At 38.4% G+C, this 117,835-nt stretch overlaps 4 protein-coding genes across 4 annotated transcripts in view; 1 reads left to right on the forward strand and 3 right to left on the reverse strand.

Annotated features, from left to right (window-relative positions):
* Window positions 1-16,464, reverse strand: part of LOC146000239 (luciferin 4-monooxygenase) — a 51,353-nt gene extending 34,889 nt beyond the window's left edge. Inside the window, exon 1 of the mRNA XM_083137661.1 lies at window positions 16,266-16,464. The gene's annotated coding sequence lies outside the window, so the exon portion shown is untranslated. The remainder of the gene's footprint in view (window positions 1-16,265) is intronic.
* A 28,008-nt stretch (window positions 16,465-44,472) lies between these two features.
* On the reverse strand, window positions 44,473-73,547 carry LOC146000240 (zinc finger protein-like 1 homolog). Its single transcript, XM_083137662.1, has 6 exons — window positions 73,120-73,547; window positions 66,839-66,950; window positions 61,311-61,504; window positions 57,447-57,726; window positions 55,480-55,597; window positions 44,473-52,603 (listed from the first exon to the last, which is right to left on the reverse strand). Exons 1-6 carry the CDS (start codon window positions 73,219-73,221, stop codon window positions 52,396-52,398), a joined length of 1,014 nt encoding a protein of 337 aa, XP_082993788.1. The 5' UTR covers window positions 73,222-73,547; the 3' UTR covers window positions 44,473-52,395.
* A 287-nt stretch (window positions 73,548-73,834) lies between these two features.
* On the forward strand, window positions 73,835-83,167 carry Trax (Translin associated factor X). The gene is made up of 4 exons (XM_083137664.1): window positions 73,835-73,973; window positions 76,490-76,742; window positions 77,422-77,558; window positions 82,464-83,167. Exons 1-4 carry the CDS (start codon window positions 73,946-73,948, stop codon window positions 83,033-83,035), a joined length of 990 nt encoding a protein of 329 aa, XP_082993790.1. The 5' UTR covers window positions 73,835-73,945; the 3' UTR covers window positions 83,036-83,167.
* Window positions 83,159-105,995, reverse strand: LOC146000241 (uncharacterized). The gene is made up of 6 exons (XM_083137663.1): window positions 105,719-105,995; window positions 93,888-93,962; window positions 92,490-92,744; window positions 90,599-91,110; window positions 86,948-87,153; window positions 83,159-86,203 (listed from the first exon to the last, which is right to left on the reverse strand). The coding sequence occupies exons 1-6, from the start codon at window positions 105,809-105,811 to the stop codon at window positions 85,983-85,985; spliced, it is 1,362 nt and encodes a 453-aa protein (XP_082993789.1). The 5' UTR covers window positions 105,812-105,995; the 3' UTR covers window positions 83,159-85,982.
* Window positions 105,996-117,835: the final 11,840 nt, after the last annotated feature.

Consider the following 117,835-nt stretch of genomic DNA (forward strand, 5'->3'; position numbering starts at 1 on the left):
AAATGTTGCATTGCTCTGCAATACTTTTTCCAATGCTGCCCACAATATCTCCATATTTATCGCCTGTGCTTCCCGAAAAGATAACCAAAAAGGGAGATCAGGGTGATCTTCATTCCTGATAGTAATACCAACTTGGTCATGCTCGGCCACATCACGTAGAAGATATTGGATCAGTTCTTGCAATCCCTCCTGAACCCATATCACCGGATTCTCATTGTGTGGTGCCCCCCGCAACCGAGCACGCACCATTCGTCCTTCCATATTGAATCTTTGGTAACGCCTTCTTGTCTCTTCTATAACTTCAACATGATGTAACACTGCATCATCGCCACCATAATTTCTACGCCATTCCTACGCGTCAGCAAAAATTCGATGCGACTGATGTTATGATACATCCTGTCGTAGAGGGGTACGAGCGGTTTTAATGTTGAGTCAGCAGAACATTCTACCCCCCTCTACCTCTACTGCTATTAACAGCAATCAATCCAGACCCTCTGTCTCTATTTCTAGTGAGACCAACCAACATGTTGAAATGTTTCCTAACAAGTATAACAACCAGGATACAGGGATATTTGGGTGTATTGGAACAACCGATGAAAAATGTGGAGATATTTTCCATTTAGAATCTGTTTTAGAGACTAAAGAATTGGAGCAATGTACAAATGATATTTCGCCAGCGTTATACCAAATGGTTCTTCGGGATTGTATTCAGGAAGCGGAAGTGTGCAGACAGGTAGGCGGTGGCGATGATGCAGTGTTACATCATGTTGAAGTTATAGAAGAGACAAGAAGGCGTTACCAAAGATTCAATATGGAAGGACGAATGGTGCGTGCTCGGTTGCGGGGGGCACCACACAATGAGAATCCGGTGATATGGGTTCAGGAGGGATTGCAAGAACTGATCCAATATCTTCTACGTGATGTGGCCGAGCATGACCAAGTTGGTATTACTATCAGGAATGAAGATCACCCTGATCTCCCTTTTTGGTTATCTTTTCGGGAAGCACAGGCGATAAATATGGAGATATTGTGGGCAGCATTGGAAAAAGTATTGCAGAGCAATGCAACATTTCTTTCTGACAACAATTTCTATGTATATCTCCATCATGTCCAAATGCCACGAGGGGGAGGACGTGTTCGCCAAAATGCAATGAATGGGGAACAATTCTGTAAACTAAAAAAAGGAATTATAACTATTAAAAATTCCGATAGCAGGTGTTTGGCTTATGCGTTGGTTGTGGCAAGAGGTATTAATGTTTACAAAAATGAACCTAAAAAACGTTATCAGTATGTTAGACAACATAAATGTGTTATGGAAGAAGAAGTGGATAAACTGTGCAGAGAAGCTGGGGAAAATTTGAGTGGTGGTGGAGGAACTACCGAAATTCAAAAATTTCAGGACTATTTATCTGATTTCAAAATTACCGTATATAATGGATTTTCCGGGAGTGATGTGATATATGAAGGTCCTTTATTACCTAGGCGCGAAACTTTAAATTTGGTGTACATAAACAACCATTTTAATGTTATAACATCTCTTACAGCTGCATTCTCCGCTAATTTCTATTGTGAAACTTGCCATAAGAAATATGATCATGTTTCTAGACATCTAGGATCCTGTACAGCTGTTTGTTCACAATGCCAAGAAAAGCCCAAATGTACTGTTTCAGAAACCAAAATAAAGTGCACTGATTGTAACAGATTTTTCTATGGTCAAAAGTGTTACAATAATCATAAAACATGTTACAATAGAAAAAACTCTCTTTGTCAGACAGTAAAATGTTGTGAAAAATGCCTGAAAGCGTATGCTATCCGTACAAACAGAAATCCTCATATATGTGGAGAGAAATTCTGTGTCAGCTGTAAAAATATGGTACCATCTGAACATCTATGTCATATCCAAAAAATTTATAGCAAACAAATATCTTCTCTTATATCAAAAAAAGCAATGCTTGTTTTCTACGATATTGAATCGAGGCAGGACACAAAACTAGAAGGCACTGAAAACAAATTTCTGCATATTCCAAATCTTTTGGTGTGCCAAAATGTATGCTATAATTGCATTGAGAACAAAGATATGTCTCAATGGTGCAGTGTATGCGGAAAAAGACAGCACATTTTTGATAGTACAGAACCTGTTTACAATTTTCTGCAATTTGTTTCAGCTCACCGCACCAAAATTAACAATATTGTGTGTATTGCACACAATAGTAGAGGGTATGATTCGCACTTTGTACTGCAAACTATGATCGAAAAAATGAAATGGACACCGTCTGTGATCATGAATGGAGCCAAAATATTATCTTTGAAGATGCACAATATCCATTTCATAGATTCTCTCAACTTTATTCCAATGGCGCTCAACAAATTACCGAAAGCATTTGATCTCCCAATGTCCAAAGGGTATTTTCCTCATTTTTTTAATACTTTGAAAAATAAAGAATATGTCGGATGTATCCCTGGTACTGAATTTTACGCTGTTGATTCTATGATGGAGAATCAGAGAACCAGTTTTTTGGAATGGCATAGTGAACAACAGAAAACAGGGGTAGTTTTCGATATGCAGAAGGAGTTGAGAAAATACTGTGTAGAAGATGTTAATGTACTACGTGCTGCCTGTTTGAAATTCATGACCACTTTTGAAAAAGAAACAACAGTGAACCCATTATTGGAAGCCATCACCATCGCTTCAGCTTGTAATAAAGTATTCCGTAAAAGATTTTTGAAAGCAGAACATATAGGAATTATTCCTAAAAACGGATACAGATGGTGTGATATTCAGTCTATAGAGGCTATTCAATGGTTGGTATGGGAGGAAAAAAAACATAAAATCGAAATCCAACATGCAGCCAGAGGACCAGAAGTAAAAGTTGGAGGAAATTTGAAAGTAGATGGATATTTTAAAGATCAAAAGGGGCAAGAGCATGTATTTGAATATCAAGGATGCAGAACACATGGTTGTGTCAAATGTTTCCCTACTTCACGTACAGAACCTCTTCATGATGACCCATATGATACTTTGTCTTTTCGGTATGAAAGAACAGAAAATAAAATTACCAGATTAAAAGCACTTAACTACATTGTCCATGAGATGTGGGGGTGCGAATTTCACCAGCAGTTGAGAAATAACAAAACCATGAAACATTATGTTGAAAAACATCCGTTATCAATTAAAGCCCCCATAATTCCCCGGGAGGCGTTTTATGGTGGTAGAACTAATGCTACCAAACTACATTACACTGTGAAAGAAAATGAAACAATTCAATATAAGGATGTATGTAGCCTGTACCCTTATTGTTGCAAAGTTAAAAAGTTTCCAGTTGGCCATCCGGTGAAAATTTATGTGGGGGAAGAATGCCCCGATATTTATTCTTTTGAAGGACTTGTCAAAGCAACAATACTTCCACCGAGAGATCTGTACCATCCTGTGTTACCATATCGAACCAATTCAAAATTAACTTTCCCTCTATGTAGAACTTGTGCCGATGAACTAAACCAGGCGGAATGTAACCATACTGTTAGGGAAAGAGCTATAACTGGAACCTGGGTTGTGGATGAAGTTCAGAAGGCAGTTCAAAAGAAATACAAAATTTTAGAATTACATGAGGTATGGGAATATAATGTTGAACAATATGATCCTGCAAAAAAATCAGGTGGTGTTTTTGCAGAGTACATCAATACATTTCTCAAAGCAAAAGTTGAAGCAAGCGGCTGGCCATTGTGGTGTATTGATGAAGAATCCAAAAAAAAATACATAGCTGACTATTTTGAAAAGGAGGGTGTGTTGTTGGATGAAAACAGAATATGTGCTAATCCTGGATTACGAAGCTTAGCAAAACTTATGCTGAATTCATTTTGGGGTAAATTTGGACAGAGAGAAAACCCTGGTCAAGTTAGTATTATCAACAATCCTAAGGATTTTTTCGATAAACTAGAAAATCCCAATGTTGAAGTACATCAAGTTATACCTATAAATGAAGATATGTTGATTGTTTACTGGCAATATCTCGAAGAATCTGCACTTCCATTATCGACTGTAAATGTAGTTATTGCAGCATACACTACAACACATGCACGATTAGAGCTTTATGAATATTTGGATACATTAGGCGAAAATGTATTGTACTATGATACCGATAGTGTTATTTATATTCAAAGGCCAGGTGATGTTGATCTGCCTGTTGGAGACTACCTAGGGGAGTTAACAAATGAACTAGAACTCTATGGGAAAAATGCTTATATCAGAGCATTTTCATCCAGTGGGCCGAAAAGTTATGCATTTGAGGTAGTAAATCCAGACAATACTAATGTTACTACTGTTTGCAAGGTGAAAGGCATATGTCTAAACCATAAAAACAGCAGCACAATCAATTTCGAATCACTCACCAATGCTATTCTCAACAACACCTCCTCTTTAACTTTACTCAACTCGAACAAAATCGTACGCACAAAAACACATTCCGTTGTTAGTAAGCCGGAAATAAGGGTTTTTCAGGTGGTATATACCAAAAGAAAAAGATGTGCATCAAATTTCGAGACTTTACCATATGGATTCAAACAACAGAAAACAGAATGAGTTAATTTTGTAATGCAGTGGAATATATTTTTATTAGATTAAGTTAATGCTATCCTTAGTAATAGTATATCTGTGATTTGGTCAACATACAAACTGGATACCAAAACAAATCTCATATTATATGCAAATGTTAAAGCTTTTCATTACCAAATCTGTTACTTAGTAAAAAATAAAAGTGAAAACCATTCATTTGAAACCATTTGCTGTCATTGAAATATAATTATGCAGCCGCTATAATTTTTTGCTTATTATCAGTGCAAATCTGATATTATGTTGTGCACTTTAATGATAGAGTGAGTGACTAGTTGACAAGTTGGTTCTTCGGTGCAACGTTGTATGGTACAAACGGCTTTGTGCCCCTCTCCAACTTAAAAAAAAAAGAGGCCCCCACAGATGGTAGCCACGTTGATGTCGTTGTGGGGCTTTCTACAAAAAGCTACCTGTACCAAGCCCAAAAACTTATTTTGAGATGGCGAATAAAAACTTTCCATGCCTGTTGACCTTTAGTTTCCTCAACACACATACCCAGTTGTAATCGAACCCTCGACCCCCTCTTTGGTTTCAAAACACATCTGTTTGTGCATAATGGCTAATCGAGACTGGTAACGCATTTTTTAAAAAATTCGATACTATTATTTATTTTTGGTTTTAAAACATAGCATACATTAGTGGTAAAGTCTTTGCATTGTAATCAAAAGGTTCCAGGTTCGATATTCGTTGAAACAGCTTTATGCATTACGGTTAATCGGGACTGCGTTAAAAAACGCCAACATTAGCCCCTTGGTTGCAAAACTCCCAAAATCACCCCATTTTCTATTTGTGTATCAAAAATAATCGGGAATAGTAACTCACTTTTTAAACAAATCAATGTTATTCTGCAAATTTGCCAGTATTGGAACCCAAAACCTTTTGAATACTAAACAACAATATCAGCTATTTTGTTTTGCTTTTTGAATATCTGTTCGTGCTAATCGGGACTGACAACACACTTCTTTTTTATTTAAACAGAAAATCATTATTAGCCACTTTGACAACACTTTCTATGTATATCTCCAACATGTCCAAATGCCACAAAGGGGGAGGACGTGTTCGCCAAAACGCAATAAATGGGGACTAATTCTGTAAACTAGAAAAAAAATATAACTAGAAACTCGAACCTGGAACCTTTCGAATACTAAACACCAGTCACAGCCATTTTGTTTTGATTTTTTAATATCTGTTCCTGCATAAATACTAATAGGGACTCAACACACTTCTTTTTTATTTTATTTTAAAAACAACATCATTATCAGCCAATTTGACATTGTGAATCGAACCCGGGACCTTTTCATTACAGCATAAACATCCTATTTCCAATTAGTTCATTTTCTCTTTGTGCACAAAAAGCTAATCGGAACTTTTAAACAAATACAATTGAATATCCAATTTTCACCAACATTGGGAATCGAACCCTCAACCACTTGGTTAAAACATCTCGCGGAATAAAAAAACACCTCCCGCGCCGCGCCGCTCCGCCGCCCCGCCCCGCGCCGCGCCGCGCCGCCGCCGCTAAACACAAAACGCGGCCGCCATATTGATTTTATTCAAATACTATTTAAGCACTGATGGACTGATCGGGACCTATAATGGCGGGACAAAACAATTGGCCTCATTTAACTACCTAGAAAATCGAACCCGCGACCTCTTCATTACCAGGCGACAACATTAACCACTAACCCAAGGCCGCCATATTGATTTTATTCAAACACTATTTATGCACAGATGGACTAATCGAGGACCTATAATGGCGGGACTAAACAATTGGCCTAATTTAACTACCTAGAGAATCGAACCCGCGACCTCTTCATTGCCAGATGACAACATTAACCACTAACCCAACTCGATTTTCGAACTCAACCATTTTGTTGCCTTTATTTACACACAGGCTAATCGAGACCATTCAATATTGACATCGTCGCCTTGTAATCAAGGGGTCCCAGGTTCGATACTCGGTGGAGGCACATAGTGGTCCGAATCACCACTTTTCAACTGTAGCTCCAATCCTGATTAGTTTTGCCGTGCATAAAACGGACTTAAAAAAACTAACTCAATCTATCAACCAATCAATATTGACTCTACCAGGAATCGAACCCTCGATGCCTCTTGTTTTACAGAGCAATAACCTTAGCCGCTAAACTTTCGGGGTAAAGCACCTTCGGCGCCATCTTTAAATCATTTCTTCATGTCTTTGAATCATAGGCAATGGTTGCGCGCGCATTTCCTCCACACACACACAAACATACGCACGTGTTAGGTTAGCATACATCAACAAACAACGTGACAAATCCATTGACCCCCTCCCTCCACCGCTTCCGATGTCTTCAAGGTGATCACACACGTTCTGCTGACTCAACAATAAAACCGCTCGTGGCCCGCTACACCGGATGTAACATAACACCAGCCGCATCAAATTTTTGCTGACGCGTAGGAATATAATGCTGTCATTCTACTCCAAGCCCTCCTACCTCCTCACTAAAGTTATTGCTTGCTCGAAGGCAGCGAGGTCATTGGACTGTTCTGGTACTTGGCACCCTGGATAGAAGCAAAATCTAGCAGAATGAATCGAAAACAAAGGTTTACTGGGGAAGGGAAAATTACAGAAACGGTGCACTGAAACAGCAGGGGTACAATAACTCAACCCAGGGATAAGTCTTCCCTGCCATTTGAATGCCATTTCCTTCCCTTAATCCCTTAAAGCAAGAAAGACCGCTCCCTGCAATTTGTCAGGTTCGACACAAAGGGGTCTAGTCACACAGTGACGACCACAGATTAGAAATAGGTCTCGCAGGAACATTTTATGACGGGCAGTTCAGAGAGTATTTGGGACGCAGTGTCGCCTTTGGTTGTCCGCAACCATCTCGCCAACATTTGTTGAACAAGCTTGTTGTATTGTCTCCATTCAAGCTTTGTGCTGGTCTTAGGGCCGCCTGTCAAGATGTTGCTTTCCTGAAGAAAGAAGATCGCGTTTTATTCTAATTTCTGGGCCTTCCCGATGGCGCAGTGGTACCGTCGTTCCCTTGTAATTAAGGGGTCCCGGGTTCGATACCCGGTGGAGGTACATAGTGGTTCGGATCCCACTTTAAACTGTAGGTCCAGTCCCAATTAGCCTTACTGTGCATAAAGTGGACTTAAAACACCAAATCAACAACAACAACAATCATTCTGTTTGTCTATGCTCCCATCACCTTTCCATCCGTCCATCATTCATCCATCCACATCGACTTGTAAAAATTAACCTACGAGGTAGGAAAAAAGGTAAAATAGCCAAAATGAAAACCTATTGAATTCTAGCCGCCTCAGTGGCTGAGCACGTTAGCTACCGAATTACGATTTTGTCCCAAATTGATCTAAGTTCGAGTCCGTGAGTTTTTGTATTAAGTCCTCTTCATGCACAGATAGGCCAATCGGGACTGGACGTACAGTTTAAAGTTGGATTCAAACCACTATGTGCGTCCACTAGATATCGAACCCAGGCCAGGACCTCTTAATTATATGGTGACGACATTACCGCTACGCGATGTCCTCGCCTGGAGAGGCAGGCGCTTTTTTTTGTTACTGTCCATGCATTAATTTCTTGTATCACCGTTGCATATCTTTGACATTAGCCAGAAGTGTCAGTAAGGTAATGTAAAATCAGGAAACGAAAATCAAAGTACATCCAGTGTTCAAATTGAAATTTTTAATTTAACTCCTGACCAGGTAAAGAATTTTCCTCTTAAATATTCTCGATCATATTTTGCTATTGCTAAGAATTTGACGTAATCATTTCTTTCAACTTCAAGTAAATATTACATTAATATCAGCATATAAATTGTCAGTTTCTGTACTGAATTTTACATTAAAATTAATACTGTTGTTGGTTTGCAAATTACAATATGTATTTGATGAGAAAATATTTCCTGATTAATTTGCCTTCCTCTAAGAAAAATAATTCTGATATGAATTAAAAGTCCACTGAGACGAGATCAGTGATTACTGAACTCTTGTACATTAATTGGAAAATTTGTGTTATTTACTTTGAACCATCAGTCCGTATGTTTTAGGTACAAATCTCAAAATTTGAAAAGAGAAGCTGATATGACTTTTCTCCTCAGCATTTTTTCAATTTGAACACTCGATATACAGACATATACATATTTCATTATTTACGTTAAACTACGAACACACACACACACGCACACATATAATTGTTTTACAAAACTGATTGGTACTCACTTTGTAATTCGCCCACAGTTCCATGCATTTTAGATGATAGGACGTTCCTCCGTTTTCCTTATTTTTTTCACATGGTTTCTTCCAGTTGCGAATCCCTATTTTCCTGAAACTTGATTCTGCATATCCTGAATCTGTGCCAAATTTACGGCATGGAAAACAAAAGCATGCGTCAAGTTCCACACTATATTCTAGCCACGGCGCAGATGCAAACCAGTATTTTTGAAATAATCGCTTTCGCTTTCCGAACGTAGTATTTGGATAGTTTTGCAAAAGTGGTTGCCTAGGATTATCTACCCCAAGATCAGTAATTATTTTCACATTAGTACATTCACTTGTTTTGCCTAACTTTGGAACGTCAGAACTTGGATCAACATCATCTTCATTGTCGTCATGTTCCACATGTTTTGAGATAGTTTTAAAATATCCAGTTTTGATAAATTTATCCATTCAAAATGGAAATGCACAACAACGCACTAGAACTCTTCCCACACACGAATAAAAACACAGTGACCGTAGCAACCCGATAGCAGACCTTGCTCGCAAGCAAGAACACAAAGCTAATCTGTGGCTCTGAAGCTGAAGCAAGGAGCAATTTTAAATCTCAGAACAATGTCAGTACTGGAGAACTCTCTCCATATGTCGCTCGACCCCCTACTGTTGACCGCTCGGCCTCGGCGGAGTCTTTGATTCCATCTGTAACGGAAGGGTCATTTGCAACAAAAGGCAAAAGGTTTTCACAAACTTAGGGTAGGGCAAGGGTAATAACCTCAAAGCATTTTATGCCTTTGGTTATAATCTGGTAAGCAACGAAAGGGTGGAATTTTGCTGTCCTAAATTGGCTTCAGAAGATTTTCTTCGGAACAGTGTTTCCAACTCTGCTACAAATTTACCGGAAAATAATATGTAGTATTAATTTAGGATAATTTTTAATCGATCAAAATTTTGTTTGCGGGGGCCAGAGTTACAACTGCCGGGGCCAAAGCCCCCCCAGGCCCCCCCTAACGACGTCCCTGTCCATTAGTGTAATATTTCGAGTATGTAGACCGAGCATAACCGAAGGCGCCCCGAGCCTCCCATATGACGTCACGCGCTCGTGCATGATCGGCAAGTTTCGGATGGCGCTACCTTATATATTAAGTTACCTTGGATGTGGACTACTCAATGTTAACGTATATTCACGCGTATTCCGTGCATCTTCCTAATCTTATGTCAAAGACAGTTTTTTGGGTATGGTTAATGTTGCGATTGCTTACCAAATATTTACATACAAATGACGGAGGACCATGTTTTTCGTTTCACTTAAATTTCTGGTATTTGGACTGATAAGCCGGTTCATCGCTCGAATGCGCGACACGTTTCATGCAGTCGTTTAGTGATTGCAAATAAAATAACACACTGACATTTCACTTGATATATTGTTTTAGAACACAAAAACACAAACTACACGAACGCGTACATAATGTGATCCCACATTTTGCATAATTGCAACAAGAATGTTTGGGGATTATTACGGAACTTCCAAAATGCACACAGGTGTCCACATGGCACCTTCACTCCGAGTGTTTAATGTTCCATCAGCTGGCCAGAACAATGTTGCCAACCAGCAGAATTAGTGTCTAACCTTAGTTGCAACAGACAGTTTATCTAGCAATAAATTATTTTTAATACTGGTAATATCGGCACTTTTTTAAAAAATAAATAAAGCTGCACGGTGCACTGCTTTTGAAAAAAAAAAATGCATAAAATCTGAGACGATTATGGGGTGAAATACAGTATTTGCAAACTGGAATTCTGATTTAAGAATGTCGTACTGTACATGCAAGACGCTAGCGGGAAAGACAGCATAGGCGTCCGCACGGGGTGGCAGTTGCCCCTTCTAATACTCTCACTTAGAAATGTAGTGTAGAGAAATCTTATTAACGTTATTAAACAATATTATTCTCTTTAAAAGTGAAGTATTTTAGAGCCGACGAATTGGACTATCTCACTTCGTTCTCCAGCAAATTACTTATTATTAAGACTTAAGTATTTTATTCGTAAGCAAAGTTGTGTTACACCTATGTGGTAGCAGAATAAATTGGCCACACATTGGAAATGAATAAATTGTGTGTAGTTGTTTTGAATCTGCTGTACGAAATCATGTTTAAATGTAAATTAGTATGAACCACAGAGAAGGAAAATAAAGGCGGAGTGAAACAGATAACTTTTGTGGCACGGAAGCTGGAATTCTTCAAATAGAGTTATTTTTCGGTGGCTCCGGACACTATATATACCTATTCTGTGATATATACATACGCTGCTGTTTAATACCCATCAATACAATAAAACACCGAGATGGAATGAGGTTTTTCTTTCTTACATGGCTCATAAATTATATTGTTACCTATTATTATTATTAATGTTATTGAGACACTTGGTCGGATCCTTGAAATGTATTTCTAGATACGGGCCTGGTCATAACCTACTCTATTTGTATATATAATCGCCCAAAATAGCGACCTGGTTGATTCAATTAGGCGCCAAACTGAAAATTACAGTTGCATTCTACAACTCATGATCACTACTTTCGAAATCCAACTTTTCCACCCCAGAAAGTTAGGCTATTAGGAACATACCATAACTTCTCTGACCATGCAGCACAGCTTCTTTGTCGCCGCAGTTTTTTATTTCTTCAGGGCCATAGCCAGGTAGGGGCCGTCAGCCCCCTCTAAAGTTTGGTGAAACTACTTTCTAAAATTTGTTCCCATTGACGAGTGAAAATGTAGAGTAGATATTATTTTGCTCAGAACTTGATAAATGTTAAATTCACAGAATAGAAAGAACAGATATCACATTCGTTCATACGAGCCGAAGTCAAAGTAGCGGGAAGTATAGAATATCTGTTAAACTTTTGAAAATGGGCTTGGTTTACAACCCCTGATAACCCATGAGCCGCCTCCTGTGGATCAATTCTGGCTATGGGCCTGTACTACTTCCATCGGAAAACGACGATATCTTTAGTGCACTACTGACAGGGATAAACTTGTTTTGCGAGGGTTCGTGGCGTCGAAACGATGCCTCAACGAGCAAAACGTTACAAACAGTGGCGGATCCAGGAATGGAACTTGGGAGAGGCGGTTTTCCCGTGGAAGTCCATGATAACCAATATTTCCATAACTTATATGTAAACAATATGTAGCACTACTTCGTGGTCGATACGGAGTAACGTACACATGATGAAAATAGAGATACTGAATTTTCTTTTTTTTTTAAATGGGTGCGTCAACACTTGGGTTATTTGCTCCAGCCACATTATACGGGGATCAGCCCTTTACCGGAACTGCAATCGTCTACCTGTCTCTGTGCAATAAAATCTCCTTATCTATTTAAAAGCTGAGGCTGTAAAGTGGCGCTCGGTACCAGTTGCGTGCCCAAAGGAGGGGAGGTTATAGCCAAGGACGTATTCGGTGGGGTCCAGGGGGTCCGAACCCCCCCGAAAGACTTAACAAATACTAACATTAACTAATAAAATATAATTGTTTAGCATTTGTTACATAATCGATGCTCATTTATTTCCTCTAAACTAATGGGAAGGCAAGGAATTCAGCTCATATGGTTTTGAATGACAGTTTCAAAGATTTATGCGCACTATTACTTATGATAATGTGCATAAAATATTAATCAGCAACTTTCCTTTCCGTCAGCTGTGATCTAACTCTTTTTTTGTTTTTCAATAAATATTAAATTCTTTATCTATTTGACCTTAATTTCCTTGCCAGGGCAGTTGTTTTTGTACAATTTTTGGAGATCTTCACTACACGTAAGCTAGATAATGAATAGATAATGTTATACATCTATTCTTTTACAATCTCTTTACCTACTCATGTAATAATAACAATACAATGTTAATTAATTTACGAATTTAATTAATATTATTTTAATTTAATATAATTATTCTAATGATGATATTATTATTATTAATGTTATTGAGACACTTGGTTGGATCCCCGAAATGTATTTCTAGATACATGCCTGGTTATAACCAACTCTCTTTATGTATATAATCGCCCAAAATAGCGACCTGGTTGATTCAATTAGGCGCCAAACTGAAAATTACAGTTGCATTCTACAACTCATGATCAATACTTTCGAAATTCAACCTTTCCACCCAAGAAAGTTAGGCTATTAGGAACTTACAATGACTCCTCTGACCACATCAGTGAAGTGATGTGGAAAAAAATATCCGAACCGGAGTCCAAAAGTTCGACATTGATGCGCAACTCGATTAAGCGAGTATCTGCAAGTGGAAGACTACAATTGATACCTGTGACGTGACTCTTATGTTATCGTTATCTCGAGAAGGACTGGAGAGATAAACATAAGCACTAGGAAAGTTTTGGGATGGAGGAATTTGCGTCAGTGCGTGTGTATGTACAGGGTGGCCCGAAAGTGCGAAACGGGCCGAATAAAACCGAAATGCATGCGTTTATTGAAATTTTATATGTGTACATGTAGTTTGGGGATGGGGTAAAAGTAAAACCTACCGAACCGCTTTTGAAATATGGTCTCCATCTTGAAAGCCTCCATCTTGGATCGAGATCACATTTTTAAATGGGAACCTAGGCATGTGACATGAAATTACACTGGAAAAAGCTCACAAAACACGATGGTAGCATTATTTTTGCAAAACTTTATCCATGTTCATGCTACAGGTTGTTAAAGAAGTGGCTCATAAATAATATTGTTTTCTATTCATTACGTAATATATTAAAGACACGACGCACATAATTTATGTGCTATATGAACTTGTATTAATATTTATTAATATAGTAACGACAAAAGCGAAAGTAATGACTTCAACAAATATAACACGAGCACCGAAGTGTGGGGTCACGGAACAATCTTTATGAAACAAATATTGCTCACTGGCAATTTTTCGAATACTTGCAAGACACATTATTGCGTTTTGTTCGACTAAAGCCCCTGTCACACGGAACTGGATTTCTAGTAGGAACGCTCTAGTTGACGCTGGACTGGCTACCCATTTGCTAGTTTTCGCCTCACACGGTACTTGTTACACCGTACTTGTCGATAGTCTTTCGTTCCCATAATGGCGGCCGCGCGAGATGTAAACAACGTATCACTTCACACTTTTAAAATACGATAACTATTCAACCGAGAGGAATATCGCTTCGTATTAAATGGTTTTAGGTAGAGAAAAACGGCGCTGATAAAATACATACTTTGCAACGTTTACTATACACGTATGGAAGAATATTTTAGTTTTTTCAATTGTAAACATGCCTTTCGTGCTGTATGCACTCGGAAGCCACAGACAAAAAAAGGCTACTTTACAAACTCACAGAATATCTTCACATGGCCAAACTTTGCTCTGATTGGCTGTTCGACAGAATCTAGTCGAAAAAGTTAGTAGCAATTAGAACATGTCCTATTCCTCAAAACCAGTCAAGCAGTCAGCCAGGCGGCCATAATTTCTACCTAGAAAGTCAGTTCATTGCCAACTAGGGCATTCCAACTAGAAATCCAGTTCCGTGTGATAGGGGCTTTAGTCTAGCCCAACAAGTACAATAGGTGAAAAAAAAACCATACTAATTTTGATGTACGTACGTACGATCTCGTACATGCAGATTTTCTATAGGAATTTTCTTTAAAAAAAATATTGGGGGATTACGTCGACGTTTCAGGAGCCAGTGCCCCATGAGGCTCCCCCATAACGATATCCCTAGGCGCAATGTGAGCTATCTCAATTTGTCCTTCGAGGATTGAAGGGGAAGGGAGATAAAAGTTACAAAGAGACAAAGAACCTTACAAAACTCTTCTTGCAGTCATCGGTGGATGAGCAAGATAATGTTCCCGTGTGACCTTGAAATCACTGAACGTTTTTTGCGTGCATTGTTGGTAACAACAAAAAGGAGAGAGAGAGAGAGAGAGATTTCACCCCACTGCACCCAAAAATACTTACGTAGCCCCACAAACCATTGACGCATAGCCCCACGAACCATTTCCGGTAAGGTTGGGTTAGGTTGGGTCACGTTTAGGTTAGAATAGTTAAAAATTGGTTTAGAAAGAAAAATGAGTAGCCCCACACACCATTCTCGCATAGCCTTACAAACCATTTGCGGAAGCGTACCTTCTTCAGTTACAAAAACACGTGTTTGGAAACACTGACCGGCATTGAGCGTGATTACGTCATCACACACAGGCAACATCTCGCTCGAAGAAAATGGATGCATCAACTTTCGTGCATCGGTCACACATTTATATCGAAAAATAAATGATTTACCGGCAAAATTCAATGAAAGATGCGAGAAAACACTTCCCCGAACTTCCAAAACTATAAAGAAACTTCATTCGATAAGTAATTTCTCCTGTAAATTTGAAGAAATCCGTTTTCCGGTTATAAGAAAATTTACCAATACCCTTAGATCACGCACCCCGGGAATCGAACCCGAGTCCCCTGTGTTGCAGTCATACACCCTACCTACCAGAAAACCGTGGCTCCCAAGTATTCATTGGTCAGGTGTCCGTGTTTTTCCTCAAGATATCAAAATATTCTCGCCTGCTTACGTTTTTCAAGCTACGTTATCCCTGCGCCCCCCCCCCCCCATGGTTACAAGTTCCGGAAGATACTCAAACGTCATCGCCTTTGAAAAGGACGTATTTAAGGGGGTCCAGGGGGAACCCTCCCTCTCCGAAAGACTTACCAAATACTAAAATTAAATAATGAAAATATAGGCCTACTTGTTTATCATTTGTTATATAATCGATGCTTATAATTTTCTCTGAACTTACTGGCAGGCAAGGATTACATTGGGATCATACGATTTTGAAGGACAAGATCAAAGATAAATGCTTGCATACTGCTTTTTATGATAATATGCATAAAATATAAATCAGGAACTTTACTTTTCGCCAGCTGGATCTAACGTTCTTTTTTATTCAATATATACCTATTCAATTCTTCATCTATTTGAAATTAATTTATTCGCCAGGGCTCTTGTTTTTATGCAAATTATCCCAATAATGAATACGTGCTGTTACACGTATCTATTCTTGTACGGTCCTTTTACCTATTCATAATAATACAATATAATTATAAAATGATTATATTAATTTAAACAATGTTATTATTATTATTCCTTAGACACTTGGTTCGGACCGAAATATATTCTACATACGCGCCTGGCCTTGGAAACTTTGCTTGCAGGCAAACGAGTCTCTGGCACCTGGTCCCACAACCAGAATAATCCGCTACATGGTTTTATGTTCTGTGTCTGTCCAAGAGTGTTTAAGATTTCATCATTTGAATCTTATTATCCTTCATCGTCACGATTGTCCAAAGCAGGGAGGGAGGCAGGCGACGCGACGCAAACTAAGAAAAACACAATTTAGTAACATACTTCCTCAAAACACGGACAACCAAAAACTACCTTACCTTGAGCACTAAACTGTAATGAAGACTAGAAGAAAGTTTCGTGTTATTCGAGTCCACCACACTATTGCTCATGTAAACAGCTATTCACTGCGATCTTCCGTTCCACGCAGGGACCACTCGAAACCAAGAATCAACCAGCTTCACGTATCACCTCCCCACTTCACCTCTACAATGTTGTCGCTTCTCATTCGCAGCAACAAGTCTGGGAGAAAAAAACCTTTGCCCTGCCATTCTACCAAATCTCGCGTGTCCCGTCTCTGCTGCGTAACCTTGAACTTTGCGCTTGCTTCTCTTTCGTTATGTATTCCTTTGACATCGTGACTTGCAAGCTTTACATTCCGACAAGAAAAATATAGAGCAAACCAGTTTCCCTGCCTGTACAATTCTTTATTATTATTTATCAGCTCTCTACAAGTTCATCACACTTGTAAATCAATTTCAATAAACACCATCCAACCAATCAGCTAAAAAAGAACTGATCCTAGCAGTAATTTAGAAAAAGGGTGATTCTCGGGCTTTGCGACCCCCTTCTTCCAAAATGCCCGTACAGAAATAATATGGTTATCATTGCTGGTCCACGCCAAGGATTTATATATCATATGTGAAGGGCCGGGCCTCACAACTTCCGTCTCCCCTCTCCCCTTTCCCACTGACAAAAGTCGCGCAGCTTTTCTGCTGTATTTGATTTTTTGTTGGTTTTTCTGCCAGTTCTGATAATCGCGACGATGACGACGAGTGATGATTACAGGCACAAGGAACACAACTCATCCCTCCTAACCACTATTCCCAAACACATGAGACGTTGCACACAGTGGCGGCCCAGGATTGTCGAAAGAGGAGGTACTTTTTATAGTAGTCGGTCCTAATTTTGCCATCATTTCCTGCCTCTGGCTTTCTTAAAATAATACTGAGCCAAAGAGGGGGTTATGACCCCCACCAACTTCCCATTGGGCACGCCATTGGCTATTATTGGTCGCAAATCAAAGATTAGCATGAAATCAGTCAGGAAACTTTGAACTACAACTCTGCGGAACATCTCTCTTGTCTCCCGTTCCTGAAAGGTTTATTCTGGATGGGGGATATCCGACGTACATCGTGTGTGTGTGTGTGTGTGTGTGTGTGTGTGTGTGTGTAAGCACGGATCTGGCCTCTCCCTCAAAAAAAATCCTGGGTACGGGCCTGCTTGATTCTCAAGGACTGTTGCGTGACGGGTTATGTTATATTATATTCCTAGAATTGGTATACTTAGTTTATATTAAACAAATGAATGCATCCTGGCACATAATTAGACGTGGTTCTCATATCGCATGCATGCCAGAAGGTGTAGCACGCGATTAACCCACGAGATACATAAAATAACAAACATAGAAATGAAAAATACGTACTTTTACCATGGTAAGTTATATTACTATTCTAGCGTTCACAAATTCTTTCACCACTTTAAACTGTAGGTCCAGTACTTTTAGGCTTCCTGTGCATAAAGTGGACTTAAAACAACAAATCAATGAAAAAATTCAATATGCTGACCAAGGCAGAAATTTATTTTATTATAAAACATAAACTAAACGTAATGTTTCAACCTTCTAGCAGGGTCTTCTTCAGACTCTGCACCAAGTACAACATTTACAGAGTCTGAAGAAGACCTTGCTAGAAGGTTGAAACGTTACATTTAGTTTATGTTTTATAATAAAATAAATTTCTGCCTTGGTCAGCATATTGATTTTTTTTCATATCATGGAAACAAGGCTTAATGGTGTTTAAGAAATCAATCAAATCAAATTCTTCCATTCACTGCTCTGAATGAATGGGCAATGTCAAATTAAGATGAACAATACTTTATTTAGATGATACTTGTCAGTATTATCAGAATCTTATTTTTAAATCAAGTTTTTTCCTAATATTTCACGTTTCTTCACGTGTCAAAAGCAATAAATTTGAAGCCACTTTTTTATACAATACACTGAACATTCTCGCCACTACGATTTAATGAACTATACTAATGAACAATATGCAAACAAAACGGATTAAGATTCAGAGTACATAATTTAGCTGATATATGTCACGTTTATCACAACCAAAATGTTTTCTGAAATAAAACTTTGAGTAAATTTCCAGCTAATAAATTTCTGCTAAAACTTGTTGATTTTATTCCTTCATGCACACACCGGGTTCTTGTCATAATTCCGCGAAACGAAGTTGACCCACGTACTTTATTTTCTTGAAATGTCCCAAGAACACTTTTAGTTCTTCTTCGGTGTCCATGAGATAACCATGAAACACTTCGAAGGTTTCCAATAATGGATTTTCCCTGATTCTGTATATTTTCTGCCAGAAATCACATCTTCTTTGTACAATATCAGAAATTTTAAATTTTTTCAAGTTCGGAGCATTTCGAAAAATCTTGATCACCGCATCGGCAGTCGCTTTGCCATCGAGGCTCACATGAAGCAGGTTCTGCATTGAAGACCCACTTAAAGCTTCTTCCCACACGAAGAATTCAAATCTCAGCTTCAGGGTTTCTAGCTGCGGGCAGGTGAGAATGCCACATAGTGTGAACGAGGAAGAAGCAGCAGCGGATCGGTAGATATCGACAATTCTCAATCTCTCTCTTATTTCTGGCGATAATTCAAGAATATCAAAATTATCTGTGGACGCACGTCTAAAGGAAGAAATATGAAGTGCCTCAAGATGCGTGAAATGATTGAACATGCTTAAGTGTACCGCATCGCTGTTATTCCTGTAACATAACTTACGAAGTTTTGGGAAGATGCGCTTTACCATAATGAGCAGTTTTTCTCCCCCTGAATCCAGATCCATGGATGTGAGATTGAATGATGGAAGCTGCAACCCGTTCCCATACGTTATGCCGTCGTTGCACAACTTATCAAAACCTGTGATTTTCAGTACTTCTAAGTTGGGGATCAGCTCTAGTAATGCCATAATTGTCTTGGGCCAAATAGAAAATGGTACTACTGGGTTTACTGAATTCCTAACCCTAACCCTGCGATCCGCAAATATTCTCAATGATCTTAGTGAGTTACAAATTGCGCTTCTTTTTCTTTCAAAGCTTTCCACTTCTTCTCCAGGCGGGATGAGGTCCTCCAAGGGCAGGAAGATGCCTGGGAGTCTCCACAAAGTGCTCTCCCAAGTTTGGTCCACGCGTCTAGCACCAGGCGCTAACCGCACTATGTTTTGAGTCAGAAGATGAACCCCTTTCTCCGTGAATGGAGCAGACTGTGCGCTGAGCTCTTGAAGAGAGGAGCAATGCTCGCCGATGAGTTGTAGAACAATGTCATCACAGAAATGTGATAAAGATAATGTAACTAAACTTTTGGCAGTAACAAACGTTCGTCGTAGATGATCATGTTGGCTCTCCTCTAACCGAAACATCCTCAGTCTTCTCCAGCAGCTGGGCAACATCAGAGCACGTAGACTTCTTCCTTCGTCAGAGACAAATCGCAACAGGTCATCAATATCATCTTGCTCAAATGACCCAGCGTGTGGTACTACAAGATTCCTTACTTCTTCACAAAGCAACACCTCTGTTGAGAACAAGATGAGGTCGGAACCTTGATTTAAGGCCTGTTTCAATAACCTGTTCAATAGCCGCTCGCGACATGAGACTGGGAGCTGAGACAAGAATTCCTTCAACGTTTTCTTGGAGTCTGCTGAAACATTACCAGATACGCGGATGAGCAGGCGCTCTAGTTTCGAGTAACAAGCTTCCTGTAGGCTGTCTGGTTCTGATTTAGGCGACTTAAACATCATTGAGTCGTCAATGTGATGTCTCAGATCCATTCTAGAAAAAATAGAAAACGAGATTTTTAATGAATATCATTTCCAAAAATTGGAGCAACAGTGTACATTTTTAATTGACTTGTTGGCATAATGGTGATTCTCGGCATAGGCGACTGCTTAATACGTGCTACAGTGCGAAAGTACGTTACTTAAATTGGTAAACTGGAAAAAAAATATGTCAAATTTCATAGATTTAAGAAGCCAGTAAAACACTGAGATGAAACTTCTGAGATCAAGAGGTTCAAATATCTCTTAGCAGTGCTATGTATTTTCCGGAAGCTGTTAAGATATAACGATATACCGTGCGATTAGCAGGATCTCGATTTGGGAAGATTGTCTGCTAGCGTGCAGCACACAGTGTTCGAATTGAAGAAAATGCAGAGAGGGAAGGGGGACTTGTGGTGAAAACTTCAGAACTACTGATCAGTGGCGGGACTAGGGAGGCTGGTGGGGCAGTTGTTCCCCCCCCCTACTTTTTGCCCTAGCATTATGGCCTCCTATTGCTAAGCCTTGTTACAAAGAAAAATTAACTGCCCTGTGCCCCCTTCCGCAGTTTTGGCACCCAATCGCCGCTACTGATTTCACTGTAGAAATGATGTGTTGTAGCATGGTATCCTTGATGTACCCTCATTTCAGTAAATTTTCACAGGAAAATCGTCCCTGTAGGAAGAGTTGAAAATTATCCGAAAAAGGGCTTTTTTGGAGGGTTGGGGGAAAGAGTTGTTCTGCGGCTTTTTTCTTGGGCTTCTTTCGACTTTTATTCTTTACAAAATTTGGCATTACGTATCTCAAAACTCACAACTGAAACTGCAAGTGAAATACTGTAGGTTATCCGAAGTTGGCAAAAAGCCAAAATATTCATTTTTTAAAACTTTTTTCAGAAAAAATCATACATTCTAAAAAGCTGGCTTTTTTGCAACTCTGACTTTAGAGCCATTCACAGTGATAAATGAAAATTCTCGTACTGTTTCATCCTGCGTTCGATTTCGTTGTTCGGTAATAGACGCGTTCATTTTACTGAAACTTCTTTCACACTCAGTCGCTGATTAGAATGGGTGGTCTGTAGTTTGCAGAAAGTTCACTCAGCACATCACATATAGCTCGTCTTCATGTTTTTCCATTCGTTTCTATTTTAACCCTACCACATAACAAAGTGATTTCTTTCTCATCATACAACTAACGTCCCGATTCATTTTCTGGTTCAAAACAGATGCTTCTTCGAATATTCCATGAGCTTCAAATCTGGAATAAATGATTATCAGTAGCTCCCTGAAGGAATTGCTTCCGAAAATATGATTTTTTCCTCATCGGCTTCAGATATTTCAGTTAGTGGTACACTCATAAATGCCTTGTTTTGATAAAACTAAAATCCTACATCTATTACACGTTCTGCAGTTTGTGGTTACATTTGCCACAGTCAATTCCTGTACCAGCCTGTTTGAGGAAATATAATACATCATCATGGGGAAGACAATGTTCTACTACAAATAACTAAGTTGGTATCTTCTTTAGCTTTAATTGGCACTTTCTCTGTCTTTTCAACTGATAGCTGCACTGAGCTCAGGACTTGAAAAGAAATGTATAAGGGCCAGATAATTATTTATTACTGCCGACACAGTAATTAACATTTTGTTAATTTCCATCATTGTTGTTGCCAGTGCTTGACAAATCTCGAACAGATCCTTTTGATTTTTGCTGTTTTGACTGAACATCAAATAAAGTGCATTCCATAAAAGATTCAAAGTTCAATAATTTATCTTTTTTTTCACAGAATCGTGAACAGCAAGCTCGAATTTACGACTCAAACAGTGAATGACTGTCGTGCTATCCCATGTAACGAACCCGTCTCGTCACAAATTAAACGAGTCGCACCTCTATTTTCATGACCATTCTAAGAATATAAGAATTTGAGATTTATCTAAATTTCAAAGATGAGTTCCACCTCTATTTTTGGAAACTTATTTTAGAAATATACTTTTATTACTTTATTAATTCTCCACTCGTCTTCGCTAGCGTCGCAGACCCTATATAATGGCCAAAGCTTAGCTGGCAAGTTAGTTCGACTCCGCCTGCGGGCGAGAGAAGGTGTGCTTCGCTACGGCGAGAGACCAAACACCAAGAAGGAAGTTCCGCTCCATCTTCGGATGAGAGAAGGTGTGCTCCGCTTCGGCGAGAGACCAAACATCACAGATGAAGGACTCCGCTTTCGGGCGAGAGGAGGTGCGCTCCGCTCCGGCGAGAGAAGTGAACAAACACCTCAAAGGAAACTCACTCCGCCGCATCCCGCGAAAGAGTAGCAAGGGCTCCATCTTCGGATGAGATAAGCTGAGCTCCGTCTCCGGACGAGAGATGAGGTTGGACTCTGTCCACGAGTCAGAGAATCCGCTCCATCTTCGGATGAGAGATGTTACGCTCCGTCTCAGGACGAGAGAAGTGAACTTGGCACGCCAAGGACAAACTCCACCCTCGGGTGAGAGAAGTGACTAATCAGCTTCCCTTTACTTCTTTCTTCCCCCTCACCATCGTCCAACCGCGTGGTAGAAATTTATGGAATATTATTTTAGGAGATAACTTAGAAACTAGTTTCAAAAATGTAAACGTTGGAGTTCCTATGTATCTAGGTAAATTATGAATGGACTAAGTTTATCCTTTGTATAACCTTTCTGTGTTTGTTTCTGAACTTTGTTGTTAAATAAAATTTTATATGTTAAAGTCTATCCTGCGTATCGCTCTGGTCAAGCCTTTGGCGCTATCCTTGCATCTGGCCCCATACACCCGAACCCTGAGTGAAATAGAGTCTCATACCACCGCTGGAGAAAAGGTTAGCATTATGGGTAATCTTGAAACGACGGTATCTCGAGTGAGAGAGAGATTCAATTCCTATGCCTGTGCCTGCCGCAGTAAGGCCTGTGTGTGAGGCAAGCTAAGGAGACGTTACACCCAAAAAATAATAGAGTACGCATTCAGAAAAGGCGGGGGGGGGGGTTCTTTCCCTGGTTGGGAATGAGAATATAAAAGCTGGTTTACATTGGTCGAGTAAACGTGATAGTTTACTGGGACGAGTTACTGGCTTGTCTGCTCGACTCGACCATTATGTGGCGAGTAGCTGTTTACACACTTTATAGCGAAGTGGGATAGTGGCTGCAGCTGCTTGGTGCTCTTTTGATAATATGAACACGTCGACGTCGTTGGCGATTTAAAAAAAGAGCTCTAAAACAGTTCACACACTTCTTTTTCACGAGAAATGAATACAATAATGCACGAGAACAAGTCTAGAAAGAAAACTAACTTCCTTGATTTTTCTATTTTCAATTGTTCTTGGTTGTACCTTGATCAAATTCAAATTTACTTTTCCTACGCCTCTACAAACTTTATGTTCATGGTTGATATTTTTTTTTTTAAAAAAAATACAATTACAATTAATAATTATTTAATTAATATGCAAAATCACAACACTCTACCACCGCACAGACTCCCTCTATACTCTCCTCAGTAAACGTTTACATTGATCGAGTAGTCTGTCTAGTTTACGCGCGAGTGAAAAAATCGATGGGAGAGGAAGCAACTCGATCAAGTCTCTGTCCTCCGTGGACAGCCACTCGACTGTCATGACTACTGGCTCCAGTACTCTTCCCAGTTGTTTACACGCTTTACCCTACTCGCTCCAGCTACTCTCCCGTCTACTCGATCAATGTAAACCAGGCTTAAATGTAGAACCTGGGATGGGAAAAAGTAAAAGAGGAGAAATTCCCTGGCTCCCTCCCACCCTTTCAATTCGAACACTGGCTGCACACAAATGCGCACTATCTCTGTCAGAACGACATCTTACAATGAAGTTTCCACGCATTCCGTAGGCTATTAGTGTACATTTATGTAATGTCTGTAATGTGTGATATATTAGCACCAGCTGTACAAGAGTTGGAACAGGAATTGACAACAACGCTTAGCCTTTAATCAATTTTTGTGGTACGATGTGAAGATTGCCATAAAACTATAACCCATGTATTTCTGGCTTCCGAAAGTGGTTTCTATCATGTAAATATATGTTTCGATATTTTAATTTGATGTTTGATGCAAATTACCTTTGTGCAGTACTTCAGTAGTTAGGAGATAAAATACATGTCGCTGTTAGTAGACCTGCATTTTTTTTGCGCAGTTCCTTCTGTGAACGGGGAAAAAACTGTGTATGATAGTGGTTCAAGTGTGTGTGTGGGGCGGGGGGTCATTGTAAACCGGTTATCTGTGGCATTTTAAAGTTCGATTCATGATGGAAGCACCCAGTGGTTCGGTATGTGACTTTTATGTGCCTTCGTGTACACAAAGTGGACTTAACCGCGCCATGTTAACCTCCTGAAGACGCTGTCAGTGTTGTGTGTTGTTTTGACACCAATATTTTTGAGAAGATGTGGGTGTAAGTGGTGACACTTTCCGAAGACACCCAAATGTCGACTTCCCTTACGCGTAGTATACCCTGTACTGTATTGTTGCAGATTAGCGAAGCTCTGGCATCTGGATTGACAGCCAGTATAATCCTCTGTGGGGGGTCGTGTTGTGTCGGTCCCTACATGTTTGTCCCTTCATCCATCTCACCTTATCACCATTTATCCTTACCTTCGCGATTAAACAAAGGTGGCAGAATGGGAAGTAACATGAACGTGTGATTTTCCTGGAGGTTGCGCAGAGAAATATTGAAAACAAATGAAGGGCCAGGGGGAAAAACGATGAATGTCGATTTTTCGCCCATTTTGAGATCGCAGCGCCATCTGATAGTTCAGAAGCTGTACTATAAGAATGAGAACGGCCTTGGTTGGGAAACGAGATGAGAAGTGCCTGAAAAACGCATTATTATTTTGGCATATATTAACGTTCTTATGAAAAGAAATACTTTGTTTTTCATTTCCTGGCAAATCGTCTCGAATGAACATTCATCGTTTTCCCCCCTGGCCCTTCAAATGTGAAATTTGGCGATACGTCGAGAAATTCTTGGAACCTTATTATAAAAACAAAATTCTAAAACGTTGCACTTACTTTGAATGTGAATCAACTTTCTTGTAATTTCATGCTCTGGGACAGTTTATAAAAGGTTAGCATTCGCCATGGTATCAGAAGTTCTTCGATCAACACTGCCCAACAATGCATTCAAGGATGTAAATTGCCGGGGAAAGATGGGGATTTTTCTCCCCGCTAGATTCAGGCAACAATGGTAAATTTTCATCTTTGTTTCTTTGTCTAGCTCTTTCTCCATCTCATTCCATTTATATCATCTTTCTTTCATGTTTCTTTGGTTCAACTCCCCCTCCCCCGAAACGTCTGGCATGTTGGGTTAATGGAAGTTCAGAAACCAAAATTTGTAACACATTTTTAAAAATTTAATCGCAGTTTCACAAAAATGCAACAGAAAGATTGAATAGCTTCCTAGTTCCTGGGTGTGTGGTTTCGCGTATGTCAGTTCACTCTGGTGCAAATGAAACATATATGTAGATTAACTTATACTTTAATAACATGAAGCACGTAAATAACACGATATATAATGAAGGGTTCCACACAAATGTACACGAATATGACGAGGCGTACAACACACGTACGTCGTCTCACGACTCAAACTCGGACTCACACTGCGCATGCGCACACTGCATGGCAACAAGCTTAATAAGAATGACAATTCGTCTGAACATCACGGCCCCTCTTGGAAGATCAGCTTCCAAAATTAGAATACACAATAATTATTACCTTTTACAATATAACATATTACACTTGAATACATAGATTACAATAAACACAAATTTCCTTTCTGGTTACATATTTACACTTTCTCAATTGGTAGAGGTGCAAGCTTCATAATAGGCCTCTTTAGTTCACCGTCTTTAGTTTTAACAGTTGCGGATTTGCATGGAGATTTTTCACATGTTCATGTCTCAATAATAGTTCAGTAAATGGATGATTTTTGGGTAACACTATAGGATGTTTCTTATCTGAAGACACATCAGCATTTTGTAAACGACCACCTACTCGTAACACACAATTATTGTCAATGAATGGACTCAACGAAAGAAGTTTACTGGATGAGGGGAGCTCCTGTTCTGTTTGTAAACAGTTAACCTCGCTCTCATATGCTTCACGTTGGGTGACCTTGACCCAAAACTCAGTCGCAGCTGATAACTCTTCGGTTGTCAACGTCTGCTCGTTTCGCTGCATGGAAGGCGCTCTACAGTTGCTTATGAATCTAAACATCCAAGCAGTAACACGTATCAATCTCAAGAATGATGAGAATCTCTGCAATAACTCCTTAGTGTCAAAGGTTGTAATCAACAGCACACGAATCCTTGTTTTTCTTTCCTCCTTTTTTATTTCTTCACTTTCCACTGTATATGATTCATGCATAGGCAACTCAGGCAAATAAAGAAATGATGGGCCATTCCACCATAAATGAGCTTCACACAACTGTGTAGGGAAAGCACCACGAGAACCAATGTCTGCAGGGTTTTCTTTCGAACGCACATGAAACCACTGTTGAGGATTCGTCAGTTCATGAATGAGTGAAACTCGGTTCGAAACAAATGTACTCCATCTGGATGGATCTGATTTAATCCAACATAGGGTGATCTGGGAATCAGACCAAAGGAAAATATCGTCTATATGCAATGACAATGATGACTGCACAACACTAATCAATTTGGCTAACAACACAGCAGCACATAACTCTAAACGTGGCAATGTTACAGGTTTTATGGGTGCAAGCTTTGTTTTCGAAACTAACAATCTGACTGTAACAGTGTTGTCATCATATACTGTTCGTAGATACACAATAGCACATGAACCTTTCTCACTGGCATCACAAAAACCAATCAGTTGACACAAAGTTGGTTCTCTACATTTTAAGCATCGCGGTAACTGTATGTTCTGTAACACATGTAATTCAGCACAATGTCTTTCCCATATTTCTCTTATGTCACTAGGAATAGGTTCATCCCAATTTAATTGTTCCTTCCACAGTGATTGAATTAATATTTTAGCTAACATAGTGACTGGGGCTAGTAATCCGAGTGGATCAAATATGCGAGCTACCTCAGACAACAACAACCTTTTGGTTAATACAGGGTGTTCACTAGGTGGGTTAATGATGAAACTCAAATGATCAGTATCCGGGTGCCACACAAGGCCAAGAGTTCTTATGAATTCGCTGTTATGGATGGAAGATATTGTAGGTTTCTCTCGCAAATGCTCAGGAATACTGTTCAATACGTCAGTATGATTTGACGTCCACTTATGCAACTCAAATCCACCCTTTCTCAACAATTGTGTCAATTGTTGCTGCATCTCTATTGCTTCTGGAACACTGTCAGCTCCACTGCTCAAATCGTCCACATAAAACTGTTTCTTTAAGACTTCTGCTGCAATCGGGTAATTTTCACCTTCATCGTCTGCTAACTGACGTAACACTCTCGTAGCAAGAAAAGCAGCTGGTGCCGTGCCATACGTGAGCGTATTTAAACGATAAACAATCACAGGTTGATTGGGGGATTCTCTCCACAATATTAATTGGTAGTCTCTGTCCTGAAGATTCACCTTTATCTGGCGATACATCATACGAACATCACTCGTCAATGCAATAAGATGCCCACGAAAACGTAACAAAATGGATAGTAACTCTGGCTGTTGTTTACATCCATTCATTAACACGTCATTCAAGGACACGCCTGTGCTAGTTTTACTCGATCCATTAAAAACTACTCTCAGTTTCGTACTTGTGCTTGTCTCCTTTGTTATAGAATGATGCGGAATGAAATAAGAATCAGCGGGGGTGCTGGGTGGTTCACAGTCCGCCACTGGTGTCATATGATTCAACGCAATGTACTCTTGCATGAATGACTGGTATTGTTCTAGTCTCTGGCTATCAACTCGAAGCCTACGCTCTTGACTAAGCAAACATTTCATCGCCTTATCCTTTGAATAACCTAACTCGTCGCGGTTGACCTTAAATGGTAAGCGTACGACGTACCGACCATCATCCTCGCGATAATGTGTTCGTACAAAATGTTCCTCGCACAATTGTTCTTCTTGACTCGGCACTCGTAAGTTAGGAATCTCCTCCGCTTCAAAAAACTTATTCAGAGTTTCGTTCAGATCATTTTCTTGTACAACAATGTGATAAGAAGACAGAGATGGTTGAGGTCTTTGTTGAGGAGTTTTGCCACAAACAACCCATCCCAAGCGGGTTTGAATAGCCACGGGTTCATTCATTCTCCCCTCTCTTCTTCCACTCATTAGTAACAATGGGAAAAGATCAGCCCCGATAAGCAACTGAATAGTATCAGGTTTGTGATATGAAGGATCGGCAAGTTCAAGGTTTCGTAAATGTTTAAAACTCAGAGTGTTTGGTACACACGCTTGTGGCACTGTGTTGGATATTTTCTTCACAATTAAGGGCGAACAATGATAGGATCTGTCCCCGTTTTTAGAGAGTATGTTCAAATCAACAGTAGAGTGTGAATTGCCGGCATTTACACCCGAAATTCCAGTAACCGACACGAACACTTTTTTACGTTTCAAGCCTAATAATTGGGCTGCGTTCTCGCTCAAAAATGACTTTTCACTAGCACTATCCAAAAGTGCTCGCATGGAGTGAAGTTGATTTTGTTTATCCTTTACTCTCACAACAGCAGTCGGTAACAAGACACGCGTTGCGTCACACTGCGTATCAGCTGTTATGTGCGACACCACTTGCGGCGTTGCCAAGTTTCCACTTACCTTAGCTCTTTGCGAAGTTTCACGATGGATAGACGTGTGGTGAGACTTACCACAAGACCTACACGAGCCTGATTTACACCTATCCACAAAATGGGAATTATCAAGGCAGTTGAAACACAAGCCTTTCGATTTCACAAACACTTCCCTCTCTGGCACAGATAGGCTCATATATTCTTCACATTTACTCAAAAAATGCGATTCTCGACACATAGGGCAAGAGGACGACACGTGAAATGAATTAGCACTTCTTCTAGCACTGGGTTCACTGTGGGGGGTGGGGGGTTTCCTTTGGAATCCTGGTTTCGAGTCCTTGGAAGATGCAGATGCTGCGAGCGCTCTCGCTCTGTTGTCCAGGAAGCCGCTCAGCTGTTCGAAAGTAGGAAGTTGCTTGGACGACACGCTCAGCTCCCATTGTTGCCTCGAAGTACTGTCCAATTTCTCCACGGTATGAAACACTAGGATAGCGTCCCAATGCTGCACTGGAATGTCCAACACACGTAAAACTCGAACACATTCCGTCGTCACGTCAACCAGCTTGCGTAAGCCGACAGCAGACTCAGTTTGTAATGAGGGTTGAGACACAAGCCGCTTAATTGTGTCGTTCACTAGCGCGTGTTTCTGTTCATATCTGTTAGTCAGAATGTCCCATGCTTCTTTGTAATTCGAATCGGTTATCGTTATAGACTGTAACAATAACGCGGGTTCACCACGGACGCTCGATTTCAAATACTGCAGTTTTTGCGCGGGCGAAAGTGACGCGTTGTTGTGTACGGACGCCACGAACAAGTCTCTAAAAGAAAGCCACTGCTGCAGATTACCTGTGAAAGTAGGCAAATCCAATCTTGGTAGACGCACATCACTCACTGTCTTTGTCTCGGTCACGGTCACGGTAGTTTGCTGTTTTTTCGCGATGTATAACTTGGCCAATGCTTCGTCGAGCCTGTCCTGCACTGAACCAATTTCCTCATCATATTGCTCAAACTGTTCGTCGGTGCACTTTTCTGAGATTTCACGGATCAGTTTTTGAGTGTCTTCTGTCAGTTGTAATGCTTTGTCTATGTACACTAAAACAATCCCTTCGTTGAGATCATCTGCCGCCAATTTATTCTCCAAACGCGTGACGTCACGTTTGAGGAGACGTTTGTTTGAAAGTATTTGCTCCATATTTAAGTCTCAAAACACGTAAAGTACATACACGAAGATCACAGTCACACCCGGCAAGGATACGATGCACAGAATTGCTGGTAAGCACAAAAACACCGTCTCTCGAAGCTCAAACACAAAGCCGTTAATAAGGCGCACTTTCTCAGCGGAAACACAATGGATGACCGTGCCGTAACGAATCGAATCAACCATTTATCCGGGCACAGGAGGACCATGAATAGCTTCCTAGTTCCTGGGTGTGTGGTTTCGCGTATGTCAGTTCACTCTGGTGCAAATGAAACATATATGTAGATTAACTTATACTTTAATAACATGAAGCACGTAAATAACACGATATATAATGAAGGGTTCCACACAAATGTACACGAATATGACGAGGCGTACAACACACGTACGTCGTCTCACGACTCAAACTCGGACTCACACTGCGCATGCGCACACTGCATGGCAACAAGCTTAATAAGAATGACAATTCGTCTGAACAAAGATAGACAAACCTGGAATGATCGAACTAGAATTTTCAATCATTTTGAATTCTGAAATTTGAGCGAAACTGATTTAATTCATAGAATCTGAGCCCACCCGCGACCCCTTCATTTTCACTTCTGCTGTCCTCTTTCCAGTGCTGTTCCTGGATCAGACTGAAATTTCCCTTGTGATTGTCCAAAAATTCCCGTTCCAACTTTTAAATTCCCCCTTCATAAGAGTTCAAACCTAGGATATCCAGCTTCGTAGCGCGTTACGTTCACTATCCTTCACCCAGCGGTTCGATGTAGTACATACATTTAACCTATATGCGGTCCTATAAAACACATACTTCTATGGTGCATAGTGGTTGTATATAATGCTGTTTGGTAAGTAAATGAACAATATGAGCGTTGGAAAATGGGATCGAACTGGTCGTCTATATTCTATGGTCACGTGACAAAATTATATTTTTATCGAAAGGTGGGCTTGTTATATATCACTGGAAAGCTTGTTTAATTCCCTGTACAATAAGCTTTATTTGAGCTTTCTAGGCGAAATAGTGGCTGAGTTACAGCACATTTAGAATAGCTAAGCGGGCTCAAAAAGGGCAATTTCTGCTAACTTTGACCTTGAATAATTTAACAATTACAAGACGCACGAGGCTAAAAAATTTCATAGTTACTAAGTTCCATGCATAGTTTCAACTCCCCAAATTTCATGAAAATCGGAGATGGTCAGGTTGCAGGCTGTGTTGATTTCGCATGGAATGACTCTCTCGTTCTATTCCCCAAGAGTCCTACACACAGGTTGGTCGTCAACCACCAGTTAAACATAAATGCGTCATACTTCTGAAATCACCGATCACTCACAAGGTCGTTACAAACGAAACGGTGCGAAAAACGCAAGGGGAAAAAATAGCTTTGGTTAGAACAACTGGAGATATTTCAAACTCCCCACAGGTTACACAGTGAAGAAAATGAAGAGCTTGCTGAAATGTTTCTCTTGTCCAGTACAAGTTAATTGTAAAGTCTGTAAAGTTTCTACAATTACTGAAAACAATTCCACAAGTCACGCTACTTAGTATTAATACTTTCTGTCCATCTTGTGTCAAACAAATTGAGAATATTACGGTGGTTCCCTGACTTTCTTGCAGTTTTTTGAAACCAAATTCCTTTGAAAAGACTCGACGGAAAGAAAATATAACTGATTTGACGGTCCAAATACAGTTTCTTATCGCAGACATTTCACATGGAATGGGCAACAGCTAGAGTTAAAATATGTGCTGAACAATGCAAGAAAATTGCTTTTGGACACTTCTCTGAAATTATCGATCTCACCCCCTTAAATCTACCACGCATTACATCAGCACCATCACATCTTTGAGCAATGAGCAACAATTTATTTCCTTCCTAAATTCCCACCTAACCCAGAGAGAGTAGAAATAATAGCTGAAGCTAACTCAGATGCTGTTACATCTTCAACAGGAACAAATCGGAAAGAATGGACTCTCGGGATCATCGAACACTTCGGAAATTTTAAATTGTCAAAAAATTAGAACTCGAGGAATGTTTAATTATTCAATATCGGGAATGGTAATATTCGTGCTACAAGTTCACAAACAAATGTTTCGGGCAGAAAGTACATATAACACTATAGAATTTGCGAAATGTAAGACATTTTCTGAGCATTTTTCAGAGAAATTCCAGAACTATCAGGAAAATGCAGACATTTGGTTTGCAATCCCATCTGTTGTGTGGAATTAATTTCTTTCCCATCCGTATCCCATACTGTACGCTTCTAATATACATAGAACAAAATGAGTCCGAAGAAATGTTTACGAACAAGTCTCTGCGCATAGTTGATAGAACAGGTAATCTGGTAGTTTTACTGAATCAAAAGGAGGGGGGTTGGACCAGTTGAACCCACCTCTCCCTCAAATACGCCCATGTATTGAGTTATAAGTACTATTAGAGCACGTTACATCAAATGGTTAGTTATTTCTAATATTTTTACCACATTACTTCTTTTCATTTTGTGGTCCTTTTCGAGGCATGTTTTTTTTTTTAATGGAGGTCTGGGGTTGCCTACACTTATCGACTTTCTACCGGGTCTTTGGTCCAGGGATAGCCATAACTAGACATGGAGCCCTTAACCAAAAATATTCAGATAAATTCAAGAGATCTTAGTATCTTGGTCTTATAAACCGTTAGTAAAATATGATGAGATGATATTTAAAAAACAATAATTTCTTCTATATTAAATCATATGAATCCCTGTCCAAAAAAATGGAAACATTTTTAAAAAAAGAGTATGTGTGTGTGAGAGGGGGCTATTTACCTGTATGAGACTCACTAAAGTCAAAAAGTTCGTTCAAGTTCACTTTGTGACCACACAGTCGATGAGGGACTGGGCCTACAGTTTCGAGTTGGATCTGAATCACTGTGCAAGGTGCCTTCACCGGGCATCGATTACAAGGTGACACTCGCAAAATAGGTATTATAAAAATTGTAGAATGAACGTAAATGCATTGTTAAATAAAATTGTAGGCAAGATTCATGTGTTGTATAATTTGATCTGGAGTGTGCGTGATCACTGATCAAGTTTGATGTCTTGGTTTGTACTGATTTATGAACCAATATATTAGTGAATAAATGTATAAATAAATACATGCATGAGATAATTATCTCAGAGCTCCTTATTTTTTATTATTTTGAGCTTTTGAATTTAAAAAATACGTCAAATAAAGATCATACTAGGATGTTTTTCAATTGTCATTTGTTTATTTTAGTGCGATCTTAGATGCACGATGACGTGTTACAGTTCATTATGAAAATTTACTATGAGTGGTTTGGTTTTAGATAGGAAAAATAATGTAATGAAGGTAAGTTTACTACTTTTAAGTTAAGAACATTAGTTCTAAATTATCAATGTTAAATCTCTTTTTACCATCTGAAAGCATCTTAACCTTCAACTTTTATCTTGATGGCATTGGTTATATAATTTTTTCTACTTAGAAATCTTGGCAGAAGTATTATCAGGTTTGAGATAAGAAGTTACAAAAGCAAAAAGCTCAGATGGAAGAATGTTAATTTCCCTTTTCATATATGCGCACAAATTAGGTAATTTTTCCATTGTAACACACAAACGCAAACAATAATTGGAAAAGTTGTTTTTCTAAAGGCTTGGACGGACAATACCATATAATTAGGACATAAATTAACGATATTTGCCAGGAACAGTTCCATGGTTCATTCGCCTAAACAGTTTTGATGAGCCGTATCTTTAAAACCTTTATTAATTTCCACACCGTGGATTTGATTTCCCTCAATAAGTATATTTACTTTGATAAAGCTGTGTTAACAAGTTCATGTAAATGAATTCAATAACATTTCTCTGTTTGAAATATTCTTGCCATTGTACAGTCACGGACACTTCTGGGTTGTAATGAACCCTTTAAAAGTTAGTGCGGTTGTCTAGAACTGCCTCTGACTTTACAAATACAGTAAAAATGTCAACCTCGCGTTAGGGCTGTCGAGGGGTGGACGTCACTCCTCCTTTGTAATTTCCGGATATAATTTCAACCGTTTTTAAGATAATGTAAGAAATTTTGGGGGGCGTACAAACATATATTTACGCAGTTATGGGAGTTTCCGAGCAAATGTGTTTCTTTCTTCGCACAACCGGACTGGGCTGTAAAACTGTTTCTATGACAATTTACGCGTCATTTCTCCACTTGTCACTTAATCTTAATTGAAATCACTTTGCGTTATTTAAGCAACTTCCTCGTCCTTTTCTTTTCAACAGAAATACTCATTGAATCTAACTGCCTAACCCATGTCTGGTTGCGTTGCAAACCTACGAGTTCGTTCACAGGCAGAAAAAAAACGTAAACTTCAACTCGTGACGTGACCAAGAGCAGTGAACGAAAGAAATCGCCACTATTAAATTCCGTAAAAACAAGAGCTTATGAGAAGGATGTTCAAGGGTGCTTACAAAATTCTCTCCTCTCTCTACCTTTACGGAGTCATGTTTCCTCATACGAGCGGCTAGCAACAGCTTTAGCAACTTATTCACACATTTATTTCTGCTATTAGATGTAGACGTGAGGTCTTAACATTAACTTCAAATTGCTATGTCGCTAGCCGATCGTTTTCCATCATGGGCTTAACCAACCTTACTATTCTATGGCTTAACTAACGCCACTGTTGCCAGGCCAGAGCTACAAATATCATGGTGTATCGGTATTTGGGTAAAACTATCAGCAGACTCTGCCTTATATTTATACATGCACATATCATGGTGGCGCCGATAAACTAAACACCTCGTTTCAGTGCTAGAAGTCATCGAAACATCGCATTTCTATCGTGCATTTATGCAACACGCAACGGAAATTCACGTTGCCACTGATATTTTCTCTCTGTCAGACACTTTTGCTTAAGGTGATACTAGTACGCTATAGAAACAGATTGATTGTTGTTTCTTTTTTACTTCGCTATTCTGTCATTTTTGGCTAATCGCAAAGATGGGGATGAGTGAGACATGTTGAAATTGATGATGGGACATTCACAAAGAACACCAATGCCGGGATTCGAACTGGACCCAAACTTGATTGATTGATTGAATTGCTTTATTTTACTTCGCCTCTTGTGCCACTTTTGGCTAATTTGCGAGGAAGGGGATCAGTGATGACATAATGAATAAACACTCACAAACATCCATGCCCAGACTGGGATTCGAACCGGGGACCTCTGGCGTCGCAGCGCGATGTATTAGCCACTCTGCCACGGGGACCGGCTTTAGTATGGGGTCAGGCCATTGATTAAACTTGAATAGTGGAAATAATAGCGATAATTATTATTATTATGGTTATGATGATGATTATTATTATACAATAAGAACTTGTAAAGTTATAACCCAGAGTAGTTATAATATAAACCAATTTTATTCCTAATTCATTTTCATATCTTTGGGGAGACTTCCGCTACTCGATCCCCAAGATGAGTGAATATCATGCACAATTATTTTCATTATTTTTCAAATTTCAAACAGTTAGTGCACTTAAAAAGCATATTTATTTTATTATTAACTTTTACACAACTCATTCAAGAAAAGGATTTAGGGCATCCTTTTTTAAATTATGAAAACTGTAAAACTATTTATTTTTTGGTTTAAATGTTAAACTATGAATATATAACGTGGTTACTACATTTTTACCCTCCGTCTTCTTTTCTATCTAATGCAGTTTATTCTATTTGAATACTAACTTACTGGAATTTATTTCTGTTACTAACAATTAAAATAACAAACTTTCTGCTTTTTGGAAACTTGCAAATTTCCAGGGAATGGGGATCGACCAATTTGACGGCCATGCTCCCAAATTAAGAAAAAAAGCTAAATTTCTCCTGTCCTCAATAATCCTTATCCATCATCTAAAGTTCTTTTCGGTGCACCAATCATTGGTCCCTTCCAATGGCATAGTGCAATTCTCTGAGGTCACCCTACAAGTAAAATATTGGGGTGGGGGCCTTAGTGACAAGAAAAATATATGATGCCAGAGTGGGACGGACGTGCAATAGGTAGCTAGCCTCACCCCTAGCTGTACAAGAAATTAACTTTACCCCAAATAGTCTGCTTTCCCATTTTTTATCATCAACTTATATATATCAGTTCTTGAAACTAAATCAGGATTGTCTGAATCCTTGATAAATAACTGGAAGAATAATCTGGAAATATGTTATCTTACTTCAACACAGCGAGGATGCTTCCCGCTGTTAGTGGATCATGATCCTTTGTATTTTTGGCATGAATAACTTCTTTTTTTTAAATAAGGTTATACATATACACAGATATTTAATAAAAAATACTGTTTTGGGGGAATTGTTTAAAGGATAGTAAACACTCCTCTTTTGGACTTTGAGGTGGATGCGCCTTCAGCCTCTATGCCATCCCCAAGCCAAAATTCAATGTAAGAGCTGCACATATTAGGCTTCTGATACTAATAGAGAACTTATCACTTCAGATCTGGGGGTTGAATCAGACCTCTAGATTGTTGGTGGTGATCTAACATTACAAGGTCAATTGCAATCTGCTACGAAGAAATAGGAGCGGACTCCAGTCTTGAGAGATAGATAATAAAGCTATTTACTGAAAATTTGTCACTCAATCAAATGCCGCTTGGAAACACCTCTCCCCCTCTAAAAAAAGGTTGTTGCCACAGACACGGTGTTTAGTTTTGGTGTTAGCGGACCTCAATATTATTATTCATAATTTTAACGATGCCATTTCTTTTCGATAGATCACTGATCGTGTATTTCTTAAAGACTTTTTCATGAAACAAGAACAGTTTTATTAATAGATCATCAGTGATCGAATTTGCATAAGCATACTCCTCCTGCATTGTCTTCAATTTGATCCATTCTATTCCCAAACTCGAACAAGGAAATTCACAGCTAGGAATTTCCACTTTGAACACTGCAGATCACAAAATCGTAACACATTGGAAAAGAACTGGTTCGACAGAAATGTTCACAAAATTTCAATATGTAAGAGAAATGAACTTCAAAATAATGGTGACATTTAACTCATAAACTGTATATCCTGCATGGCAGAGGAAGGGGATACTGACACTTGGTGCAAACGGATACTTGATCCTAGGTAAGTTTTTGAGTTTTTGGGCCTCTTTGAAGTAAAACATAACAGGTGTGGACAATGTGTGAAATTCATTTCAGCTCTTATTTCAATATGAAAAGGCTTGGGGCCCCCTTGAAAATATTTAGTGGGAAGTTACACTTTAAATATCATGTGTAAAACTAATATTAGTGGTAAAAGGTAATGAATTACCTAGTTTGATCGTTTATTGTGTAGCAAAAAGGCATTGACTTGTCGAGCAATTGAATCTTTCTATTGAATTCATAACTGTAGACAATTGACGCACTATGATACATTTACGACAAACTGTGTAGCTATAAAGGTAAGAGGTGAGGGATATTTCCCTATCGATGGCCATCTGCGTGCAAGTAAGTTATGACAAGTTACCCGGGCTCTTCTGGCTGAGAAAATACACCACTGCTTATTATGGCAGACGTCATATGATGTTGTAGTACAGTTGGAAAGCAAGGAAATATGGAAGAATATTTCACTTCCGGCAGAGGATGTGCCCTTTGGGGGTGCGGATACTTCATTAACACCTTTCGTTTCGAAATTTTATCCTTTGTTTATAGCACTATGCCCTAATGAACAACCTCTATTTCAGATATCATTAGCCACAATTACAGGTTTTGTAGTTGTGTGCTTGTGCGTATGTGTTTCTGTACACATACACATACACACACTTCTTACTTTGCCTCTAATTTTGAATCTTCATTCTCAATTTACCGAGTACAGTACGGTGTTGCGATAATGTAAATGCCCCCTTAAGGATGAAGCATGTGGCAACAAGGCAATGTCAGTTCTCATTGAGGCTCGTACCAGCGAACAGCCTCACCGACGTTGAAAATTCAAGCACATTATATTGAAAACCTGATATTTCCAACAACTTTCCCCTCTTTCCATTTTTCGCCATCTGCACTAATAATAGTCTGACACTATTTTCGATGCTACTGTTGAGTTGTGACACATCGAAAACATAAGGTTTGATCCAAAACATGATCAAATAGCTGAAAGGGTTATTTTTAGACTTTTCATGGCCATATTGGCTACCATATCTAATATTATTTGATAAAGTGGGTCCTTTTAATTTCTTATTATCATAATACAGTTATAAACTGCAAATTAGGTGAATATAAGATGTCATGAATGATAAATAACTGCAATAAACTAAGAGGTTTCAGGTTTAGAATCTTCGTCATGACTGCCATTTTGAAGACGCCATTACTGACAAACAAGGGCTTAAAAACTTAGGGTCTGGGGCATTTTAGGTTTGGGAATTAATGAAGTATCTGCCCCCCAAAGGGCACATTCTCCGCCGGAAGTGAAATATTTTCCAGCGTTCCGACCGCACTATTGCTGGGAACCAAATTTCTCTTTTGTAAATCAATCTTTTTAATAAGCAACACTATCTGTTGAATTTATGCGATTATATAAAATCTCAGGAGTAGATTGCAGGGGTTGCTGGGGTGGTGGCCCGCCACTGGTCAGTATTTCTGATAATGAAATAAGACCTTTAGGAAAGAGTTCTGTCTTTAATTCACCATGCAGCAAGATAGTAGTGTTAGTCGTTCACCTAATGTTCTTTTGTCCCCACAACTTCCAGCAGCTTCTTTCGCCTCCCTACAAGCTGTCAAAGCCCATGGAATTACACCCTGTCCTCCTTGACATGTGTGTCATAAAATGTCTCACTGTTTGCTTCATTTTGTTTTATCCATGCACATTATTTATCAATATCTGAAAAATAAAGTAAGAACTTCGTGGGTCTGTCGCCCACAACCATCCCCTCGGGGTCCTCGGTGGAGGTGTGGTTGCATCCTTCATTCTGCTCTTGTGTGTGTGTCTTGAAATGACACATGCGTTGCATTTCATTCCAAATGTGCAAAATATTTATCAGTATAAGAGAAAAAATAATAAAGTTCTCCACGGGCCATGATCATGAACACTCAATTCAATCTGCTTGGTGACTAAGACAACCATCATTCTTGTGTACATTATGTGTATTGGCATAGCAATTGTTGAATGTGTAATTTGATAAGGAAATACAATGGTAACATTTGTTTCCATGTTTAATAAAACACTCAAAATGCTGACCAAGGCATTTTGAGTGCTTTAAGAAAATACAATTGAGAAAATGGATTATAGTTCCAACTAACACTATTGTTCTTTTCCAGTTTGACAAAAAAGAAAAATGCTGGACAGACCAACCATTCTACAATTCCAGTCCTATCGACATGGAGGATCTGGGTCAAAAGAACTGGAAGTTTTAAGAGTACGAAAAACATGTAGTGACAAGTAACTTTCATGTTAACAAAAGATTTTCCAACCTTACATCATTTCATACTGTGAGCACATTAACTTCAAATGGCTGGGATCCAACACGTCCTCGTGTTATGCGTGTGCGCTACACTGTGCACCTCACAAACCAGCTACAGGGCTTTGAGGTGCTATTCTTGCACATCAGACGACAGAGACGATCGACCACTGTGCGATTCCTCTGCATGGAGAACATTGCTAGCAGAGGAACGTGACGGGTTTTTAGTCGAGTGCCCATCTAATGCTTCCGAATTTTGTTACAAGAGGGTGATTTACGGAGAGACCTACCGACACACGTACCGTGGATGCCATAATACACTTGACACTGTAGGAAGGGCCGCGTCTGTTGGATGTTATAGGGTGCGAACCAAAGTACAAGACACTTTTTGTTTGTGTACTACAGACCGGTGCAACTCAGCTGGACATCCACAGTTGGATTATTATGTGCTGTGTTCGTGCTTCGTTACATTTATTTTGTTACAAGTGAACCAGGTTCGGCGAATAAGATGAAAGTTTCTATGTAAAGTTAAAACATTGAATGTGCATTTTTTTTATAGCAGTACAATAGATTGTATGCAGTCAGAATGTGAAATCTGGGAAGTAGCTTTAGTCATGTTCATAATAAATAGGAAGAAAGTAGTATTCTTCTTCATTTGAGTGAGTACACATTGTACATACGTCTCAAATACTCATCTTTGGACAAGAATATTAATTTCTGACTTTGAGGGTTAAAAACCATTAATATTTAGTGGTTAAAAACATAAAATTATCATGACCCAGAACTTTGGTTCTTCACCAGTTGCTACATGCATCATAATGTGCAATTCTCTTTTTAAACACATTTTAACCTCCATGTTCTGGGTTGAAACTATTTTAGATTTTTAACCATGGTGGTGTAAATTTTATATGAACGAAATGGTAACATGGAAAATTGCATGAAATTTTAATGTACTTAGAAAACACACTACTTCTGCTGTTCCTATATGCAAAATTACACTTTGGAAGCAAGTGCAATTTGGTATAATAATATTAAAATGTTCACAACTGACAGCAAGTCTATATAAAGCATTGTGTACTAACTTAAAGAATGTTGAACTCTCTCTCTCTCCCCTGCTTTGGTTCCATCTTCCAATTTTTCCCCCCAACAGTTTATTAAGAAAATGCTATACCCTGTGGAGAAGGGCCACACATAGCAGCAGAGAAGGAGGGAAATCGAGTCTGCAAAGTTCAGCATTGCCAACCATACGGTACTAACCATATATGTACAGAAATTTCATGGCATGTACGTACGCACAGTCCAGACCTTGGTCCATACGCTAATTTACACTAGCTGTTTAATCCCTCCCACATTCAAATGTTCTGTGAACTTGTTTTCAGTAAAACAAATCTGATAAAATTGAAGGACAGGAACCTCCTTTCAACATCGACCATGAATTGGTGTAAGCTTGTTACTCAGTGCATTGACAGTGATTGTACATGTATGAACTTTAATTTGTTATTTTAAGTTCACTTTATACTCAGAAAGGCTAATCGGGACTCGGCCTACAGTTTAAAGTGGGATCCGTAGCAATGTACCTCGTACCTTTACAGGGTATCAAAACAGGGACCTCACTTCGATTACAAGGCGACGATGTTACCTCTACAAATCAAGAGAACTGCATCAGCTTTGATTGCTAATGATTTGTAAGTCAATCTCTTTCCTTTTGTTGTTGTTTACAGAGGAATGTTTAGTGTCAAAACTGGCAGCGCAAGGACGGTTTAATTTTTTCTTGGCAGAAAAGCCACCGTACAGGTACACTTACAATTTCACTCTGAGTGCTAATTTCTTGTAACTTTTTAATTTTGTTCAGGTACGATTGTTTGCAGATGTGCCTCATTCATTATGTAAGGACAGACGTGGTCAATTAGAAATTTTAAGTCAAGTGATTACAACCACAAATTACCCAATTCGAGGACATTTAGTTGATCTCAAGTTCGAATCCTACCATCTAAAATATGCCACTAGTCTGTTACGTTATGAGGATGCAGTTTTTCAACAATTTTCATTATACAGTGTGTCCGAGAAAAAATATACCAATAAAGAATTTAAATAACTCAACAATCGTTAACGACAGAAATGTCAAATAATGTTTATTTGGAAGAGAAAATCATAGAATTTTTTTTAACCAAAGAACAAGAAAAAAATTTCACCTTAGTAGATCTCAATGTGTGCTCCTTTGGTGGTGTGACAAACATCAAGGTGGTACTCAACCTCCATCCAAGTGTCCTTCAACATTTGATGAGTGACGGAGCCACATGCATCGATAATTCTTTCACGGAGATCATTGAGGTCTTGCACAGGTGTTTGGTAAACCATAGTCTTCACATAACCCCAAAGGAGACAAGTCTGGTGACCGTGGTGGCCATTTAATGGGTCCACCCCTCCCAATCTAATTACCAGCGAAATTGTTATTAAGGAAGTTAGTAACACAACGGGCAAGTTGTGGGGGACCCCATCCTGCTGAAACATGTACCCATGAGGTATACAAGGTACAGCATACTGTTGCAACATTTGCAGGTAACTTGAACCTGTAACTGTAGCTTCCTCAAAGAAAAAGGGCCCAATTACGGAATCTCGTGTCAAACCACACCACACATTCAACTTTGGACTGTCATGTTCATGTTCAACAACTGCATGGGGATTCTGCTCACCCCATATTCTACAGTTATGCCTATGCACTTTTCCGGAAATGTGGAAGGTAACCTCATCTGAAAATGTTATGCATGTCAGGAATTCATTGTCATCATCAATGCGTGATAGCACTTCACTAACGTAATCAAACCCAGCGGGTTTATCACTGCACTTTAGTTTCTGAACAAGCTGTAACTTGTAGGCTCTAAGCCTTAACCTTTTATGTACGATATCATTCACAGTAGAACGTGGAATTTGAAGTTGAGAACTAGCACGTCTCACAGATTTACGTGGGCTTCTCTGAAAAGCTTCCTGAACTGCAACCACTTTATCCTCGCTCACACGCTTCCGACCACTACCTTTCTTCCTCAACAAAGACCATGTTTCCAGCAATTGTTTATGCCATTTAACAATGTAATGACGTTCTGGTGCTTCCTGTCCATATTGTTGCCGGAATCTTCTTTGTACCGTTACAGGAGACTTCAATTCTGCAAACCAAAAGCAGCACTCAACTTTCTCACGAACAGTAAACGGTGCCATTGTACAGACTACTCACGAACAAAGCCGCGCATGTGCTTAATTATGTTACGATTTTTTCCCTTCTGGTGGTAAAAAAAAATTCCTTTCTTCCCTCTTCCAAATACACGTTATTTGACATTTCTATAGTTAACGATTGTTGAGTTATTTAAATTCTTTATTGGTATATTTTTTCTCGGACACACTGTATATCATGTTTCCTTCGAGATTAACTAAAATATAATGCTATACAAGCCATCAGAAATTCTTAAACCAAGCATACAGACCTGGAGACAAAAATACGGTTTGTTTGCCATGTGCGTACGGCTTTATTGTTTTCAAAAGTTCCCAACGCTGCCAGAGCGAAGCAGGTAACTCCAGTTGCTCATTACACAATCCCAATTTTCTCTCTGGTCATTGGTGGAACTGTCTCGTGTCACTACTTGCACAGAGACTTGTTCTCGTTAGCCTGCTCTACAGTTAGCTGGTACAGGGTATACATAAAACTAACAATGTTAAATTGTCAGGGTAAGTTTGATGGGCTATTACACATTGCCTTCAATTTTCCAAAGAGTCCTCTCAACACATGAGACTGAACAGAAATCTTACAATGTAATTCTGAAATCATCCTGTCTAAAGGCCGAATCACACGGAACTGGATATCCAGTTAGTTGGAGCTGAACTGGATATCTGACCTGAAGTGAGGGCTGCCTGGCTGTCTGCTTGACTGGTTTTGAGGAATAAGCCATGTTATAATTGCTACTGGCTTTCCTCAACTGGATTTCGTGGAACAGCCAATCAGAGCAAAGTTCGGCCATGTGAAGATAATCTGAGTTTACAAAGGAGAGTTTTTTGTTTGTGGTTTCAAAGTGTTGGGTGTTTTTGTTAGTTTCTCGATAAAAAAAAAGTAAAGGAATGACATGCAGTGCATTCCTGTTCAATAATATTTAGGTATTTATACAAAGTGATGAGATGTGTATGTGACAAATATGATTAGCCAAAAATGAAAATCATTATTATTAGAAGTGAATTAAATGTTTGCTTTTTTGTTGTTCTTGTTGTTTTGTGAATGAATCCTGCGAATCACATGTATAAATCTGCATACCAGAGTTCATTAAAAAGCATTGATTACCATATTTTTTTTCGAGCCAATCTCTAGTGCATACTTCCTTTTTAATTTTTAATACAAGCACAAAACAGTAATTCTCCTACAACATTCTTCAAATTGCTCATCCATTTTTACAGATTGTCTGCTCTGAGCAATGTGTTATGGGAACAAAAGTCTATCGACAAGTACAGTAACAAGTATCATGTGAGGCGAAAACAAGCAAATGGGTAGCCAGTCCAGTGCCAACTAGGGCATTCCTACAAGAAATCCAGTTCCGTGTGATTCAGGCTTAACCTGGTCCTGTTCCTTTGTTCAGAGCTTGATATGCTCAAACACTTATCAGTCAGATAAAATAAAATACCCGATGCCTAAAAATTATAACATATTTTCAATTAACAATTCTTTCACATTTTATGTCCAGTTTCTGCTAATTGTAGCAATTAGAATGAATGACGGTTAGATGAAATTCATAAAGAAACACTCAAAAGAACATGGATGCCCAGGACAAAACCTGAACCTGGACTATTCCAGACTTGAAAACATAAGATGTTAGCGAACATTTCAAAAGCACAACAAAAACCATTTATTCTGCTGCAGATGAACAATATTTTTTTAAAAAATTAACCAGTTCCACACTTACCACATTAAAAATATATTTTCATTCAAAATTACATGCTTTACAACTAATATTACTTCAAATGCTACACTTCCGTTCTAAAAAATGACCTGTAATAAAAAAAAATCAAGTTTTTTCAAAAACTGTATTTATTTAGATGCAAAACAAAATTTTCCATCTTTATAATCATTAACATAATATTCTTAAAATCAAGTCAATTTTCCAAATATGGATCACATTTTTTAAACTTTGGTGGACTTCAGCCTTTCTGCAAATTCTCTCTTAACAAGTGCAATAGCCATTTCATAACACAGACTTCAGACTTCAATCCATATATACAAAATAAATATAAATAATAAGAACATTATTAGTCAGTTTTTATGTATTGTCACATACAAACCTAGGGAACCAAATCAATGCACTTACAGGACTTTGAGCAGGTTTATTGATGCTATTGTTCTTGTAGCATAAAACAGAATGGTACATTAACATTGCAAGATAATATAGATAAAGCTTCTCTAGCATGTTTCTATGAACAATTTAGTGTGTAACTATACAACATTTCGTTTCACAGTACAGGGAGTTGAACGTTATTATTCAGAATGTTATGCAGAAGCACAACTACAGCTATACCAATAAGAGAGAAGACCGAAAACTTGTGAACTAAAGTTGGCATATCATGCTCATTTACATAGAAATTAGCAATAGCTTTTTTAATTGTGCACCTACCAAAGTTACCAATGTAGTTATCCTTTTTTCAGCAGATGCATACTTACTGGGTGTTAAAACCTTATCATTATTCCCCTCTTTCTGATTTTCTCGAAACTAGGATTTTTTTTCACAATTGTTCAACTACTGCACAATTTATTTTACATTTTAGAGTTACAGTATTAGCTCTTCTGGTACAACAGTAGCGATTTCAAGAGCTCTTGTACGAAAAGAAAAAAGCCGTCGAGTAAAACATACTTTTTTAAGCACCTTTATTACGGCTGATATTTGGACAATGGTAATCAAGAAAAATATACAGTGCTCGTAATACCCATTCCTGTCTCTTGGATCAAAATACACATTTAGTACACACAAGATAAAACTTCTCAAATTTCAGCACCATCTTGGCGACGTCGTCAGGGATAACGAGAAGTCATTGGTGACACTACAATGTCACTACGTACAATGGAGGTCTGCTATAACAGCTTTCTTTTCCCATCATACAATGATGGATGCGATCAACATGTGGAAGTTTCTTACCTTGTGAATGCTGCTGATTTAATTTGTAAATTATGAATGCATAAAATCAGAGATGTAAGCAAACTGGTTAATATAAAGAGGCATTGAGGAATGGTTAAGAGAGTAAACTTTGTAGAAATTTCAATGAAGAATGCAGGTTTGATTGGGACTTGAACTCTGGCATACTGTGTCATTGCTCTAACAACTGAACTACCGAGCCAGCATTGGTTTCGCCAATTTTTTACTGTCATTGTTTTAACTGTGTGGAATTGTCTCTGTTCTTATATTTCTACACAGTACATCTCCTGTGCGTGTTAACTTATCATTCAAATGAGTTGATCGCATTACATGTCATGTATCAGATTACAGTGCAGAGCAGCTTTGATTGCTGCAGAGGCCAATCTGCTCAGAAAGGTAACGTCAGAATCAATGTCTGCTGATAATCACATGGCAACGAGTATGACATTAAGAGACATTTCCAAGTTTCAAAATTGCTTGCAGTACCTGCAGCATATTTTCAACCATACAGGAGCCATTGGACATGTCTCAGCAGGGTCTAGGACATTATGTTGTTGGGCATTTTGGTGCCAGGCCATTTCAGTGCTTAATATTTCATGCATTCCTCTTTTGTACAGCACCTTCACCTCTGGCCCACAATGTAAATGATAAAGTTGTGAACATATTAACATCTTATTGTGTTACTTATGAGGGCTTAGTGTATTTAGTATTTAACATATGTATTACAATAGTCTCTTAAGAAATGAGATTGTAATGCACCAATATGGATTAAGGCTTATTCCACATTTGATGCACAAGTATGTTCTTTCATAAATTTCAGAACTTCATCATTTTCAGCATGGATGCTTCAGAGAGTGCATTTTCTTATTTTTGGCATTTTCATCGAAGGACAAAAATTCATCATGAATTAATTTCTATCCTCCATGAGAGGCATTCACTAACAAAGCCATTTTCTATGTGGTGATGACAACATTGGGCATATACAGTCACTGAAAGTGAATCAGGGGTCAGAGGTGAAAGGGTGTGCAAGAGAAGAGTGTCTAGGTACCAAACAGTATGGAACCAAAATTACCAACATCAAAATGGTCAGTTACTGAAATGTCTTGCACCAAAATGGCGAACAACATATTGTCCGATTTCCATCTGAGAGAGCTACCAGTAGTTCCCAATCAATGGGTTTACAATCCTTGATATAAAGCTACGAGACACCACCACACAGAGTTCTGCACACAGAAGCTGTGCATCGTAACCAGAACATTCCACATGGAAAGTTGGGTAGGAAGATTGTGCTCGGAATAAGTCCCCAGGCATGATCATCTTGATATGTGCCAACCCAAGTGTGTGTGTGTGTGTGGGGGGGGGGGGGGGGCATTCCATGAAAAGTGGTCCTACTCCATGTAAATAACAAAATGAATTAATATGGAAATTATTGTTTTCAATTGCATTAAGGCTTAGATATTGTGAATGCATATAACTTGCACATAACACCAACAAATGTTACTAGCATCTGCAGCCTATATGCTTCACAGACAAACGAACTAAAAATTTGCTACATTTTTAAAGCATCACACACTTAACACACTTTCGTTAATACTTTTCATGCATTTACTCAAAGTTTTTTACCAGACACCTCAATGTGCTTCACAATTCCATGAAATCAGTTCATTAAGAATATTTCAATCCAACCTCATGTCTAGAACCTTAAATTTTGTGTGTAAAATGTCACACACGTAATGCTGGAATGTCCCGGTTATGTTTCTGGGCTGTGAGCAGATACATGTAACAAAGGTTTTACGATATTATTCCCACTGATACCGACCGATACATAAAATTGCAATAATTCAAAGTAGTTCAGGACATTTAATATGTAGCATGTTTTAAAAGTTCTGCAGGATTCTAAAAAGTTTACACACAGAATTTTTTAAAATTTTGTTCTGTCCACGCTACTGAAAGACTTGTGAACAGGTGATCATGTGATTCCAGGATGGCGTCGATGCAGAAAAAAGAGGACCCACACCTTGACCCACAAGGTCACCCCACCTTATGCCTTGCGATTACTGACTGTGGAGAAATGTCAAGACCCAGGTGTATGCACAGAAACAGACAGATCTTGACGACCTGAAGTTCAAAATACGTGATGTGATACACAATATTCTGACGAGCACTGTCAGATTACAATTCTTGGATTCAAACTAAGATTGCAAGTGTGTTTGGACATGAATGATGTCCAGCTGGAAATCTGACAACGAACCAAACCACATCACACATTAATTTTAAAGTTTCCTCTGTGTAACAATATTTCTTAGTAATATACCTAGTACTTTAAAAGTTATAGGCTTTTAGAACCCTGCAGGACTTCTAACACATACTGTAGAAAATTTCCACTGGGACCATAATAAAGTTTTATATGAGACAATAAATTACTCACAAAATCCATTTCTCTCAACAACATTGTTGCAAAAATAATGCACATTATGCATTTTAGATCCTTTCCAGGATATTTACACCCCACGAAAGTGTTGCAAGACGTATTTGCAAACTCCACGAGACACTCAGACTCTGCATCAGCCAATTAAAATACAACCAAAATTTTCCAATATTGATACATCGGTTTCAGCATCAGCTTAGTCCTGTAAATATTCCAAACAATCAACTGCCCTTTTCGTATTTTTTCTTCAATCAAATAAGGTTATTTCAGTCTTTTAACTCAATACAGAAATTAGTCATGTAAAATATGGTCAACATAAGAATGCTAGAATCTAAACAGGGCAGACTATTAGAGGTATCTAGAAAATGTATGTTGTGTATCAAAATACATAGATAAAAGTTGTAGACAACAACCCATCTCTTTCTAGCTGGTCGTGATATTGAAATTACAACAATGCATTCCTGCTGAAAACTGTGAAAAAAAGGGTTGTTTGAAATAGTTTCTAGTGTACGCAGAATATTGTAACTTACGGAAAAGTTTGTGAAAACTACTGCTGAATCAGGGGTTAGTTTTGTAGTTCATTTGGTACTGGCAAGAAACAAAAGACACATGATTGAGCTATAATTCTTGTAAACTTTTACATATCACAAATGTCACTGTTATGCTTTTTTTGTTATAGATCAATTATACAATGCATATAACCAGAGCAGATGTGACAGGTTATATGAGTTTTAATGGCTTAGTTATGTGTGAAAATACCAAAATTCTCCATAAGTTTTTTTTCTGGTTTGATAACTGGAAAATGTGTGAAAATATTGATTGCAATGAAGGGATGTGATAATGTTGCTGTGCATACTTTCTTAGGCAGTTTTCGAACTAAAGTGATACGTGATATGCAACATTGGTTTCACAAAACAAGTGACATGAGCCCCTCCAATCTGTAAAAAAGCATTCACTCGCTTGTGCAACCAACAGCCCAAGGTTGTTGCTTGTCCTGTGCTGTTTTGGTCTGAAAGGTGCCTAACATTCACTTCGAGGAATATAAACAAAACAATTACACCATCAGGGAAAACAAAACAAATGTCTTCATCATAGATATTTTTTCATTACTTGATGATATTAACATGAAACTTCTCTCCAATGATAATTTAATGAAAATAATCAAATTAATTTTGGTAGTTTGCAATAAACTTTCTTGAATAATATGAACTTTTGCTATTACATATGTTCAGTTCTTTATAACTGATGATATTTTCCCAAGCATATTATGTACTTAAGCTGTGCGTAGAGTTAACTTTGCAGCAGGTTTTCGCATAAGTAGATCCACACGTGCACGCAAGAATATAGTTCTGCTGAGAAGTGTTCTATTCCGACACATTTGCAAGAAAACAGTTATTTAATTTGTAAAATACAGACAAAATAATATATCCATTAGCAGGTATGGACTTGATCGGTTGCAATCACTGTGCAGACGAACTTGGATCTGCAGATTCGCCAACTGGGATCTCTATTGCGCTGAAGAATCGCTGAAGCTCAAGCGCGAGTCGAGCAAGACTGAATACGTTGCAGAGCGTGTGGAATCCGTGATATTAGTGTTGCACATACCCCTATTTTAACCAGATGTTTATTTTGATTGATTAATAATTGTACTATACAGCGGCGGGATGGCTGAATCAAGGTCTCCTGTTCAGCATGCGGTTTTACCAGTGTGTTAATTTGGGCTTCATCCGAATGGAAAAGCTCTTCAAATCAAGCAAGTTGTTTTAAATGCATAATCCTCCTTACGACAACATGATCAAAGTAAAACAGGTCGTGAGGTGATTTGCCATCAATGTGCGCATGAACAGTGTCACGGGTATTGAATGATTTGCGGTTTGAGTTTAGGAAGAGAACAAAAGAATCTCCACGGTATTAAAAGATATTGCCGTGAGAAAAAACATGTTTATTATTTGGACGAGACATGCGTCAATTCAGGGGAAAGGGGGGGTACATTGAATAAAGCCTGGAAAGATACCACCGTGCAAAACCACAGCCAGGGTTGAAGCAACTGACAAGAAAGGGGGAAGGGGAGGCTTATTGTTTCACCCACTGGCGGCAATGAAGGCACATGTTTACTGTTCTGTTCAAAGAAAGGGAAAGGTGATTATCAGCAAGAAATGGGCAGACCAAGATTTGAATCCTGGTTTAATGAAGTGGTTCATAATTTGAAATCAAACAGAGTAATAGTAGCAGACAATGCACCCCATTGTATATAAAACCAACAACAAATCATGCTTTTTTTGGTGGTATAATTTAAAGTGTGTTTGTCTTATAGTAACAAATGTATTGCGAACGAAGCAACCAAGTTTTTCATAAATTTATTTACTTCTAAACCAAAAACAATATTTTGTCAAGAGGGGTCTATCGTTGTTTACTCTTTTTTTTTTCCTCCTTGCTCTAAAAATACACACATGCTCTCATGTTTCGAAGATATTTCACGATTTATATTAAGTATGGATATTTCACGATTTATATTAAGTATGACACATTTATTACATAATTAACACATTCTGCTTGACATGCATGCGGGTATTGATGTGTTGTGCGGTAGGCAACACTGCGGATTTTCTCAGTGTCTGCGATGTAAGCAGCTCGGCGGTTGAAGCAAGACTGGCACGCAAGATTCCGAGCAGAGTTCTCGTGCGGATTGATACATAAAACCTGCTGCAAAGTTAGCTTGACGCCAGGCTTACACATACCCATTTTCAGTCTTTAACATTTTATTATTTTCATAAACAATGTTGATAATGGCCAGTATATTACTCCTCAAATCATCAAGACAATATAAGAGCAAGTGAGAATATGCAATAAATATATATTAACAACAAAACAACTTCTCTTTCACGGTCTGTTTTCCCTGTGAAAATTGAGTACCAATAGAACAACATAATGACAAGATGAAGCATGATATTTAGTGATTGCAATTTTCTTGCCAATATACAGGGTGGCGTATATTGTATCTACCAATTTAAGTTGGTGACTCATCAGAATGCACGTGTGGCATACCTGCATCCGTGGAGAACTGAGGGTCAGGCAATTATTATACCATAGAGCGTTGGCCAGTGCAGACATGGATTGCAGCGATGGAAGCCTTCATACAAACAGGCATCGGGCACTGCGGCGGAACAAGGAAGATTGCCATGCACCTATTCCAGAGAGACACAGCATTCTTTGGTGGGTTTGACAGTGGAGAGCCACGGTTAACTTTGTGAACCATCTATTGCAGTGAAATACGTGCTATTCCACAGGACATGTTGAGACACGCGTCATGAGAGCCTTTCACGCTGCCTTGAACAGTGCATCCAAGCAGAAAGAGGACATTAGTTTCAAGGTGCACCGATATCTGTATTGTCCATATTATAAACTGTATTAAATGCCTGTGAATTGTTTATTTTATAATTATATCAAGATACTACAATCACTCACCATCTTTTGAAGTTGACAGATACAATATGCACCACTCTCTATATACATATTTACTGATTACACAGTGTTCACATATTTTGGGGAAGGAATAAAGTTTAACAGGTTTGAAATCACTCCAAGGAAAAATAATGAGACCTGTACTGCATAAACATCAAATATCGAAATCAGTTTGGAATGTTATCAATTCCGATATGTAAATTTTGGCTAACATCCACACATTGGAAATTGGATTAGCCACATCCGTAAAATGAACTATGGAAAAACAGTATCAATACAAATGAACTCTCTTATTATGCCACAAGTTTTTTGAAATACCATAATTTATTTCGCCAACTTTCTCAGCAAGGTTCTGTCTGTAATTCAAAAACTCATGGCACAATGAATTAGTTAATTCGTATTATCATTATATTCGCCTACCCAAACAACAAGTCAACATTTTTTTTTATATAAAATGGCAATATATTGCAAAAACATATGACAACTGAAAGTTACAATACCATTTCTCAGACTGAAAATGTAAAGTATGTTTCTTTGTTCTCATTTCACATAAGTTTGTATGAAAATATGAAGCTGTATTCAGTTTCCCTGAAAGTGAATATAGTATTATTTGCAGAAAGGCAAGCACATACAACTACGTTATCCTGTATACTGCATTGCCAATAATTACATTTACAAAAGGAAAGAAAATTAATTTACATTTTCCTTGTAAAATATTTACAACAAAGTAATCCCAAACAATTGGTACGGCTTATTCCCACAAATAGGCTATTGTCTGCACTTGGAACCATCCGAATAAGGCTCATAAAAAAACTAAGTCACATCTTGCGCAACAGAAGGCATCTTCAATTCCTTGCAACACTGTCTAGGACAACATTCACCACAATCTAACGCTTCCTAATAATGCATTGATTCTCAGTACACGATCCACTCTACCATTCGATCCTAGGTCCTGGAGTCATCATTAACTCGGACATTTGGATTCTGGTGCTCGTCAAAGACAGGGTCGCCTTCCGTGGCTATTCTCCCGAGCCAAGAGAACACGGCTACCAGAGTGAAAAGTCCCACCAAAACAAGAATGGCTGCCATGACATATCGCTTGTATAGATGACCGCTTCCTTTATGGCCTCTCGCAGGAGGACGGGAAATGGTCCTGAAAGATTGCATTTTTACATTACAAGGCTGCCAATTTAATAACATTCTAACAATTACATGTAAACTGAACTTTCTCTGCTTAACTTGTACTATGCCTTGGCAACACATCTATGCAAATTTGAGACAATACTTCACATATCTATGCTCTGGGTAGAGTTGGAATTAACACATAATTATCTGATAGGAAAAGTTTTGGCAGGAAAAGAGAAATACAGGGTACCCCATCACCATGGTGGCTGAAAATTTTCACCTGGTGCCTGAACTTTCAAATCCAGTTCCATTTTATGGAAAATTTCATTTTTCTGTTAAATAACAAGTACAATATATGTTTTTTCATGTTTGTGTGTTTTCTGCATCATGTGTATCATTATAAATTTTTGCACAGTTGATACCCGAATTTTAAAACCTGCAATGATATGTACAGTCGGTCATATATTAGAATGTACTGCATAGTTATTTATGCTGTAGAGCCTTCATTAGCAAGGCCACTGGAAAACAAGAATTAATTACTTTTAATCCAGTTCATGAATTAATTCTAAGTTCATGTAAACTCCTTAGTTTAAGTAATATTGTTGAACTTTGATTGTACATTTTTCAGGGAATCAAGCTGAAAAAACTTAAAAGTGCAGAAAAAAGTTAAATCGAGGAAAGGAAAATTTCTTAACATAAAATCGGGGTTCCACTCTATTTTTTTAAGTCCATTCCTGGTGTTCCCATTCAGTTTCCAGGTATTTTTAAATACATTTCCAGATCACTCTCGAATATCTTTAGATTATATAACTCTGATTAGAGTCTCATCTAAGGGTGGGCATATGAAAACACTTTAGTTCAACTCATTTTTGAAAGCATTTATTACATTTTTTAATACACTAGACTCTCGCTAATCCAGCCCTCAGTAGTCCGGCCCACATTCGGCCTGTAGTCACTCAAGCAGAAATGACGCGCACAACAATGAATTATCGTGTTCAACAATGTTGTTAGTTAAAAATGTTAAACAATGCTATACATACGTACAGTATTTGAAATTGTGACTTTCTTACAGTAAAGTTCAGTACATACTATGGCTTCTAAAAGGAAACACGTAAAGTACAGCCTGTATAGTCCCTATGTGTTTAAACTACATAGTAGTATGTAATTTCCGACCCTCTCAATAATCCGGCACCCATATGTGCAAGGAATGGCCGGATTAGCAAGAGTCTAGTGTATATAATGCATGCAGCAGCAAATTAATGCTTGCAAATTATGTGAAAAATTCATATTCATCAATATGTGCTAAAGCAGTTCCGTCTAGTTCATTACAGTTTTCTACCCCGGTGTCAGGCTGGTGCAAGGAAATGACGTTCGACTAACTAGACAAATAGCAGTGTTCAAGTTCAGAAGATTCAACAAATGCCTGTCTGCTGCTTTAAACGTTCATTTGATTAGTTAGCATGCACCACGTGATCATACAAAACAAATTACACAGCTCCAGAACGTAGTGCAAACATCAAATACACTACTTGACACCAAATCGACGAAGTAGACAAGTTGGTGTTGCACCGTGTAACCAACTGGATGGTTCAGTGCAAAGAGAGTCGAAAAGTGCAGTGTACTAAATGGGGCTAGTAATATCAAGGCATTTTGGCTGACACCAGGGCAGCTGTTTTCGAATTTTCCTCTTTTTTTCTAAAAACCACTAGGATATTCTGAAGTCTGAAAAATTACATCTGCATAGAATTTCTTCTAAGGCATTCAAGAATTTGAATTAGTATTACCGTATTTACTCATGTATAATGCGCACTTTTTTCCAAAATTATTACCCCCAAAAACTGTGGTGCGTATTATGAACGAAATAATTCAGACAGCCAACATGAAACTGCACAGGGTCGTTCCATGATTTTGGGACACTTGCATTGATTTTTCATGTTTATGGAACTCTATCATGTTATATATCGTTGTAAAGCTTGAATCCTGCAGTTTCTGAATATGGAAACAGTATTCCATTCAAGATAATTACATAAATTGTGAAATGCAGTTGAAATAAGTTCATCACAAAATGAAGGAACGTTCTGATTTTTATGGTACTTCGGATGAAAGAAACCATAAGGAAAATATAATAAAAATTAAAATGTATTACTGGCCAAATAATATGACATACATGGAGTGTGTAAAATCCTTAATGGAAGAAATCTTGTGCTGCTAACTGCTATTTGGAAGGTCCTGAATGTGCCTCGTATAAATGTTACATTAGTCACGGAAAGAAAAAGTATATATTTTGAAAAAGTAGGAATGAGCAATTGAATAGGTATGACGTCATTCACTCTTGATCAGCATAGCAACAGATTTACAACCTACAACTAAGAAAGCCATTTCTTGTTAACTGGATTGTACTGCGCATTATATACAAGATATAATTTTTTGTAACTTTTACCCTTCCAAAACCAGAGTGCGCATTATACACGCACGCACACTATACACGCGTAAATACAGTAATACAAGATTTTGGCCAAGCCACAATTTGTTTGAATTTTTGTTTAAGTCTGCTTTACACACTAGATAGGTTGAGCGGGACTGGACGTACAGTTTATAGTGGGATTGGAACCACTACGTGCCTCTGTTGGGTATTGAACTGGGACCACCATAATTTGCATATTCATTTATTTTATTTCATGTTTTAATAACATTGGTAGTTTATAGTGGGATTGGAACCACTACGTGCCTCTGTTGGGTATTGAACTGGGACCACCATAATTTGCATATTCATTTATTTTATTTCATGTTTTAATAACATTGGTAGAAAAACTAGGAGTGCATCCAACATGGAAATAAAAAAAAAAACGTACTACACTGGACAACAACTAATACATAGCTAAAATTAAAGAAATTGGCACTTACTTCCACCACCTCGTGAACCACTCCATGGCTGATCGTCTCTTGTATTTATTCTCATCATGGTCAAACAACATGTCTTTTGCATCATCCAAAGCCTCAAAAACTCTCTTGGGAGCTTGACCTGCAATAAACACGCAAATGTTGACAATTCTGCTATGCATTTGCACCATTTTGCTTCCCTTTTCACAATACTACAGCTAAAAGCAACATTCACCAGTAATAATATAGTCTGAGGCAGTCATATGTGACTGCTCTCTCTCCTCTGTTCACACCTGAACAAGCTATACAAGATGTGGAAAACCAATCACAGAGTTTTCCCCTATTTCTAGCTTTTTTAAAATGAATTCTCTAATCACTACTTAAAGCTTTCGGTCAGTAATGATTAACTCTTTTGCTGTGGGATTTTGGCAAGCTGATATAGCTTTCGCTACGTTGTTCCTTTGGGCAAATTTTCAGAATTGCATAAATTTGTAAAAAAGTATTCTAACGTACTGATATGCATTCTACCGATAATCTTTGAACAAAGTGCCAACGGTGAGAATCTAGTTTGGTGTAGATTTCCATTGTTAATGAAGCGGATACAGTGACGTGCCAAATGGTGGGGGTAGGTGTCATAACCCTTCCCTTTAGTCTAGGATTCCTAAAAAAATTAATTTCAAATGCAGGAAGATAGCAAAATGAGGGCTGGCTACTGGAAAAGTATATATACACCACCAAACTACTTTCGAAAATCCTGGAAACGGTCCTTGTTGCCATTGTTATTTACACACACACACACCACACACGACAGTACACGTTTCTAATTTGTTCAGAATCAAAGCAAGTTATTTAATTGGTAAACAGTTCAATTGACAGACTCCAGATATGGCAGCATGTGCTGGTAATGCTTTTCTTGCAGGGTGACTTCTCTCGACATCAGCAACGACGAGAATACTTGAAATCGACTGCAGTCATTTGCAACAGCAAGAGAGGTAAGAGTGGGACTGAGACAATACCAATACTGATGTAGTAGCATCCCTTAGATTTTATTTACCTACATCAAGTAATAAGTTTCCACTCATGGCATCTGCCTAAATGCTGCACGACACTTTCGCACAGTCCAATTCTCCTAGAAGTTTCGTAAATTTCGAAGTTTCTATTGATTTTGTTTCATTATTATGTGAAAAAATGTACTTTGTGATTACATAACAGGTATTTATTATATTCTGATGTTAGTTTTGAATATTTTAAACCACAACTCTGACAAATAGATGCTTATAATTGAAGTGGAACACTCACCCACTAATATTTTGAACAAGTTTTAATTGTTGCAAAGCTTTATGAAAATCTTCAATTCTGTATATTGTTGTTTACTCTGGAGTATACATTTTCACATTTCTGGAATGAGACTGCCAATACAATTTCTTTTTTACCCATAGTAAAAAGGTAAAGGTAAAGTCTTCCCCTGTGCATAGCACCACGCCATGAAGGCGTATAGGGGGTGTGGGGGTAACGCCCCACACTTTCTTGATCCGGTCGTGAGTGGGGGTGATGTGATCAGCATCACGCCCCTGACTGCCTTTACCCCCCAGGGTTTCCCCCAGGTACCCATGTTATTCGACGCTGGGTGGGCGCCGGGGCCGCTTCCACCGTTAGAAAAGTTCCCGGATTTGAACCGACCGGGGATCGAACCCGGGACCTTGAGCATGGTAGTCAGACGCGTTACCGACTGAGCCACCGCGGCCACTACTTTTTACCCATAGTGCAGAACATTTCTGGAATTAAGTGCTTTCAATACATGACCACTTGAGTTACAGTTACCAACATCTTGGATCTCGACACACCCCTACTTCACAACGACTGAAGCTTGCATGATGTTAAATGAAATGAATAAACGTAGTGATGGACAATTTGCACACAAAAATGTATGCATCTTACTGTCCCACGAGTTATTTTCCATAGCTAGGTAAATTAAAAACACAAAACCTCACCTGCTACGGGAAATATATCATTGCGACTGAAGGTTGACATTCCGTCGTCCATGTGGACAACCGAATGTGTGGTCTCTTCAATGGGAGGGGGTGCAGACTGCTTCACTATAGAGTTAGGTAGGGATCGTTTCGGTGAAATCTGTCGCTGGTTTGCAACATGAGGCTGGGTATGCAAAGGCGAAACTTCGGTCACATGATTACCTACTGAAGCACCACTGCTGTTAGCTGCTGTTATGTGCTGACTTTCTCCAGAAGGCTTCTGTTCTCTGTCATCACTCAGCTGAAAAGTAAACACTTTGTGTCAATAACTGGAATGACAAAAAATATCGTATCTGTTATTTTGTTACTTAGTGTTTCTGTCACTTTGTCAAATTGCAAGGATGAAGATGAGTGATGATAAGATAAAATGGATGAAAGAACACTTGAAAGGAGCACTCTTGTTCAGGCTGGATGACAATATCAGCATGTGGGGTGCATTCTATGAAAAGCACATATAATTTGCATATTTCACCAACAAAAATTACTAGCATCCGTACACTACATAGTTCACAGACAAATTAAGTCAAACTTTGCTACATTTTAATAGCATTACACACTAGTATTGGGCGATATATTGTTCAGACGATATATCGCGATATTGAAAAAACTAGATGATATACAGTCAAGATATTTTGGCGATATATCATCATGATATTTAGTGTTAGATATAGTGTTGGTGACATATCGTTATGCTATTTCGGAGATATATATCTTGACGATATATCACAATATCAAATTTCCGATATCGTCCATCCCTGTCACACACACAACACATTTTCGTTAATGCTTTTCATGCATTCAGGAAATGTCACCTTACTCAAACTTTTTTCATACTTTGTAATTCTATGAAATCAGTCAGTGACGTACGCAAGGGGGGGGTTGCCGGGTTTAACCCCCCCCCCTTGAACTTTTGAAAAATTATGGAAATTGCTGTAGATAAAAATTAAAAATGGCTAATTTATTACAGTCAAAGATCTGCGACAGTAATAATAATAATAATAATAATAATAATAATTTGAATTATTATTTCCATGCAGCATGAATAAAAACACAACATTCCAAACACAATGTAAGGGGGCGCAAAGTTCAATTTCGAATTTTCTTGCAAAAAGTTGCGCAGTGACTCTCGCGAGAATTGTGAAAATTCCTTGCTTCGTCGCAGTGTGCCGACCTTATTGTAAAACTTTCTTCCCGGTACTGATTTCACATCCCCTTGTGAACTCTCAAGTGATGCTGAGTCTACATCCACATCATTAAATACTGTTGAAGTGCTTTGTGAATCACCTAGAAGTGATAAATGTGTTGGAATGTCTATAAAATTACTTTTGAACGAAAACATAGACTCAGTGGAATTTAGCAACATGTATTCTCGCACCTCATCATCATCCTGGGCTAGATCCATAAATGTAAATTTCCCCGTGCACATAGCACCGTGCCATGAAGGCACACGTAGTGGTGTGGTGGGCCCCACACATTCTCGATCTCGGCCATTTTGCACGTGATGTGATCAGCACCATGCTCCGGCAGCCTTTATCCCCCAGGGTTGCTCTCAGGTACCTATTGATATGAGGCTGGGTGTGGAGACAAGGCTGGATAAATTCTAACCAATTCCGGGAATCGAACCCGGATCTCAAGCGAGGTTGTCAGACTAGACCACCGCGGCTCCTTGGATGACTTTCATATTTTGATTATTTCAATAAATTTAATATATTTGCTTGTTTTATGGATTTTCTTCACACTTAAAATGTCTCACCTATTAAATACAAATAACCGTTGACTAGACAATTATTTCGTAACATAGAAACAAAAAAAAATGTAATTTTGTTCTATTGCTTTCATAAATATATTTATGTAGATCTCTACTACTTAATAATAGTAGTGATATAAGTAGTAACAGCAGCTGCATTAGTAGTAATTAAACTAATTAATTAATTATAAATATTATTAATTAATTAATTAATTAAAGTATAATAAAACGATGGTAATGTGAATTTGTAGAAAGTTTTCGAAATAACACCCCCCTTGATGAAATCCTGCGTACGCTACTGAAATCAGTTCATTATGAATACTTTAGGGATTGGCCAATATGAAAATCAGACAGATGCTGATGAAGTACTGATATAAAATTTACTAATACAGATAACCGATATTCTACTCATCCGACATAAGTTTTATTGTGGAAGATGTTTGAACACACCATGTTCTGGATGCCTTAATACTAACCCACCCTCCCCAATTTACTGCCAAAAAAGAACATCAATTCATGAGGCCCACATCTGCATAGCCATGGGCCAAGAACAGAAAGTTCCTATTTCAAATATTCCCTTCTGAGAATGAAAACTATTAGTGGCAGGATACTGATATGAAACTTAATTATATCAATAGGGTATAGTTCTGATATAAACTGGAAAACAGTACGAAGAAACCGAATGTTACATGACACTACTATGTTCATACTCTTTACATTTGTGTGTCCCTTACACCTCACAAGATAAAAAACAACTAATTCTAGCTATCAAGGTAGGTCCAACTGAAACTTGCATTAAAATATGATAGATGATCTGACAAGAAATAGGGTGAAAATATCACTATAATGTTGGAGGACTAAAATATTCTTACTTGGGTTAAAAGCTGCTGCTGTAAAGAGGCACGCAGCACAGGACAAAACACACAGAGCCCTACACAGAATTATACTGGCCATAAGTCCAGATGCCAGAGCATTGTAGGTTTGTAAAATGCAGTCCAGGGTGTACTATGTGGAAGTTGGGTTGCATTGGTGTTTAAGTCCACTTTATGCAGAGTAAAGCTAATCAGAGACTGGACCTACAGTTTAAAGTGTGATCCGAACCACTACGTGCCTCCACTGGGTATCTTGATTACACGTCGACAACGTACTACTGCTCAGCAAAGAAGAGAAAACCCCCAGAAAATATACAAACTAAAATCCACCCCCACTTGTTTCTGACCCGGTGAACGGCAGCAGATGAGAATCTGGGGGAAATCCTTCTTTTCCTCTGCTCTCAAATGGCACGCTGTTGCCACGTTGCCTCACAGCTGTTCTCTGACAGATGGAATTCTGGCGGACCTGATGCAAAACGTGATGTTCAGGGTGGCGTGGTCAGTGGTTGAAGAAGTATGGATAGCATTTGTGACGATTCCCAGAGGCGCTAACTTTAGATAAATTTGTGTGGGGGGGCAAGGTTCACATAAACAATATTTATGTAAATAAATAACCCGTCAAATATACACACAGCTTACATTTTAAAAAGAAAGAATGATTTGAAGAGGTTTTCTCAGGCAATCAGCCAGGTGATTTCCGGATAGGCTTTCGAGAGCTAATGTCACTCTCATCTTCAGGGATTGAAGGGAATCCCTGAAGATGAGAGTGATGTTAGCTCTTGAAAGCTCGCTGTGTAGCTTGATTGACCGGAAACATGTAACATCCTTTTCTCGCTTCGTTGTCAAAAAAATTAACAACATTCAAAATCACCTCTCGGCTCTCACTATGTATGGTTTTGCCCTTCATTTCGGTACAAACAACATAACCAACAGACACACTCAAACTCAATGACCTTTTGTCCATGTAAGTTTGGCAACATTGAAAGGGTGTCAGAAGTCGAGCAGTCCTTGCTACCTCCCACCCGACCCCACCCTCCAACAAACCTGTTGCCCACAGGACAGCAGCCCCAGAGAGACTTTCTCATATTTGCTGAGCAATAAGTGGAAGTGAGGTTGACATTTGGGTGTACTACATGGAAGGGTCACCTCTTACACACCGAAAACTGCATGGTAAGGCAAGATATTGTAACACGTGCAAGAACTTACCAGAGGTAGTCCAAGCCCAGCACGAGCCCAGTTGACCCCTGCAAGAACCTCTCGCAGCACATCAGCAACCGGGGAGACCAGATTGGCTGCAGGGAAGAGACCCACGTCGCACGATGGACACGTGTAACCAGCAGGTGCAGTGGTGGGTGGAAGCTGACGAGCAAATTTATCCAAGCATGCCCAGTGGTGTACATCTGCAACAGTCACAATAATAAAATAAAATGCTGTTGTATTCATTAAACCATGGGATTGTTGAAAGGTCCCAGGTACAAATTATCTAATTCTGATTAATTAATGTTGAAATTACTTGAAAGTTCAGAATTTTGGTTTTAAAAAAAATCATTTTTTAAACAAACAGAAAACTGATTTTGAAAAAGTTAAAAAATGAATATTTTTTCCCCATGAAATTCACCTTATCAAAACACATCTTCAATTTTTCAACAGCAGAATTTTCACAGTACTTATTCTACGCATATATTGTACAGGTTTACTCACTACCCACTGCATCTTTTGTACACATTGTGGTACCCTTGACCCTGTCTACCCCCAAGGGAAAGTGAAATATTTTGCATGGTTTATGAAAATTTTGTTGTTTATGAATGTTTTCAGTTGTTTTTAGCTCACTGAAATGTGTTATTGTGAAGCAAAGTACAACACAGGATGTAGAATAAAGAGAATGAAAACAGTGACAATTTGCCATTCACTGTACAACAATCCCATCTGCATTTAAAAAGAAAATATTTCACATCAGTTATCAAGGAGGTTTCATTTTTTTTTTACACTGATTCAAATCACTTTTGGTGAAAGTACATTAGTCTCATAATCAGGGCCTGGGACTATATGTCCTATAAAACTGTAAAATATGTATGTAATTATGTCATATAAATTTGGAAAATATGTTACGAAAAATTGCAAATATGTCAGAAAAATGCAGAAATATTCCCAGTAAAGCCAAAAATATGCACAACAGTACTCTCGAATTTCTCCCATACCTGATAGAGTAGAGTAGGGGCTGTAATGTACCGAATGTTATTTTTACTTTTGACTGATTTTTGTGAAAAGCGAAAAAGGCAAAGAAATGAAAACGAAACTTCTTTACTTCCCGTGCAACAATGAGAGAGAACATTTTCCCTCAATAATGTTTGCATGGCTATCAATTGTCGGCGGTACAAAAAAGTGGGGTATTATTGTTCTGTACTAAGAAAAAAAACGGCACCTTTCTTCATCCGCAATTTCCATATCCTGCCATCGACAATATGAACTATCTGTTGTGCTAAAGCTACGAAGAAAAAATTATGAAATAACCGATTATGTGCGAGAGAATTACGAAATTATACAGAAATATGTCTTATTACAACAAAATTGAAGAAATATGTTGTAAAAACGTGAAATTGGTGAAATATGTCAAAATATGCTTTGTCAAGTTTGTCCATTTCGGCTGAAATTCTTCAGATATATATATCTCACCCCAATATTAGATCCGAAGCCAAATTAAAAATATGTTATAACTAGAGTCCGGAAGTTCAGGCATTTATTTTCGTTAAAATAGGCAGGCAAAAAGGCATTTATAATGTGGAAAATAGACACTAAAAATGAAAAAAAAGGCAAAATAAAGCGAAGAAAGGCACATTTGGAAGTCACTTACTTTTATCTATAATCTCTGGCAAAATGTTAAAATCTACATTGGGAAGAGCATTTCAATTTTCTCCGTCTTGATTACACATAACTAGAAGCTGTTTTTTTTAAGTTCTCAACATTCATTGATAGTCGTCTGTCAGAGAGAATGTTTTTCATAATAGAAAATGATCTTTCTACTTCGACAGAAGTTATTGGAGCATACATAAAACAAGCTAATGTAGCTGGACTCATTTTGGTAACAGCATTTTCACCTTTTAGAATATCACAAATTGTTTTCAATCGTTTCAAGTCCTTATTTGCACTCACTACACGTTTGCACTTTTCCGCAACAGCTGACCCCTTTTCTCCTGGCACTTCCATCATCTGCTGCATAGATTCCTCGAAGATTTTCATGGATGCTATAAGTCTCTCACCTCTTTTTTCTAGCTTTGTAATTGTCTCTGGCAATGCAACATAATGAGCAAAAATAAATGACAGTTAATTCTTCAGTTCTGAATAGCACAGGAGTTTTTCACTTCACGAATTGAAGCCGCTTCATTTTCTGGAAGAGCATCGATCACCTCACTGATTTTTTCAAGGTTGTTAGCATAATATATAGCTGCTGATATCCAGGTTCCCCATCTTGTCAAGACTGGTTGCGGAGGTAAACTAAGCTCAGGCGCAACTTCCTGAAATTTTCGGGTTCGAGAGGGAGATTTCAGAAATATCTTCTTTGTGTTCGAAATCAACCTCTCCACTTCAGCTGTCAATCATGCACAAGGAAATGTTAACCGAAAGGCAATATCCTAACTGAGCATGAAATACTTTTTTCTCACACTTTTCTCCTTCAGCAATGTTGAAACATGCATGAGTTCAATATTACTTAAATAAAGCGAAAATTATTCACATAATAAACGGAAGAAAAAATAAATGCCTACATATTTTTTTAAAAAATTGTCAAATTTCATTGAAAAAGGCAAAAAAAGTCATTATAATTAAAAATAGGCAGTGGGGTCCCAAATAGGCAAAATAGGCAAAATGAAAAGGCTTCTAAAACATTCGAAACAACATAAAAAACCTATATCCGGAAAATTTTTATCAATATATGCAGTAGATAAAAAGAGGCATTTTGCCAAACTTCCGGGCTCTAGTTATAACAAAGTCCCGGGCCCTACTCATAATCATTGAATGGTGTTTATTAGGCTCTAAGAAAGGAAAAAAAGGATACAAAATATATATACCGATTGGGTAGAGATTACATTTAAATTTACCTTGATTTAAAATTCAATAATTATTGTATAGGGTGATCAGATTTTCCGAAACGAAAAGCAGGACATCCATGGACATCCACGGGGGAAATTGCAGTGGTAACTAAAAGAGCACAGGGTCAACTGTAGCCCACTTCCGTTTTGGCAAAGAAGATTAGGCACACACAGGAGTTGTACTAAGTAGAAATTTTCAGCGAAAAATGCAGGCTCGAGAAGGACTTGAACCCGGGTCTCTGGCATACAGTGCCATTGCTCAGTGGTTAAAGCAACTCCTGTAATAATCTACAATTATTAACATCTCTATGCTGGGAGGAACCAGGCAACGTCGAAGTCTACTGTGTTTCAAAGGCAACAGATCCCGTTGGAGTAGCACTGGCAGAGACGATTCCACGCAGGTAAAACAGCGATAGCGAAAGATCAGGTGAGGCCAGTCCGGCTTGGTAGCTCAGTGGTTAGAGCAATGGCACGGTATGCCAGAGACCCAGGTTCGGGTCCTGGTTGAGCCTGCATTTTTCACTGAAAATTTCTACATAGTACAACTCCTGTGTGTGCATAATCTACAATTTGCATGGTAGGTTCATATACACAATATCACAAACAGAAAAAATGTACGTTTACATGTAATTTTTTACTTGCTTTAATCAAACTGGGGTTGTTTATCCACAGTACCAACTTCAGAATTATGCCGATTTTTTTTTAATCGACAGATTTCAATGTTTAACATAATGTAAAAGTGGTGTCAGCATTAGGAAATCACAAATAACGGAGATATATGATCCCAACGAATGGCCCAGGAAAGTTAAAACCTGCAATTTCGAAGTACTTTTGCCGCTTCTAGTTAGTAAAAACTGTTTGTATGCACACTAATATAGCGAAAGAACACACACAAAAAAATAACTATCAGCACCAAACCTAACAAAGTAAAATTATAGTTGCTGTTGTGGAAAGTCGTCTTGGGTGCTATATTCACTTGCGCGAAGCCTTCGGCTGTTCTGCTTCACAGTAAAGTAACTAGCGAAGGTAATAGACATACTTCACTTCACAATAACACATTCCTGAGAACTAAAATCAACTGAAAACATCGATAAACAACAAAATCTTCATAAACCATGCAAGATATTTCACATTCTCTATGGGGTACAGAGGGTCAAGGGTACCTCAAACTGTTCAAATATTTCACAGGGCCATTTACCTGAAAAGCCTTTCTATATATATAAAAAAAATACATCCATATGTAGGGTGCCAAAAAAAGATACAAGCAAATTTAGAACTTTTTTTAAAAATATATATGATCAATATGGGATTAACTATAACATCAAAATAAGAATTGAAGAAAAAATTTAATTATACAGCTACTTTATGTGATCAGAAGTATCCGGACACCCACCTGAAAATAAAGTACAAGTTTGGGCAACCCTCCATCGGGAACACTGGCAGTCAATACAGTGTTGGCCCACTCTTAGCCTTGACGACAGCGTTCACTCTCACAGGCATACTTTCAATCAGGTGCCAGAAGGTTACCTGAGGAATGGCAGCCCATTCCTCGCAGAGCGCCAAAATGACAAGAGGTATTGATGTGAATCAGTGTGGTCTAGCATGAAGTCGGCATTCCAAAACATCCCCGAGGTGTTCTATGGGATTCAAATCAGGAATCTACACAGGCCAGTCCATTAGTGGGACATTGTTGTCGTCAAACCACTCCCCCACAAGCCCTGGAGTATAGACGGATTCTCGGTTGTGTTGAAAGACACAATGGTCATCCCCAAAATGGTCTTTGACGGTAGGCAGCATGAAAGCTGTTAAAATGTCAACGTAAGCTTATGCCGTGACATTGCCATGTAAAGCAACAAAGGGTCAAGCCCCTCCAGGAGAAACATGACCACACTGTAACCCCTCCACCTCCAAATTTCACTGTCGGCACTACACAGGCTGGTAGATGTCGTTCACCAGGCATTTGTCACATCGACACCCTACCATCGGATCGCCACATTGTGTACTGTGATTCATCACTCCACACAACGGTTTTCCAATGTTCAATGGTCCAGTTTCAACGCTCCTTGCACCACACGAGGCGGTGTTTGGCATTTGTCTGTGTGATGTTTGACTTATGGGCAGCGGCTCGGCCATGGAAACCATGTTGCCGCACCTTGCGCCAAACAGTAATGGTGCTTGGAGTAGATCCTGATGCAGTTCGGAATTCCTGTGCGATGAATGATTGACGATAATGCTGTACAACCCTCTTCAACACTCGACGGTCTCTGGAGGTCAACATGACAGGTTGGCCTGCACGCTTTTGAGTTGTACACATCCCTTCACTATAACATTGGAAACAGTGGACAGAGGGATGTTTAGGAGGGTGGAAATCTCACACACAGAGTTCCTACACAAGTGGCACCCAACCAAATACCACGTTGAAAGTCTGCGAGTTCCTCAGACCATTCCATACTGCTGTCTCACACTGTCTGCAAACTACTGAGTTTGCTGACTATGTGTTGCACACGGTAGATGGCAGTACTGTGTCGCCCTCTATGATAAACACAAGTTTCGCGGTGTGCCCGTATACTTTTGATCACATACTCTTAATCATTAAGCTAACTGGAGGCCCTTGTGATGAAAGAATAAAATGTAGTCTATGGAACTTACGGTAACATATTAGTCTAACACAATCTCCATCTGCAAGCTCCCTTGAGCATAATTCACATATGGGATTATAATCACTATCCTGAAGCCATTGTAGATATGACTGAACAATGCACTGAAAGATACAAATAAAATAAATAAAATTACTACAAACATTTCAAACAGCACTGAAATTAAACCATATAATCCAAAACGTATATAGCAATTAACGATTAAAAAAAATATTATCTTTCATTTATTAAAAGTGCTAATAGTTATCAACTCTTATTAAAAACAAAGTAATAATTCTGAAAATTTATTTCATTGGACTGACCCAGGCAAGAATTTACAATACCGGACCCTTCTGTAATTTCTATGCTACTGCTTATACTCACGAAGTAATTAGTCGTGATGATTTATCTGAGGTTAACATGTTGGGGTGAGGTGTAGAAATTGTTCATTAACTTGTAGAAGTTGTAAAATAAGCTTTTCAATTCTCGCATTGATTCTCCGCATACAAGTATGGGAACCATATTTGTTGATATGAACAATTGACGTTCGCAATCAGTTACGCTGTCTACAGCATTGCCACACTGTTGCTTTCATACTTGGAGAGCATGGATCGTGTAAAAATGGCAGAAGAGAAGAACGGAAAGATTGTAGATTGTTAATGTTTCACAGATCTTTAGGTGGAGGAGGATGGATGTGGCCTAATTAACAAACTATGGGAGTGTGGAGGAAGTTTGGCAACGGTGTAGGGAGCATTCAGTTGTTCATGTGAGGAAGATGGCATCTTTGAAGGGAGGAAGTAATGTCCATTTTTTGTACGTTTTGCTTTGAAATAAGCCATTCTTTAGTCAGTTTCGGTTGGGTAAATATTGATACTACCGGGGCATTCGTTCATATTTCACATACACTGGTAGCCCCACGAACGATGCACACGTAGCCCCACAAACCATTCATGGTAAGGTTAGGTTACATTAGGCAAACATAGTCAAAATCTGGGGTCGAAGTAATGTCAGGAATATAAATTTCTTTCCTTAAGTATTCGAAACGATAAAATCTTGCGATAAATAATGAGCAATCGTGCATTGTCAGTTGCGATCACAGACCCTCTTATTTTGCAATTTCTACATGTGACTCCCAAATTTTAACATCAAATTCATGATTAGGAGGCATCAATTGAAGGGGTCCGCCGTATAACGTTGTAAGCGCCAACTTTTCCAATGTGGAGATTTTGTGGCAAAAACGGAGTATGCGACATTCCCCACCATGTGGTAAATTTAGATTGATGATATATTAGGTTGGTAGCACTGCAAACCTAAGTGAGAAGCGCGGGAATTCGGCTCTTGTCGCCGGAAGAACGTTGTATGCGCCAAACCGAGCCAAACAATGGATGCTGTGTCGGGCGTTACTCTGTCACCGGGTGATCAAAAATGCATAAATAATGGTAAAAAACGGAAAGTTAATGTTTCGCATTGGGAGGATAAGAAGAGGAAAGCTTTGAGAGATGCTGGCATGCCATATGTAACAAAGAAGAAAAAAACTGTACCCGGAAAACTGCCGCCAGAAGAGGTGAGTAGAATAACATTGTAACCACCACTTGTTGCAATACGTTTACGTATTGCGGGGTTCTGATCGTATTTGTCAGTGTTACCCTTGAATAATGTAGAGTCCGTAGACAAAATTGTAAGTATGCCTGTCTGTCGGCATCCCATTTTTCATTCCGGAACCATACAACCGAGCAAGCCTAAAATTGCCACAATTCTTATTTGTACCTGCCTACACCCAGGGAAAACTTGTTTGGGCAAAATATTTTTGCACCAATTTTGTATGTCATTTTTGTTTTATGGCTTTGGATGTCCAAGTGAAAGGGATAACGCTCCTTATTACGAATATGTATTATATTTTGGTTCAAATTTCAACGTTCCATTTTAGTGAAGATTAGTAGTTATATTGAAATATAAATAGCAGTATGTTGATTTAGAAATCGTTATCAGGCCAAATAATGTGAATACGCCTTTGTGTCTATTTAAATACTACCATCACTGCTTACTCTAATATTATATTATTGTATTTGTTTTTCAGGGGAGAGTTTGCTCTTGTCAATTCGAATGTGAAGACGTTGATCATGCGTAAATGTTGCAGCACTTTCACGACTTCTATAAACTGGATTACAACAAGCAAACAACATTTTTGGCTCAATCATGCATCAAGGTAGTCGATATTACTCGCAGTAAGTGAAGATATTTCTAGAAGACATTGTACTGTAGAGTATTATCTTCCAAGGAAGGAAAGTAATGTACGAATATGTCAAAAAATGTTATGCAACATTTTAAAGATCACACCTCGCCGTGTACAGATACTTCTTGATAAAATAAAGTTTGATAAAGCTTTGACTGATAACCGAGGGTTACACGGGAAACAAGCAAAGACATCGGATGAGACTAGGGAGCTTATTAAACATCATATTTCCTCATTCCCACGGCAGGAAAATCATTATTCAAGGCATGAGAGTAAAATACAATGTTTGGATGCAGGGCTAAATGTAAGGAAAATGTGGGAACTTTTTTGCATTAAACATCCTGAAGTTAAAGTAAAGCTTCATCTGTACCGTGACATTTTCAATTCTGATTTTAAACTAAGATTTGGTCTGCCCCGGTCCGATACTTGTGCATATTGTGACCGCTTGCACGTTTGTATGATTTCAACCAACAATGAAGCGGAAATGAGACAAATTGCAAATGAAAGTAACCTTCATCACATGAGGGCAGATCTTGCTTATAAGTCACTGTCAGAAGACACGAAAAATGCCAAGGAACACGCAGAAAACATTGTTTTATGTGTTGACCTGCAGCAGGTTTTATTTTGTCCAAATCTGACCCATAATAACGTATTTTATCAAAGGCAGTTGACCTGTTTCAATCTTGCTGTCCACAATCAGGGTAACAATAAAGCTATGATGTTTTTTTGGGACGAGACCATAGCCAAGCGAGGGTCAGCAGAGATATCATCATGTATCCTGAAGTATATACAACTACATTTTTCCATACTGAGAACAGGTGAAACACGCAAATTGACGTTGTGGTCTGACAGATGTGTTGGGCAAAACAACAACTGGCGCATGATAGCTTTAATGCAACACGTGGTTGTAAATGAGTACTTTTCGACTGTTGAGCAAAAGTTTATGACTACTGGCCACAGTTTTCTCCCCTGTGATAGGGATTTTGCTGTTATTGAAAGAGCAAAAAAGGGGAAAAAAGTGTATGTCCCATTTCAATGGGTAGAAGTTATTGCTAATGCTAGGAGTTCCGACCCGTTCGACGTATATGTCATGTGTACAGATGATTTCAAAAACTTGGACATCGTTTTGCATTCATTGGTCACCAAATCATATAATATTACAGACCATGTATGGTACCAAATCGTCAATGATGACCCGACAACATTACGTGGAAAAACATCCCACAACGTTCTACAACCATGGAAAACACACTGTTTGACCAAACAATCCAAAGGGCCAGCCAAGAGAAATCTTCCCCCAGTAAAAGTGGCTGCTTTTCCCAACCTGTACGAAGGTCGTCTCCCTATAAAGGCTGCCAAAAAGAAAGATTTGGATGATATGTGTCAGTATCTTCCACGAGAATTTGTTTCCTTTTACCAAGAACTTGAAGTTGAGTAATGGAAATGTTAACCCACAAGAAAATGTATTATCCTCATTTAACATTATGTTATACTTTTGTAAACCATTTTTGTACTTTTATCTACTATTGCTTTACTTGTATCATAAAATGAGTTATTGACAGGAATACTGTGGTACGTTTTTCATTCCTGCCCCGTCCCTAGTTAAGCGACACAAGCTAGTTCGGGGTGTAACGTTGTAAGTGCCAGTCGCTTACAACGTTGTTACCTCATTACATGGTGTAAAAAGCTCTCTAACGCATTAATGGCTTATTGCAATGAATTTTTCTTTTGGGTTTTATGTTTATTTCAATACGAACTATACATTCTAGCTGAAAAAAGTTCGAAACAAACGCCCATGTATTCTACAAATGTTTTTGCTCATTTCTGAAAAATCACTTTTTTGTCACTTAGCTACAACGTTATACAGCGGACCCCTTCAATTATAGAGTATGCGAAATATTACAAAAATCGGGGAGCGATCCGGTATTGTAAATTCACTCCCTGAACCATTTGACACTTTTGTAAATAGAGTCCATAATAATAATTCAATTTGTGATTGATTTGTTGTCTTAAGTCCACTTTATACACAGAAAGGCTAACTGGGACTGGACCTACAGTTTAAAGTGGGAACTGAACCACTGTGAAATGTGCCTCCACCAGGTACCGAACAAATTCAATTTTTGATATTGTATGAAGAATATATATGACACAAGAACGACGACTGACACCAAATGGTGTGTACCAGATTGAGCTATTTTCATGAGAATTTTTCTGATGAAAATAGCTCAAGTACTTTTACTATCATATTCCACACGTTGTAAGTAATTGTAAGTTAAACCACTCACAGTAACCGCAAAGATTTGATTGAATTGTGTTTTAAGTCCACTTTATGCACAGTAAGGCTAATCGGGACTGGACCTACAGTTTAAAGTGGGATCCGCACCCCTTGTGCCTCCACTGGGTATCGAACCTGGGACCCCTTCATTACAAGAAGGGGACGCTACCACTGTGGCATCGGGGAGGCCCTAGTAACCACAAAGAATAACATGGAAAAATAAATATGTTGATTCTTTAAGGTGGCATTTCGCTTTTTTCCCGAAAAAAAAAATTCAATTTTTCACAGTAATTATTGTTCTTTCTTTTTCCGCTTCTGTAACACACAATATGGCGGGCACACCTTGAGTCGGGCCGTGGATTATGTGGGTATGCGGTGTTTCCAACCTTCATAACCGAAAAATACCTGAATAGTCCCACAAAACATTGACGGATAGCCCCAAAAACCATTGATGTACAGCCCCAAAAACCATTTCCGGCAAGGTTAGGTTAGGTTAGGCAAGGATAGCTAAAATTTTGGTAAATATGCGATATCACCCGGACGGATTTATTCAAATTTACAGGAGAAAGTACTTATTGAAATGAGTTTCTTTAGCATTCTGGACGTTCTTGGAGGTATTTTCTTTCACGGGAAACTAAAAACTTTGTATTTGAATGCTGCCAAACAAGAATTAATCACTTTTTACGTAAGAAACTTGCATTGCCTGCCATATTATGCCATTGTTTCCATTGTGTGCGTGCAGATGGCGAGAGCGTCGAAAGTCACACGGTCTCGTCAGTGTTTCCAAATGTGCATTTTTTATGAGAATATTTTTTTTAACTATGCTTACCTAACCTAACCCAACCTAACCTTGCCAGAAATGGTTTTTGGGGCTATCGTGAATGGTTTTTGGGGCTAACGTGAATGATTTTTTGGGGCTATTGTGAATGGTTTTTGGGGCTATTTAGCAATGGTTTGTGGGGCTATCGTGAATGGTTTTTTTGGGCTATCCGTCAGTGGTTTGTGATGACATAATGAACACGAAAGTGGGTATTTTTCGGTTAAGAAGGTTGAAACACTGCATACCCACTCCAAAACGACAAAACACAAGCACGGCGTGATGATCCATGACGAGTGCATGTCATATTGTCTGTTACCCAAGCGGAACAAGGAAGACAAATAATCACTCGTAATATGAAAAGTTGACACTATTTTATGGAATAAGACATAACTTCACCTTAAAGAATGTTCCGCAATGCAGAAAAGGTAAGTACCAGTGGTAAAATTAAGGAAATAATGAGTTAAGGCGTTATCGCATATTTACCAAAATTTTGTTAGTAAAACAATGCGATACAGCTTTAAAAAAAGTATCACCTTCACTTGTTGCAAAAGAACGGTGTGGTTGGAAACACTGACAGGGGGTTACGTCATGAAACGTACAGAACATCCAGTTTACGTAGAGGAAGCAACGGTCATTGTGCGTTGGAGAGATATTTTTCTTCAAAAATACATGAATTCCTGGTCGAATATATTGCACGATGGAAGAAAATACCTCCACGAACTTTTAATCCAACATTAACTAATATTTGGAGATATTTGTCATATTTTACTTACAGCTGTTTTGGTTTGCTTTGGTGCAATGAAGGTTTTGGGGAACTCTCGGGGAATTAACATGTAACGAAAAAAAATGCATTTTGGCAATCGAAATTAATGATGCCATAGATTCACAAATTGCCTGTAAATTCCCAATGTAAACATGTCACTATCTTGCTCCTAATATTTTTATTTAAATAAAATGAACACTTACTTTTGGATGATTTGTAACCATACAATGTTCGCATACATTCACTCGATGTTCGAAACAGAACTGGTTCGTTACTCTCCTTTTTGGGCACTTGCACAAACCCATGGTGTGAAAATCAAATTACAAGACAATCAATTGATCTTTTCATGTTCAATTTCAGGAGTTCCCTTACTTTTCACCTTGGATCCTTATATATAGATAACATCGCCACGTAACAACATTCTTCGAAACAGGGACGGAATATTACTCCTCCCGAAACTATATTTATAACATGGCCGTAAGGCAAGCGCTTATATGCGTTGACCTTCTATAGGTTAAATATTGAATTACTGTATATACTTGAACTGATAATATTTGAATATCTCAGTTACAGATGTTGTAATTGATATAACTTCAACACAGACCATAATCCAGAAATTATTTTACACATGACAGTGATGTGAAGGTGACGCATTTATTTACATTTTTAACTTCATTCCAGACAGATTTTTACAATATTTTTAGAGAACATTCGAAATTACTGACTGCCCGTGCCCGGGATCCAAATAAATTGGAAAGTTACTTCTCAAATTCAAACTCGGGACGGGAAGGAGGTATCCCACCCCCCCTTTCCCCAATAGTACCCTATCCAACCTTTCAAATCATATCAGAGTGTACAATCTGAACGGAAAGAAATTAATATGCATACGAAGAGCACTGGTACTGTTGTTACCGTGAACTATTCTGTAATCTGTATTGTGGTTGTTTAGAAACAGAAACATTGAATACAAACAGATTAGGCAAACGAAAGGTATAATTTTGTAAGTCATTATCAATAATACGGATAGTTATGTCGCAACAAAACAGAGGAAGAAATGGTGAGTTTCCATTTTGACTTTTTCAATTGCTAGTTTGGTCATGAAATGAAACTGTTATTAAATGTACGCTACACCATGAGAAATTGAACAGTAAGCATCGTTGACGATGACAGAGTGTACCCCCCCCCCAAAGTTATGTGAATTATTTTTTGCGTCAATAAATTTCGAGATTTTATGATATAAAATTTATTTCTAGACCCGAGAACCACAAATAACGGAGATATGGACTCGAAATGTGATCCAGGTACTTGCAATTCTTCGTATTCCTTAGAACTTTACAGTTTTTATCATCACATATAATGGCATTACATAATTTCATATATGTAGCTCTTTATCTCGTGGAGTTTGCAATGACATAATTACTTCACTATAACATTGCAGATTAAAATTTCGGTAACCACCAAACGTCTCTAATTCCCTTATTTTCGTATTTTTCACATTGATACTTACATATTCTGCATTCGTAAGGATTCTTCTATTTCGCGTTTCGTTTTTTGCAGGCAAATAATCTCAATTTTCGAAATATGGAGTATTTTTATTTTCTTCGCTTTTGCTTGCGTTACACGCGATATGGCGGAGAAATCTTGACTAGCGTAGTCCATGATCAGTGGTTATGCAGTGTTGCGACCTTCTTCATAGCAAAATATCTAGGTACTAGTATGGAGAATACGTAAGTATGAATGTGGAAAATACGAAAATAAGGGAATTAGAGACGTTTGGTGGTTACTGAAATTTTAATGATATGGATAACAACATAGGCCTTTAGCCTAAAAATAAACTTCAGTCTGCTGACGTCAGAACGCCAGGTAGCAAGAGTGTTGTGCGATAAGTGATTGAAATAAAACAAAGCAACTGAAACCATTGGCGCGTGGATAGGTTAGTAGGGCCACACAAAGGTTTCAATAGTGAAAAAGATAGCCCCACTAACCATTGGCGCTAGCCCCACGAACCATTGGCACGTGGATAGGTTAGTAGGGCCACGCAAAGGTTTCAATAGTGAAAAAGATAGCCCCATGAACCATTGGCGCTAGCCCCACGTACCATTGGCGCTAGCCCCACGAACCATTGGCGCGTGGATAGGTTAGTAGGGCCACGCAAAGGTTTCAATAGTTAAAAATATAGCCCCACGAACGATTGGCGCTAGCCCCACGAACCATTGGCACGTGGATAGGTTAGTAGGGCCACGCAAAGGTTTCAATAGTGAAAAAGATAGCACCACGAACCATTGGCGCGTGGATAGGTTAGTAGGGCCACGCAAAGGTTTCAATAGTTAAAAATATAGCCCCACGAACCATTGGCGCTAGCCCCACGAACCATTGGCGCTAGCCCCACAAACCACTGGCGCGTGGATAGGTTAGTAGGGCCACGCAAAGGTTTCAATAGTGAAAAAGATAGCCCCACGAACCATTGGCGCTAGCCCCACAAACCATTGGCGCTAGCCCCACGAACCATTGGCTCGTGGATAGGTTAGTAGGGCCACGCAAAGGTTTCAATAGTTAAAAATTGGTTTCGAAAAAAATATTCGTAGCCCCACACACCATTCTCGGATAGCCCCACGAACCATTGGCGCTAGCCCCACGAACGATTCACGGATAGCCCCACGAACCATTCACGGATAGCCCCACGAACCATTCACGGATAGCCCCACGAACCATTCATAAATAGATCCACAAACCATTCACGGATAGCCCCACGAACCATTCACGGATAGCCCCACGAACCATACATAAATAGCCCACGAACCATTCATAAATAGCCTTAGAGATACTGGGCGAGAGGGGGGGTTATAGCCCCCATCAACCTCACATTGAGCACGCCACTGATCCTGTGCACGTCATGTTGTCGCAAGTTCGTAATCAGAAATGATGAACAGTAACTCACGTTTATTTACGTTCTAGAACTGTTACACAGTTACAAAACCGCGTATTTGGAAACACTGACCGGTTGTTACGTCATGAAACGCTCGCAAATATTTGGTTCACGTAGTAGACGGACATCAAGGGAACAGCTTTCGTGCATTGGAGTGACATTAATGTCTAAAATTACATGATTTACCGGCAAAAAAATTTCAACGAGGTGAAAACAAACTTCCAAGACCTTCCTAAAGTATAAATAAACCCATTTCGGTAAGTACTTTCTCCTGTAAAATTGAAGAAATACGTTTTGGGGATACGAAAATTTTACCCATTGCAGTGTGCTATAAAGAACATAAAATATATCTTTGTAATGGCCCAAGTTCCTTTTGTTTTAATGAGATTTCATCATGCTATGAATACAATTTTTACATGGTTCGATTTCGATGTATGTCTGTTACCACATAGTGCGGAGTTTTAGCGATTACTTAAGGTTTTGTTCAATATATGCTTTCGTGTATAGGTTAGGTTTGGTTCCCTTAGCATTAAAATAAAGTCCCTAAATGCATAATACGTAAGTACGAATATTCAAATTAAATAACTAGCAAATTTCAGCCATTTTCCGGATATAAGAAATTTACCATATTTGTAATTACCCAACAGAATACAGCCAACCAAAGAGAGGGCGCTCCGATCACAGACATGGAAGAGGAGGTAAATATAAGGCTGTGGTTGGTGAACGAGGGAAGCAGGTTGTCGAGAACATCGATGAGAATTCACCAGTCATCAAGTGCTTTCGACAGTATGCAGTGGAGTTGGATGCAAAGCACGACAAGTATGAGCGCATTGTCAAGATAAGTCGTGACATCACCATTGAGAGTAAAAGGATTATATTCTTGCTACATACTGTTGACAGGTGAGCATAATGATATAGTAATAGGATTTGCAAAGTAGAAGTATTTTGTAAACTATTAATTTTTTTTTTAAATATGAAATTGTGGGAGAAGTATGTGCATAGTATGTAATGTGCCTTATAGTTAATTTTTATGTTCAAATAGTATTGGTAACTGTGGCTTTCAAATATTTCCTAGGATTATGTGCTAACACAAGAATAATCTTCCAGCATTTAGTGTAGCAGAGTGGAAAAGTATATGTATCTTGCATATAAATCTCGGGTATTTGAGTCAGTCCTCTAATTGAAACTGCCAAACTATTTTTATGTGGTTAAGTTGAAAATATTATTTTAGTTTCCAATTGGTAGAACAGAACATAAATCCACTCTCTTTTTGTAGTATTTTGCTGTTAAATCACACAAGCCTTATTCTGTTCAAATGAAAATGAAACGAATGAGCATGCTCTACCCCAGATTGCAGATGAAATCAGTTAGAAACCTAGGAAGAGAGCTTTTGAAGTTAGAAATAAAACCCTGATTTGCAACACTGCTTCTGTGGGTGGAGAACTTCTAAATGAGGGGGTATCACCACCACAGTAGCATCGTTTCTCCCAAGGGTAAATTTAAGAGTACGTGACATGTGGTATGTTATTCTTTGTCATCGTTGGCATGTGTATTGACCGATGTCATTTTCATTCTAAAGCAGGGAGAACCAAAAGGGGTCTGTGCTGGAAGAGGCTGCATCCCGACTTGCCAAGTTGGAGGAGGACAGTTTTAAAAATATCGCACGGGAGCTGAAGGGAGAAGATCCCTACCACTTCCTGAGGGCTTACACTGCAGGTATGCATCTAGTTTCACAGTTCAGAAATATGTTTTGATAGTATAGCAACTAAGGGCACACTCTGAAAATCGCAATGCATTTTAATGCATTAACATGGCAGTTGGCTGTTCTTTGGGTCTTTGACGTTCATGAAACATGCAGATTAAAAAGTACAGTGGCGTGCCCAGTATTTTCGAAATTGAGGGGTTACGTACCCTTTTTTCTGTAGCCCCCATTTTGCCATCTTTTCCTACTTTTGTGATGTTCTTTTTTTAGGAATACTGGGCCAAAAGGGGGGTTATTACGCCCTCCAACCTCTCCTTGGTCACGCCACTGAAAAAGTAGATAGGTTCTGTGAAAACTGTCTGTTGATTGTTTTGCTTAACTTTGACTTCGCTTTTCTGCCACTTTTGATTAACCACGAATATGAGGATGAGCGATGATTAGAGGAATATGGAAACGCAAAATGTGAAATAACACACTATATTATTTATTTTTCATGTTTCTGTAAGGTGCGAGTCCTGGCCTGGGCATTCTTTGTGAATGTCTTTTTGTCATATCATCAGTAGCCCTCATCGTCGTGAATAGCCAAAAGTGACAGAAAACGATGACAGATGTTTTACATAGTATAAAATTAATTTCAGCACATGGAAGACCCAAATGAGTGATCCCAAAATATGGCCTGCATAAGTAAAAACCATTTGTGTGCACACTCAAATAGTGAAAGAACATGTTGAAAATTGCTAACAATCCTAACCTAACAACGTAAAATCGTACTTGCTGTTGGGTGCTGTATTCACTTGCACGATAAAGCACTGTCACTGATACTTTCACTTAATGCTTTCCTAAAATCATAAAAATAACAGGTTTCACTAAGTTCAGAAGCTCAGTTTTATGTAAAATTAATGTTACTCATGCTAATGAATGGTTTACAATATAGGGAACCTAAGTGCAACACTGTTGACATATAAATTGCTAAAAGCATGTAAATATGAATAATATAATTATCCAAAACATTCTCACATGTGAGCCTAGAATGAATTTTCACCCACCTGCAGATCTTTCTATTGGTGACATGACAAGCTGCAATTTTGCTTGTGTGCTACTCAGACTAAATCATTTTCTCAAGTGCATGCATGCATCCTGTCGCCTTGCAGTAAATGTTTAAACCAATAAGCTCTAGAAGAGGCTGTCTTTGAAATATTTTGAATGTCGAGCATCAAAATGGACACTTCTCCAAAAGTTACTTGACTGCCCTGAAAGATTTCTAAGTCCAGAAATCGTTAAGTTGGCAAAATAGCTGTGCAGAACCAGCAGAGAGTAGCCAACTCTCCTGCAGATCCCTGTACTAGGCGAGAAACCTTGTGTGAAAGATTTACATTCTTGTTTATAACAAGAAGTCAGAAACTATATTCACCCAACATACGAGGCGAGGTGTATTCGGAAAGTAAGTACCGAAAGGGTGTAAGAAATAAAGTAATATAGTTTTGTACCTTTTTTTATTTGAATTGCATTCTACAGACCTTAAACTACTTTTCTACGTAGTTTCCACCATTTTTCAAGCATTTGTCATAGCGTGGCACTAGTTTTTGTATCCCGACGTCATCATCCTCGTCGAAACGCTGACCACAATTTTCGATTCCAGGCGATCTGTCACAATTTCGTAGAGGACTATTTTCTTGAAATTTGTGGAAATTCCATGCAAAGCAACGATATTGTGAAGAGTCTGTTTTCACGAATTTCAGCACCGACCGGACGCACCAAATCCTCGGTCACAACAGATGGCCGACCGCTTCACGACCTTCTTTAACCTTTTGCTGCCCAAGGCCTTTTTCACATGTAAGCCTCTCTGTCCCGAGCCGATTTTGAGCAAAATGCAGAGTTTCAATTAAATGAGTGTAGATCAGAAGCTAATTGACCTAGAGAGATGAGTGATATACTGTTGTACGCGGAATGAACCAGAGATTCAGACTATATGAAATTTTTGCAAATTCCGCGTATATGTGGTGGGGGGAGGGGGCTAACTCTCAAAATTCCAAAATTTCGGGAAAAAAATTTTTGTTCCCCCACCCTCCCCTCAAGCAAAAAGTACATGACAGTATCGACATGAACATAGAAATGATCGCTAACATGTAAGGAACACAAAAATATTTGTATTATTATCATATGACCAATGTAACTTGAGTTATACCCCCAATAGGAATTGTCGGCATGCCACTGATTCAAGCTTCAAAATGCAGCGGTACCTTGAAATGACTTTAGCTCAGAGACTATTTGCCCTGGAGATATAAACGATATACCGTTGTACGCAGAATGAATCACAGATTCAGACGATATATAATTTATGCACATTCGGCGCACATATGGAGGGTGAAAGGGGGGAAATCCCCTGATTTTTTTTTAAATGGGGTTTCTCCCCCCCACCCCCCGAAAAAAAGGATATGAAAAGTTCAAAATGCACATAGAAAATATCGCTGGCATGTAAGAAACAGAAAAATATTTGCATCATTGCCGTATGACCAATGTAACGCAAGCTGTACCCCTGAAACGAAAGGCTTGTACGCCACTGTCTCAAGCTTTGGAAGTGAGCGAAATGCAGAGTTACATTGAATTGACTACAGCTCAGAGACTATTTGCCCTGGAGATATGAACAATATACCGTTGTACGCAGAATGAATCACAGATTCAGACTATATATAATTTATGCACATTCGGTGCACATATGGAGGGGAAAAGGGGGGAAATCCCCTGAAAAAATTTTCTTTTAAAAAAATGGGGTTTCTCCCCCCCCCCCCCGCCAAACGACACTAGCACACTTTTCACAAACACGTAGATGACAAAAAAGTCCTTGGAAGTATGTCACTTCAGTCAAAAAATATCCTCGCACTTGGGCACAAAACGACACACATCTACGCACAACTTTCATGGACGAAAAGCTAGAACGCACTGGAAAATGAACACCGATTCTTGCAGCTGCTTGACATTCTATTTTTAGACAATGCTGGGTGACCTCTCTTCAACATTGTGGAACACTTGTGCTCACAAACAAAGGTTTCCTTCAGCGCGCTTCGAATTCCCATTCTCACAATGCAGATTCAACAACCAGTCTTTCCCATCCCCCACCCCCACCCCCTGCTTCCGCCCTCACGGAAAACTTTCATTTTGACATCGGATACTTATAAACAAGCTTCCTTCGAACGCAGATAGCAGGAGGGAGTGAAAAGCATTGCTTTAGAACAACAAAGCTGGTCTTCCTTTGTCGGCAAAAATTTGACTTTGAAAAGAGCCGCAAAAGAGAAGTACCTTTTCCCGCCTTTTCCCCTCCATTTTCATGAAGACAAAAAAATGCAAAAAACCATTTCTGTTAAATACATGTGTTAGGAACAATATAAAAAAATAAAATCGAAATTCAAGCCAAAAATAGAAAAGTTATAATGTAAAAACTACGACCTTGACACAGCATCTCGATCGAGACGCTTGGGACAGTGAGGGTTACATTTGGGTATCTCGTTCGAGACGCTTGGGCGGCAAAAGGTTAAACAAAAAAAAAGACCTCTCACAGTTGACGGTGGATGTCTTAACGGTTTCACGTTTCTTGAATTGAGAAAACGAAACACAGACCGGACTTCACAGTCAGCGGGCCGATTGATTTTCTTGTATATTTCAAACCTTCATAAACCTACGAAGAAAAAGCATGACCTGCTCCCACGACTGCCTGTGGCTTATTAACGGATGAAGGATGTCAGCGAGAACTCACACGGTCGCGACTGCAGCGCTAAAACGGCAATATTTGCCAATGAAAATGTGTTTGTTGGATACAAAAGTGGTAGTTTGCACAGTCATCAACATGTTTCAAGGCATTGGCTACAAGCGAAGTTGTAGAGTATTGTTACTTTCACTCGAAATTGTGAGAATTGTTACTTTTCGCTCATTGCACAGTACTTTGCAAAGTTGTTGTCATACAATTTGCATAAACTATTCAAAATTATGCTCCTTTGTGTTCAAACTTGACAGCGATTTACTCCAGGTGACCATGAGCGTGTGCAGTGTTTCCAACCTCTCAACAGTTTGTCTGATCCCAATTTTAATATACCGAATCGCAAGTATTCTCTTAAATTATTCCTCATACTTCAGTTTCCAGTTTTATTCTCTATTAATATGTTGAGCGAATATAGTTTCTGACTTAATGTTATAAACAAGACTGTAAATCTTTCATCACAGGGTTTCATGCCTAGTAGAAGGACCTGCAGTAGAGTTGGCTACTCTGCTGGTTCTCCAGAGCTATGTTGCCAAATTAACGATTTCTGGAAATCTTTCAGGGCTGTCAAGTAACATTTGGAGAAGTGTACATTGTTTAATAATTTAAATATGATGGTCTTTTGTGTACGTTATATTTGTGCTGTATAGATCTGCTGTAATTTGGCTTCCATTTCATGTTAAAGGAACTATGTTTTGGCCATTTCAGTTGTTTGTAATCCACCACTGCGGAAGCGCTAGAGTTAATGTGCACATGGTGTTAGGGCCGCTAAGATCCACACCTTATTCAGATTGTGCTTGTCACTTTGGTAACACTGTTTCCAAGTTAATAAAACATTCAAATGCTAACCAAGGCAAAATTTATTACCCTCTAACAGGGTAGTCTTCAAAGATTCACAATAAATTCAATAATAATTATTGAATAACAATTATACAATAAATTTTGCCTTAGTCAACATTTGAATGTTTTATTGTCATTTGGTATGGATTAGGTTGAGTTTTTTTGCCCACTTTATGCACAAATAGGCTAATCAGGATTTGACCTACAGTTTAAGTGGGATCTGAGCCAGTATGTGTCGAACCCGAGACTGCTTTATTACAAGGCCATGACGACTTTGATGTGGAATCTCTCTTTGGGGAATTATATAAACTTCCTCTCTCGTTTGCAGGTCTTCAAGAGTATGTTGAAGCAGTAACGTTCTACTACTATTTGAAAAGCAGCAGTCTGCAGAATTGGACCTCAATACAGGAGAAACTGAGTTACACTGGCATCCAAGAAGCACTTGCTTCAACGGACAAAACTGCACGTGACGACGACAAAGACCCTAAGGCCGAGGAAAAAGATGCAAATTTAGAAGAAATTCCTGAAGTAAAGGACCAAAGTCTTCAGTTGGCAGGAAAAACGCTTGTTCCACCGACAGATTACATTCTGGGTGTGGCCGATTTGACAGGGGAACTGATGCGGAAGTGCATCAACAATCTTGGTCTGGGGCAAATTGAAAGTTGTTACAAGACATGTGCTTTCGTACGAGAAATCCACAATGGTTTTCTCAGGGTGGGGAATTCTGGACCGAAGGAAATGACAAAGAAGATGTATACTCTACGCCAGTCTCTTGGGAAGATGGAGAACGCTTGCTACACTATTCATGTCCGTGGCTCTGAAATACCCAAGCACATGCTGGCTGATGTGTTCAGTGCAAGCCAGGATGAATTCCAAGATGAAGACGAAGGCTTCTATTGATTACACCATGGATAGTTTTATTTCTTATTTTTTGCGAAAATGTTGTTTGAACCAGATATTTATTTTCTGATTTCAATTTCAATGTACAAAATGTGCTTTTAAAATGATAATATAGTCTTACTTTCCATGCAATTTTTATTTCTCTGAAATTGAAAATACAGTGCAACATCATATAAATTTTGTTTGATATAAAGCAATACTACCAGAAGTAACGAGATCTATTATTTGTTAAAAACACACAAACAGCACGATAAAAAACACTTTAGATCTATTATGTTGTAATGACTCCAAAACAATAGCAGCTTTTTTCCCTGTTGTACACAGCTATGCACTATTGCATGCTTAGGAACAAAAGAAACATTGAGATATGCTATTTAACAAAATATTGCCACAATCTTACCATGTCATTATTCAACAAAGCTGGTGAAACATTAGATTTTGAACAGTTTGGGTCTTGCATTTACTTTTATGGATCTACAGGTTAAAAGTTTTAATTGCATTTGTAAATGTGCCTTTAATTTGGATCCATCCCTTCATATAACATCGAAAATACTCTCCATGTCACGTCAGATGGAGTTCCTGATGGGCCTAAGCCACTGAAAAGGTTTACTCTACCTCTGGAATACACAATGGGGTCAGAGGAAGAAGAAGAGCAGCCACAGCATGACCCTAACATTGTCCGTGCCTCAGATAAAATTTAGGAAGAAAACATGTACATGTCAAATACAAAGCACACACTCTCATACACACAAAAATTAAAGAAACACACGCCATCATGCACTACAACCATGAACTGAACATAGATGGTGGTCAGGCACACCACACCCGGCTTCAGTTACTGCAGCAATTAACACTGGTGAACAGCAGATGACATATACGCAGACATACAGGCGACAGCGGCACACCTAGTGGCGATTTAGGAAAAAACAACAGAAATGCCCAAGCAACAACACAACGAATTCCAACAAGGATGGTGGCAGTAGCTATCGAAATTAATAGAAAATAATGTAAAACAGCTTCGCGGAAAACGTGAGTACCTTAATTATCTATTACCGCGTCTCTCATTCCCATAGGGGAAGGCAGAATTTCAGGATCTAGGTGTCCCATTTTGATTGCCGTTGACTACCTTTATGCAATGGAAAACTCAAGAAGCACAATATCAGAATATGAGGGAAGCAAGAATCCACATCACTAACCAAAGATCAATGTATTTTATGTCTTGTCGAAATGGATGGAGAGTGCACAGCTCATTCTTCTTGTAGAACACTAACTGTTACCTGGAAATGACTTGACTGCTGTTGAAAAAAGGACAAAGGTTAGGCAATAAATTCCACTCCTGGTAAGATGGAAAGCCACCATACTGGCATCACTACTTTCGGGAATAACTGAATGCTTAACTTTCAGGAAGGTGCTTTGGGTATACAGAAAAAGATGTCCTCTGCACATGGTCTAAATGTGGCCCTTTTCATGTACGTCATTGTTTTTAATATACTGTATAGCCTTTACATAAGTAATTCAGTGAAAATAATCCGATCTCTCTCTCTCTCTCTCTCACACACACACACAAACATACACAGAGAGAGAAGGGGGGGGGGTTCGTAGTAAGTTACTGTAAAAAAAATGTGAGAAAATGGCCCAGACAATTAAATTATTTTGCCCACAAATGAAACAATAGTATTTAAAATAGAATGTACCAATCTTAAAATTTTGCTTGTATTGTTGGTAATGACACTCTTGGTCACTTTCCATAAACAAATCCTTAACAGCAGATCAAACCAACTTTTGCCTTGATGGGCAGAAACTAAGCCACAAAAAATGGGCAACAAATTTGTTGAATACCTCTGGTGAGATAAAAGTATACTAAACAGTTTCGAAATACTAGGAAATCTTAACCTGTGTGCACACACACTAAAAAGCTGCACTAAGTGTGAGAATTTTACAAACATATACACAAACACTTGTAACCAAAAAAATCTAGGGTAACAGATGCTAAAATCAAATAATAGTACATATGAAATAATGCATATATTCATAAGGAAAAACATTACAAATGCAGTTCAATTTACATAACATTAGTTCTAAAAATAAATATTTATAAAAATAAAACTATCTGAACTATTGCATTACTGGTATTAACTTATGCTTTGTACTATTTGCACCTTAATATACAAATTATAATTAACGTCTTAACTTATTTACATAATCACAAGAAAGCATTTATATACCTCATAGTTGTAAACAGGATAAATGATCAATTCAGATTATATAAATTCTGTAATTTTTCTAATAATCACATATTTCACTACATTGTGGTTTATTCTTTAACAAAGATTACATATTTTAAAAATATATATGTCGAAACTTGTGATAGTCTTGCATCAAGAAGTTGCACATTTTGTTTATCAACAAAGGTTTCAGTCTTTCTAGTGTATTTTTGTTGCTGACCAGATGTCATATTGAACCAATACTCTTACTGTTTCTCATTAATATCATTACTTAAATATTGTAAGAATTTAAAGCAATTGAGAATATTCATAAATGTATTTCATTTTAACTTTACCATATCAAAACCTGCAAGATTTTCATTCAAATTATTCATAATTTCATAAATGAATATAAATAGTTGCTATTTTAGAACCCCCACAATACTGATGCAAAACAAATGTTAATTTAGAATTGTGCACAATATCCAGAATATCTAGACACCATGAAAGTATCATGTAGTATTTTGCACTTTACGAAATACTGAACTCCAGAAAACTACTGCATGTCTAGTATCAAGTTTATAATCAAGCTGATAATGGTTACCACTGGTATTTACCAACACTAAAAAAAACAACTTAAAAGGATATTTATATAGGAATTCGTATAAAAATATTAACAATTTTTTTTGGTAAATTTATGCACACATTATGTTTAAAGTGTAGATAAAAATTTCCTGCTTTACTCATGCTTTATTAAGCTTTTTCTTCTTCCTCAAAAATCTTTTTGCTTCCTTCATCATTCGTTTTGCATCATCTTCATCACTGCCATCATCACCCATGTCTGTTTCACTACTATCCAAATCTGTTGGCTGATAATCATCAGAACTTGCATCATTCAAGAATGGGTCATCGTAGTCATAATCATCCTCTTCGTCATCAACTTCATCCTTCTTCTTTGCAGCTGCTGAAATATCAGCACACAATACAAATTTGTTTGTTTGGTTAATTGTTTGAATCTATGATCTAATGATGGGGAGGAAGAAATAATTACCAACCTAGCATAGGAGAGGTGAGTATGTGATTAATTTGACCTGAAAAAGTAAATACAAAAAAAAGCTGACACGATAGTTTTAAAAAAACTAAATTATTCATAAAGAATGTTTTAAAACATTGGTGACCCTTACAGATAAGTGCTCTTGAATGTATCATATTTTATTAATATAACAAACGCTTCATTTGTTTTTATTCACCATATGTCATTAGACTGTCTTGTTGGCCATTCTTCGTTGAAGAAATTCATTATTGATACACAATTTTGGTATGGAATTACTGAAATTCTGTATTAAACCATGTAGAGACCCATATTAGATTCCTAGCGTTGAGTGATTTCAGGTGAAATTTTTTTTCTGCAATGTGTCTGCATGAAATGGCTCTGGGGTTCACACAGTCTCTGAGAAGTGAATAGGGTAAAGGCAGTAGGAGCATGGTAATAATCATATCACCTTTGCAAGCCTTTGTTGAATCTTGAAATGTGTGAGGGATAATTTTACCTTTAATTTTGCATGCCTCTTAAGTTACCGGCATTCTAGAAATGTAGGATGCTTAGCTGTGAATAATAGAATTAACAATGGCTGACATTGATATGTTAGTATCAATACATAGTCCTGAGGGTGAAAATTAAAGGATATAAAAAAATATGCAAACTTACCCCGAGCTTTGGGTGTCTGCTGAGTATTTTGAGTGTGTTTAAACTGCTTTCTATGGTCTGGATTTTTACGGTAGCATACAGACCCATACTGGCATTCTGGACGGCTATCATCTGCATCATCATCGTCGTCGTCGCTTCCCTGTAAAGCATCAACGTAATCAGGATCACCTGGATGGCTGAAGTCTTTCTTGTGTGCTGGGTTCTTCCTGCAATGAGGAAAATTATTTTGTTTGATTTTTGTTATCTAGCGTCGCTATTGTGCCACTTTTGGCTAATTGTGAAAATGAGGATGAGTGATGATTATGATGAAACTGATAAGGGAACACTTTCAAAGAACATTTACGTGTAGGCTGGGATTCAAACCTGGGACCCCTGGCATTGTAGTGTGTCGTGCAAGAGGTAACACATGTTTAAAAGCATTTAGGTGTCACTGTATTAGGGATGGACCGATATGAAATTTTGTCCGATACAGATACAGTACCGATAACCAATATTCTATCAATCGGATGTAAAATTCCAAGTGGTGCACCAACCTCCTTAATAAATGAATGTTACTAGATAAACCAAACTTTTGCAATGGAAAATAAATTGTATATTTAGACATTTGCTTTTTTAAAAAAAAAACATGAGATAGATTGATTAATTGAATTGGTGTTTTAAGTCCACATTATGCACAGTAAGGCTAATCGGGACTGGACCTAGTTTAAAGTGGGATCCGAACCACTTTGTGCCTCCACCAGGTATTGAACCTGGGACCCCTTAATTACAAGGCAATGACGACACCACTGAACCATCGGGGAGGCCCAGCATGAGATAGAGACTATGTGTGTGTTTCATAAAAATTATAACAAAATGGCACAATATTGCATTAAATTTCATCAATATATCAGACCGGTAAAATAATTGGTTTGCCTATATCGCCCAATACCGATAGGAGTACCGATTAATCTGCCCCATCCCTTAATAATAATAGATGGTAGACCAGCAATAGCTGAACCTTGCCCAGCATAATTCAAAAAAGGCCAGGGCCTACATATAGACTGTAAGCCTCACTCCCTCCCGCTGAGGTGGGAGATATCTGACCAGTTACAGGGTGAAATGTGATGTCTAGAAACCGGATGTTTAGGCACTAAAAACATATAAAATAGGCAGGCAAATAAGCACTTATAATTTTCAAAATAGGCATTAAAATACAAATAGGCAATAAAAAAGGCAATGAAACTTAACTCAAAATAATGAAGATAGATATACAAAAATAATTAGGTGTTTAAATAATATAGAAACATACCTGTACGTATATTCTTTATAGTTGCTTAAAATAAATCAGGAGCTCATCATTAGAGACAGCAGTCCAATATTGTACTTAATAAATCACTGCAAACAGGAGTCAAGTCATCACTAAATTTTCCATTGTAGCCTGTATAATGGCTACACACAATAGTCTGACAAAATAAATTGTTGGCTACTTCCAACCAGTACGCAAATTATTTAAATATACACTTTATCACTGCACAGAGGTTTATTTCAGTTAAAAAATTTACACTATATATTCCACACAGCAGTTCGAACTAAGAAACTGTTTAAATGCATTTCAAGATTGTTCTGTACGGTTTGGCAGTCTCTGAATAAGAAGCACTAATTGTGGTTGCACATCACAACAAGGTATTTCTTCAGGTGATCAACCGACACGTTATGTCTGCAATCGGACAACACATTTTTTAGAATTGAAAAAGATCTTTCAACCTCCACAGATGTTACCGGAGCATACTTAAAGCACGCGAGAACATGTGGATCTAACTCAGTTTGTATATTTTCACCTTTCAGAACTTGTTGAATTGCCCTTAATTTGTCCAAGTCCTTATTAGCTGCAATAACTCGCTAACTGTTATTTTTTAATTTCTTGGAAGCATCGGAAACTAATCCTGGGAACAGGAAATTGTATGCACAGAGTTCAGTCATGTCTCAATTTTAAAGAAAATGCCTAAAATAGGCAATATCTGGCATTTATGAAATAATATAGGCAATATCGTATGAAATAGGCAAAATAGGCAAAATTAAATTGCCTTTAAATGAAGCTATTCCCTCCCCCCTGGCCTTCGCAACATTCGTTTTCATCATATCTCAAATAGGAAAGAATAGGCATTTTGCCTAACATCCGGTCTCTAGTGATGTCAAAGTTGTTACGCTTCCCCCAGGAAACCCAAAACTTCACACATCTCGTAGCCAGAATTCAAAGCATCATGCCTTAGATGGCCACAGTGCAGGGCTGTCGCTATTAACATAATGGGAAAATAGATGAGGAATTATATTCTAGAATAAAGAATACAAATAAATCTCGTATTAGAGGATTTTTAGGAAAGAAGAAAATAATCAAGAAAACAAAAATGATAGCATACTACTTAACCTATGTACCGACACTGATAAATGAAAGTGAATCCTGGATACTGAATGAAAAACAAAAAATGAACCTACGGTTGAAATTAAATATCCCAAGGAAAATAATTGGAAAGACTATAATTACAATAACATTAAATGCAAAACCAAAATATCAGAATGTTGAAGAGGCACAGGTCAGATGGTTTGGACACCTAAATAGAATGCAAGAAGACAGAACACCTGGAAAAGTATGGGAGGCAAGAAATTGAGGACACTTGAAAGAACAGACCAAAAGGAATAACGATGTGAAAGATATCGTGAGGAGAAGGAAGGAAGTTGGCAGAAGATCATGGCACATGACGAGCTCTCTGTAAAACCTCGACACCTATAGGTATAGGATGAAAATACAAAATAAGTTATCTTGCAGGCATATTTGATGTTTTAATAATGGACCAATCAATTTGACTTACACAGTATTGCAATTTGGTTATTTGATGGCATTAAGTATCACCGAATAACTATAAATAGCCTGAATGAGTGCATAATTCTGACATTTAATAGAATAACAAAAAACAGTTTTGAGGAGCTCTCTGTATCCATAAAGTTATAATCCCTACATTCTGCTTTTGTAAAGTCAATATAAAGAAAAACCTATTTCCTTTCTGTAATGCAAAACCTGGTTAAGGATATTAACTACAAAAATGAATAAGCCATTTGTGTTCCCTATGGAACATTAATTAAAATCAGTTTTGGTCAGTGCTTTTTTCTTGGAAGAGAGGTTTCGGTACTCTTCAACTTGGTTTGTTATTGTTTTGTGTTCTTCACATGAATTACTCAAAATACAGAGGTATGTTCTTCAAAGATCAGGCATCCATGTAGTCTCTCTCGCTCTCTTTCTCACATACACAAACAAAAATGCACAATTTTCTTTTGTTAAAATATAATCAGGTTTCGAATCACTGCAATGATGGGTAGTCTTGGAGAGTAGATTTGAGACTAATCCAATAAGTAAAAATGCATGACATTAAGGGATATTTGAAACTGATGTGACAAAAGACACATGTTGCTTGGAAATGAACCATCAGAAATAAATGCAATCTTCTTAACCGAAGAGACATGACAAACTCCTCATCTCAATCTGTTGTTCGTGCATGTGTGGTGAATGTTTTGCTTTTGACTAAACTACAAAATATGGTTGCTTTCCTGTGTTGCTTGTCCCTTTGGTCAGAAAGCTTCCTAACATGCACTACACAAGAAAGAAAGAGAGAAAGGTACCTGTAACAAGCTGCTCCATATGTACAGGATGGACGGACCTGTTGAGGTTTATCTGCTTTCGTATCTGTCGAATCTTCATTTGTACTCTCATCATTTTCATTATTGCATGCACCATCTTCATTTTCTTTGTCCACTTCGATATCTTCAACAGTCTTCTCAACACCACCTTCATTCTCCTTACTGGTATCTTCTTCCCCTTTGTTATTCACAACAGCTTCATTCTCAGATTTTCTTTTTGCACTACCTTTACTTGCTTTCTCGTCGTCCTCCCCTGCTTCAATGTCGCCATTTTCTATATCCTCCTGTGACAACTCATTTTCTTTTCCTTTTGCCTTCTTCCTTCTTGTTGGTTTACTTTCATCAACTTTTCTTTTCTGCCTTCCAGTCTTATTTCCCTTGTTTCCTGCATCTTTCTCTTCATCATCATTATCATCATCTCCTCCCAGCATCCATTTAGGTAGCTTCCGGTTCTTCTTTGCAGTACTCACTGTGGCTGTTGCATAATCTTTTACCTGCGGAAAATTGATGTGTTACCATCAAGACTTGGATTTCTAACACACAAAAAAAATAAAAAATAAAAAAAATGCTAGGGCCACCTATAGAAATGGCTAGCACTCTTGCCACTGATGCAAGCAGTCCTAGTCTTGATTCTTGATGGGAGCCCCCACAATATTAGAAGTTGAAGGCTCTTTATTGGTTTTGTGATGTATAACATTATTTTTTTAACATTTATAAATAAAATATATATTTTTTAAAATGACATCAATGAAAAAGGAACAGCTGAATTGAAATTCATACATGAAACATTACATACAAATCATATTTCATCTAGAATAAAGTAAATGTAAAAGCAACCTATTTACTTCATGAACTCTTTCGCTGCGTAGTTTTTTTTTGGGGGGGGGGGAATTTTCAGAATTACATAACTTTTTTAAAAAACAAAAGAAAAAATAAATCTAAAGTATTGACATAAATTCTATCACTATCGCTTGAACAAAGTGCCATAGTCGGAAGTATCCCTTGGTGTTAGATTTTTCTTTGTTACCAAAGTGGATACAGTGACGTGACCGTTGGGGTGGGGGTTGGTAGGGATCGTAACCCTTCCTTTTGGTCCAATATTCCTAAAAAAAAAGTTAATGCCAAAAGAAAGAAAAGTTAGTGAAATTAGGGCTTACTACTAAAAAAAATATGTAAAACCCCACTCCCTTTCAAAAATCTTGGGCACGACACTGAATGCATAAATGATCGTTGTTTACATACACATGGGGCTACAAGTTTTTCATTTGTTCAGAACCAAAGTGAGTTATTTCTTTGGAAAACAGTTAAAATGACACACACTAGATGGCAGCATGTTCTGGTAATGCTTTTTCTTACAAGACGACTTCACTCGACATCAGCAGCGACGAGAATATTTGAAATAGATTGCAGTCACTTTCCGTAAGTTACGCATATTGAAGCAAATCAACTGAAGTTGCTTTCATGCAGTATAAGAGTTAAGTAACTGTATGTAACTATGATAGAGTTACTTTAAAAAGTAGCTTTCTAGACAATACCAAGTGAATAAGAGTTGGGTGACAGAGCCCAAAAGAATAAATTGATTAGCTGATTGATTTAGTTGATTTTACTTTACTGTTCTGCCCCTTTGGCTAATCGCAAAGATGATGATGAATGGTGATAAGACGAGATGGATGAAAGGACAATCACAAACATATTAGGACAACACAACACGAGCCGCACAGATGATTATTCTAGATGTGAGCTCAGATGCCAGAACCTAGTTAGTCTGCAAAATGCAGTCAAGGGTGTGCTACATGGAAGAAGCGTTGATATTTGGGTGTCTTTGGAAAGTGCCACCCCTTACAACCCTAATAAAGAAATTATTATTAAATACCTTGCCATTTAGCTCTGGTAAAGCACCATTTTCCTTTACTTCCTCTCGTCCCAATGGGCTCACTGGTGCGGAAGAATTCGCTTCTTGCAGTTGCTCGGCCTCCCTTCCATCGTGCCGGATAACCACTTTGTACTGGTAAGAGGTAGGTAGAAGGCCAAAACAATCCCCATCCTGCAGAACCACCGTGTCACCTTCATTGACCGTTGAATATGTGTTCTCTCCCTTCTTCTTGTAGAAGCACGGATTCACATGAACCTAGAACATATGAATGTGTTTAAAATTTGATTAAAACAAGATCATACCAAAAGTCCAAGTTGAAACTTTTGAGAATACATGTGTACCACTGTGCAAATAATGAAATGCTGTATATAAAACAACACAAACTTCGCAAAAATGTCAGATGACATTACAGACACCTGTCACTCTGTGTCAAATCAACCAATAAAATAATATTTTGAAACTTTTGTATTCTGACTTTTAAGATATTTCATTTACTCATTGCACCTATCAAGAGGACTAAAAATTCAAGTTCTAGACTTTTTTGGGCTCTTAGATTTTAAGATCAAGAATAATCACAAAAATTTGACATTTTGAAATATTTAAGCAGCTGTAGATCAAAAACCATTGGACAAAGAGAACTCAAATTGGTGTCATTCACTTCTGCCTATAAGGAGCTTTCATTTGAAATGCAACGTGACTTACATAACTTTTTCAAAAACTATAAAAAACACTTTTCAATTTTTTAAAAAAAAATATATATGTATTTTAAAGACATCAACTGACTACTTGTGTGACAAATTTCATAACTGGATGGCAATGAGTGCCTGTCGAAATTACATTTTTTGTATTATTATGTACATGAAATTTCCTAAATTTGTTGACTTTCATGTTAAAACTTTAACTATAAGTTGAGTGGTTTATATGGAAATCTTCATATTAAGCAATTTCATAATTTTTCAGAGTAGTTTTCAGTTCTTATTTCTATTACATGTTATTCTTAGGGAAGAACATTTGAATGTCCTGTAAAAAAAAAAAAGTAAAGTGCTCCCTTATGCTTTGCACCATGCTATGACAGTGTATAGGGGGTGTGGAGTTAGGTTGATCACGGCCGAAGGTCGAAGGTGGGGGTGATGTGATCAGCACTACTCCCCTGGCTGCCTTTACCCCCTCCCCCAGAATTTCCTACAGGTACCCACTTTACATGATGCTGGGTGGGTTCCAGAGCTGCTTGAACAGGTGGAAAAAATCCCAGTTCTCCACCGCCGAGGATTGAACCCAGGTCTCTCGCATGGTACTCAGACATCCTAACGACTGAGTTACCATGGTGGCTTCTGAATGTCCTGTATGGAAACACAAACACCTTTACGTTATTAAAAGGTAATATTCTAAATTACTCACAGAAGTTAATGTTAATCTTCCATTCTTCTCTGCTTGAAGGACCCCATGCTGTCTTGAGATTTTCTTATCGGTGCACTTGGTTAAAAGAAATAAATTGAAAAATACATTAGAAAGCACACAAAACATGTACAAGAATGTGAAATGGATTTGAATTTGTAAAATTCAAAACACATTCATGTTAAAAATTTAGTGAAAAATTGTCATAAGGTAAAGACATTGTATATTGTTCATTCCTACAGTGAATACAATATATTAATGGGGGTTACTGCTCTTCTGTGCTGCAGGGCCAACCACACGTGAGTCAAGCACATAACTTGATGAGGCTGCTACACGTTATGAACACACTGGAATTAATATGTCAATACAGAAATTACAAAATCATGATTAAGGCTCAGAAGTTGATGAAAAATCATCTCTCTTTCTGAGCCTTGAAAACAATGCTAAACCTCATGTCAGTACATTTCTCTTCTGTTAGAATCAGAAAACATTGTTTATATTTTGCATTTTTCAGCTTTTAGGTAATTTTTTATTACTTGCTGTTTTTATTGCATTTTTCTAGAATTTTGAGGTCTATTTTTCTCTTCCTCTTTTGTTTCGTTGCGCTGTTTTAAACACATCTGTTGACACTACATAAATCTTTAAATTTCCTGATAATCTTTTTGGCAAGTTTGTCATTAATCGAACAATGGAAACGTGCATTTTATGTAACCTTGAAGTAATATATATATGTATATATGTATGTATGTAGGTACATAACATGAATTATGCTTATCTTGAAAATAAGCGCCAATGCATTGCTTATGGGTAACGAATTATGCCGTAACTTCAAATTAAGAGCCAATTTTAGAAAATTAAATTATAGGCATATTCGTGTTCAGGAGGTCAATTTCAGTAAGAAACAGCTACTATCCTTTCTGTAACAGAAAGAAAGTGAAAATTTGTAGAACAGCAGGGGTGCCCATCTCCCCCGCCCAAAGGCCAATGGCACAATCCCCCCCAAAATCATGTCATGCGTCCCCCCAAATTATATTACTCTCACACTCAAACCATATAGCAATCCCCACAAAGTAAAGCTGAGGACGATAATATAATACAGTTCCTCTTTCAAAGAACTGACACCCCCCTCCAGTTTTCTTGGGGTAAATATAATTATTTTAGTAACCCATAATAATAATTACATGGATTTTATCTTCAGTGCAAATTTAACTTGTTAAAGTAACATTTTTCTGTGACGTGAAGCTAGAAATGCGGATTTGATATACTTTTGTTCCAAATGATGCATCTGCTTTAAATTAAGAATTAAGTGATGTTATTACTCAATATTGAGAATATCGCTTATGTCTCAAGGCCGTTCTAAAGCTGATTTTGAGGTAATTTTTCGATAACAGATGACAGCACCGTTGTCATGGCAATCTAGTGACATGTTGCTAGATCTACGAGCATAATCAAGATAAGTGTATACAGGTTGGTCGATTGGGATATTTACTGATGCAAGGTGATGTCAGGTTGATTAGGGGAATTTAGAAAATTTTCGTAGGTGTGCAGCAATATTAATAATTTTTATGAGATCAGTTAGATACTTTCATCAGAAAAAGAACAAGTGTATCAGTAATGGATATCAGTAAAAGTCCAAAATATTAACAAAACTAAAAACAAACTTTTGATTAATTCATACACCAAACAAAGCAAGGAAGAATAATACAATTACATTTGAAGCAACTGCTGCATTGAAAATAATTGAATATACTTATACATAACGATAACCCATTTTGTACAACACTAATTGGCGATAGTTCTCGCTTTTATCAGAAGACTTTACCATATTTTCTTCAATTTGTTAATATTTCTGATAGTTTCTCTATAGCCATTCTCCAGTCCTTTGCCTTAAAAGTGACTAAAGATTGAGTTCTGTGGCCTAACTCCTTCCTGAGTTTTGTTTCATTCTTAAAATATTTTACAGGAATACAACAAATTTTGAAAAAAAAAAAAAAATGAAAACAAAAGTCCTGGGTTCACTACAGAAGTCAGTAAAACGTGTTTATTCTAGAAATTTCTTTGCTTGCGTGTAATGGTGATCGTTAGTATTAGATACCTCAAAATTTTCTTGGGTATACATTTTAGATTTTGATGATATCCAAAATAGGAAAAATGCGAAGGGTAGTCGAATATTTTAGAGACCATGTAATGTATTCGTCTAAGTTTCATAATATATCATTTGAGAGTTGGTAAATTAAAAAATAAAGTTTCAGACAATAGATTTTCTACAGATGTTACTTGTTAAAGAAATAAAAGCATTATTGAAAAAAATATTAAAATTCACTCGTAATGTTAATTTTCAAGTCGGAATGTATTAAAAGCTTCCTCACAGACGGGGGAAAAGACCAGTTCTTCTAAAAAATCTAAAAACGTTGGATAAAACACTGTTCTCATCACCCAACAGGGATGACAAACAGCTTACTTTACCAACTGGCTCTACAGCTCTAAAAAAAAAAAGCATCTCGGTCCAATATCTTCTCCCTCCATCCATGGACTCCCATTCTTTGTAGATCTTGTATGACACTATCCCACCATCTTAGTTTGGGTCTGCCTCTTCTTCTTCTGGAATACATTATCTCATACATGATTCTTCGCGGCATTCTATCCTTATTCATATGTTCTATGTGACCCATCCAACTAATTCTTCTGGCTTTAATAAATCTTACTTTATCCTTTTGGTTTAAGATGGAATTTATCTCTTCATTGTTTCGACTTCTCCAAAAATCTCCATCCTTGATTGGTTCATATATTTTTCTGATTATTCTTCTTTCTGTTTTCCTTAATTGTTGTTCATCTTCTAAACTCATTGTCCATACCTCAGCACTGTAAGTTGTTACTGGTCTTACAAGTGTCTTGTAAATCAATAGTTTTGTATATCTGCTAATTAACTTGCTTTTTAGTAATTGTATATTGGCATGATATGCTTTGTTCCCTGCGTTTATTCTTTCTCTAATTGTATCATGCATATTATTTGGCCATTTATCGTCATTCCAAGATACTTGAAGTTTGTTACTGCTTCGAATTTCTTGTCATCTATTGTAAATTGGTGGTAACGTTTTTTTACCTTGTTTTGGTGTCAGTAGTATGAATTTGGTTTTGTTCATGTTTGTCTGTACCCAATTTTATTTGCTTCTTCTTCTATTATTCTGTATGTTCTCTTTAATTCTTCTTCTGTTCTGGATATTATAACTACGTCGTCGGCATATGTGTTAATTTGGCTAAGTTTGGTAAATATTGTTCCTCTTTTGTCTATTTTGTGGATCCATGTCGAAATCTTACACCCTCGATTTCGCAGGGAATTGTTTTTTATATATATAAAGAGTATGTCCTGCTAATTGTAAATAATAAAATTCTGGAGAGTAGAAATATGTATTTACGACTGTAAAGCCGTTTGAAGTTGCGAGGTGGATGCTGTGTTGAAATTTCCCACCGATTCCGTGCTCTGCCCCTGGTGTAATTAACCTACCGCCTCCTACCACTACCGTGGCCCCGCCTTCGCTCCCGCTACCCGCCTTTCTATAAAGGGTTCCTTTTGAAGGTATGTTAGAAACTGGCCGGAGCCACCTGTTCGTTGTTATCTTCAGTTTGTTCTTCTCTATACATTTCATTGTATAGTTGTTCTTGGAAATGTTCTGTCCATCTTTCTAGTACTCTTTCATTGTCTCCTATTATCTTCCCGTCTCTTTTACATCCTATCTTTTTGGGTTGATATCCCTTATTTATTCTCTTTATTGCTGCATAGCACTTTCTAATCTCTGACTGTCGACTAAGTTCATCTATTTCTTGGATATTCTTTCTTATCCATTCTTTTTTCTTTTTCTTACATGAATTATTTGCCTGTTGCCTTAGTTCTTTGTATTTGTTACACTTACATCTTGTTTCTCTTTGCAGCATTTTTTTGGTTAATTATTTGCTGACATTCTTTATCAAACCACTCTTTCTTCCTTGATGTTTTCTCTTTGCCTATTACTTCTTCTGCAGCTTCTGTTAACACTTTTTTAATTCTTTTCCACTTCCCTTCTATTGTTTCTTCTTGAGTATTTTGTTGTAACTTATTTTTAATTGCTGTTTCTGGTAATTCTTCTTATTTTCTTGATTGTCAAGTTTTGTGTAGTTCCATTTTGTTCTTCGTATGTTCTGTTTGGTTGGGTTATTGCTTAATCTTGCTCTTAGTTTAATTTTTACAAGAAAATTGTTTGAATCACAATTTGGTCCTCCTTGGCTTATTACATCTATGGTTCTTGAGGAATGTCTCTTATCTATTAAAACATGATCTATTTGATTTACTGTATTATCGTCTGGCATTTCCATGTGCCCAAATGTATCTTCTTATGTGGAAAGTAGGTGCTTTTAATTACCAACCTATTTCTTATTGCGAATTGTGTTAGAAGTAAGCCATTTTTATTACTGCTTTCGTGTAGGGAATGGTTATAAATTATATCTGTATCACTATTTCTCACTCCTATTTTTGTGTTGTAATCACCTGCAATTATTATATCATCTATCATATTTTGCTATATTTTCTATTGTTCTTTCTAGTTGATCATAGAAATGTTCTTTTTCTACATCTTATTTTTCATTAGTTGGAGCATATACTGACAGTATACTAATATTTTGGAATTTACCCTTCATTCTTATTTTACATATCCTCTCATTAATTGGTTCGAATGATAAAACTCTTTCTCTTTTTTTGTTATTATAAACCCCGTTCCATATTGTCCTGTATTCACTGTTGTTCCGCTATAGTATACACTGTAATCATTTTTATCTATTTTACCATGCCCTTGCCATCTGATCTGTTGCAGTGCTACAATATCAATTTTGCATTGTGTAATTACATTGACAATTTCTTGCATTTTAGCTGATATTAACATTGTTCGGACGTTCCATGTTGCTATGGACCAATCATATACCTTGTTCTCGCCTGGTTCGTCATCTGTGTTTCCCGTCCTTATCCGAGGCTGATGTGCAGGTTTCTTAACAAGTTGCTTTTTTACGAGGTGAGGATATCAGCCTAACACTCAACCATTTAACCCTTGGCAGGGTTTTTCTGTTGGGGTTTTCTCCCCTAGATGGTCGCCTACCAAGGCTATGGGGCCATCTCCCCATGTCATTTGATTCAGGTTTCTGTCCCTTAGACTAGTTGCTTTCACGACAGCTCTTGAGCCTGGCCTGCCCTTCTTTTGCTAGTTTTGTTCTGCCCCAGTTACCTCCTTATCTGGAGGGCGTTCCCTTAACCGCCACCTAGGGAGGCACCCATTGGGGGACTAGCAACCCCGCACAGGGATGACAAACAGCTGGGAAGATTAAAAGTCTGTCTGAGTGAAGCAAAGTCGGGACATTCAATAAGAATATGCCGGACAGTTAAAACGACGTCACAAACACGCCACATCGGAGGGTCCAGCCCTTGCAGCAAGTGAGCATGCATTAGACGGCTGCATCCTATACGCAATGCGGGTGACGAGAGGGACGGGATGAGGAACGCCAAGCACCTATGGTGGGCTTGATAGCTTGTTCCCCATTTCCGCATTCCATTCTTCCTGCCAAGTGTCAAGAAAGCAACAACGAAACACATTCTGCAGGTCGCTAGCTGGCATAAGGCGAACGAGAACGTCGCCGTCTGCTGATGCAGACTTGGTGGCAGCATCAGATGCTTCGTTCCCCTGTATGCCCACATGGCTAGGGACCCAACAGAAACGGACATCAGCACTGGTAGATAAAGACACGAGCCGTCTGAAGATGGGCTGCACTACTGGATACCGGGAATTCGGAGAATCCAGAGTCTGCAACACGCTGGTCTAATGCTGCACATGGGGACTCTCTTCAGACCATTGACGTCTGCACAGTCCAGTGCCTTTAGAATGGCATACAACTCTGCTGTAACTGGGACTTTGAGAGTCTAGGACGAAGGCACAACCAACTGATTTGACTGTCTTGGACCCATCCGTATAAAATACATTAAAAACTCTAAAAACTGCTGCTGGTATATGACCATTTCCAACTTTGGAAGGGCAGTCAAGAGAAAAATCGATAGAAGGTGCAGGAAGCTCCCAGGTAGGGAGAGGCAGAATGAGTGGAGAGACGCCAGGAAGATCACTGTCAACACCAAGTGCTGACAGGATCTCCTCTGCACGAACACCAAATGGTCTAGTGGCACTAGGGTGGAGCCGATACCTTGCCAGTCGACTCTCGACTGAGACGGTGTGATACGAAGGATGTGAGGGCATCGAGCGGAGATGGAGGAAGCAGTTCACCATCAGTCGCTGTCTTCGCATAGACAGCGACGGCTCAGATGCCTCCGCATATAAACTGGCGACTGGACTGGTACAGAAAGCACCAGAACACACACGAATACCAGCATGGTGGAAGGTGTTTAGGATGCATAGCCTACATGAGCGGGCGGACGAATACACAACACATCCATAATCTAGTTTCGACCTGATGAGTGAACGGTACAGGCGGAGCAGTACCATCCTATCAGCACTCCAAGAGGTATGAGATAAAATGCGTAAAAGGTTGAGAACTCGTAGACACGAGAACTTTAACTGGCGAAGGTGAGGTAGCCATGTTACTTTCTTGTCCAAAAGAGGCCCAGAAAGCGGACCTCATTCACGAAGCGCAGGGGAAATTTCCCCATGTACAGGTCAGGGTCAAAATGACATGTACACTGACAACAAAAGTAGACACACACGGATTTCTCAGATGAGAAGGTGTAACCTGTTTGGGAGGACCATTCAACCAAACGGTTTATCATCACTTGGAGTTGACGAGAAGCTGACGTGAGATTCCGTGAGCGACAAAAGATCGTGAGGTCATCTACATAGAGGAGACCATGTACAGGGGCAAGAATGTTTGCCATAAGACTGTTCACTGCTATCGCAAACAATCACACTAAGTACGCTGCCCTGCAGGACACTGCAAGTAGTAAGGGTTGTATTGCATACTTTATTTTTTGAACGGAGGCTAATCTTGTGAAAAAAATCAGTCCTCCAGTCATTGTCAATAGCAGAGGACATATTTTGTTTAATGAAGAGATTGATGTGTGATGTAAGTTTGTTTATTCAAATATGTAATATAAATAATATATTGTCATCATCCATATGTGTGCATAAATTTATTACAATAATTTGCTGAATTTCTAGAATCTGATATTTTGTCATTTTACTCTTCAACTGTTTAGTATACTGCATAAAAGTAATCATTACATTTGTAGAATAGCCACCTTTGTTTTTCTCGGATTGAAGTTTTTGTTTCACTATGCGTGACAAAAAAAATACATAGTTGCATAGAATAAACTAAGGATTTACAACATGAGTAAGCATTATATTTGACTTATGATACTCTTCACACCAAGCACAATGTACTACACTTCCAATGAGCTATTTAGGTACTTTTCACATTTATATTGTGCATATGCCCTAATATACTGATCGGGTACCTTAATTTGTTACGTTAGTCACTATATTGGTGTTAAGTATTAAATGGGGCATATATACATGGTTCTGCATACATATTATAAATAGTAAAGGGGTCCCAGGTTTGATACCCGGTGGAGACCCATAGGGTTAAGTATTCCACTTTAAACTGTAGATCCAGTACCGATTAGCCTTACTGTGCCATAGTGGACTTAAAACAACATATCAATCAATCAATCAATACAAATAGTAAAGTTTTCAATTGTCCTGAAACATGCAATGGTTTAATATTAACATTTAGCAGGCTAATTTTATGTTCATATAGTCTAATCAGGATTGGAATCCAATTTTAAAATGGAATTCAAATCTTTATGCAATATGTCTCCACTGAGGATCAAACCTCATACCCATTGATTACAAGACAATATACATAAACACTAACATGTATAGGTACAAGCGAAAAAAAAATATATGGGTAGGTTAGTTTTTTAGGTAATGGTTCAGATTGTTTAATGATTTTTTTTCAAATTCTCCTATCAGAAAGACTAATTGTCGTAGAATTTTCGAAATCATTGTAACACGAAAATTGACCCTTCCTTAAAGTAATGAGCATTGTTTGGATTCGAAAGGAGAAGTTATTTAAACAACTTAAAATTTACGTTACAGTATTGTAGACTAGTGGAAATGAATGTAGAGGTAAATCGGAACCTAAGCCCCGTGACAGGTTACGTTTGCAGCAGGTTCTATGTAATAATCCATGCAAGAATGGCGCTCAGCATATCCCGTGCCTGTCTTGCCTCAACCGCCGAGCTGTTCATATCACAGGCAGTGAGAAAATCGGCAGTATTGCAGCGGAACTATATTCTGCTCGCACATTTGGGTCTATATATGTGAAAAGTTGCTGCAAACTTAACCTGTTACGGGGCTTAGCAGAATGCATTTAGGGACTTTATTTTAATGCTAAGAGAACCAAACGTGACCTGCCTAACCTAACCAAGAAAGCATACATTGAACAAAAACTAATCGCTGAAACTCCACTGTACTTGTTAACAGACATAAATCGAAATCAAAGAATGTAAAAATTGCATTCGTAGCATGATGAAATTGCAATAACACAAAAGGAACTTGAGCCTTTTTTGTACAATAAATTTCAAATCTTTTCTTTCATCTAGATACTGATTGAAAAACATAGTCACATGTTGGGTTACACCAGGTAAGACCCTCTGATGTGACATTGTCTGCTATGAATAAAATACCTGTATGTAAAAATATATTGTTCTTTTATCAATTTGGTAAATATCCACAGACCATGGATACACATCAAAAATTATTGGAAGTAACTCTGCCCAGGTTTGCTTTCACTTTGTATAAAATCTTTTTACACCTTAATGTTCATGTACAGTATGATTTTCTAGTTTGTTCAAAAAATATCCACATGGGTCAAGTTAAGATTCATGGGCCCAAGTTTCTTTAGTTTTATTGCAATTTCTTCATGCTACGAATGCAATTTTAACATTGTTTCGATTTAGATTTACATCTGTTAACACTTATTGCGGAGTTTTAGCGATTACTTAAGATTTTGTTCAATATATGCTTATGTGGTTAGGTTAGGCAGGCCAGCTTTGGTTCTCTTAGCATTAAAATAAAGTTCTTAAATGCATTCTACTAAGGTTCCGATGTACTTCTACATTAATTCCCACTAGTTGTCCATGGGAACCGCGTATGCTTGTGTAAGATAATTTATGGTAACAGTTCCGTATATCGGAAACAAGTTTCTTCATTTTTACAGAAGAAACTACTTACGGAAATGAGTTTCTGCAAGCTTTCTAACGTGGAATCTATTTGACCGGGAAATCATGTATTTTTCAAGAGAAATAACTCACCAACGGACAATTGCCATTGCTTTCGCTACGTGAACTGCATGCTCTGCACGTTCGATGACGTAACCCACTGTCAGTGTTTCAAATTCCTTTTTCTTTTACTATGCTTGCCTAACCCGGTAACATTATCGTATGAGGGAAACGGATTCCTTCAAATTTACAGGAGAAAGTACTTACGAAAATAATTTTCTTTAGCGTTGTGGAAGTTCCTGAATGTAGATTTGATCCATTTTAATGTGAATGAGTGTTGTTTTCTTCTAAAATCTCTGTCCACAAGCTGTTTCTGCTCCCGCCATTTGCTTTCTGCACGAGAGTGCAATGTTCCATATGTTAAGATGATGCAACCCCGTAGCCAGTGTTTCAGCCTCACCGTGTTTTCACTAGAACATGACGTGTCGAGTATTTTTAATTATTTTTTTAACTATGCTTGCCTAACCCAACCTTACGGAAAATGGTTTTTGGGGCTAACGTGAATGGTTTTTGGGGCTAACGTCAATGGTTTTTAGGGCTAACGTCAATGGTGTGTGGGGCTAACGTCAATGGTTTGTGAGGCTAACGTCAATGGTTTGCGACGTATTAGCATAATTTCAAATCCGGGCACAAAAGTAGATATTTTCCGGTGAACGAGGTTGCAACACTGCATAAATCGACAAAACACTCTCAGAACGGCCCCTAAACCAGTACGCTATCACGGCCATAATGTGTTACAGATTCGAAACAACAAGTAACAGTAAGAACTCGTAAATAGAAGAAATAGACATTATCTTAGTTAGAAATGCATTATTTCACCTTAAGAAATGTTCCACATTCCAAAATATTACGTTAGCAATGTAAAGAAGTCCGAAATATATGATTCGTAGGTGTTTCCCTCATACGATAATAGTACCCCTAACCCAACCAAACCTAACCTTATGGAAATGGTTCGTGGGGCTAGCCGTGAATGGTTCGTGGGGCTATCCGTGAATTGTTCGTGGAGATATCCATCAGTTACCATGCGTAATGGCTAGTGGAGCTTTCTGTGAATGATTCGTGGGGCTATCCGTCAGCTACCCAGGCTATTGTCAGCTACCCGTGCATAATGTCTAATTTCCACGGCAAACTTTCCCTATCCAGAAAATGCCTGAAACACTATTTATGTCACTTTCCATATTCCTACTTACGTATTCTGCATTGAAAAATATTGCTGAAGTTGGCATTTTGCTATTTTCACGGAAATAATCTATATTTTCGATGTATGAAGTAAGTTTTGTTAGTTTCTTTTTCCCTTCGGTAACATGCTAAATGATAGTCACAGTTTCACTACCGTAGTCGGCATGCAGTGTTTCCACCCCACTCCACCCAAAAATACCTACATAGCCCCACAAACCATTGACGCGTAGCCCCACGAACAATTTCCGATAAGGTTAGGTTAGGTTGGGTCATGTTTAGGTTAGAATAGTTAAAAATTGGTTTAGAAAAAAATATGCATAGCCTCACACACCATTCTCGCATAGCGTCACAACCCTTTGACACATAGCCCCACGAACCATTTGCAGAAACGTACCTTCTTCAGTTACAAAAACACATGTTTGGAAACACTGATCGGGATTACATCATCACACACAGGCAACATCCGGCTGGAAGGAAATGGATGCAACAGCTTGCGTGCATCGGTCACACATTTATATCGAAAAATACATGATTTACCAGCAAAATTCAATGAACGATGCGAGACAACACTTTCCCGATCTTCCACAAGTCTAAAGAAACTGCATTCAGTAAGTAATTTCTCCTGTGAATTTTAAGAAATACGTTTTCCGGATAAGGAAATTTTACCCATTCAAAATGTTGGTTGCATTACTTTTTCGACACCCTGTAGAAGACATGGAAAAAATATGTCTTTGGGAACATTTGGTGCCGATTGTCATTTTACGGTAACAAGACAGTTTCATACATCGGAGACACATTTCTTCAATTTTACACAAGAAACTACTTACGGAAATGAGTTTCTCCAAGGTTTACAATGTTCGTCGAGGTATTTTCTTTCATCGTGGAATATATTTGACCGGGAAATCATGTATTTTTCAAGAGAAATATCTCGCCGATGCACAATTGCCATTGCTTTCATTTGCTTGCCCTACGACAACCGCATGCTGCGTACGTTTGATGATGTAAGGCCCTGTCAGTGATTCAGCCCCCTTTTTTTTTTACTATGCTTGCCTAACCTTATCGGAAATGGTTCGTGGGGCTATCGGTCAGCTACCGTGCATACTGGTTCGTGGGGCTATCCGTGAATGGTTCGTGGAGCTATCCGTGAATGGTTTGTGGGGCCAATGAATATTCATAATAACTAACGGATCTATATATGTCATTGAAAAACACAAGGTTCAAAAGCAAAAATCATGATGATTAACATGTCTGGAAAATGTCACTTTTGGACTGGAAAATCTGGAAATGTCGGGGAATTTCATAATCAAAAACTCGTAGCAACCCTGGAAAAGCAAACTATGCTTTCACTTACATGTAAGAAAGGGCCTCGACCAATAGAAACTTCTCCACTTGGGACTGATACATCTTCGGTGTTTTTATCCAATCGTAATAGCTTAAACTCCATGGGAAATACATAAACTTGTTTTATTGAAATTGATTTTATTTAGTGAAATATTAAGGCACCTAATAAGACAAGTTCTAACGTGACATGAGTCTCCCTGTTCGCACAACACTTCTGTAACCTTGTGTTCTGGCGTCAGATAAAGAATGCCCACGTTGTTAGTCTGTTAGGTTTCGTTCTATTAACATAAATAAACTGAAAATTTATTATTTATGCTAAGAGAACGAAACCTAGCTAGGATAATCTAAAAAAATGGGCATTTAGCTTAAATATAAAAGCCGTCTCTAATGACGTCAGAACGCAAAGCAGCAGAAGTGTTGTGCGATAAAAGAGACACACTTGGGGTAACGAGTACAGCGCCTATCACGAGCGACCACAGATCAGTAACACAAAAATTGTCCATCCCCAGGTTATTCCGCTTGGACTTTCGCAATTAAAGCATGGTTAGAGCATGTTAAAGGTTTGATAAACTCAGATATCAAGGTAAACAAAAGGTAAAGTGCTCCCCTGTGCTTAGCACCACGCCATGAAGGTGTGTAGGGGTAACGCCCCACACCTTCTTGATCCGGTCACTGTGGGATTGATGTGATCAGCATCACGCCCCTGACCGCCTTTACCCCCCTCTCCAGAGTCCCCCCCAGGTACCCATGTCATTCGACGCTGGATGGGTGCCGGGGCCGCTTCAACGTTAGAAAAGTTGGTAAAATTTCAGTAACCGCCAAACGGCTGAAATTCCTTTATTTTCTTCTTTTTCACATTGGTACATACTTACGTATTCTGCATTCTTGAAGGTGCCATTTTGTTCTTGTTTGTTCGTTTTCGCTTGCATTACGCGCAATATGGCGGAGAAATCTTGGCTAGCGTTGTCCATGATCAGTGGTTATGCAGTGTTGCAACCTTCATCAATAAATTCCTACTTTCGTGTTACTGATTTTGTATTTTTTTTTTCAGGTTTGAAAACCCCTCGAACCATGCACAGATAGCCACACGAACCATTCATATATAGCCCTACGAACCATGCATGGCAAGGTTCGGTTAGGTTCTGTTAGGTCATATGGTTAGGTTAGGCAAACAGTTAAAATTGTCATGTTCTTGGAAAATAACGGCGTGGTTGGAAACACTGACCGGGGGTTACATCATCGAACGCACGCAACATTTGGTTCACGTAGTGGAAGGACATAGAGCAACAGCTTTCGTCCATTGGAGAGACATTAATCTTCAAAAATACATGATTTACCGGCGAAATAAATTAACCGATGGTAAAAAAACACTTCCACGACCTTTCAAAAGTGTACGGAAAGTGAGTTCGGTAAGTACTTTCTCCTGTAAAATTGAAGATATACGTTTTGCGGATACGAAAATTTTACTTACTGTTGTAAACCTGACCGCTCAGGAGAAGATCCGTGACGGAAGTGAAGTGACGTAGCAGCAGGCGACTCCACTATTAGGGTCGGGGGTGTGCACCCTGAGTGGAAAACAGATGTGGGCTCGCTGCAATCGGTTTTTTACCCGGACAAATCCTGTTTTTCGGGTACTAAAAATGCTCCGGGTGGGTTTTTTGGAAAATTTGGAAATATCCTATTTTTTGTGGTATAGACAACTGCTTAACTTCAAGATTAGTAACAAAATGTTATTTGTAAACAATTGTTAATATTGTTTCTGTTTTCAATTTCAAAGTAAAGAAATACTACACTCTCAATTGCAAGCGCAAAGAAAATAAACTTTTCTTGCAACAAAGAAAAATTGTTGGACCTTTGCGTCTCTTCTGTTATCACCGCCGCGCCGCGTGAGGTTTTGATTTCGAAGCATTTGTGACATCTACCGCGGCTCTTGGTGAGCAGCAAGTTTCTGACAATAGGTAAGAATATGCAATTCGTAGCGGCTGTTCTTCGGGTACGAAAAATGCTCCGGGTGGGTTTTTTGGAAAATTTGGAAATATCCTATTTTTTGTGGTATAGACAACTGCTTAACTTCAAGATTAGTAACAAAATGTTATTTGTAAACAATTGTTAATATTGTTTCTGTTTTCAATTTCAAAGTAAAGAAATACTACACTCTCAATTGCAAGCGCAAAGATAATAAACTTTTCTTGCAACAAAGAAAAATTGTTGGACCTTTGCGTCTCTTCTGTTGTCACCGCCGCGCCGCGTGAGGTTTTGATTTCAAAGCATTTGTGACATCTACAATCTGCTCTTGGTGAGCAGCAAGTTTCTGACAATAGGTAAGAATATGCAATTCGTAGCGGCTTGCTTTGATTTGAGTTTCACGACAGAATTAAGAAATAAACAGTATTTTTTAACTGCCCTACTCTTAGTTGTTACATGGCAGTGGAGAAGAGAAGTTCTGTCGATCAGCGATCTGAACCATGCCAAAATGCAAATGCGTTTTTAGTGACGTCTTACAAAAACGGTTTCCTGACTTTAGGTCTGGAAGGAAAAACTCCGAGGCAGAATGTCAATTTATGTTATTCTTTTAAAATAAGAGACCAAGCTTCACAACCGTATAATATTAGGAGCATAGTGAATAAGTATTAGAATATTAAGACATTTGCCTACAATGAGGCCTATTATTAGTTATACGGAAACGGTGTAAAATTATTTTACAGGGGGGTGTGATCTATAAGCCCACCAAAACACCAGTAAGCACAAAACATTTGTCTTCGTCTAAAGTTAACAACATTTTGCAATCTAAAAATGCCTTAGTTTGTCAACTGGTAACCCTAAAGTACAGCGCCTAGAATAACGTAGTGTGGAAAACGGCATGCTTCCGCGCTCCCTGGCTGGTTCCACTCGAAAATGATCCGCTAGAGGCGCTGGTGTTGACACCGGTGCTTGGTGTTCGACTGCTTATAATGGAAGTGAATGGAGTTTTCGCTGCAACGTCTGATTCTTTTACATGAAGCATTTCTATGAATGTGATAATTGCTATGATATTTGGTACAGTGGTCGCGAAGATATTAACGAACATTCTAGACAGTCGACCACGTCCTGTTATCGTCATACTTTCGTTAATAATACGGGAGAAAAAATACGCGTGGAATGCTCTTGGCAACTAAATTTTTGTGTGTATGAATTAGGTTCATTATTATCATCATCATCATTTCTTTTAAAGATATACACACTGAAGCATTTGTATTTTTTATATTTACTGTCTCATTTCTTCCGCTTTAAACTAATCGCGGCCATGATGATAATGATGATTGCATGAAACGACAAGGGGAACCCCACAAAACTTTCTTAGTGCCATCGACATGAGTGTAAGGCAACTTTCAAACCAATGGAACAAGCGACACGGGATGTTCACACTGTCACACTAGTGACACACACTTCCAGACTGTAAAATAGCATTCATTGCACATGAGGGTCCAAACAGCAAACGATACGTTCATATGGCGTATTCGCGTGCTACTTGTTACTTCGGTCGGAAAGCTCCTTAAAGGAAGGGTGCTCAGACCGAAGCGACGCGCTACAGGGGGAGTTTCCAACTAAGTGACAAGCCTTCAGTCTATTAGCAAGCGTTCGCTGTTAATTGTGCGAACAACAGATAGGCGACACGATAAACCGCACATTACAACAACAGATCTAGGCGACCCGATAAGCCACACGTGTCGCTTGTGCGTCGCTCAAACTGGGCCATTTCCTCAATAGCTTGCAACATGTTGCCGTGGTTTGTCGTTCGCGCATGCGCGATGCAATGAGTGTCTTGCTCAGGGACGTCGTTAGGGGGGGCCTGGGGGGGCTTTGGCCCCGGCAGTTGTAACTCTGGCCCCCGCAAACAAAATTTTGATCGATTAAAAATTATCCTAAATTAATACTACATATTATTTTCTGGTAAATTTGTAGCAGAGTTGGAAACACTGTTCCGAAGAAAATCTTCGGAAGCAAATGTAGGACAGCAAAATTCCACCCTTTCCTTGCTTACCAGATTATAACCAAGGTCATAAAATCTGCCTGCTTAGAGGTTATTACCCTTGCCCTAAGTTCCTGGAAACCAGAGATCCGACCCTTTTGTTGCAAATGACCCTTCCAATACAGATGGAATCAAAGACTCCGCCGTGGCCGAGCGGTCAACAGTAGGTGGTCGAGCGACATAGGCTATGGAGAGAGTTCTCCAGTACTGGCATTGTTCTGAGATTTAAAATTGCTCTATGCTTCAGCTTCAGAGCCACAGATTAGCTTTGTGTTCTTGCTTGCGAGCAAGGTCTGCTATCGGGTTGCTACGGTCACTGTGTATTTGTTCGTGTGTGGGAAGAGTTCTAGCGTTGTTGTGCATTTCCATCTTGAATGGATAAATTTATCAAAACCGGATATTTTAAAACTATCTCAAAACATGTGGAAGATGACGGCAATGAAGAGGGTGTTGGTCCAAGTTCTGACGTTCGAAAGTTAGACAAAACAAGTGAATGTACTAATGTGAAAACAATTACTGATCTTGGGGTAGATAATCCTAGGCAACCACTTTTGCAAAACTATCCAAATACTACGTTCGGAAAGCGAAGGCGGTCATTTCAAAAACACTGGTTTGCATCTGCGCCGTGGCTAGAATATAGTGTGGAACTTGACGCATGCTTTTGTTTTCCATGCCGTAAATTTGGCACAGATTCAGGATATGCAGAACCAAATTTCAGGAAAATAGGGGTGCGCAACTGGAAGAAAGCATGTGAAAAAATCAAGGAACACAAAGGAACGTCATACCATCTAAAATGCATGGAACTGTGGGCGAATTACAAAGTGAGTACCAATTAGTTTTGTAAAACAATTATATATATATATATATATGTGTGTGTGTGTGTTCGTAGATTACATTTAAAAAATGAAATATGTGTATGTCTGTATCCAGTGTTCAAATTGAAAAAATGCTGAGGGAAAAATTTCACAGCTTCCCTATTCTAATTTTGAGAATTGTACATGATAGAAAGCCAACTGCGTTGGGCAGAAATTTCTCTAGGGGAGGGGTTTCAAGAATCCCGTATCTAAAACATACGGACTGATTTATATAAATTTCTTGGGTTCAAAGTAAATAACACAAATTTTCCAATTAGTGTACAAGGTTTCAGTAATCACTGATCTCGTCTCAGTGGACTTTTATTTAATATCAGAATTATTTTTCTTAGAGGAAGGCAAATTAATCAGGAAATATTTTCTCATTAAATATATATTGTAATTTGCAAACCTACAACAGTATTAATTTTAATGTAAAATTTAGTTCAGAAACTGACAATATATATATGTTGATATTAATGTAACATTTACTTGAAATTGAAAGAAATGATTGCGTCAAATTCTGAGCAATGGCAAAATATGATCTACAATATACTTATGAGGGTAAATTCTTTACATGGTCAGGAGTTAAATTAAAAACTCCCCCCCCCCATTTTAATTCGAACACTGGATGTACTTTGATTTTCGTCAAAGATATGCAACGGTGATACAAGAAATTAATGAATGGACAGTAACAAAAGACACGCCTGCCTGTCCAGGGGGAGGACATCGCGTAGTGGTAATGTCGTCACCATATAATTCCATATATATCCTTGGTTCGATATCTAGTGGACGCACATAGTGGTTCGGATCAAACTTTAAACTGTACGTCCAGTCCCGATTGGCCTCCTATTTGTGCATGAAGAGGACATAGAACATTTGGGGACAAAATCGTAATTCGGGAGCTAACGTGCTCAGCCACTGAGGCGGCTAAAATTCAATAGGTTTCCATTTTGGCTATTTTACCTTTTTTCCTACCTCGTAGGTTAATTTTTACGACAAGTCGATGTGGATTGATGAATGATGGACGGATGGAAAAGTGATGGGAGCATAGACAAACAGAATGAGTCACCAATGGCTGGTGGAGGTTTGAACATGGGATCTCTGATTTCGTAGCCCTTTACGCTTACCACTCCGCCACGAACACTGGAATAAATTAAATAAGTAATGCCATGGTTTAGAATGAATGTCGGAGAGAGTGGAAGCCGAGATAATAACATGTACACTAATGCATTGTTGGCATTGCTAGCAGATGTTAACGGTCTACCGATACCTCGCAGAACGGAGAAATAATTTTTACCTATATTTGCATTGTTTTAAAATATATATACAGCACTGACGAACGAAGGAACAAAGCTAATCTCCACTGTCTAGAGCAGGGGTTCCCAAACATTTTCGTTTCACGGCGCCCTTCGTGTTTCAAGATTTTTCCACAGCGCCTACGTCATGAATGTAGGCCTATCTAGTACTTGCTTTGATTGACTGAATTGATGTTTTAAGTCCATGCATAGTAAGGCTAATTTGGACTGGACCTACAGTTTAAAGTGGGATCCGAACCACTATGTGACTCAACCGGGTAACGAACCCGGGACCCCTTAATTACAAGGTGGCTAACTCTAACACTACGCCACCGGGGAGGCCCTATCTAACACTTGTAACGCTCTGTTAGTGTGCTTACGTTGCTTGCCTTAAGTTAAAAAATAAACATATTTAAAATTCAGAAACATTTTTTATGTAACAAGTACAAAATAAGAACATGTATTTGGAACAATCATATCGATGACTGAATTTCATTGAAAATATTGGAACATCACGCGGCGGCCCCGTAAGCCTACCAGGGCGCCGCGGCGCACACTTTGGGAACCACTGGTCTAGAGATTACAATTTCTGTAAAACTGAGTCCTAGGTTTGAATCCTGAAGGAGATATTATTTTCTTTCATTATTACAATAACTTGTCATCGTAATCAAAAATAGTTTAAAGTCCATTTTATGCTCAAATATATTAATTGGAACTGGATTTATAATGTCAATTGGACTCCGACCCATTGTGTAATGTGCCTCCATCGGGACTTGATCCTGGCACTCTTTGGTTATAAGGGAACGTGGTAAACCACACCTTGGAGGACCGCGCATGGTGAACGTGTCGTTATAAGAAATATGCAATATAAGGCAAAAATGTGAATTTATTCTTGAGAATGTTAAAAAACAACAAGAAAAACCAGAATATTTGAGTCGCTAATAATATTCTGCATATTACATATAATTGTGATGGCCGTTTGCGAGTTTTCCTTCATTAATTGCCATTCATAATCGTCAACATTGCGATTAACTAAAAGTAACAAAAAAGCGGTACAAAATTTGAAAAATAAAATATACATAGAATAAAAGTAAATGGCAATTACAGTAATGAAGGAAAACTCACAAATGAACTGAAAAGAAAGGTATAGTGGAACCACGAGCAAAACAACCTGCGCAGACCCGCGAGTCATGTGCACCGTACCCCCGCGAGTAGGGGAGGGGGAGAGTTGACCATGCTTCCTTATGGCCCGAGGTGGAGGGAAGAAGGGAAAGTTGCGCGGGGACTTCTCGTCCCAAGGTTTTTTTCCTTGTGGTCGATCTATAATAACAAGTTGATATTCACTACCTACTTTTGGGCTTTTTGAAGTTGTCATTTTTGGCGCCAATTTACCTGTCTATTTAGCATGGTTTGTGGCTATTATAAACGCGCTCCCTACTGATAACACGAACTGAGACAGAAATAAACAAAGTGTGAAAATACCTAAGTCAGTGTCTTCATGACACTTGTACAAACCACCAACGTCGTTTTGCGATAATGCAGGGTGCAAGTTTAGAGGTGCACAATTTTCGAAAGAAAAGTGGCACGCGTCCTATTTTTCCTATTACATCTCGAGGCATTGGTGTACACATGGGGGAGCTGATGAGGCTACAACTCTCCAGAAACTTTGAGAAAAACAAAATTTTGAAATGAAATCTGTAAAGAACTCGGGGGAAAAAACAAATTGGTAAGTGCAACCCTCACACCCCCTAAAATGACCTTAGATACCATTTCTCTCTTTGAACAACTTTAAAAAGGAATCCCAAAAGTGGTAATTACCAAATATTTTATATTGTCTCTCTCCACCTCCCCTCCGAAAGAAAATCCTGCGTACGTTTGTGTCTGGAGGAGAGTTACAAATCACTCGCGTAATGTAAAGTGCTGCTTGCGCTGGAATACTGCTAGAATTTAAATTTGAAATTAATTTCAATGTTAAAGGTGTCATCATTATTACTATTATTAATATGATTTTGTAACGTCCTATTATTGTTATCATTACGTCCCTGCCTAAATTCGCAGCCAGAAATGCGATTGATTGATTGAGTTATTGTTTTAAGTCCACTTTATGCACAGTAAGGCTAATCGGGATTGGACCTACAGTTTAAAGTGGGGTCCGAACCACTATGTGCCTCCACCGGGTATCGAACCCGGGACCCCTTAATTACAAGGCAACGACGCTACCACTGCGCCATCGAGGAGGCCCAGAAATACGAATAAAACGCGATCTTCTATCTTCAGGAAAGCAACGTCTTGACAAGGCACAAGGCGGTCCTAAGACCAGCACAAAGCTTGAATGGAGACAATACAACAAGCTTGTTCAACAAATGTTGGCGCGAAGGTTGCGGACAACCAAAGGCGGCACTGCGTCCCAAATACTCTCTGAACTGCCTGTCATAAAATATTCCTGCGAAAGGACAGTCGTCACCTGTCGAACCTGACAAATTGCAAGGAGCGGTCTTTCTTGCTTTAAGGGAACAAGGGAAAGATGGAGAAGATAAAGGGAAGGAAATGACAATCAAATGGTAGAGAAGACTTATCCCTGGGTTGTACCCCTGCTGTTTGAGAGCACAGTTTCTGAAAGGCAACACGCAAATATGGTTAAATTTTCCCTTCCCCAGTAAATCTTTGTTTCCGATTCATTTTGTTCATTCTGCTAGATTTTGCTTCTATCCAGGGTGCCAAGTACCAGAACGGTCCAATGACCTCGGTGCTCTCGAGCAAGGAATAACGTGAGTGAGGAGGCAGGAGGGCTTTGGGGGAGGGAGGCGGGGCAGATGCAAGAGGACGAAGAAAATGTAGCAGTTTACTTACATGATGACTCGTGAAAGTAAAATTGTTATTGCTTGCTTGAAAGAATGAAAGATATGAAATTAGTAATATTTTTCTAGTTTGCTTCGCTCTCAATATAAGCGTTTCTAATAAGTAACAAATTATAATTGTTATCCCAAAAAACAGTGTATGTGTGTGTGCGTGTATGTAATATGTTCTGTTAATGATGACATACTGGATACCAAATAATGTAAAAAGTAAAGTGCTCCCCTGTGCTTTTCACCACGCCATGTAGGCGTATAGAGAGTGTGGAGTTTGGGCTCCCTACTTTCTTGATCACGGCCGAAGGTGGCCGCCTTTATCCGCCAGAGTTCCCTCCATGTACCCACTTTATACGATGCTGGGTGGGCGCCTGTGCCGCTTGAACAGATGGGAAAAAATCCCGGTTCACCTCCGCCGGGGATCGAACCCGGGTCTTTCTCATGGTAGTCAGACGCCCTAACGATTGAGTTCTAGGACACCAAATAATGACTAAAACTATATGCGGGAGTGCTCTGAAAATACTAAATAGTTAAAATCTGAAAATGTGTTGTGCTTATTGATACATAGAAATTATTCTCAGTTGTAATTAATAATGGTAATTATGAAAATATTTCGTTGTGGAATTGTATTGCAATTAAAGAACAGGCATAACAGTTTTTTCAGTGATTTTATAGTAAAAACAGTATGCTATTCAGCGCAGCTTTGTGTTTGTGTGAATTCACTGAAAACCGCAAAAGTAGCTTCTCTACGCCTAGCTGTATCTTTTCTTCGTGTTATTATTGCTGGAGCCAGAAGTGTGTTTTTTTTTGCATGTCTCAGCAGAGAGGAATTTTCAAAAACATCTCTCCTCTGAAAGTGCTAAGCAGATTTCGTAAATTCTGAAAAATGAATATGTGTAAGATTTCATCTGTAGGTTTGTTTTGTTGTCTTCACTTTATGCACAGAAAGGCTAATCAGGACTGGACCTACAGTTTAAAGTGGGATCCGAACCACTGTGCCATTATCTCCACCGGATATTGAACCCGGGACCCATTGATTACAAGGCGACGACCTTACAACTACACCATCGGCGAGGCCCTTTCACCTGTAGGTTTGGAAGAATCCTCATGATGGTTGCATTTGTAGCTGTGTTGAAAATAAATGTAGTAGTTTTGTCTTTCCGGAAACTTAATATCAAATATCTTGACAGACAATAATGCAATCCACAGGAGGATTCTCCAGAATAGCTAAATAGGAAAAATCCTGCACAGAATAATTTATCAGATGTCAAGAAATCAGCTTAGCACTTCCACAGTAGTTTCGATAAAAAAGAAGAAGTTGTCATTGAGACAGGCAGAAAGTAAAATACATTAAGAAAACTGTAAAGTAATAGTTTAATAGTAGTACTTTCATAAATTGATTTGCTTCCTGAAAATTCTTGAACTCTGTTTATTTGACCTCCAGTATTCACATATATATTATATACACTTCGTAGTAGTTTTATATACCAATGCACTATATATGTAGCAATATTATAATGTACATATAAAACATTATATATGTATATATATATATATGTATATATATATATATGTATATATATATATATATATATATATATATATATATATATGTGTGTGTGTGTGTGTGTGTGTGTGTGTGTGTCACACAGAGTTGTTTAACTTTACTGTCTGGTAATATTTACATAGGAACAAATTTTAGATTTGGCCCCCCCGAACTGATCAACCTAGCTACGTCCCTGGTCTTGCTTTAGGGAGATTGCGCACCAAAGCGACAAGCGGCACGCAACACATCGCTTGAGGATTTCACCAGCCGAACGCTGGCCTGTGCTTCCCGTCATGCCGCTATGATTGGCTCGTTTCCAAGCAACATGTGTCGCTTCGGTATGAAAGTTGCCTTGGACCGAAGGACCCGTGTCGCTTTGGTGTAAAATCTCCTTGAGGAAACGGTGCAGTCAGAGCTTGTATCCCTACGGTTCGAAAGGCTGCATTGATTACGGACTGCTCGCTTCCAAGCGACACTTGTGGTTTGTCGCCTCGGTATGAAATATCTCTCAGGATACTATTTATATTCTAATAACATAGAAAAATAAAACTCTAGTACACTTCCAACACCTGACGTCCGGAATCACTTTGCGATGTTTCTTCTTGTGTTACGCATGCTAGCCTATTTATTTATTCATTTTATTTTACTTTTCTTTACAAATTAATACCGTTTCGTGACTGCAAATCACTCCACAAATATAACTGTTTCCATCAATTCACGTACCGCCTTTCAAGACAAACAAATCTACACAATATATTCCAAAAACTAACAAAGCCGCATTACTTTCATAAGAAAATTAGCACTCATACTGATCGCACTGCCATCTATGTTTGTAATCCGTCTGGGGAACTAGTTTCTTGGGTCGTTTTCCACACTACGTTATTCAAGGCGCTGTACCTAAAGTCTTTGCCGTATATTCTTTTTAAACTTCTTTGAAATACAGTCTAAATAATGGACAGGATAAGCAATACAAAAGTATTCTGGCCACTGAAAGAAAAGCAGCAAACTGTTGCTGCGGACACACGCTCTGCGTGATTGACGCAAATCAACTCCCACGCACTTCGAAAAGCCGCAGCAGAAGGCTTTCTGCTACCCCTAAAATCTACAAATGGGCCGATCCTTTCCTTCACACCCGCTCCCCGTCGCCCCTCGTTTGGGTATCTTCTCGTGAGCGGTGAGCTGTACGTCCGTTACTCTCTGACGTCCTACCATTTGCGATGTTTTTTTTTTTACTAAGGGGCCCCCATGGCACTGCGCTACGCCACTGGTCAGTAAGCAGAGGGCAATGCCTGTTTCGCACCAACATAATTTCATTCCTTAAAAACAACAGAGGATGTAGAATAAAAAGTAATGAAAATAACGGTGGACAATTTGCCTACCATTCTCTTTGCCGTTGACTGTACAGTAAAATCAATGCAAAATGTTTCCTCCTCCTCAGTGACGTGCGGTGACGTCGACACTTGGGGTAGCAGTCAGTGGCATGCTCAATACGGGGGGGGGGGTGTGGGTCACATCCCTCCTCCCTTTAGGACCAGTATTCCTACAAAAAAGAAGAATATCAGTAACAGGAAAAT

Source organism: Lepisma saccharinum, chromosome 16 (assembly GCF_977018435.1).
Source record: "Lepisma saccharinum chromosome 16, izLepSacc3.1, whole genome shotgun sequence".
Taxonomy (NCBI): Eukaryota; Metazoa; Arthropoda; class Insecta; order Zygentoma; family Lepismatidae; genus Lepisma; species Lepisma saccharinum.

Bases quoted from the DNA above. Each gene is read 5' to 3' on its own strand.
- Trax (XM_083137664.1), top strand. From the start codon at position 73,946: ATGTCGCAACAAAACAGAGGAAGAAATG. The intron at 73,974-76,489 runs GTGAGTTTCCAT...ATTACCCAACAG, and splicing joins ACAAAACAGAGGAAGAAATG to AATACAGCCAACCAAAGAGA. The intron at 77,559-82,463 runs GTATGCATCTAG...TCTCGTTTGCAG, and splicing joins CCTGAGGGCTTACACTGCAG to GTCTTCAAGAGTATGTTGAA.
- LOC146000240 (XM_083137662.1), bottom strand. From the start codon at position 73,221: ATGGGTTTGTGCAAGTGCCCAAAAAGGAGAGTAACGAACCAGTTCTGT. The intron at 57,727-61,310 runs GTAAGTTCTTGC...TTTACTTTTCAG, and splicing joins CTGGGCTTGGACTACCTCTG to CTGAGTGATGACAGAGAACA. The intron at 52,604-55,479 runs GTAAGTGCCAAT...GCAATCTTTCAG, and splicing joins TGGTTCACGAGGTGGTGGAA to GACCATTTCCCGTCCTCCTG.
- LOC146000241 (XM_083137663.1), bottom strand. From the start codon at position 105,811: ATGGAGTTTAAGCTATTACGATTGGATAAAAACACCGAAGATGTATCA. The intron at 92,745-93,887 runs GTGAGTAATTTA...CATATGTTCTAG, and splicing joins GAAGATTAACATTAACTTCT to GTTCATGTGAATCCGTGCTT. The intron at 91,111-92,489 runs GTATTTAATAAT...AATTTTCCGCAG, and splicing joins TACCAGAGCTAAATGGCAAG to GTAAAAGATTATGCAACAGC.